Genomic DNA, 144179 nt, shown 5'->3' with positions numbered 1-144179 from the left:
AACCGGCCACGACCAGGTGCTCCTCGCAAGATTTCGGACAGAGGAGTGAAAATAATTATCAGAAGAGTTGTCCAAGAGCCAAGGACCACTTGTGGAGAGCTTCAGAAAGACCTGGAATTAGCAGGTACAATTGTTTCATAGAAAACAATAATTAATGCACTCAACCTCCGTGGCCTGAATGCACGCTCACCACGCAAGACTCCTTTGCTGAAGAAAATGCATGTTGAAGCTCGTTTAAAGTTTGCTGCACAACATTTAGATAAGCCTGTGAAATACTGGGAGAATATAGTCTGGTCAGATGAGACCAAAATAGAACTCTTTGGATGCCATAATACACACCATGTTTGGTGGTCAAATGACACTGCACATCACCCCAAAAACACCATACCAACAGTGAAGTTTGGAGGTGGGAACATCATGGTGTGGGGCTGTTTTTCAGCATACAGCACTGGCAAACTTCATATAATTGAAGGAAGGATGAATGGAAAAATATACCGAGACAACCTTGATAAAAATCTGCAGTATGATGAAGATGAAACGAGGGTGGACATTTCAGCAAGACAATGATCCCAAACACACAGCCAAGGAAACTCTCAATTGGTTTTAGAGAAAGAAAATAAAGCTGCTAGAATGGCCCAGCCAATCACCTGAATCCAATAGAAAATCTATGGAAAGAACTAAAGATCAGAGTTCATAGAAGAGGCCCACGGAACCTTCAAGATTTGAAGACTGTTTGTGTGGAAGAATGGGCCAAAATCACACCTGAGCAATGCATGCAACTAGTTTCTCCATACAGGAGGCGTCTTGAAGCGGTCATTACCAACCAAGGCTTTTGTACAAAGTAAATTTCAGTAAGCGTGTTCAATACTTTTTCCCTGTGTCATTCCATTTTATTACACATAACTTAATTTCTGAACTTATTTGTTTTGTTTTCTTTGTATGTATGGATTACTTGGGTTGTTACCGACACCTGGTGAAGATGTCATGTCAACAGCACCTTTAGAAATATATTTACTGAGAAAAATAGTGACGTGTTCAATACTTATTTTACCCGCTGTATATATAAATACATATTTATATATATCTATCCAACCTCAAACACACATATATACTGTATATATGTAGACTGTTTATAAGTTAATTTTACATTATACATTTAGTTGATAGTGCATACTCAGTTTTCAGCCCTTTAACAGTGGTCTGGTGTGCCAATCCATGTTGGAATTTGAAATAAATATTCTGAATAATCAGGATGACAGTGTGTCTCATCATTCAAAGAAGCTAGAAAGAAACAAGCATAGCTATGTGAAGACAAATTAAAGGGTCTCATCACCCGTAAAACAAATGACAGGACAACCTTTTTCATTTGGGCTATATGGGGATAAGGAATATCTGATTTTACATAGAAATGCATAGTTTCTCCAAATAAATCATGATATACAGCCTATTTTGGTATAAATAGTCTATTAAAAAGACTGATATCTGTTGATAAAAACTTGGAAATAACTCTTTTATTTCAATCAATCTCCTAAGTATGCCTGAACAAAACTGTATCAAACTTGCAGGACCAATCAGAGTAGCATCTTGGCAATAGCCTCAGAAAGGATAAATAACAATAACATTAGGCTACCATCGAAATCAAAAAATAATTGTATTAGTCAGAGCACGCACACAAAAACATATAGCACTATCAGAACACTGAATATATCTTGAATTTATGAACAATTGTCCTTCAAACTCAGCGCGGAGCGACAGTATAAACTCTGTCTTTCAATGGTTGCCGGTTGTTTCCCTTCTTTCTGTGGATTGCTATAACTGGATGGAAATTAATTTAAATGGTATGGATACCATAAGTTCTATTAACAACAAAATAAGCAAGTGGGCTAACCTGGTATTGTCTGTCTTTATATCGCTCTCCACTCAGATTCAGTACTATGGACAGCGCCGCACCTACACACCCTCTACACATAACAAACAGCGTTGTCCTGAAATAACCTCTAAGTTCCCCCTTTAAGTTGGGTGGACAGCAGTACTGGGCTTTCCCTGAGCCACACAACCTCCTCTCAGCCGTGTAACCTGGAGAGCGGACAGCCTACGCAACAACACAAGAAGCATAACTGAAGCAAACACACAAAGGGAGAGCGATCCCAGGATGGCAGATGGTCAAGCACAGAGAAGAGAAGTGTGTGATAACAAATCCACAATCCTGATATTAAGAAACAAAGGCCTTACCTTCTGTCCTATGCTACTGTGATCATTTACTGTATTTCCATGTTTATCTAGACCAATGTTCAGTTTCGAAATCGAACACTGCCATGTTGAAAATCTACGAATGAAAGTTAGGATTTTAGTGATCACCTTTTTTATGGCTTAGTAGGGCTTAGCTACTTGATCATAACTTTGACAGGCCAGTGGGGAGAATCGGAAATTAAAGCGACAAGCTGCGTGACAGTCTGATCGAAAAGAGAATAGACTGTAACTTCATTAGTGCCAGCCATCAATCAACTTGAGCAAAGTTTTACAGACATCTTTATGAGAGAACAGACATCATGATCTGAGTTTGATGATTCACTGAACTTATTGGACTTTGTGCAGCTGGACTTTCTCACACAGGACACTTTTATCTGTGTTATTGCAATAATTTGCCTGTGAAATAATAAAGATAGGTAACTGGACCTTAACACATGACCTACCTGATATCAATTGATTAATAGCTTCTTTTTTAAGCTCAGACTAATTTGATCATCAATTATAAGTAGCATGGCTCATCGGGCTAATAGACTTGCTCTTACCACTTATTGAGTTGTGAACATAATTATTTCACACATATGGTATGGAATAACAACTTTTCACTTCTGTGAAATTTCCTGCAGTAGCTCAAAATGCATTTATTGAAATATATCAAAGTGCCTGGCATATGGGAGAAGTTTAAGTTGGTTGCATTCTGCAAAACCTCGACGATAGATGGTGCTGAATCCTTCACACTGCACCTTTAAGCTATAGGGTTAGGTGTAGACTCACTCCAATTGCTAAGCAACAACTTATTGACCGAAAGATTTTGCAAACTTTAGTTCATCATATTAATAATCAAACAAAACCTTACTACTTGACAGTTAAATTTAAAAAAGTACTAATTTCTGTGGCAATTTATTTAGCACAAATGTGTTTTAGCAGTGTTTTTGCCCTTTAATGGTGAATCTTAGTGGCATGTAAAAAAGCAGAGTGTAACGAGTACAAGTTATGTTTTAAGGTTTTAAAGAAAGAGAAGTTATGGACCAGTCATCTAGTAGTTTGCACTAGGTTCGTCTAGGGAGCCCAATGTGTATGAAAAAACCACTGAGAACAAAAAGTAAGTTTTAACCAAGCATTTGTATTTGATATTTCATCCAAACAACATTAAATCATAACATACATTTGTCTTTCAAACATATAATATAATGGGGTTCTTAGACGTCAGCAGGGGGAATAAATAAAGGATTCAGTTCATTCCAGTGATCAGTTCATTTCCTACTACTACCCACACTCGTGGGAAGGGGAATTGTTTTTTCCAAATTCATTGGGTAGCCGCCATCAAACACTTTGTCTTGGATGATTCGAAAATCCACCGAAGAGGGTAGACACAAAAACCTGACCGCTGCCTGCAGAGGATCAAACACATGTAACATGAAGAGCTTCAGCTGCGCTAGCCTTGCCGTCCGTCAGAATGGTACGCAATGAAAACAGGAAGTTACCGGACATGACCCGGATATTTATTACACAACGCCCATCAGGGATTGGCTGCACTTTACTGATTAATGTTATTTTATTAAGCAAATCTTAAACCAGGAAAAAATATTTTAAAGAGCTAAACTTCCCTGGGTTACACTTTCCCCCCAATCTCATGTACGTCCCGTGACATGGAACTGGTTGGGTTTTAATTGGCCGCTTTGGTGTAACAAAGGAGGGATCTGTTAGAGCGTCTGCTAGGGCAGTAGTTAACCCCTGAAACAGTGACTGAATAGTATTCAATACTGGGTGTCCAGGTTTCGTATACTGAAGTCGCTCTGGTGGTTTCCTGGTTCTCGTCGAACGTCTTAAAGGAAGCTGATCATCTTCCATATTGGGGGATTCAAAAGAAATATTTACATCATGACCTATAGGAGAATAGGCCGTTTCCTCTGCTGCATCATCAGGTAGTAGGTTTAAACCAGGCTCTGCATTTCCTGACGAGACTGAACCCTCAGGGCTTTTGGCTGTATCAGGTAAGTCGGATAGATTCTGAGTAGCATCCGCTGCTGCTTCTTGGTTTGTATTATCAGAGGCTGTGTGATGTGTGATATCTTTGTAGGGACTGTGTTGGAAGGTGCCACGATAGAGTCTGTTGGGATATCAACTATGGTTGTGAATCTGGCAAGTTCTGACCTGGGTGGTCCACTGTACCAGCGGTTTGGAATTACTTCATCGTCATCTGAGAGCGTGTTCATGTCAATATGATTAACAGGAGGGTCAAGATTAGAGCGAAGTTTTAATCTGGGAGTTAGTTTCACAGAGGGAATACTTTTTGGTGAAGGCAAGTATCCACACGGTAGCAAAAGATCCCTGTGTAGGGTTCGTAGGGGACTGTCTTTAGTCTCAGGTCTCACTGTGTAGACCGGAAGAGTTCCAGCTCTCTTTACGACAATATAAGCCTCAGATTCCCATTTGTCCTCAAGTTTGCGTTTGCCTCTGAGACGAACATTTCTGACCAACACACGATCTCCCACAGCTAATTCAGAGGCAGTGACATGCCTGTCGAATCTGGCCTTGTTTCTTTTCATGACTTTTTCAGCATTTCCTGTTGCCAATTCGTAGCTCTCCTTCAGATGAGACTTAAGATCTTGAACATACTGAGAATTGATACACGTGGTTTCTTTGTAACAGGAAGTCCAAAAGCTAGGTCAACTGGAAGTCGTGGTTGGCGTCCGAACATGAGTTCGTAAGGAGAAAATCCAGTGACATCATTCTTGGTGCAATTGTATGCATGTACAAGTGGTTTCACAAAATCCTTCCAGTGAGTTTTGTCCTGGTCCGCCAGAGTTCCAAGCATGTCCAACAGTGTACGATTGAACCGCTCAACTGGGTTTCCTCTCGGATGGTATGGTGTAGTCCTTATTTTATGAATTCCAGCCATTTCACATAGTTCCTTTATTGTCCGTGACTCGAAGTCTGGTCCTTGATCGCTGTGAAGTTTTTCTGGGATTCCATAGTGAATGAGGAAGTTGTCCCATAAACATTTTGCGACTGTCCTGACCTTTTGATTGGGTGTGGGAATGGCCACTGCATATTTTGTGAAATGGTCTGTGATTACAAGAATGTCTTTTATCCTGCTTCTGTCTGGTTCAAGTGACAAGAAATCCATGCACACAAGTTCCAGAGGTCTTGTTGTTTTTATGTTGACAAGGGGTGCAGCTTTCTCAGGTAGTGATTTCCTTTTGACACACCTTTCACAAGTTTTTATTTTTTTGCAAACTTCAGCAGACATTCTTGGCCAATAGAATCTGGCTCGGACCAGATCAAGCGTTCTTTCAATTCCCATGTGACCCATGTGATCATGTAAACTGGTCAGAACTTGAACTTTACACAGATTCCCTGACTCAGATACCCACTGAGCCTTTAGGCCCCCAGGACTGCTATGTGAAGAGCCCCTCAAAGTTCACATTCAGGATGACTCTTATTGCTCTTATTCTTCTAATGTAAAGTAAGTATTATGTATAAGGGCTTGAAGTCTTAAGACTCGTTCTCAACTCACAAATATGTTACAAAAAATATCTAACTAATTAACAAACGTGATTTTTTTATATGTTTTTTTACATTTTCTTATTGTAAGTCGCTTTGGATAAAAGCGTCTGCTAAATGACTGTAATGTAATGTAATGTAATGTATATATATAATACTAATGTCTCGCTGTCTTGCTCACGCCAACGAACGCACGTGCGTCAGAAAACGTCATGGAGACGACGCAACCGAGGTTATAAAAGGTCAGCAGACCACTCGGCCTCCTCACTTTGCATTTGAACTTGGACACGAGTTGACCTCTTGCAAGGCCCCGCTGTGGAAACGAACTCTTGGAGTTTTAATCTACTGGAAAACGGATTTTGTTGAAAAACGAAACTATCTTATCACTCAACTATTTGTGGAAAACCGAGGATCTGAAAACAGGCCTCAGTGGACCACTGATTAACGAGACACACCTTAGACTATAGCTAGCTAACTGTGCAGGTAAGACAACTTTATATTCATCTTATCCTTTTACTTGTGATGAATTTATTGATTCATAGCCTTAAAAGCCTTCACTGTGTAGAAATCTGTGTACTTTGTTGAGTATAAAGCCTAACAGGTCACACAATGTTAGCATGAATGTTGTGAAAAACACAAGATTTGGTGAAAGCTAGCTAGCTAGCTACTTTCACTCGATGATTTTTCCTTCTAAAATGATTATTTGTTGGACAGAATGTCTTGAATTTTCCGGGAAGTGTGTGGAGTGTGTTAACAATTAGTGTAGTGGTTCGAAAACACTGTTGTTTGGGTTTGAAGGCATCAAATCTTCCAAATTTGACATTGAAAAAAGTCAAAAAAGATGGCGCCCGGGCCAAATTTCATAAAATGCCAAAACTTGAAGCTTAAGTTGTCTCCAGGTGTCGCAATTCCTGTGGCAGAACAAGCTCATAAGATTGTTGAGGTCCTAGTTGCTTTCTCCTTACAAGAATGTTGTTCTGGAGCTCCAATCGATTTAATTCTCGAAGGAGGAGGGGCAGATCAGGGAGCTCATTTCTCAAGGTAGGGGGTGGTGTCTTTCCATGTTCCAATTGATATATGACGTGTCTAATGGTTTGGTCTGCCCGTTGTCGTACAGCCAGTTCAGCTTCTGTAAGCGGGGGAATGATGGAAGTTCCAAACTGACTGTCATTTACAAAACTGTCAGGAAGTGAATCAACGGAAGTCGAGAGTGATTGAATAAGGGCAAGATTGTGATGAGGATCTGCGTTGTCTGAACTATAAATGAGATGTCGGTCGCAGATGGCCTGAAGGGTCTGTTGATCAATAGAACCGAATGCTGGGTCAGAGAGATGATGTTGGGCGAAGGAAAAAGTGGACAGTGCAGCAAGCCATCTGTAACTTGTTGCATCCAGTTTTGCGGATGTCAGGAGGTAAGTAAGTGGGTTGTTGTCAGTTACTACTGTGAAATGATTTCCATACAAATAGTCACTGAACTTTTCTGTCACTGCCCATTTCAGAGCAAGGAATTCAAGCTTATGAGCAGGATAACGGGATTCGCTACGAGATAGCCCTCTGCTGGCATAAGCAATGACTCAGTCTTTTCCTTCTTGTTCTTGATACAACACAGCTCCAAGACCAGTGGAGCTGGCATCCGTATGCAGAAGGTAAGGCTTTTGAGGATCAGCAAAAGCAAGAACTGGAGCAGTAGTGAGTTTCTGAATTATTGCTTCAAAAGCCTGCTGACAAGAAGACGTCCAGCGTTCACCAAACAGCTCCTTGGGTTTTAAGTATTTTCCTGGTTTTAATGTTGGGTTCAATTTCTTCTGTGTCGGTGGATAACCGGAGGTAAGGTTATGAAGAGGTTTGACAATACTAGAATAGTCCTTTACAAACCTTCTATAGTACCCAGCAAAGCCAAGGAACGACCTTAGTTCTTTCAAAGTTTTGGGCACTGGCCATGTTGTGAGGGTGGCAATCTTTTCTGGGTCCGTTTCAACACCATTTCGAGAAACCACATGTCCAAGGTAACGGACAGATGGTTGGAAGAATATGCACTTCTCCAAAGACAGTTTTAGGCCAAACTCCTTCAACCAATCAAGCACTTTCATTAGCCTTGCTTCATGTTCTTCTAAAGTGGGTGAAAAAACAATCAAGTCATCAATGAAGACAAGGACTTCCTTCAGGTTAATTTCTCCCATGCATTTCTCCATTATACGTTGAAAAGTGCTCGGTGCATTTGTCACCCCTTGTGGCATGCGATTAAACTCCCAGAATCCTAAAGGACATACAAAAGCAGTTTTAGGTTTATCTGCTTCCTCCATTTCGATTTGATAGTAACCAGATTTTAAGTCGAGCACTGAGAACCACTTAGATCCAGAGAGTGCTGTGAAAGTGTCCTCAAGCTTAGGTAGAGCATACGCATCTTTGATAGTTTGTAGATTCAGTTTCCGGTAATCTATACAAAGTCGCACAATGCCGTTCTTTTTCCTTACCACCACAATAGGTGATGAAAAGGGAGACTCGGATTCACGGATCACTCCGGATTCAAAGAGTTCTTGAAGATGTTTACGGACAGCGTCGATATCTTGGGGATGAATAGGTCTTGGTCTGTGCTTGAAAGATGTTTCATCTGTAAGTTTAATGTGGTGAGTAACTTTATCAGTTCTGCCGAAGTCAAGATCATGTTTTGCAAAAACTTCTGGAAGACCGCTGAGTTTTGTTGTAATCCGATCCTTCCATTCAGGTGAGAGTGGTGAGTTGCCGAAGTTGAAACTCAGCTGTTGTTTTGGGGATGTATGATCTGACTTGACTGGGTCAGAAACAATTTGTTCCTTTGCAATTATGGTCTGCATTGCACTCATCTCTGCAATCGCAGATCTAGCAGGGATGAAGATATCATGATCAGATTCATTGGTTATGACAACAGGCAACTGACATGGCTGAAGTCTAGGAAGGTCCACAAGACATGCTTTGACCATCAACCCACCAGGCAAGGGGAAAGAAGATGGATGCTCAACAATGACATTTCTTTCTGACTTCCAAGAGTGTGTAGCTGTAATCCCGTCCAAAACAACAGTTCTTCCTGCTGGGATAGTTTGCGGGCTCTTCCCATGCATCCTGATAATGCCATGATAGCTGTGACTCGTTTGATTATGTCTAAATTCCAAAATCTTCAACACAGCTCTATATCCATAAGGAAGCGGGTGACTAACTGAAAGGTTGTCTTCCACGCATTTCTCATAAAGTTATGTTTTAAGGTTTTAAAGAAAGAGAAGTTATGGACCAGTCATCTAGTAGTTTGCACTAGGTTCGTCTAGGGAGCCCAATGTGTATGAAAAAACCACTGAGAACAAAAAGTAAATTTTAACCAAGCATTTGTATTTGATATTTCATCCAAACAACATTAAATCATAACATACATTTGTCTTTCAAACATATAATATAATGGGGTTCTTAGACGTCAGCAGGGGGAATAAATAAAGGATTCAGTTCATTCCAGTGATCAGTTCATTTCCTACCACACTACTCGTGGGAAGGGGAATTGTTTTTTCCAAATTCATTGGGTAGCTCGCCATCAAACACTTTGTCTTGGATGATTCGAAAATCCACCGAAGAGGGTAGACACAAAAACCTGACTGCTGCCTGCAGAGGATCAACCACATGTAACACGAAGAGCTTCAGCTGTGCTAGCCTTGCCGTCCGTCAGAATGGTACGCAATGAAAACAGGAAGTTACCCGACATGACCCGGATATTTATTACACAACACCCATCAGGGATTGGCTGGGCACTTTACTGCTTAATGTTATTTTATTAAGCAAATCTTATACCAGGAAAAAATATTTTAAAGAGCTAAACTTCCCTGGGTTACAAGAGTATGTGATGAGTCTGTATGCATATGGGATTTAAATATGTCAGATGCATTCCATGAAACTCTACACCTGTGTCCTATTGTATAATGAGTTTGTGTATCGTCTGAAGACATGACTTATATCACACCAGAACGGTGGTTTTGTCACAATAACATTGTATCAAGCCTACAAATGTGTTCTGCTCTGCATCCAGTGTGTTTTTGTCGTTTGTAGGGTTTTTTTTACACATTAATTTGTTAGCGGGAGCCAAAAGGTTAATGCTCTGGCTAATGCATTGAAAATTAAAGAAAAATAAAAAGAGCCAACCTTATGAAGAATGTTAATTGAAATTGTGAAAAGCTAATTACTCATTTGTATAGTTGGCCATCAAGACCCAAACATGAATACATAATATGTTCTTTTGGCGAGAATGTGATCTCACTTGTTTCAGGACATAAAGAGCCAGCCTGTTACTTATAACTATAGTTTCTGATGTGTTGAAACACGTTTATTGCAGAAAATAAGAGACAAAGAGATGATTAGAAGAACGAAACTGTTGCAAATATTGCAACACACTTGACATGTGGTTTAGGTTGGGATTTTGTTCCATTTATTTTCCCTTGTATGTGCTATTGATTTTTCTTTTCCTGTTTGAGCATCTGTGTTGTTTTTCTTTCTTTTTGTGCAGTGAGGTCAGTCCCAACGAGGCCTGTTACCACCTCCTTTTGTAGATATATATATTTTTTTTTTTAAAAGTTAAAGGCAAAAGCATTATGTTATTCAGTGAAACCGTGTTCAGCAGTACGATAGCACTTGTATCAACAGGATCAAAGCTTCGTTCATTCCCTTGCGATTTTTAAATGTGTGCAAGTAAAATTTACACACAGTCAGTTGTCATACCCAAAGACGTACTATCAAAAATATACATACATCATGGAACATATTATCTGCAAAGAATAATTTGCCTATTGATTTGCTACTTAGCCATTGAAAAATAAAAATTTAATATGTTCTGCTTGAATGATCATCATGAACTTTGTGCTGATCAGAGCAATTTTCCACCTTCTGTATACAACTCTATCTCTATCTATCTAAAGTAATTTGTTTAAGGCACAGCAATAATTTTCTTAACTACTCCCACAGAACCATGAGAGGCTGTTTGTTACAATGCTAGAAGACACAGAGAGATGATATGCAACCTGCTCTGCCTCCTCTCTGTTCTTTCACTGCATCCCCTCTGGCTACTTCCACAACACGCCAACACACAAGAATGGGAAAGGGCCATTTTAACTTTAACCCTCTGACAAAGTCACAGGCCTTGAGGTAGAACATTTCATTACGAAGCAACAAAGATGTCTCTTTGTCGAACTGCATGTAAAAATGTAAAACAAATAAAAAAATGTAGCCGTACACAAAACCAGTGCTGTGCAGTGTATTTAAAACAGCTTCACTATCACTTATATATATCATTAAAATATATTATTGATGGTTGTAAGTAAACACCTAAAAATGCAAACAACAGTATGTACAAGATTGTAATTTGTTTTAACTCTTTGTTGAATTAGTGGATGGCTGCAGGAATAGGTAACCTTTCCCAAGATAAATAGAACCTATTTTTCTTAGTTATTTCCTTCTCTTTGTGATTGCAGTTATTTGGCATAAATACATGTTATTTAACATTTTAGTGAATATTTTTGTACTATTCAGCGCTTCCTTTTCAGAAACCAGCTATTCACTCCCGATATGAATCTCATTTTGGCAGAGACGCAGCACAGCTTTGCATGATTGGCTGTATTGCTGTCCTCTCACACTCCCACAGACATGCATTTGATTTGTCACCAGCATCCAAAGTCTTATCTAAACACTGCGAAGAATCTCTGAGTAAATGTTCCCGGTTGGCACACTTCAGCAGCACAGAAACAAGCTATTCTGCAAAAAGGATCTCCTAAGTACCTTTTTTTATACAAAGGGAGATTAGAATGCACTGCTAAATAAAGAGAATAAATTATGTGAAGATGATTTGGCACATTAAAACATGCAGGTCGTCGTACATTATTACCATATGATAAGAGGACTGTAGGAAGTTTTCATTCAATCCTTTCTCATGAGAGGAGAATGAGAGAAAACAGGCCAAACTTAAGTAATTGGCTTCAGAAGTTGCAGCTCTCTCGTCCTCCATTTCTGGGCTGAGAGGGAGAAACCTGCCATGCTTGTCAAATCTTCTTGACTGTTACTGTGATGGCCAAAGAGAGTAAAAATGGCATCCATCTTGTAAGAGTAAGGGGGAAATACAGGTTTAGTCATGTGTGAAAGAACGTCTTGTTACGACAGTGAAATATGTCATATTGGCAGCTACCAAATTGACATTTTTAAAATTACATTTTTGAATTCACTACGCTGTTAAACAATTGTGAACTTTTAAAATCACTAATTATGGCATCAAAATAGTGTTGGACAACACAAAGTGCATCTGTGCCAAGGTCTTGCAGTAGGTTTTGTTTTAGCACTGGTGTATTAAGACCATTGTAGGTAAAAAAAAATTATAATAATAATTAAGGAGCAGGGAAGATGGTAATATTCTGAGAAAAAACTCAGAATTTCTAGATTGAAGTCTTAAATTTATTAGAAATATAGACCTGGATATTTTCTGAGATCAAAGCGGCAAATTTATGAGAAAAAAAACAAACACATATTTGAGAGATTTTTCAGTCAGGAAATTACAAGAAAAAGTTGGAAAATTATGGAGTGCAAAACCTTAGTAATGAAAAGATAATGGCGGGGTTTTGTTAGGGAATGGAACTGCAGGTTCCTGCATGTTGGTGACCTTGTATGCATGTATTGTGTATTTTTTGTGGGAAAAAAACACAATTTAGGCACTGGTTGAGAATTCGAAATATAAAAATACAATGAAATATACTGCAGTGAGGCTAGGGCATTCTGTATTGCTTCCAAATGTTTTTTCTCCTGCAGATCAACTTTCGGATTTAATGTTTTCTCTGCTGACATCCCTGATTCAATCAATAACTCTTAATTCATTTATAAACCACTTTAATAGCTTATATGCATTTTTAGCAAGATTTATGCTTATGTTCAAAACGTTCTGCACATTCACTACGTATCCCACATAACTGTGTTCACTGAGATTTTGAGAATAAAGTCGTACTATTCAAGAGCTACCTGCCATATATTCCGCACTGAATCACACTGTTGCATTGCTGTTATTGTAGTATCCCCTTCAGACCATCTGACAGATACAGAACCCTGTTTGGGACTTGGATCTCTGGATGAGACAGAATTTAGTGGCTACTCTTCATCTGAGGTGGAAAACCAAAACTAAATGGAAAAAAAAAACTTCTGATGAGGCATGAATCCTCTTAAAAAGCTTATTTTCCACACAAGTGCTAACTTCACCAGCTCCGATAAAATGCTTCCCCAAGCTTTTCAGTAGGAATCAACCTAAAATAGGGAGACACTCCCAGACAGAGCAAGGGTGTTTCATTTAAATTCAAACAACTGTAGGATACAGTAGCCTACCGACTTTCAGGAAAAGCTAAAACATGCACATATGGACTCAAACCAACATATTCTATTATGAATTTACTCTCAAAATATGAGGGTTTTTTTCTCGTCATATTATGATTTTCTTCTCAGAAGACAGATTATTTCGGTATACCTAATACGCAGTCGTAGCAGACAAACTGGAATTCCTCCGTTTAGTTGATTTTGTTATTCTGTCACTAATCTGTGGCTAAATAAGAGCAGCTTTTGCCGTATTTACTCTTTACTGTTAACTAAATGCAAGTGTTCTAAATATTGAAGAGGACTTGTCCTCTGAGTCCCCCTAGTAACCTACGCCTGTGATCTGTGCACTCATTTTTGAACTCTCCATCACAGATAATGTAATATAACAAACCTGTCAGGCAATAACGTTTCTAATATTGCCTGTCTGACACACCTGACATTGCTCCTGATAATAATCTCATGTCACATGTGGCATCCATGTAGCAGGATGTAATTTATGATCCGACAACCGTAGATTCAGTGTTTGCACTGGTTTGAGATATGATCACAAAGACCTCTATAGAAAGGGTAGTGGGCTACATTGTTTATTTATTTTTTACTTCCAAAGCATTTAAATAAGAAAATAACATGGTGCAATAGATATTCCCTAAAGTAGAGAGCAACAGGAGTTAAATGTTTGATTTTTAAGTGATGCTTTGAAGGGGCATGGCAAAACCACAAACTAGCCCACAGCAATATAAAAAACATACGGTAGCATACTGTGCATACATGTGTTTGTATGTAAAAACAGCAGGATTCTCTCTAAATTAAGGCCATATTTCACTTCTCCTGGAATTCCAGAGAACACACTGGCTTCTGTTGGTGTGCATTCTTGTTTCCTGGTATGTTTAATACATAACATATAACAGAGATGCTTGGGGCTTTGAGGCTCAAGAATGTATCTGAGGACCATTTACTAAGAAATGTATTTCTCACCATTATTTATTTTGAGGGGAATAAACTACAACTATTACATTACAGTCACTATTTGAGCAAAAATTGCTTTACACCATAAATATAATAAATAAATAAAATACAATTCCCAATGTCTACCGAACAAGGCCGATGATCAAGGCCGATTAAAAAAATCACTATATCGTCTTTAAAACAAATTTCTAGTTGTGTCTCCCCAATTCTCAGGGTAGGAAAACAATTTATCTCACTTGCTGTGCCCTGAGCATGTGTTGCATTTAAAATACATTTTGCTCATTTCACCAAGTTTCATGCAGGATAAGAAGACAAGTGAATCCAAACAGCAAACTGTAATCCCAGTAAACAATAGCAGGTACTGTGGTGAAATCTCTTTAACTAAATTCACACTTCAGCTCTGTTTTAAGATGGCCTTAAATACTGTGTAATGAGTTATGATCATTGTATTGCGCTGTTGCCAAGCACACACAACTTCAAAATTCTGATCTGCATTCCCAGAGATACTTGTAATCAACAGAGTCCTGATTTTCCAAAACTGATTAGCTGCTGCCATTCAGTATTTGGCAAGCACTGTCCCCAACTGTTCAACTTTCAGTGCTATGGCTTGTATTGCCTGCTTTTGTCAGTTTGTCTTCAGACCTACCACACAGACTCCAAATGTCTTTTTTAAAGATAGTTCTATCACACCAAGTTACCCTTTATGAGATAGGCAGCGCAAATACATAAGCGTGAACTACGTCTGGCTCATTAGGTAGCACGAAATCAAGCCGTCTTCAGAGTTCAATACATCCTGCAGGACCAAATGGGAAGTTCAATTCTGCACTTGGCAGTCAGATAGACTACATCCTTTTTGTTGAGATAGGCTCCTTGCTGCTCAGTAGGAGATAAACAGCCCAGCTAGAGGACGTGAGCAGGTGCTGCAGCCTAACATTACATCCTGACTCTGGCCACAGCCACCCCCTACCACGCCCCCTACACCCGCACAGCACGGAGTACAAACTTCCAGTGATTGATGTCATCTCCCGAATAAACAACCAAAAGTTTAAAAAAAAACTTTATATTGGATTTATATTGGTTCCAAGGATTGGTCAGAGCTGTGCAACTATTCCAGTATCAGTGAAGATATGACTTCTTTGATACCAACAAACACAATATGAAAACTCTTGTGTCCTAGACCTAATTTTTTATTTAATTTATTTTAATGGCAGGCAAGTTCTGCACAAGGTATTACGATAAATATATTCCATATATGTGGAACCTATTAATGTCAATGTTCATTTTAATCAATCTAAAAAAGCATACACTTTAAAAGCTCATATGTGTTTAAGCAGAATTTCTGCTCATGTTCAAAGCTCCTTGTACATTCAAAACATATAACACAGCCTATCTGTGTTCTCATAGAAGAAGTACTATTTGGAGAAAAATAAAGTCATATTTTACCAGAAAAAAGTTGTAATTTAATGAAAATAAGATCATGGTAGTATCCCCTTCAGACAGTTATGTGTGCTGCAGTGCAGTCATTAGGAGAGGAACTGGGTTCAGACAGGATCGGAGGTATATCGCTATGCAGCTGTTAACACCAGAAGCCCCTTTCTCTGCGCCGGTCAACAAGCGGTTCTTCTACTCTGCTCCTCTCTCTCTCACTGTGTGTATGTGTGTGTATTTATCTGTCTGTTAATACCAAAGATAATGCGAACAAGTTTGTTCAAATATTGGTAGGGACAATTCTGTCCTCCCAAAATATTGGTAGGGACATGTCGCTACGGTCCATATGCAAACCTATGTCCTTGTTGGCAGCATTGATATAGCAGCACTCCACTATTTGCTATGTAAAGATATAATGGAGTAATGTCTACCTGAGCAGAGAATGAAGTCTCTCTCCCTCTGTGTGCGCTGTAACCAGAGCTTTTCTGTCCTTTGCTTACATAGCTAGGCAGGCCGTGTGCGCTTTTAGTGCATGTTGGTGCAAGTGAACGTTCCCCACTGGCTAGCTCCTCGGGGCCGCTTTGCACAGTGCTCATATGCCGTCCTGTCCCATGGCATTGTCTAGGAAGCATGGAGCCCACCCACCGGTTACCCCTCAGGTGAACACTGTTAGCTCTGTCAGCACTGTTGTCGTTGTTTCCACTGTTGGCATCGTTAGCACCGTTAGCTTCCAGCCGTCGGCTCAGCCGTAACAATGTTGAGAGCTGTCTGAAGGCACTAGATGTGCCCTGAATGTCATATTGAACTCCTTCAAAATGGCCCTATTATACTTTTCTGCTTTTTCCCTCTTCTTTAGTGTGTTATATATATTTTTGTACATGTAAAAGGTCCGTAGAGTGTAAAACCTGAAGTCCACACCTAAAAGGAGTTACCCTCCCCCTCAAAAACACTGCTCCTGAGCTGCCTGAAACGGCTCGATTGAATTATCTCCTTCACTTCCGTAACTTTATGAGGTCCTAATGTTACGGAAGTCACGTCAAACTCTCAGGCTAGTTTGGTCCGCCCTCAAACAACAAAAGAGAGAGATAGAGCTGAAGCTCACTTCCACCATGGTGTAGTGGTTATGAAAGCAGTCTCTCACCCAGGCGGCCCGGGTTTCGATTCCCGATGTGACCTGTTGTTCATTTGCCATGCTACGGAGGGAGAGTTTTTTTAAAATGTGACACTTTGACCAATCACAACAGAGCGGGCTAGCTGACCAATCCGGGCAGACTTTGCTTTCTGGAGGGAGGAGCAAGCGCTACAACGGAGCATTTCAGAGAGAGGGTGAGAAGAGGTGCTGCAGGACAGCCAGGATGAGAAAAACAAGGCAGATTATGAGCATTAACGCATGTAAACATGTTGTAACTGTAACTTGAGATAAAAATATGCACCCGGAAAATAGTATAATAGGGCCAGTTTAAGTGTTTTTGCAGTAGCATGTTCTTCATAATCTTTTCACATATCCATTCTACATGAAAAATTAAGCATATGAAAAATGTTTATATGGAAAACTACATCCATTGCAGATTGTAAATAACCCTGATGCCATGCCCTCTTAAAGACATGTTTAAGTTAACAGAATTTCACACCATACAATATTTGAAGAAAAATGCATTCTGCATTCACTCTGTTGTGCAGACTATACAACAGGGGAAAAAAAACTATCGAGAAGATAAAATGTCATGCTTCAGCTTCCCTCATTGAACAGATTTGCGTCCCATATGTCTCAGGCAACAAAAGAGCGGCTCCTGAGAGGCAACCACAACCTTCAGGAGTAATACAGGAAACAGATGAGATGTTTAGATCTTAAACATCTAAAAGAGTGGGCTCAAATCCAAAAAAGAGCTTTAGAGTTGCAGGGAGGGAGTAAACAAGCAAGAAAGCCCTATTGGCTGAGAACAGAGGTGAAGGATGTGTTGAAAGAGCAAGGAGAATGCTTGAAGCCTAAGGAGGGAGAAAGCAATATTCAATTACTGATTTTCTAATATACTAAAGACGTGAACGCAGAAGGAAAGAAGAGGAGGAGAGTTTATTTAGGTGGGAGCAGAAAGAAAAGGGAAAGAGTGAGACCTTTGTTTGACGAGTACCAGACACATGAGGTGAGGGGAAGAATGAGAGACTTTTAATTAGACAAGATCGACAGTGAGAGGTTGTGAAGTCTAATTAGGTGTGTTTGAAAAAAACGGTTTCGAAAGTGAGGTCGCTCAACTGAATGAGAGACTTCATTATGGCTGAACGAAAGTGGGAGATGGACGATGTCTTTTTTAAACACTATGGGCGACATTTCAGATAACAAGTGCTTAGTTATTTTGTCTGTTTCATTAGCGAATGAATTTCCTGTCAATTAAATTTTCATGATACAGAAGGGCACTCATTTTGTACCAGAGCAGATCAAGCGCTGCGACCTTGTAAGTGACAGTCTCATTGGGAACAAGTAGGTATTTTCCTGCCTGCACCCATTTGGTAATTTCATGGCTCTCCATGACATCAGCTATAAGAATATGTGAGGGGGAGCAGACTAAAGGGAAATGAATATAAAAGGCAGGCAATTTGGCATTGAATATTTTGCTTCCCACTGCTTTCAAATGTCTAAGCACAATGGCTGCTTCCTTTAGATTTAACTGGAGAAGGAACAACAAAGATGTCTCAAAATCGGCTATATGCACTCAATCATCCAGAATGTTTTTACACTGTGATACTTATGATGTTAAAAATTAAAGATACAGTTTTCTCAACTCTTAAAGTGTTGAATAAACATTAAACTACCTCTCATTTCCTTTAATTATGTTTTTATGCGATTAAAATGGGGATGGTTATGATATAAATGGATTTCATTTAGGAACTTAATTTATAGTGAAAAAAAACACAATGCTGTTCTGTTAAAAGTCTTAATTGGAAAAACAAGGGCTAATGAACTAATTTGTACACTAGTGGAGGAATCACAGGGGTTCATCATATCCTTTTTGTTTATAATAAATCAGCAGTTAATTATCCTGTTAGGAATTGCCATCGGCAGATGTACATATAAAACTTTTTGGGGGATTTTACTCACAGCGTGTCACTCATAAATTGACATAATAATCAATACCATCATTTGGGAGGTTGATTTGATTTACCTGCAATATTGATTTTTTTCTGGCCAGTTCCGGACAAAAACAAGCTGTGGATAGCTTTGACATATTTATACATTTTAAGTTGCAGTTAAGTTTATTACAGCAGCAGATACAGAGCACGTTAGCATTAATTTGAGGTTATGTATATTTCTAACCACCTGATGATTATAACAGCAATATTCACCCAACTTTTTTGGAGACTAAAAACTCTAGAGGGAAATACCCGGCTCTTTAGCTTCTAAATGCTACACTCTGTTCACCAGTAGGGCTGGATGGCATTGAAAATACCTTGATATTGATATCCCCATGATATTGTATGGTTGGCAATTGGTGCTTTGACAAAATAACCTTAGCAGTCAAGCTGGAGACAGAAAAAAAAACAATGAGCTTAAACATGTTTCTCAGCAATGAACGGAAGTGGTCTGGTGATAATTCCCTTTCACATTACACAGTCATACGATATATTATTCTTTTAAATATATATCGATATTAGCTTCTTTAATATCCAGCTGACCAGAAGTGCTGTCTGACTTCTGACATGTCAAATGTACTGAGGGGTCGGGTTACTTAACACAAAGAAACTGGATGAGCATTGATATTTTACAGAAACAGTTCAAACCATCTGGAATTGGTAACTAAAACCCTTATCAGCGAACTATCACAGAGAGAATGAGCCGAAGTGCCTTCCCCTCTTGGGATTCTCTCTCAAATTAAATCTTAATAGTTTGGAGCCCAATAGAACTGGTTAATGATTGTAAACTGAATGAATGTAGTCCGTATCTCCATAAGAAACCTTTTCGGAGTCCTTATAAGCTGAACCAATCATTATCTGTGAATAAAACATTGACAAATTTCCCCATATTGATTTTAAAGCAGTAGGTTTAATAAACTTGCCTACTGAAAGAGAGCAATACAGTATCTAGGTACCCATTGATCAATACTTCTTTGTCTCATGCAGGAGCACCCCTTATGTATTTTCTTGGAGCCTTCCTATTAGGCGACACCTCCATCACTGATTAAACAGCAGTTTGTATTCTTGGCAGAGACTCTCAAAACACCTAAAGGTATAGCTGTCATATAGATCTCAAATCTTCTTCACCACAGACATCAACCCCATCTCCAGTCAATATGTAAGCTACTATTTACTTCTCTTACTGCATTTTCTAAGCTGACTCATCCTGGCACGCTCACACTCTGCTCCCATGGCTCCATTCAACATTGTGCAGGGTGTCTCCCATTCAACCTCATTTCACACACACACACACACAGCTTACACACACACACACACACACACACACACACACACACACACACACACACACACACACACACACACACACACACACACACACACACACACACACACTGCAACAAAACTTCTCTATACGTTCTACTTTTATATATAGATTTCACTGTCTCATCTGGGCAGGAACTTGAAAGGGCTCACACTTTTAGAGGAGGACATAAACATACACATTTGCTGGCACGAGAGCAATGAAAGCACACAAATGTGAATTTGCGCACACTAGAATATCACCTAAATACATAGCACCATCATTGTTGGTCGGATTGCTCAGTCATTCAAATGAGCAGAATGGCGGTGAGCTGTTAAACTCTTAAAATTGTGTCCTAAATTGACCCTTTGCAAAGCCCCTCCCCCCTGCTGGCACTCCATCAGGTTGTCAGAGCTGTCATGGACCCCACACTGTCACTAACTGCACACCCTGAATAAATGTCGTCCAATTTTTGGGAAAAAAGAAAAAGCGATTTCAGAGACAAGCAGACATTGGAGTCTTGCAATGTGTGTTTAAAGGATATATCCAGGTTGTCAAAGTGATTCAGCAGCAAAAACAGATAGAGGCTAAAGCCTACTGATCACAGTGTAAAAGTAAACCACCACATAACCTGGCAATCTAGACAAAAAATTATGAAAATTAATGAACAAATCAAGTTCCTGTAAAGCCGGGTAGGTCTATGGCGCACAGCCAGTTCATTGTGGGGCCCTGATCAGAGCTGGCTGATGCTATACGCTATAATTAGACAATCTGGGCCAGGACCTAGCCAAGGGTCAATTTGTCTTTTTTCATCAAAACATAGAAATAATTGGTTAAAAACAGGGGATAGGAATTGGGATCTTTGCCATAGGACCGAGTTTGAGTGTTGCCTCTCATCTTTAGCTCCATTAAAAGGTGCTAAATTCAAAACTCAGAGTATATTTATGATCGAAGGATTGCCTCCACACAGCTCTCAACATGAAGGCAGCGGAGCCAGCTGTTCGTAGCTGATGGTGCAAACAGCACGAACAGGGCAAACAACGGCAACATGGCTGACAGAGCTAACAGTGTTAACCTGGGGGGGAACAGGAGGGTGGGCATTATGACGCTGTGGGTCGGGACAGCAGTAACTGCCATATTAGCGCAGTGCGGAGTGGTGGCAATTAGCTAGCTAGTGGGACACACACACACACGCACGCGCGCACACACACGCGCGCACACACACACACACACACACACACACACACACACACACAAAATGTCTACAACTCTTGGCTGCTATCTGATTTTTAAATGAAATGTTTGACCCAGGAGTCACTCAGCAGTTGCCATCACTGTGGCAACCTTTGACTGCAGGTGGAGACACACAGCCGAATGAGATTTGCTAATTAGACTGATATCTGCGGTGTTTACCGACCACTTGACAACACAGGTGTTACATTGGAACATTTTTAACTGTTACTAATATTTATCTGATTGCTTAACAAAGCTGGAGTTTGAGTCCTGCATCTCATGGTAATCTCTGTTAATGTGGACATAACTGACATGACACACACACAGATACAGACACAGATGGAAAAAAAACCTCTAAACTAGGATCTAATTTTAGGAATTGAAACACATATCATGATGTTTGGTAACAACTGCTTTAACTTTTAGTGACAAATGGTATCGGGGAATCTTCTTTCTCTGTTTCATGGATAGATGGGTCCAAGCACAGTGGTGTGGTGGCTGGCAGTGTCGCCCCACAGCAAGAGGGCCCCTGGACAGGTCGCTGGGATCGGCTCCAGCCCCTGAACCCTGAACCGGATAAGCGGTTAAAGATAATGGATGGATGGATGTATACATGGGTCCAAACAAGCACACAGATTTTCAAATGAAAACACCCCAGATTTTAACATGGCCTCTGGAGTAGGCCACGTTTTCAAAATAAAACCCCCAGATGCAAATAAGACCTTATTGTGGCCCTGGAATAAGATGGATTTTCAAAATATAAGCCCAAAAGGTAATATGAGTTTATTAAAGGCTTCATGGGTGACTATTCTCTTTACACACACACACACACACACACACACACACACACACACACACACACACACACACACACACACACACACACACACACACACACACACACACACACACACACACACACACACACACACACGTAGCAGCAACTCCTTCAAGTGTATGACAGTCTTTATAGGGTTTAGATCTCAGCTGATGGTTTAACCTTTTTCCATTTAGACACTTATGTCACCTTGACTCCTTCTCCGTATACTGACCCTAATAAAAGTCCTTACACAAGAAAAATAATTTTAACACATTCATTGTTTTTACACCATACATTATATTTTCCCCTTTTTTCCCCCTTTGCTTTTATCCAGAGTCTCCCAACTCCTTCAGCTCCTCCTTCATACAAAGTTAAGCCAACAATGCAGTTCAGCTCTCAGACATTTATCAAGCAACGCTGTCCAGCTTCCAGCTATACATGAAGCAATGTACTCCAGCTTCCAGCTTTCCAAACAATGCAGTCCCAGCGCAATATCCTCGGAAATTGCATTTTCTAGTCACTCTCTCACTCCCTCTCTCACTCTAACACACTAAGATATATGACCAAAACACAATGTTTCCACTGCATTAAATACGTCTGAAACCAATTAATAAAATCAAGCAGAAAATGGCTGCAGCACTGCAATGTCCTTGAAACCAGTCGTAAAACACTGACTGCAGCACCAGAAATACATTTCTGATCATAGGACCAGAAGTAAACAGCTGACTACACAACTGGAAACAAACAAGCAGCAATGAGACCAGAAATAAACGACAGACCCAGGGAGCCGGAACTAAACCGGTGATCACAGGAGAGTAGATAGATGACCAATTATCATGCGGTGAACAGGCAAAGCTCCAAGGGGTTTGACATCCGCGGGCTGTGTGCGTATCCCCCTCAACAAGCCGGTGCCCTTTCGGCTGCCTCTTAAAAAGACTTGGTCGCTGTGAACTCGGTGTCTACACTGACTGTCCCCGAGGAGATGGGCCACCAGTTCCTCCTAAAGGTTACATTCTGTCACTTCAGGGGAGAGGGTCAGCCGTTTGAGGATTACAATCCACTAGTGATTACTGTATAGTAGGTATGTCTGTGTATGTGGAGAGTGGCAGCACTTAGAATTATTGGATGGAGAGAAAAGTGAGAATAAATACACTATATGTGACATTGTAATATGCATTATCCTTTTTGGAAATAACATCAATATGTTTCTGTGCTGACTGCTCTTTCAGGGTTAAAGTGTACTGTAATAAATAAGCAAATAGAGAGGTTTTGAATAAATTCATAATATAGGCTTACACTTTTCCACTATCTAATATTGATCCCAACTGAAAGCACAACAGCAGACATAGGGGTAGTCAATACATTTTGGACTGTGGCTGGTACAATGTTCAAAAACTGTTGAATGCAGAGGCCCTTGGGCATTTTAAGCAGCCTAAAATAACTGGTATTTAAATATAATTTAAAAATTTGGCACTTTCAAACCCATCATTGGATAATGAGCAAAATCTGCAGTCTTTAAACAGTGCAGTGTGTTAATTATGAGATAGGCAAGCACTCGCATATTAACTTGGCAATGGCACTCAATAAAATGTTGCTGCAACCACATAACGTACAGTTTCACGCAGAGATAATATGGCGTTAGGATGATGAGCCAATCAATTATTTGGATCTGCTCAAGTGACAGTTGGCTTTCGTCATTCAGCCAAGTCAACTCGCTGCCTGCAAAACATCTCCGGCTCTTTCTATTTTTCACACAAGATTCCACCGTCACCTAAAACTAAATACCCTCAGAGAGAAGAAGACATTAAAAAAAAAAAGAAAAAAAAAGAAAGGAAGTTCAACATCCCCCTCCTGGAAGACAGTGAACCACAACCAATTATTCTATCACCTGGAGGCCTCTATAAAAGGTTGACGGATTGTATGAGACAGGTGATTAGTTTGGAGTGTCAGATGATTGGGCTGTGAACTCTGCACTTAACTATTACAAGGACTAATGGAAGGAAAGCTAATATGCCTCCGCAAAAACTCCCTAACAAGCTTCCTTACTTTTTTGGTTAAACATGATGAAACCACCTCAAATGTTGAAACAGCTCTCTCTGTCAAATACCTAGAAACCTCTTTTACGTTACAGTCAATGCACCAGGCACGATGAGCAGAGAGGAAGTAAGAACTACTATGGTACTTTTAAATAAATTAGAGATTTTTACATTAGATTGACACTAAAACTAGCATTTCAAGTTACGGAAGATTACCCCGATGCTATGAATTACTAAATATTCTGCTAATTAGACTCGCCCTCAGGCATTCTACACATAGCTCTTGTTTAACATTTCATTTGCTGTGAGTTATTTCTCTGTTCTTAGAGATGACTTGATGCGTCATGCCATTTCACTTGTCGGTAAATCTTGAATCTTAATGAATTCACACGCTCTGATACTATGACCTAATTGTGTTCTTTTTTTTTTCTTCCTCCATTTTTTTAAGCCATAGGCAATAATGCTTCCAAATCTTTAGCATATTTTATTGAAAATATATTTTTATTTACCTGTGTTTAGTCTTTATTGGTGTCTTGTTTATGTCTTTTTTATATCTCTTCTATTTCAGGACGAACATGCATATTTCATGGCCCCTGTCTGCCCTGGTCTTCATTCACCCATTGAGTTTGTGAGGAAGCTTTTCTGGCCCTTTTTTTGTGGTTCTTTTCAGCAGCTCGTATTACTGGGAGTATTAGGTGCCACACATACCTCTTCCAATCCATCCTCCAATCATTTAGGTTTGCTTTCGTTCCAATCTCTACCTGGTTCAAACTAGGTAACATCAGTCTCAAAAATGTTTTTACCCTGTAATTGCACTTGACAAACAGCCTGCTGGCCCAAGTAACTGTTTATTGACTTGTCTCTCTACAGAGTGCTGCTGCTCCTCACGGTGCAGCGCCACACTGTAGTCGTTTGAGAGGCATAAGGTGCTGGCTTGCACCCATCCCCACCCGGTTGCCACAGTGTGTAAATGTAATGATCGATTTCAAATTTGTCGCGAGCTCCAGGGAACGCCGGTGGTTATACAAACTGTCCCATAACCACAGAATCCAAACATCTCTCCCTGCAGCACTTCAATGGGCAAGATGCTATTTGCTCGCATTTACTATGTCCCCCTGCAGCAGCTAAGAAAATACCTAATAAAAAGAATACAAGAAAATGTGTATTTGTTTGTGTAGTATGTGCCTTTGTGTGCCTGCCTACTCCAGATTAGTCCAGATGCATGGGGCATATGATTGATATGCTTATTATTGTTATTGGACATTTATCAGATATTCACAATAAAGTCAAAATTCAAGACTAAATGAAACAGGTGCATTTTATAAAATTGTATGCATGTTTGTAATTGATTTCGCTGGGGTTCTAACAGTGTATCTAAAATTCAAGTGGGCACTCGAGAGAAAAAAGGAAAATCCCATCCTGACCTCCGATGTCGACAGCCTTTATTGGTTATTGCAGAGAGTAGTAGATATTGTAAATGCCCAGCTTAAGCTGTTAATGGAAATGAGCAAGAGAGAAGGGAGAAACGGCTAATGTATTTTAGACATCTGAGGGCATTTATGTATATGCTGAATACATCTTAGGCAAATGCAAACTGTGTTAATTCCATTTGGACCTGTAGTGGTGGCTTATTAGATTAGTGCTTAAATGTCATGTTTGTCAGGTTTAGAGATGTAAATGGAAAGCATTAAATGTATCCTTTAAGGCTACAAAGGGGTACCGAACAAGCTCTCCCTGGCTAGCAGAGAGTTTTATACAGAATTTGAGGATGACTTTATCTAATACGGATCGCTACCGGTCTGCATGGCATTGAGCATGTGGGTGGTTTACATTAAACTAAGTGAATATTTGGTGCTACAGTCAGCCTGGAGAGTATTTGGACAACAAAATACTGTTTGATATTGTGGCTCCATTGTCTCTCTACTTCATGTGTTCAACGAGATGATGCTAATGAGGTTAGTTGGTTTTAATTTTAGAGTATCTTCAGACGCGTATTAATATTCAATGAAGCGCTCGGTCTTTTCTTTTTTTTTTTATTCCACTGTTAAGAGTCATTATGTGCGCGCGGTGCCTGGAGATACAAGTGCCTCTCAATGAACAAGGGGCTTATTGTGAACAGAGGCCAGCAGCACTGAGGCACCGCTCACCTGTTCAGCCCGACAGCCAACTCGGCTCTGCTCCGGCCTGCCAAGCTACACCACAACCAGCTGGTGGCAATCTTCAATTACAACACCTGAGCCGCATTAACTCGTCAGCCTCCACTCCGGAAGCCAGCAGGTGCACCGGGGAGCGGTGCAGAGGGCTCGCCGGTACCCGCGGACAAGGCTTGGCTCATGTCAAAGGAAATAAAAGATGTTTTATTAATTTGCAGTGTAGATTTCTCTTCCCTTTATGTGGAAATTGCAGATTTGCTGGTGAATAATGGAGCTACAGGTATCTGTGCCTGTGGTGCACCAATGGAGACTTGGTTAGCATTAGAGCTTTAAAGATACAAGATATGTTTGGGCTGAGCACACTGTTAAAACTGTTCCCGTTAAACCATTCATGTCATGGAAATTTAAAGCTTATGGTGTAATAATATTTTTTTACATATTGTAGTTTCCATTTAAGGAACAGTGTGTAACATTTAGGGGGATCTATTGGCAGAAATTGAATATAATTTTAATAAGTAAAATCACCTGAAATTAAAAATTGTTGTTTTTCATTAACTTAGAATGTATGCGTCTCCTCTTCACAGAGGACGTCATGTTTCTACAGTAGCCCAGAACGGACAAACCAAACACTGTCTATAAATAGGACCATTCGTGAGAAGAGAGAGCGATGTATTTAAGTATCAGACAAGCATTAGCATCGTATGAAGTTGGGTGTTGATAGGATCAATGTGTATGGAGGAAATCTTCCAGATGAGCAGCCACATATTACATACCATCTTCAAGTACCACAGCGCAAATAGTCGAAGATTAATTCTAATTAGAATTATTTAAAAAAGCAACGCGCTTGGGGTTTCACAGCTGAGTAATCGCACAGATTCAGACTTGTTATCTGACCAATTATTTTTGACATAATTAAATGTAGCCAGCAACTAGTAGTGAAGAGATGTCCCTCTTTTTTATATTGATATTCTTGATTAAATTAAACCTTTGGTCCGCTCAGCTCAAAGTCCCTCTGTCAGTTACTTGTAAAACAAATCATTACAGCAAACCAAAATCCAATCTCACTCAGTGCCTTCGCATCATAACAAGCGCTCGATCCTGGTGGCAGTGTGCCTCATTGTTTAAATTCCTTCTGAAACACTCTCAGCCACTGGCTCTATTTAGTTAAATATTTACTCAGGTGAAAATAATAGCACTGAAATTTATTTTCTGATATTTTCATAGAGGAACTGAGAGTGAAAGCTACATTTGAAGATTGTGCAGAATGTTAACTGTTTAACACTTGTGCGGCTAAATCTGTATTCTAGTTAATACGTAGAGTTGGTCAACCTCTTCAAACAATAAGATAGACTGAATGAATTATCTTTAAGATAGATGTTCAGATACTGCTGATTGTTTAATCAACTCTGCACGCACCTTTTATTGTTGTGAAATCAGCAATCACGCTTGACCTGACTCCGTGCGAGGGCTTGTCGCTCGATTACTAAAGGTCTGTCAATGCAGAAGGATAGCTTGTAGGTAATTCAGTAATGACAGAGAGTGTGCTCAGGTGGTAGGTAATAGAGTGTTAAATGAGTGATGCGAAGCCTCACAGACTCAGCTGAGTAGGGAGAGGTTGCGCTGACTGCTTTTATTGCGGGTTGATACTTACAGTATTTTCTTTTTTTCACACTTTTTAGTATGTGCGAGAGCAACCGACGGGCAAGATTAAAATTAATGATGATGTTGCATATGAAACGTACCAAGTGCACTTCTCAAGAGTACTTATTCACTTAGAGCAAACGTCCTGTTATGATGATTCCCTTAAATTTACTTCATCAATTTTAATGCTCTAATAACATCGTCAGTTAATCAAAGTAAAAATGTCGGGCAGTAATATAAATTGCAGAGTGTGATCAGACTTAAAGACTTGTAGCCGTCATTCGTTCCACTTATATTTTTGATATTAATCATTTATATCGAAATGGCCTTGAATGGATGAGCAAAATAACTGCTCGGCGGTTTCGCTGTCCGGTACTTGAAATTGTAGTGCACACACAAGGATGCAGATTTGGATTGATCACTCAGTCATTTTTTCTCCGTCTGTGAAATAACTGCGACAATGTCTGGAACATTTTGCTTTTTTTCCCAGTGCAGAGCGAGCTTGAAAAAGCATCTGAGTAACAAGGCATTGTGTGATCCGTGTTGCATTTGTATTCACGGTACTAAAAAGACATGGATTTTGAAGTCATTCATCGGTATAGCAACCATAGTGGAGCCTTTTAGAAGCATAGCTCCCAGGTGCATGTTGTATCATATAGAGAGCAGATGCAGTTTGAAGAAACATTGCGGTTTGAAAGTATTTAATTGAAGACTGCATTTCCAGACAGCCATCCCTGCCGCTGGTTTTATTCTAATTGCCAGCAGCAACGCACTTAATGAAGCGAGTGGGTAAAAGAGTGAGAGTGACCAGGTTTCCACGGCAACAGCAGCGGTAGCCGAGGAGTGTTTTCATCTTAAGGAAAAGGCTACAGGAGAGCAGTGTTTCCCTGCAGTGCTTCCAGGAGCTCTAGTATGAACTATATCTATACGGCAATAGATCTATTGGTGGAAATGCTGCAAAATGTAGAAACGTATGCAAACCTGTAGAGCAAGGCCTCTGCAACCCACCAGAGGAACCACTTCCCCACCAAACCTCAGGATTAGACTTTTATAGGCCACTACTGAAGCACAATGGTGCACCACCTTAAAACTAACTCTGCAGGGGGGCAACTTTGAAAGCTTTCTGCCTTAAGATCTGAACAAAAGACGGGCTAGTCATTTTTTTTGTCCTGCTTCTCTTACAGGTGTATATCAATGCAAGTTCTTTAGAATCCAATAGGTGTCCATTTGCACAACTTTAATCACAGGTGCCCACAATGGATGATCATTAGCCCTGCAGTACGGTTCTGCAAACTGACGCGTTTGCTGCAACAAAGGATCAGATAATGGTTATTTTTTGGTACGCTCCAGCCTCAGGTTGCTTTCAGGTTTGGTTATTTTCAAATATCATTTATAAGGAAATTGCTCTCTCTTTCTTCTTTCGCCAATGTTTTGCATCTATGTGTGTCATGTGTTCCAAGTAGGACACGCTATGCCCAGCAGTAAAAAGAGAAAGAGAGGGCAGAGCGTAGCCCATGTGTTGCATTAGCCTAACGGTCAGTAATGGATGAAATAAAGCAAAAACTTAGCTAAAGGGAGCGTCTCAAAATCCCGAAGGATTCCAGGAAGGCTTCTTCACTGTAGGAACATTATGACCTTGCATGATCCACGATTTATGACTACACATAGAACTGTCAAGTCCAGCTGGAGAAGACGATCAAAGTTTTAACAAGCCAGGATCTAGCCAGTATTGGGAAAAGACAATATTGAGCTTCATGTCTTTGAACAAGTTCTCAAACCTACATCATAATTGACAGTCAGTCTCCGCGTTCCAGAATAAACCTATGTGAGAATTCTGCCACAGCTATAGTTTATTTAAAGTACAGTTAAGCAGTGTTCATTTTACCACCTAATTTTAATGTAATTGTAATCTTAGTCAGTTGTTTGCCTTAGTCCACTTTTAGTCCACAGAAACTTAAGACATTTTATTCAATTTTTGCAACTTCCTGTCTAATTCTCAGTTGTCAATGTATGAATTTAGTCCATAAATATTTCAACACAACACTACTGAGTTCAAGATGCTTCTCATGAATGTTAGTGCACCAGGTCAGGTGGCTGTTAACTCCTTAAGAGATTCCACGGATGCATGCAGGTCGCTGAATGAGTCGTCGCATTTAAACAGTCAATATTTGACAATTTTAGTTGTTGATGTGAAACCACATTTCGCCACTTTCTTTCTTTATTTTTTAGTTGAAGTGTAAATTTTGGCCTGAAAAAAGGTCATCAATGAAAATTCTTTGTCATAGTTTCTGCTGATGAAATGAATATCATCAAGATTCATTGAAAAGCATAAGTTTGATATTCACACTTTTTAAAACTTTAAAATAACCTTAAATGTTACCATAGTTGATGCAACCTACTGTACTACACTGTAAAAGGAATATGATACATAAAACTGAATTATTAGTCAGGCTGCTCACGAGATATGTATAGAGTTATTGATTCAATTTAACATCTTCAATTCATCATCTTCCTGGCCTCATCTTTATTGCGTTGTCAATTACCACATGGTCTCGGGTCTCTCTCGCCCAATTCTAGGTGACTCCCCTGAATAGCAAAACACTTCCATGAGTCAAAAAGCAGATAATAACCATAATACTGAGACAGCACATCCCTCAAGTAAGAGGGTCTCCAGCAGAACATAGACACATTAATAATTGATAGATAGAAAGCCAGGCCTACATGGCAATTCTGTGAAGCCCAGCGCCTGCCACAGGAGAAATTTCCAGCAGCAAATAGGTCTTGAAGGTGCCAGTTATGTCATCTTTCACTACAACAGTGAAGTGAAATGCCGAGCAGGTCTAATAGACTAATAAATTAGAAAATGGAGCCCCTTACCTTGAGTTAAAATTCAACGGAGAGCAGAAATGCTGCGATACCTCAGTAGCATTGTAACCAGTGATACTGAGTTAACAAAATATCCCTCAATTCTAATAATTGAAATAAAAAGTTCTGAAAAGACCCTCTAAAACTTCGGTATTTTAACAGTTAAGCCTTTGAGCAAGTAGTCCAACACATACTAGCTTATTATACTACTTTGGACTTAACCACTTGGTAATGTAACCGTGGTTACACTAAAGAGGATATAAAAACAGCATCCCCATTCTACCAGTCCCTCTCCTCTAGTTCAGCATGCAGTAGCTATGACTGGAGTAGATGATGAATGCACAGCAAGCTAGCCGCCCTATGTCCAGGTTATGTCTAGGGTTACATGCTATTGATGATATTGGCTTCCTCTCACTCCCTGGGAAGTGGGGTAGGCTAAAATTAGCAGCAAGTTAAGCACGGTATCAGAGCTGATAAACTCAGTGAAGTTACTCATGCAGGTTCCTTTCACAAGACACGCGTTGGAAGAGAACCTCAGAGCAGACCATATCGCCTCTTCAAGCTCCTGAAATGATGGATCCTCCACTCTGCTGTTGGGGTGAGAGAGATAAACTAATAGTGTGAGCTCATCTTTTTTTAATAAGGAATATTATTAGTGAGTAGTTCACATCATTTGACAAAACAGAAAGTAACAGGGTGGATGATAGAGTTGTCACGACAGCACAGACTACAGCGAGCAAGTTTTGACATGAAGTATGTTTTGCTTAGGCAGAAGTGAAAAAGAACCAAGGATGTAATCAATAACAGTAAAGAGTAAGTCAGTTAAAATGTACACCGAGTTAACGTTATGATCATATAGCCTATGATATAGTCTATGTGTAAACAAGTTATATTTAATAGTTACATTTTTGAATGCATTAATACTTAATTAAAGAATATCGTTTAATTAAAAATAGATTGCCTTAGGTATCATCTTATACACAAGTGGAACAACATCAGGAACAAGACCCCCTTGTTGGAGTCTGTATGGTTTTTACCATACACTGTATGTGTTAGGGTTTTAACACACTGCGTAGCGCACACGCCACAGCGTTGCTAGGCAACACAGTGGTAGCTGACGTTCTCATTCGGAGTTCAGCAGTGTGTTCGTTGTACTCACCTGCCTGAACGGCACCGCGCTGTCAATCTGACAATCCACCAGCGCCTGTTAGCATTTAGCATAGTTACCCAGAACCAGCGTACCGCTGACGTCACTGTCCAGGACACGAACATCGTGGTGTCACGGTGCTCTCCGTGGTCTCATTAAGATAGATGTCAAATTATATTTTTACCATATATAGCCTATGATATAGAGGTACAGTAATGCTAATTGTTACCGTACCCCTCTGTGTGATCCTTGATTTTATTGTGCTTGAAGTGGCCCCGGCCTGCAAAGTCGCCGGTCCGTGAACGCAACACTTTCTAACGCAGTGGTTCTCAACCTTTTTTCAGTGATGTACTCCCTGTGAAATACTTTTTTTCAGCCAAGTACCCCCTAACCAGCGCAAAGCATTTTTGGTTGAAAAAAGATGTAATACACAGCACTGTGCCATCAGTGTCTGATTCATTAAACTGTCAACACTGAAGATTGCATTGTGGCATTGAATTCAGTTCATGAACTTCCACTTATATTTTATTGAATATTTATTAAATAACTATTTTGAATGGATGCTAATTTTAAATATATTCTTTAAAAATCTCAAGTACCCCCTGGAGTGCCTTCACGTACCCCCATTTGAGAACCACTGTTCTAACGTATCATTTCCGGAGTGACATTCCTTCCTATTGCCATAAAGCAGTTAAAAGTTGAGAAACCCATCTGGTCCATTCATTACTGGCCTATGCCGTACTTGAGGAAATATTTTTCAGATATGATTAAAGCTTAATTTTGTATAATGTGTTGAAGCTTTTCTTTTTAACTTCTTGGTTGAACAGTACTGTAATATTGTTTTTGAAGCATTTGTGGCTTTTTATGGAGGTGCTGATTAAACCAGTTTTAAGATATCAAGTTATTTACATTGTTGTTTAGTGTCTAACAACGACAAGCTGTTTTGCGAGATACGTCCCTGATGTTTTATTCAATTCAAAGTGATCGTATCGTAGTTGCGAAAAGTAAGAATTCATTTTTTATTTTATGTATCAGTCAATTCTACTTTATATCTCTACAGTTCATTAAAGATTTCCTCTGGGGGAGTTTTACCATAAGTTTTGTCTGAATAATTGATTTCCAGTTCCAGGTTCAATATTTAAATTCTTCATATTCTTTTTTTCTTCTTTTGAGATGAGATATGAAATTATTTTCTCCCTGTATAACTGTTGTTGCAGATTCCCAGGTACTGTTGGCGAGCTGTTCCAGAAAGTCATTTTTGTCCATGAAGGATGCATGCTTACCTGAAGAACCTGTCAACGTGTGGATCTCTGAGGAGGGAAACATTAAAATGCCATCTGGAAGCCTGTTCTGTGGAGAACTAAGGAGATGGGAGCATGGTCACTTATTACAATTGAAGGGATTGGTGTATCAGTTATGTCCTGTAAAACTGACTTGCTAGCGAGGGGAAAGTCAACGCTGGAGAACGAGTGAAGTGGCAGAGAAAAATATGAATATTCATCCACTGTTGGATTATTTATACACCAACTGTCGCCAAGTCCTAACTCCTCCATGTACTGGTTTATTGTCTCAGTGGATTTCCATTTCCTGCTAGTTTCTATTGTTGGTTTAAGAGCTGTGTTCAAATCTCTTCCAATGATAGTTTTTAAAATCTGTGAAATCACATACGGATGTGAATAAAATGGGGTCGTCTATGTTAGGTCCAAAGATATTTGCAGTGTTGTTGAATAGTGTGTTAGTGACAATGAATCTGCCAACTGGCTCCTATGCAACGGCTGTAATTCCAGTGACTGTCATCTACGGTTGTTAGGGCTTGAAGTGTGAGTTTCTTTTAGTCGGCATCAATCAGGGTTACATTTTTCCTTAAACGGATGAATATTATATACTTTTTAGCATTGGAGCCAATCCCACGTATGTTCTAGCTTAGGAATTTAAGTGGGGCAATGATTGAGGGTGTTTGGAATGACGTGTCCTGGTGAGTATTTGCCATGAGTAATATGTGTCTGTGTCTGATTATGCAGGCTTGTGATGTTGTATGTAAGTGCGTATGTCTGTGTGTATGTCTGTGTTTGTGTGAGAGGTTTAAAATATATTTTTTAACATGCTGTTGCCAATTATCATAATGGCAGTTCAGAGCAACAGACAGAATACCAGCACCAGTAAACAATGCATGAACATAGATATGAATTTGAAGCGTTGCTGTTCACATTGAATGCGACAGTCATTGATTGGTAGGCGTAACGTAATGTTTAAGAAAAGCCAGGCTGTGGTATTGGGGTCACAGTAAAGCTGTCCTTCAAAGTACAATTTGTGCTCAATCAAATATGAGTGTTGGTTGTTTGATCAGCCTATTTCTAGAAGGGAGTACAGAATCTTCGCATTGATTGCTTGTTTCATGTGGGAACATGAAGTCCGTCATTGAGTCCATATTTAGTAGCTTCCTGTTCCTTTCTTTGGTGTTGTTGAGTTCGGCGTTTTATGACAAGCAAATCCAGTTAATTGTTGACAGATTTAAGGACACTGACGTCAGTCCTGTTTGTCAGTAGAGCGCTTGTGTCTGTGGATGACGTCTTCTTCTGCTTGTGTGGGATGGATGAAGTTTGCAGACCTGTTCGAGGATATGTTGGCTATGACCTCTGGTATGCGAAATGCCTAATTTAATAAATAAAAATGTTTAACAATTAGAGGTTGGTCAAACATTTTTAAATCTAAATTCTCATCAGTAAAAACATGCATCATGATTATGCTCCCGTGCTTGCCAAGCATGTTATGTGAAATGAACAGGTGCGCTGGGAAGCACAGGAGCTCTTTGTCCGTTACTGATAAAGGGGGCTCGGCGTTGGCCATTCACAGGCCTGTGTGGAGGAGATCGTGGTCGTCTCCCTGCCTCTAGTGTATCTGCTGTGTGTGTCGAGGTCTCTTTCTATGGTCGGTTTTAAACTCTGGTTCGAGTGACCTATAAGCTGTTCTTCCCGTCAGCCAATCCACACATTTCTACGTGACTGGATCTAATGTTGAGCTCAATGTGATATTGCATTTGGCATAGAATCCCTTCATATTGAAAAATCTTAACAAGATCCAATTAACTGTGATGAGCCGTTTTTTTGTGAAAACCATTTCATGCACAACGTCACTTTATGCCACTGTTCACTGAGATAATGCAAAACAATTATTGACTTCACAGAAATCTTTATGTAACAAAGACATACATTGACCGGAGCCTTATCATAATGCTCACTGGCAGCCATGACTGAGGACAGTGTGCCTAATGAGATGATGAACAGGCTTACACAAGGGAGATTGTTGCTTTTATCAATATCCAGAAGAATAAATGCCGTTTAACTCTGTATACAACAGTTCTGTCGGCAAGTCCAGTTGTTCAGCAGTCTCAGGGTGCCTATAGCATATGTTTGATCTTTGGAGCACATATAGTGTAAGTACAGTAGGCTTGTTTAATGTCACAGGGCAGTGAAAGGCAATTTCAAGGGCCTCAGTGCTGAATATCCAACACTTTTGAATTATCTCTAGCTGCATTGCTGTAGGGATGGCAGTTGGTGTAAATTGGTGGATCCACCACTCTCCTCCAGACTAAAATATCTCACCAGCTATCAGATGGATTGCCATGCAATTTCGTACATTGGCAATAATAACGTTAAGAGGATGGATTATTCTGACCCTAGCGATCGCCTGAATTTTCCTCTGGGGTCACCAGCAGGTTGACGTTGTGTTTCTGAGTGAAATGTTTCGACATTTGGTCAAGATACTCACCGTCTTTGTGAGCCCTGCTGATCCCCTGACTTTTGAACTCGCACTTTCATCACATCAAAATGTACTTTTGGCCTATACTTTGGTTTATGACCACGAGTGAAAATACTGATGTTTTAACTGCTCAGAAAAGAGGTATATGATAACTACTTCAGGAAAAAAAGACAGTATATATTGCATCGTTCTGGCTCATTCTTCACGTTTTTGCTCACCTAACACTAGATACGATATCATGATCTCACAAGTGACTCAACATGATGACCTTTCTGCTTGCAATACCTCTTGTCATCTTCACCCCTGATTTTGGAAGTGACCATGATATGTAGTGATTCAGAGTACTGTCCACCTGTCTGTCTTTAACCTTGACTGTTAGAGCTTGTAGGGTTAAGAAAATGTGTGCCAATTTTATAATCACAGAGGACAAGGTTTTTCCGTGCTATTTTTATACCCAAAGTGTGTAAAAAAAAAAAAGAGAGCCATCTTAAAATTATTGCCCCTGCAGAAACTGCAAGCAGCCAGGAGTAAAATGCATAATGGCATAAAGCGCTATATTCTCTCTGATCATGTGAGAGAGAATATACCGAGGGACTAAATTACCAAAGAGTAACTCAAGATCTGGTCTTGGATACTGTTTGTGAAAGAGGCCTAGAATTGCTTAATCACTCATGTTACATTACTGTAGTTCACACATTATTAAATAATATGCTATCAGTGCAACAATGATTAAGTCAATTAAGTTCACAGCTTATGCGCTAATGATCAAACACAGAGGAAAATGCATAGAGCGTGAACATCAGACAGAAAGAGTTCCGCTTTCACCGAATGCTTCCAACCGTGGATCATTGTCCATTAAATAAATTCTATTCTCCCTTTTAAGAAAAGGGCCACAGACATATCAAAATTAACATCACAAGACAGCAGTCTTGTATGCCTGGCACTAAATGTGTAGCAATGGGCAGCTCATCAATGCTTTAAAGAACTCTTCCGTATTAAGCTGAGTGCATGATGGGGGCTGTGTACTTCTGGCACATTATGTTTCTGGTTGAAGTAGTGAACACAGGTCCTGGGACTCTCCTACTTCAAGCCCTGGACTGCTTCCCTCTCAACATTCTGGGGCTTCCTGACTCAGAAATGAGGCGCTGGTCCCCACATGACAAGAATACTAGTTCTTCTTAATGAGCTTGGGTCCTAGAGTGAGACACATTATACACAATGTAGCTCCAAGGCTGCAAAAACCTCTTCTAAAAATGTAACAGCCAAATCCTTGTTTAACACTCTAAAGCGATGAATAATAATAGAAGGCAAAGAAAAACAACTGACAGCATTCACTTTTTCCCTGAAGTGATTTTATTACAAAGTTCATGAGGACTTACAGTATTACAAGAGAATTTGTCAACATGCGAAAAAACAGAACGAAGCAGAACACAGGAGTTTAACAAACCGGTAAGATAAGACGATCCACTGTTCACGATAAACATAAAAACTGATTAAGTCCTCAGGAGGTGGGAGCCGGTGAATGACTACAGTGCAGGCATAGAACGGCCACATTCACACTGACTCAGCAAAGGTCAATCCAACCAAGGCAAGATGTGCACATCTCAAGAAAACATGTTACAATTTTTATATGCCATCGGCTTTTCTCAGAACTTTTAGAAAGCTTCACTTGTATGTACATAAAACTGTACAAAAACATGGCATCACAAGCATTTTATCCTATATAAATATACCAACAATTAGGATAACAACTAGATTCTCTCTTGTAAAGACATATTTTCAAGGCAATTGTCTTTGTTCTAGATGAACTGTGAGAAAAAATGTGAAATGTTCAGTTAATTTCAGTTCCTTTTGGGAGAGGGCCTTTTTGAATATGAACCAGCACTGACATTTCCGAAAAGAAAATTAAAAGAAAAGAGAGTAAACAGTTTCTACCAATTATCTTTGGAATTCATGCTAAAATCACCGCCTGCTTGACAGCAGACCCAGGGTTGTGGAGATCTATGTACACTACACCACCAAAAAGATTTTTATTTTTTTCGCACAACCAGTCAAAGTCATTGATCAGTAAGAAAAAAAAAATCCCTTGCCAATTTAAGTACAGCAATTTGTCCATCTGTCCACAGAAATGATCACCATACAATACACACTACAGAGAGGCAAAAGATACTCAAGTGAATTCAACATTAAATCAATGTTAAGTACAAATTAAACATTATTCCACATACTTTTGAGTGTATTTAGGTGCTTCATGATGTCCTCGTACTTTAATCAAGGAGAACCATTCTGTGTTTGAGCGAGAAGTAAACACAGTTCATTCAGCATGAGTTCAAAAGAAAGGTCAAACCTGGTGATAAATTGTTCCAGGGGTGAGTAGCAGGAGGTCATTATTGGCTGGAGTGAAAGAGTCCAACTCATTAAGAAAAGGGGAGAAAAAAGGGCGCAGGCTCGCTCTCACTGTTTTGCAGAGGACTTAAATCAAACTCAGGTCATTGCGTTCGGTGCAACAACAGACGATCATGACTTATCTGCTGAGAGTTTCCCCATTTATTTCACGTATTGGTGATCAAGGAGACGAATCCGAAGATACCAGATTCACTAAAGCGATAAGTGTACTTAGGTTGCAATCAGGTTAGATTTAGCCCCAGAGATAAATCTGAATGCAAAGCGGTGATGAATTTGAATCGAGTCAAAGCGTTTCAATAGATAAAGTTGTGATTGAGGCTATGTGACATTGGTTTTATCACTCATCGCGATCTTTCTCACTTGTCATTAATTCCAGGTCAGTGATCTTACCCACTGCTTTGAGTTCGTGAGGCGGCTATCCGGCGCTCTGAGAGGGGTTGCTTGGAGGGACGCGTGGGGGTTTAATCACAGTGTATCATGGCTGTTGTTTGAATTTTATTTCAGTCGCTAAATGGCTTTGAAAACCGGCATAATGTGCTTTCTCCCCCTCAAGGCAGGATAATCGCCCACCTTATTTAATCATGGCCATGTCCAGTAATTTCCATATGTTTTCAGTTTAATTATTTTAAACACAGTTTTCAATGGCAGCATGATGAGGTAAGTGCTGATAAAAATACCCCTTTTAACTGATTGTAGCTCTGCGGGTTGGATTTGCATTATCTGGTGGGTGCCTTGTCCTGGGGGTGTGCTCACACATGCCCTAGCTCAAGACTCATTACTCACCCTAATTAGGAAATGTCCATTCAAGGCTCTTCCACTCTTACTCAGACACACAATCTCACTATGGAAATACTCTGCAGGGGTGAAAGGTATCTACAAATCTAATCAAATCAATGTTCGAATCAAAGACACCGGCCAGCTCTACGATGTTGTAAGGCAGGCTGGTGTTGTCATCATTAACATCCAATTACTGACTAATACACAGTGTCCTTCAGACATATCCTTCAGATTCACTTGGAACTTCTTTGTAAAGATAAATGAAGCCCACGGGCATGCCCTAATTTTTTGATTCTCTGTTCAACAGCCAGAAGAGGAAAAATGCCTTATAATTTATTAAGCATGTTGTCCTCAATAGAGTGGAAATCATAATTAGCAGTTGTAGTCCTACCACTAAACCTAAGTTTAAGCTCAGCAAAAGTCTGCATTTACAGATGTTCATCACTGACAATAAATCAAATATTTTTGCTTTAGCAAGTAACTCCACAATTGTCCTTAAATGTATCTATTCGATAGAACTTCAAGGTCCACACTGTGCATTGAATTCACCTCTAAAGAAGTTTATATCTAGTGAGATCTTCTTCTTTAAAAAGGAAAGAAAGTACTCTCCACATAGAGCACTCGTGTAGAACATGGACGTGATATTAACTTCCATGAGTGCTCAATCTCTCCCGTGGTTCTCCTCGCTCAAGTGCCCTTTAATGTAAATACCTCTTTATGCATCCATTAGATCTACAGAAGTCCTTATGGATCATGAGGGGAGTCGACTGTGAGCTTTAGGGGGAAATGATTGATTGTCACAACAGAGAAGGAGCTTTTTAAACTGGTCCACTGGTATGATTTCATCAACAGTGTCTCATAGGATTTTATATGAAAAAGCCAATCAGAATGTGACTAGCGATCGCTCTGCGTTTGGTCATTGTTACTCCGGGGTACTGTGGCCAAGTCAACCGTTTTCATGATGAACCATAGGTCACAGTGTTGAGACTCAGTGGAGCATAATGTCAGCTTAAATGTTGGCACACAGCTTTCTCCACCATTGGCAGAGCTCTGCAGGGAGCGGAGGTAAAGGCCATTCTACTATGATTAGGGGTCGAAGGTGTGTGTGTGTGTGTGTGATTGTGTGGGGCGGATAAATGCCTTCCACGATATCGAGCTCCACTTCTGGAGATGTTTTCGATCAAGTTTTAACAGCAGCAGCAAAGAAAAGCTCAAATATGCAAAAATTCAGAGGCCATTTTTTTTTTTTTTTTTTTTTTTTTTTTTAGCTTATGCCAGACAAAAATATATGTAGAACACACCATTGAAATGTATTTACAGCACTGTACATTAAGATAGCCGTTTCATTTGATTGTTAGTCAAAAGTGTTATGCCTTCTGATAGGGCCTGACTAGCTGTCTATTAAATTAAGTCTAATAATGGCACAAGAGCACTGATCACAACTTTCAAATTCAAGAGATCACTTCACAGAATGGGACTTGGCTAACTACAACAATAATTAGTCACTACTAAAGTAGCAATTACCATCTGCATTTCCTTTTGATCTGTTCGAACCGCATCCTTCAGGAGTTTGTATAAATAAATGAGTGAGTGCATCAATTAACTTTGTGGAATTCTCAATAAATATGCTTATAAATTAATAATTTAAGGAGGAAATGACAAAAAAGCAAGTGTTCATGCCAGTGGTTGAATGAGTCACAGCCTATAGTTACCTACAAAATGGCCATTGGCTTTAGCATGTGGACAGCCTGTTTCTCCTTCTGAAGTGGGTGTATCTTTCCTTCATTCAGTTGACGATATCCCTCACAGGTAAATTTCTCGTTTTGGGGTGTGGGCAGAAGGGGAGGTGGGTGGGAACTCAGAGGCCACGCTCAGGGGCATCTCCTCTAAGGGGCAGTCCTGACTGGCGTCGTGACCGCTGTTGGAGTAGGCACTGCGGGAGGGCGGAAGGCGCGAGCGGTGCTCCTCGCCGCCCAGCCTGGCGCTCCCGTTGGCCAGGCGTCCAAGGCTCCCTCTCTCCTGGTAAGGCACGAAGGTGGAGAGTTTCGGGGGGTTCCTGGTCTTGCGTACGGGGGAGGGATGCCCGGGCATCCAGCAGGCGTCCGAGTGGCCCAATTCGCTGCACTCGGTTGTACAGTTTCCAGTCATTGCCACATCAGGGAGGGAGCGGATATCTGTGGGCAGCAGACAGAGAGCAGACAGCACCATCAGAGAGAGCTTCACGCTCAACATCAACATTCATAAAAAAAGACTAAAAAAAGTTGTAAAAAGGCTTTTTGTGAACAGAAACGGTGTCATCCAAAACACGCCATGAAACCCACCACCCCTCCCTCCTTGATGTCTTTGCAGCTGTTGCTAAGCAGTCGGCAGCAGTTGCTATGTAGCTGTTGCTATGCACTGTGTAATGAGCATTACTGTGTGTGTAGTTCACAAGCTGATGTGATACATTCAGGGGATGGCGTGCTCTGTCTATGTCGTTTAGAAGTATCCAACAGCAGTTTGTCTGGTGTGTGTGTGTGTAGTAAATCACTGTGTTGTTAACATGGTCAATACAGTCAATGCATTGACCTCTATAATATGCAATGTGTATGCTGTAAATGATGCTTAAAGCATTAAAAAAAGACAGCAAGGAATTAATAAAATTCTACAGACACACATGCTGTAGACAAACAGTGTTTGGTTAAAAGGGTGATGGCTGGATCCCTTTGGGGTAAATCATTGCTGAATGAGTTATTGATTGACAGTGCTGAAATGAGTTCCCTGCCCTTGATTATCATCCATTTTTTATTCAACTGTCCCTAATTAAATAAATGGGTCCACGACCCAGTGACCTCATTTAAATGTACAAGCTGTGAAAGCTCCCAAAATGAGTTTGCTTCAATGATCACGCAAGAGAATGTACACGGTTTTTCTGAAAGCAAAAGTGCATTGAAGAACCCATGTACTTGTTTACCAGAACTGTGCAGCTGGCAGCTAATAGACTTGTTAAGCAGCCCACCTGTTGACAAGCTAAACACACAGCCCAGATTTAATGGAAATACCACTCACAATTTATCTTGGTTATCCCTTCAGACTCAGACTGGAAGAGACAAATCAATGTCTGTGAAGAGAGGAGCAGACAACTAAGATCTGTGAGTCTGAGATGTCACCCTCGTGTAAACTTTTGATTGCCGTGATGAATGCATTACTGTACAGCTCCGATGCTGTCCGCGCCGTGAAAGAACACGTCCATCACGGATGCCTTGTTCTGTGGCTACTGGACGGTGTGCTAAAGAGACTAAATGTATTCGTAAGGGGAGAGAGGTGGGCTCGGCGCTGCACACACACACACACAACGAGCAGAAAGATGTTGCTGCATGCGAATGATGCAACCACTAGAGATGACGTATCAGAGGCAGAAGTGAGAGTTCACAACCAGTGGAGCAAATGCCGACTTGACAGTAAGCCTATGAGACATGCCATCATCAGTATTGTACTCATGACCAGTGGCTGTAGATAATTATCCCACAAAATGTCAGACCTCTAAGGCCAAAAAAAAAAAAAAAAAAAGAAAGTGCACCTCACCAAGACTTCAATCAATCAAAAGCCTGAGTCAGACAGTTTGTGCGATTGCGAGACATTATTTACGATTTTAAACCGCTTAATAAAAAGTAGTTGAAGATGTTTGTTAAAAAAAATTTCATTTTCCTTATTTATGTCGAGGATATTCATTTCTCATGGCTAATCCATATAAAATTGTGCCATTGTTTATTAAAGAATGCATAGCTCAATCTATTGTTGTCGTTAATCTCATTGTTCCAATAATCCGAAATTGCTAGATGTTTAGGGTTAATACATTTACTTTACAGTTGAGCAACGTTCTGCCTTAATCTTGCTTAATTATATCATTATGCTTAAGTGGCAAATTCTTCTCTCTGTTTACAAGGCCAATGTCAATGAATCTTTTCAAATGAATGAACGACACTTTTATGCCCGATTAACAAAGAAGAAGAAACTGAATTTCGGAGCTCCGGGAAAAAGACAAGGCAAGAGTGTGCCCGTGTGCGGCCGCCTCATGCATGATGATTGGAGTTTCATTTTCTCAGCTCCGCTAAGAGCGCTGTCTGTATGCATCACTGCAACGAAGTGGACTCTTGATACAAAAGATGTTCATGGGAAGAGAGTTGGGGAGAGGGTTGAGGAGTACGCTTCTAAGCACAAGCACAGTCGTGGAGGCATCTACTCCAAAAGGATTTCACACTTGATTAAAACCTCTCCACAGCTTCCAGGAGGTTTATGCCACACCAAGCGCCCCAGTGAAAAAGCTCCACGACTGAAAATCTGTGTGCTGGGCGGGAAAAAAAAGGTACATTTACACATGTTTTCTAAAACACTTCCCATGCCACTGTTGGGCATTTTTCTTTCTTTATGAAAAAGACATTGCCAGTGCATGTGTGTATGTTAAAGGGCCTATGCACACAGTACATGTGCAAATATCTCACAGTTAGCCAGCAATGTCCCATATTTAATGTGCAATTTCTCTTTTTAAACTCATTAAGTCTGACAAAAAAACGGGATAAAAGACATAACGGTTAACACTGGTTGCCACATCCTCACGGACTGTCAGGTTGGTAATTGACTTTAGGTCCACTGTGTTTTTAGAAAATATAATTTGGACTTAATGTAATGAAATGCCAGCTGAAAGCAAGCATGTAATGCAAAATGATGCTGTGCGCCACTGACAGGAATTAAAGCATATCCTGAACCATGCTCATCATCATCAGGGGCCAGAAAACCAGCAGTGACAGCTAAATACACCGACTAGCTTGCCAAAGTGTGCCATTTTCTTCCGACAGTGCCAAAGCGCGTATCGCACGTCATCAACAGGGAACATAGATGCTCTAATGTCAGGTATTTTATTAGCCCATTCCCTTGTCTGTTAGTGTTTCATCAAAATGTTATATGGTTTTATTTATAAACTAGCTCTGACATATTGTCTGTTCCGAATAGACAAGTTAACAAATGAGAGGTCTATATTCAACTGCAACCTGTCGGGATGGAGTAATCGTTTCTGCATGCTGTCATTAGCGTTCTACAGTGCATGTAATTTCAAGTCACACAAGTCAATTCACAAAAGCATGTAATAATGATGCATTGGTTTGTCCCGTGGCATGTGATGGACTGTATCATTTGTGAAAGCGCATGTTTTTACAGTTGCCCGCACTAGAAATCAATACTGTTGAATTATACTTTTCTGTCTGCCTTTGCTGTGACTATTAGCCATCTGTAGCTGTAGTGCCCACTTACAGTGTGGCAGAATACCGTCTGCTGTGCACATCAAAACACACTCCCACACTGAGCTGAAACGACCATTGTTTGAATATTTGGTTGGACATGAGGAAGCAAGATGAGTCAACACTGGGGTGAAAGGAGCAGCCAAAGGCACGGTGGGAAAATTGGTATTTTCTCACCCACTCAAGCTTGCTTTCTCCTGTACTGTACCTATACCTGAAATAAATCTGCTCACAGTCTGGAACAAACCCTTTAGAGATTATAGTCTTGTATGTCACGGATGGAGAGCCAAGGTGGACAATGGAGGACAGATGGGGAAACCACAGCACTATTATGCCAGTGGCTGGAACAGGCTGACTGGATTTTGGAGAGCTTGTGATTTGGTTTTTGAAGAGTGGTGACTCAAAGACGTTTATGACACTGTGCACAGCAGAATTCCTTTCCTCTAGACTTGGATATAGATTGCACCTGTAGCTTTTTCTTCTTTAATAAAGGATCAGCTCCATCTGCTTGCTTAAAGCAATATCATGAAAAGAAAGGAAGGTGGGGAAAGAAAGAAAACAGTAATTTTTTAACGTTCTACCACCTTCAGTACCACATCAACGACTCAGTGCACCTTAGCAGAGCTTCTAAAAGCACCTCCACCGCGGTAGCAAAAACATGCACTCCACAGTGCAGTTACAGAGTGGGGGCACACACAGAGCTTAACCCCCCCCCGGCTGACAGATACATGCGAGGGGTGGGTTTGCATGCTGCTTGCATCAGGGTGCCAGTGGGAGGTGTTGAGTGTCTGAGGCAGGCTTCCTCATCGTCTGATCCCCTGCCCACGGGCATGGGGGAAGCTGCCTCTTCCTGAGATTTCACACTGCTCCTCTCTGTTTGATTGCAAATGCTGCCTCTCCCCACCGGCTGCTTTTTTCCAGCATGTGCGCCACTACGCTATGATCGATGGCGAACAAATATATGAGAGACCCGCAGCTCATAGAGGGATAACATGGGAAAAAACAGCTACTATCGTTCGGCAGTGCGCAAGTGTTATTAATGGTATATTTTCCAGAGCCCTGCAAACAGTTTATGTGGTAAATGACTAAAATGTGCCAAGAAACAAAAGGGGAAAGAGGAAATATCCCACATCTGAGCAGACATTAGCGTCTGGAGCTGACTATCAGTGTAATAACTGGGTGTGAATGCATTCTGTCGCTGTCATACTCAAGAAAAACAACAAGAAACCGGGGTTTTGTGTTGCATTCCTTTAGCTATGACATGTCAAGTCTTGTTATTCAAGTGTTCAGAACAGTTTCTCACAGTAAGCAGAAGCTACCAAAGAAAAGTATTTTTTTGTTTCCTCCAGAGGGGAGCATTTTTTAACAGAGAGAAACTTGCTACAAGCACGCAAACATAGTGTTGACGTGCACATTTTCCTTGCTCATTGTAATGGAATGCAAGAGAACAATGGTAGAGCTTGTAACCTCAGACTTGCTCTTTCACATCTCACGAGCAAAATTAGAAACGCGAGGGCTCGTAGGATTTGTCACCTTGCCTATACAGAAAGTTGCATATGAGATGAGGCTGCTCTTAACCATTTCGTTACAATACTGCAGTGTTTTTTTGTAGATGATTGGTACACATGTACTTCTGCAGCATGCTTTATGTACAATTGTTCACACGCTTAGACAGCTTTGTCTGAAAAGTTTATTCTCAACTATTAGAAAAACAGGTGAATGTTTCGCTTTAGACCACCATGGAGATCATTCTGTCTCTGTTTTATCTATTAGCATAAATGTTTAAATGTTTTGGTTTATTGGGTTATTCAGTTCTTGAGTCCACAAAAGGTTATGCCGGGACAATAATTGGTATTGTAAGTTTAAGGCCCCTTTACAGATTTGCTCAGGTCTGAATCCCGGCAATTTCCTCGGCAGGTCGAGCCTCCAGCTGACAAAGGCTGATGAGTGGACATGTCGGCCGGAGGCATGTCAGGAGGAGCTGCTGTAGATGGTTCAGTGGGTGATGGTACACCTCCTGTCAGTTCGCCCACCGTCCACCATTTTTGTCTTACAGTTCCTTTATTTGAAGACTGCCTTTTGTATCACAGCATTTGACAAAGGCTTAGCACCTGCTGACAGATCACGCTATGCACCAGCTCCTCCAATTGAGAAGTTGATATGCGGTGTGATATGTCAACCAACACTAAGGCTTTGTCAAACTGTGACATGCACAAGGCATCTCCAGATAAAATAGATTCAAAACATTGGTTGGAGGACAGGGAGGAAAATGCTCCACATGATGATGTAGTTGCTTTTGTAAGTAATATAATCGTTTCTCTGTCGGGTCACAGAGGTGTTGGTTGTGAAATGTTTGTGTGGAGAAACAGGCTTCATGCCTCTGCCCACAACAATATGTTTGGCTTGCTGGCCAATTACTGGCTGGAAATTGCATTCTGAACCTTGACAACACAATATTGATCTGCGGCAGCTGCCAATGCAAAAGAAACAACTGCAAATTATTCATCACGAACATAAGAGATTCTTTGTTATGATTATCATATAAGTCCAGTTCCCAGTTTCAAGAGTATTCTTCATTTGAATTAGTTGAGTTGAAACGGTACCACTTTCTGTGATGGAAGTGTCTCTAAAGCATTATGAACATACTCATAATGCATTATAATCTGCTAATATATATAGTTATGAGTACTTACATATTCATAATGATTTTTTACAATAATCATCGCACATCACAAAGCATTATAAATACCTATAAGGTCAAATATCACAATTATTCATAACTGTTGGAGACTTTTGCAAGGATCACAGTGTATTATAATACCCATAATTGTACTACACTATAATGCATCATAATATGATTATTAGTAACTCTTAGTGGTCATTGTTTGCTTTAAGTAAAGTGAATACAATGCATTATAACAGAGATTATAATGTCTTTCAGCTAAAGGAATTATACTACAATAATAATAATAATAATAATACACTCTTGGATAAAAAAGTCATTTTAAAATGCTTTAAAGTATGTTATGATTATTGTTAATGTGTATATGTGATAATTTATACAATCATACAGTGATATAAGCTGATTATAATGCATTATAAATCATACCAGTTTTGTTTTAGCAGTCAGTAAATGGAACCGCAAGGTAAATAAAAATAAATAAATAGAAAGTTGGTTTCCAGAAGATCCACCCATCCATTGCATTAAAATATTACACAATCTACAGCACAGTATGTGTTCAACATAGACATACTGTTACTCAAGTTAGCGACGCCTTGAGAAGAAGCGATGCGTACATCGTTTCGCTTGAATCTTTTATTTCGAGCAGTCAGCCTGGATGATAAACAGCAGTACTCTATATGCTGTATTCAATCTCATATTCATGCAGAGAGGGCTTCAGGGAGAGCGGAATGTGCACGTTGAGTTTGAAAGACATTAGTTAGACATCATTGCCTAAATTTAGAAATGTGCATTCTGTTCTTTAGGCCAATGTAAGTATTTTATTGCTGCTCATTTAAATCTTCATTGCGGGCAGCTCCATAGTCGATGTAGGGTGTAATACTAAACACAGGGATGCTGATTAGGATTAAAATACAGACCCGTTACTTTATACACGTGTAAAATAAAAAGGAGGGATATACTGCACAGACACTTTAGCTGTCATAGGTTTATCGGGAAACATATTTTGTAAAGGGTTAACAAATGATATAATGTTATCATATGTGCTCACCTGCTTGCATAATTACATTTAGGCCCACTCTGCTCCCTCTTCTCTTTCTCTCACTCCTGAAATAGGAAGCCACACACTTCCCATTCACTTTTCTGTGCAATTTAATTAGAAAAGCTCAAAGAAATGTAGACTAAATCCCTGTGGCATGGGGTTGTGACTGGACGCTCAATAGGGTGATGTTCTTTCTTTTCTTTTTTCGTGCCACAAAGTGTAACTCCATTACAAATTCTGCACAGGTCAAGGAAGCTTAACCAAACTCGGTCAGGAAAGGTTAAGAATACATTTCCATCCGAATGTCTTGATTGACTCTTCTCCGCTCCGTTCGGCGAGTGGAAGCAGAAGTCTGGTTTCTGGAGCAGATAAGCTAATAAACGTGCAAGACTTTATTTGGCTTGATAATTGGCGACAGCGCCGAGGTGGGAAGTAAAGACGGGGCTGAGAAAAAAAGAAAGAATACCAAAAATACTTTTTTTTGGTGAAGTTTATGACGGATTTAATGAAAACTATTGTCATGATAATTAAACAGACCGTTTTATTGCCCGACCCTTCTCTGATTACTGTGTGACATTTACTTGAAGAGTCACTTGTCTATTCCTGTCTCACACCCAAACGTTCTTTCTTCTCTGTGTCTGAATGTCTCTTTCTTGGTCCCTGCCTTTGAAGCTTTCTTCCTGCTTTAGGCTTTCACATTTGCACTCTCTGGCCCTTCCTACCACGGTGGCAGCGCTCCATGGCCTCATACCAGCAGGTAGGTGATATTTCATTTTGCAACAGGCTAAAAAAGGAAACACTCAGTCTTACTGTTTAAATATCCGTTGCATTTAAGCTTTTTATTTTCTTAAACTGAATTTTCCTAGAAACACTTACTGTAATGGGCTTTTCTACTCAGGTCGCAATATGTTGCTTTTGTGCTTTTATCTTTATTTGCCACCCACATACTAACCTGTCTCTAAGAGCGTCGATTTAACCTGCTACAAATCTGCTTTCTTGATTTTAGTAGAAAATGCTTTTTTTTAAATTTTCTATTAAGACTAGGAGAGAGGTGAGAAATGTCCCAATATGTTGACTGGATTTTACAGCTTCTATGTTCAAATCAAACCAAATAATGTGGCTACAACTCATCTGCAATTTTCTTTTCATCAATACTAAAATCAAAGTCTTCCTTAAATGTGATCTACAGCCCTAATTATCAAAGAGGGAATTGTTTTCCTCGCAGGACACGTGGAGTTAATTCCTATGCACCACTTTGATGCTCCCTATCTTTCACTCATTGATCTTATTGACATGTAAAACGGATGTCTTCCATGATCCATTTGTTGTTGTTTTTCCTTCCCCTTTCGATCAAGATGTTATCACTTTGCTTATTCTGCCTTTGATTTCCAGAGTCAGTCGGCATGTGAGACAAAGGTGGTTAACTAGGGAGCACAAACGTATGCTGATGATATAAAATAGAAATTAAATGAAGAATGCACTGAAAGCGTTGTTTTACTCTGTAGTGTCCATCTCAACATATTTCCATATCTTGTGTGCTATATAGCTTTGCCCATGGCCATGGTTGTTCCAGGACAACTTATCATCCGATCATAAATCATATCCTCAAACCAGAAACCAAGTGGTCAGCCTCAGGTTGCAGTGTAGTCTGGGATGCAATCTGGGCAAAATGCATATATCAGCCCACATGATATACGGAGATAACTTCATTATTTAAATCTATGTTTATTATTATCACAGTCACAGGGGGCACATCATTTTAATGCCAAGTATGGACAAACACCAACATAATCTCACAAAATCGGATCTTTAGAAATCATGTAAGCAGTCCATGCAGCGGCTAAATAACTACCCTGGAGAGGCAGAGCTTTATTTGACCATTTACTGTAGCTAGAGAGTCGCTGCATGACTGACAATTATCTGGGAAAGTCAAAATACTAAAGAAGTCGGATGGAAAGCCCCGCGCCCGCAATTCTCTGAACAATACAGCCATGTGTTTGGAGCAGGACAATTTTGAATTTCATAACATGATGAAATATGAAAATTGCCTTTTGTGTAGCAGAGTGGCAAAAGGAAAAGAACAGCAGCAATTTCCCAATGCTGCTCCACCCGTCTCTACCCTCCGCCAGGCGGTAGCTTTTTCTAACAAGGCTTTGATTAAGGCAAGGGAAAAAATAAAAAAAAATCCCACTGAATCAAGAACATTGATTGAATATAATTATTAAAGGAAACTACAAATTTCTGTCTTTAAATATGGACTTAAAGAGAAACCCAAAACACCGAAGGCAGCGGGGGGTCATCATATCGACTTTTAAGGCCAGCGTGATTCCACCCCCCCCGTTGTTCCTTACTGATCCATTGCGTTCAGATGCATGTGTTTGATTGACTTTCGCAAGCTTCGACATGGCGAAGACGGGTCAATGTTCATGTCCTTTGATGTTGTTGAACCCCTCCGACGAAAATAACAATCTTACGCAATAACCCAGTTGACCTAATATTTGCTCGGTGTGAGAGTAAATGTGAGGGAAGAGGCGGCGAACATTTGTGCCCATCGGGGAGGCCCAAAGTATTTTGGTTAATTGAAGGAAGACCACACCTGCACTTGCCCTGTCTTGTGAAGGGACATTAAAACCAGCAATATAAATGTTTCATCACATTAAAATAACATAAACAGACAGAACATCCACTACATTATGGTCTGAGAGAATGAAATTTTAATGAACCGATGGGTAAATTGGGTCAAGTAAACGGCGCAGCAGCCCAGGTCTGTCTGTGACCCTTGGTGTGCATAGCTGAAATGCAGAGACTTCTCAGCAAGATTTTTTTTTTTTTATGTTTGGCATATCCGCCATGCCTTTGTGTCATGTGAATGTGGCTTGTGGCGAACTAAATTGGGGCTATCAAGTGCAAGTGGAGCCGAAGCAATAACAACAATAAAGTGGGAAAGCAGGAAGAGAAGGACAAAAAAGAGACACGCAGCAAATGCCCAACAAGAGTAAACATTGCCGTCGCTTTTTTTTTATTAAAGTGGCTGCACTCGCCATCTGTTTTTTCAGTGCCTGTGGTGGCTGCATGTTTGATGGGTACCTCATCTCCAGGCTAGATACTGTTTCAAAGTAGACAGCTCATCAAGATGAGTGACAAGTGTTGGGACCTTGCAACATGGCCATCTGAGAGGGAGATAGCCGCAGGGAAAGTGAACAAAATCGTATAATTGCTTAAAAATAAAATGGACCTTTGGTGGTATCCAAGGAATTGTACTAAGATCATCATGTCTCTGTTTTAGCTCTGTAGTCTAGAACCAGCAAAAATCGTTCATATTCCAAAATGAACGCTTTACAATGCTCTTTAATTAGAGCAGAGATCCAGCAGAAATGATGGAAACAATCTACATCCTTGTGCTAAATTCTGTCACAATTACTCTCCTTTTGTCTTGAGAATAGGGATAGGGATAGCATGTGCCAGAAAGGGATTTTTAAAGTGACTTTTTGAAAGCCAAATGTATGTTTGCATCTGTAAATGTTATGTTTAATGTCACATTAAATGCAAAACCCTTTTACTCGCTTGGCCATGAGGTTAAGCAAGACAAATTCAAGTAATTTCTCTTTAGCTTAAGGCATGTAGAATATTGACTGCATGATATACCATGTTAACACAAAACTGCAAATTAGGAATTGATCCTAACACCTGGAGGATATTTCAATTTGAAGAAGAAAAAAAAGCTCAGCTAGTTTCCATTTAGTGTACAGATGACTCCTTCGGTTTCACTGGATGTAGTCCTCATCGGGTTTGTAAGGTCCTTGAACCGCAGTGAATTCTGACGTATCCTCAACTGACTGTGAGAAAGCCTGAAAGCGAAAGCGACTCCATTCCTCTGTAACTCACTGGAAATAAGGAAACGCATGTCAGACCCATACAGTACAATTCCAGTCCCTCAAGTGCCATCCATCATTGAAGGGCAGAACACTAGTTAGAGGGAGGTTCAGCGGCTCTCGGTCGCCATCACACTATGATGGAGAGGTGACCCCTGGGGGCCTTTCTCTGATGCCGGCTTGAGCTGCCCGACCAACTGAGGTTGAAGTGGATCTGGCCCCTAGCCAGCATCCCCTCCCCGATGCACAGCGCTCTACCTGCTCTACGAATCACATCTGGGGTGAGACTGGGTAAGACCCACAGAGAGCACAGAGCTCTACCGCCACTTTCTATTTCTGCCTCCATAATTATCCTTAAAGTTTCAACTCAGGGTCCCATGGACCTGCCAGTGGACACTAAAAGAGAGTGTCTCTTATAGCCACGAGCTACACCGGGCTAATTAAGAATTTTTTCTCCATGTGTCTTTGTAAACTTGTACTTTCAAGCCCGCATTTACGTGCACACACACACATTACCACCCCCAAACCTGCTGCTTCAGCATGCTGCTGCCCAGACTCACTGGCGTAGCAAGAGCAGGCAGCGTGCTATCCAATTTTTTGCCTAAGTACAGAGAGCCATCCACTTTTGTTAGAGTAATACATGAGCACATCTAAAGCTTAGGGATACTGGCTTAGGCATACTGGCTCACACATTCATTTCACAAGCTTAGTGCTAAAACCGGACATTTTCAGTGGCAGCATGGTGTTAAAAGCACTATTTATGGAACCTAATGTGTGCTTATATGCGTGGACTTTTCTTTCTGCGCATAATTCAGAGCACTCATCTGTGTTTTTTCATTTTTTTTCATCCATGTTATATAGGCTACATGTGGATAAGAGCTGAGTAGCTTGTGCATATCTCAATTAAAAGTGAAGAGGACTGGGAATCTGTCTTGAGAAACATGTTCCAGAAACCTTCTACTAAATCACTTATGATCATTGCTTTATTCTTCTTTATTATTCAAACAACATTTAGATACATGTTTTTATTATAAAACATCCATTTTTCCATTTTTTTGTATTCTCTCCTCTATTTCCTTAAAGAGATAAAAAAAACAAAAAACTACTTACGACACATTAGAACTGTGAAAAGAACAGCTTAAATAACTTTCAGGTTATGACAACCTGCTACAAAATATTTCAGTCAGCTGGACAAAATGATGAAACTACAGAGAAATCACTTTTATGTTTTAAAAGAAGGTAGTCTGAAATTGAATGCAAGCGGTAGATTTATTGGAATAATGGGACTTGGATTTCACATGTGGCTGCAATCTCTGCCAGAGAATAATGTGTCAGTTCACTCTGAAAGATATTAAGCCAATTACATACTTTGCTACAGTTAATGGTCAGAGCTGTGATACCATGTCCTTTCTCTCACATGGTGCCTGTTCAAAGGTCTGGCCTGTCTGCAGTCATTTGACAAACACTGTAATGTGTGTGGCCAAAGTTTGGGGGACGAATGTGTTGGTCTCATTGTGAGTGACCACACGAGCGGAAGCACATTTTTTAGATTCAAATTGGGCGAAGGGGAATCTAGACACATTCAAAGCTGTGACGCGTTGACACATCATCAGTTCCATTTTGGATTCAGCTGCATTCTCCCACAAAGTCATTTGTTAAAGGGCTGCATTTAACCATTGTCCACGGTGTTATGGAGTTTAATTCTGCTCCAGTTATGCTCTTCCAGTGACCTATTTGCTCTGAAATGAAATTACAAACAATTGTAGGAGGGGGGTTAACAAATAGCGGCGGCTGATGTGAGCAGAGCATAATGCATGTGCTAGAATGAGCTCGGCTTTATAAGCGTATTACTCATGACAACTTGCCTTAGGGGACCACTTGTAAGGACTTTTTTTTTTTCAAAAGAAGCTTCCACAAAACTGCCAGTCCCATGACCTGTCCCTGCTCGGGTGGTGGCAGGTCCAGCAGTGGCTGGCATAGGCCACTGGGCTGGTACAGGCTGAAATGGTCTGCTTCATTTCATAGCACAACAGGCAGGGACTCTGACAAGATACAACGACATGCGTCGGAGGAAACTCACCGCCCTGCTTCAGCACTACTGGCACCCGGGCAGGGGCCCAGACTGACACTCACAGGACAAACAAGCCCCATCATGCTGACAATCTGCCTCTGTGTCTGCACATCGTCTTCCTCCAAATCTTTCTTTGATCGAAAATGTTTCCCTTTGCTTTGTACACGAGCGAGCCACCAAAACCAGATATGCAGAGGGAACTCATGATGTCAAAGCAGTGATGGCTAAAACCTGTATGATACTGATATGGCAAGCCCTGAAAGCAGAGGAAAATCCCTGACAGGAGTTCAAAAAGAACAAATATACGACGCCACATGCATCATCTGATAGATCTAAGGCAGAAAAAATCAGACAGCATTACTAAAGAACCTCATCATCATGCAAACACCATTTTACTCTATTTTATCTCAGCCCTCTCAATAGCCCATATGGCAGTGAGTCCGCACAGAGGAAGACACAGGGAGACCTCATGCTGGGCAACGGGCCACATCAAAATTCCTCCATCTGTGGTCAATTGAGTTATTGTTGTGTGTGTGTGTGTATTAGCTGGTGCAAGTCTTCAATCCACCAGTGTCCTATCGGTGCTAACCCTCATATCACAGCCAAGATGCCTAACCAGTGACACCCGGGAGAGTGATTATTGTCTCGGTTGGACTGGACATGACGGGATTGCCGGTTAAACTTGTGTACCAAGAAGAGACCAGAGGCCTATCGAGAGTCCTGGATGACTCACGCCCAGGGTTTTTGGGGAGCCAGAGGTTAAATAATGTTAGTTATGTCTTATGTGACTCCAGGTGTGTGCTGGGGCTCAAAATAGGCTCAATGGCTTGGGTTGATGTAGATTAAAAAAAAGCTGGCAATGTTTTTTTTGTTATGATAAACAATTTATGCAAAGAGGTGAGAAACTAAGTGAAACAAAATCAGACAAAGTCAGCTCAAGAATTAAAGATAATAAATGTTGTCTAATCAGTGTCAGCAAAATCAAAGTAAAGTATTCTTGAGTGACAAAAACACGGTAAATCAAGTGTTTGAAAAATAGTGATTGACTCTTGAGACCCCTAAAAGTATTAACATAAAATGTTAGGGTGGTCTCATCTTTAAAAAAATGAATTGTCACTTGCAATTGACACCAAAATGGCTTACGAAATATGTCCAGCAATATTCATTATTTAAACACAAAACATTAACACTGTGGGGGGGGTTCCAGATGGCCACCTGGTATAAGATTTACCTGGACCATTAATCAAAACCTGATCAGCAGTGCCTGAGACATGGTGGATGGACAGAAGGGACAGACAGAGACCGGTCCTCGGTCTTCCTCTAAATGTTTTACTGTGGAGGACACATTGTGCATATTGACAGCGAGCAGACGCACAAGATAAGCAGTTTTCATGCTGTCTAAAGCAATCAATTTAAAAAGAATTAAAGAGCTCAGTGATTATGATGAGAGTCTATTAAAGTAAAATACCACTGTAATCAAAATGATTTAGAGATTCGGGGTGTGATGCAACACCCTCCAATGCAAACAAACACATACATGCATGCAGGTGCACACGCTCACGAAACCGACGGATAAACATTTTTTACGAGATTAACCAACAGTTGAGCGATGTGCACGCTACACACGCCCAAACATAAGAGTGGAAAATACACATGGGGAAACTGAAATGGAATGCACTCTAACACAGCCTGAAGACAAGAATTAGAAGAAAAAAAAATGGGAGCAGCTGCTCAGGCATATGAAAAAAGGAACTCCAGAAATTAATTGCTGCACATCAAGCAGCATACATGTCATATATTAGAAATGTTATTACTGTAGTTTGAATCTTCCCCTAATTCCAAAGGCTAGAACCACAAGGGTATATGTTGATGGGTACCTCAGGGAACCAGAGACTGTTACAGACCACACACTCTCCTTCCTCTCTGTTACCCGATCTAACCCAACGAAGGTCATATGACTTCAGTCTGCAAGGATCCTCAAAAGACATAGAGCAACATTATATATAATGTAATCAACTGCGTTAATCTATTATTTGCTGATAAACAATCACTGGCATAAATATCCTTAATATGAGCATGTCTTAAACATAAACTGTATCTAAGAAGTGGAAGTAGTCGTCGTGATGTGACCCATTGGCCTCAAGTTAAGAAAATGTGGCCCTCGCCATCTTGGATTGTGGCCGTCGCCATCTTCTTTTGTGATGTAAAGATGCCGTATATGGCTCTGGTAGTGACTTGTCACTACCAAGGGAATCCCACCCTAAAGCATATCCTGCTTTCTCATTTATTTTTCTCTAAATGGGAACAGAATTTACTCAATAATCATCATGCTGTATTGAAGAAGATTTGAGACTAGAGATTGAGCCCATAAACTCATCTTCACAATTTTTATTGAGGTAATACATCAAGTGAGAAGTAGGGTCGTTTTCTTATAGACTTCCATTCAGTCGGGCTTCTTTTTGCAACCGGAGGAGTCGCCCCCTGATTGCTAGAAGAGAGAATGCAAGTTTAAGACACCTCTCCATTGTCTTCACTTTTCAGAATCGGAGGTTGCAGCCTGGTCTTTTGAGTAAAGGAACTGCATTGACTGAGATGCAGTCACACTGGAATGACCGCCAAGCCAAGGCTAATGCAAGACCAATTCAGTTAAGGTGTGGCTGACACCATCATTTCCAAAAGTGGATCTAAAATATATCATGAACTACATCATATTCCACTACAGTTTTTCCATTGACATACTCTCGCAATGTAGATTCACCACTGTCAACGCTCAACTTGTACAACAAAACACACATCCATGTTAATATTTCGGGGCCCCGTGATGCAAAGGCTGACAGTCTTTGGGTTCATATATTGCGTTTCATCCAACTTAAATGGAGTGACACATCATGCTCACCTCCCCATTTTTAGCCTGTCAGTCATCTCTACTGCAATGAACAAAGCTCTGCACCAGTACAACCTGTCACGCTGTCACTCAATAGCTTATAAAAAAAAAAAAAAAAAAAAAAGACTTCACGTCACCATTCAGGTGGAGCTGGGGAGGAATTCCTCCGTCTCGTTTGATTTTTCTGTCTAATCCTTCATTTTATGTGGGCTCTTTGTTATCTCCCTGCAGTGGGAATCACATTTTAATTAGGTCTATCCTTGGTTAGCAGTTCATCTTCACATCTCCCGGTCCTATGTGCTCATCCTATGGGCTTTGCCTCCTTGTCAGACACTCTTAGTCCCCGCTCCCTGTCACAATCTAACATCTCCCCCATCTTGTGCCATCTTTTCATTTTTTAAACTGCTCCATCTCCACTCGCAATCTTGCTCTCCTGCTGCTGACAACAAAGAAAACCCTGTCTGACAAAACCTGTTTTCTGCAGATGGGACAAACACAATAATAAGCTTCAGCAATAGCAAAAAAAAGAAAATGCATATATTACGGATCCGAAGTGCAAAGAGCAAAAGGAAATAGTCAACTGTTGGCACATGGGCTGTTAAATTCAATTCAACTCAATTCAATTCAATTCAATTAATTTTGTTTAGCCCAAAATAACAAATCACAAATTTGCTTCAGTGGGCTTTCATGGTAAACAGCCAATCTGTACATGGGTGACTAACTCTATCTATTAACCGGGATGCTAAGCAATCTCTGACCTCTATAGAGCCAGAGGGAACTGCGCTATAGGCAGGACTTATCCTCTTTAGCATTCCCACCACCCCCTCCCATACTCAAATAATGGTGTCACTAATTGACATTAAGAAATAAACAATAAACATTTGCAATACAGATGAATAAGCTAGCTAACGAGATCCAACATGATTGTCTAGTAAAGAGGCAATGCATCACCACGCAACTACACTCCTGCACTAATAATAGAACTTTGTCATCTGCTGTTTTGGTGTGACGGTGACACATCTTAGCCTTTGATCCTGCAACGTTTTTGCAACCGGGAGTGCTTGGGATTGAAATAGTTTCTTTTCCTTGCTTTAAAAAAAAAAGAAACCCAGAATCTCTCTCCGCTCTAAAGGATGTACAGCCCCACTGACAAAAGGTACATCTGTGTCTTTTTCACTGACACTGTGACAAAGTGATTGTCAATGCTGATCAACAGCTCTATCAAGTGTTTGCTGATACATACCCTATTTTGCACAAGACAGTAAAAAAGCCTTATTACTTAGCCCTAAAATCCATGTGCATAAAAAGCAGGAACCACACACCCTCTTAAAAACCACAACAGACTAATGAAATACAAATATAAGGAGAAGGCCGAGACCAGCGCCATGTAAAAGTGTCCTAATCCAGAGAGCGGTGCAATGCAAAATGCTACAATGACAGGAAAGGCACCATGTGAATCACTTATCATAGTGTGTTACAAGACAGGTAATGGATTATGTTTGGCAGCTTAAGGTGGCGAAATTAATTTAACGATACACAGTTCAGAAAACATCAGTTACAGCTTTGGTTCAGATTTTTTTATTTTATATACAGACCTATACTGAGACCATCGCTGTTCAGCCTGTGAATTGATTACTGTGCCTAGAAATAATGGCTCCTGCTCACCTACAGTAATCTGCAGTGTAACATGGCTCCAGCTTGCGGCAAGGAAATGCTTAGAGTAAACACAGTGTTGTCTGCACAGATGTCATGGTTCAGATTTATTTAGAGGGCAAATGCTCCATTAGTTGGGCTTTTTAATTAGCACACTTGTGAGAGAGGGTCATTAAGGAAGTCTGACAGCGGACCTGCTGATGAGGAGGATGGAGGCACTGCTAACTCCAGCCCTGATCCCACACACACACACACACACACACACACACACACACACACACACACACACACACATCCATTCATATATGCCCACACAACCACCTACACAAGCACAGGTCTGCTTAAAAACCAATAACATTTCACGCAGTCATCGACAAACACAGCAAGTCAACGTCACGGGTGCCACAGCATTTCCACTCTAAAATGGCCACAGAGCAACAACAACAAATCTCCCACCAATGTCTCCATCGCAAAAAAAAAACACACCAAAAACACACAAAAAGAGCCTATTAGAGTAATTTACATTTAAATGCATATTCATAGGGAACACGACAGAATAGAGAGGGATTGTCAGCGTACCATTTTCAGGGTGCTCGGTCTCTCCAATGCTGCCATCTGGAGTGGTCCTCTCGTAGTGGTCCTCAGGCAGGGTCAGGGGTCCAATGCGTGGACCAGACGATGACTTGCTGCTGGGAGTCTCCGATTCCTCCAAGCCGCTGTCATAGTAGCTGTGCTGAGAGGCGTCCTGCAGGTCCTGCACGGGGTTGGTGGTGGAGAAGGTCACTCGCCGATGGGGGTGCTGCAAAAAAAAAACAGAGAGACAACAAATTAATATCTCCGACACAGGGAAAGTATTTTCGACTACACCCTTCCTTTCGTTTGATGTTTCCGTGGAGACGCCCAGCAGGTTGGATGGTAACAGTTACAGCTCAGAACTCTACCATTTAAGACTACCGTCTGAATTGTGCTGGCCTCATAAAGTTCACTCCTCAAAAGTCGAAAAATAGTATTAAATATTAAACGCTTCTAAATATTAAACAGTCTTTTGCACTGTTATTATTCTGCAGATTATATAAGGTAGAAATATATGAAAAGCGTGAGGTTATGGACCTTAATAATGAGTTTGCAAATTAGCGGCAGCAGAATAAATTCAGAATACATACACTTTTTAGATATCCCATGCTATACCACCACATTTAATACTTAAATATGGGACATGTGTTTAAATATGCTGTATGATACTGTCCTGTATTTGCAATGTATGATCGATGTGTTTGCTGTAAATAATGAATAAGATGATGTACTTTTCAAGTACTTGTTTTGATTGTGTCTACTACCAAATACAATTGCAAATTTCCCCGCTGCGAGACTAATAAAGGATTATCTTATCTTATCTTATACAATCCTGGACTGTTAATACTGTACTTAATATAAAACTCCTCATCTAAGAAAATGAAAAAGTATAGGTTTAGACTGTGAAGAATTTTGCTGTTATATCCGTTTTCCTTCTTGACAAGAGCTCAAAATGGAGATGGAGTACAGTATGTACAGAAAAAGATGAAAGATGTACAAATGACATGTATTACTGTATGTATAATTATATGTATTATTGTCAACCATTTATACAATCAGAACCAGAACCCCAAAGGTGGACTATGTATAGAGATTTATAAAGAGATTGTGTCTAAACATCCGTGTGGACGTGAAAGCACATATTATAAAGAAAAGTATCATATCGTGTTGCACAGATTCAATGTGAAGATAATTATAATTGCTGTTATTATCATTATTAGTCAGCGAAAAGTTTCATTTTTCTAAATCTTCCACTGCCAAATTAATTCTGATGACAATCATTTGTAAGTGAATCAGTAGCCCCAGTGAGCTACTTCCTATCTCCATATTTTAATATTGATGTTTAACCGTGAGGATAGCTAGACAATATTTCAGTTTAACTAAAAAAGGAATCCCGAGAAGATCTGAACAAGGCTGACAAAAAGACCAAAATAGAGCTTTGGCAATACAGTTTGTGACAGTCACTATTATGCCAGCGTTGAAATATATAATTAGATTGGCATTCGCTGTTATACTGATGAGATTTGAAAAAAGAATGAAAGAGTAAATGAAGGAATAAAAATACTGATGAAATCCAAAAATTCGATAGCTTGAAGAGGAGCGGAGCGGCAAATAATAAATCATTCAACATCACACCCTTTATCAAATTGAATGGCTTGTAAATACAGTTAGGAGACCATTAAGTTTCCTCTTCCAAAGATCAGTTTACTAATGGCTACTTGCCACCGATCCACAACAGAAAGATGACTCCTTACGGTGCACGTGCGGGCGCACTCTTCCCCCAACCCCCCCAGCACACTCGTAAAAGTCAGGAAAGCACTGATACAGCAGATCGGGCTGCCTCCACTGCACGAGTCAGCCCAGATCGATACCACGGGTCTGTGCTTTCTACCATTCGACCACTTTTCTGGCAAACAAATCCATGCTAGAAATCATTCAAACCATCAGCCTTTTTAGTACGTACACACCAGATATTGAGAAATGCTTTTAGGGCTTAGGTAAGTGCTATCAACACCGTGTTCCTAATACTGTTAGTGGGCTTCAAAATGTTTCCAGAAAACCTGTTCGTCTCCCCATCATCTCAAAATGTCACATTTCATTCACTTCACAGATGCATCTCTTGGTCTTTCATCTATATGATTGTTTGAAATCTTGGGTGCATCATATTTTTTTTTCTCCCAGCAGTGCTACTACATCGAAACATCAATAAATCATACATAGTTTGCTGTGAGAAATCTGACTTGGTCTTTTCTGTTTTCACGAACATTTAATGGAAACCAAACAAAAATATAAGAAAATAAGGACTTTTCATGTCTTTGTTTGGGATAGTTATTTTTATGCTTGTAGCATGAATGAAAAAGAGGGCAATGAGAAGTTTTGGGGGATAAAAACATCACACTTGTTTTCTTTCTATTAAAGATGCTCTTTGATTGGTGAAACTATACAGAGCGAGTAAATAGGAACACACTGTTTATCTTTACTGACAAAGAATGTAAATAACATTGATTTATCTTATTCAAAAACTTACAATACAACAGTACAAAAAGTGAAAGTAGACCATTTTTAACAAGTTTCGATAGAGAACTCATCCATTACACCAGACAACAGTAAGTTATTCTACTACTGTTCTGTGTTACTTTTATAAACTTGCTATTGACTCATGTGCCTGGTCATCGACATGATATATTTCAACGGTGCATTCTTAAAAAAATGATTGGAGGTCGCTGAGGCTCCACGGCTATTTCAATGTTAGGGGGTATTTAGTTGTTTAAATATGGATTCTTGCTTAAACTTCTCCTCAAGGCATCACTCCATAGAGTCAGCATGTTTCCTGGGTATGATAACTAGCTAAGGCTGCAGAGATGGGGAAATAGATTCTCCTTTTAGTCAGAGCACAAATCCTTTGCCAGGCCTTGGGGGCTGCAGGGATGCGGCAAGACGGAAGGATGGAAAGGGGAGGCTGAGCACGAGTGGGGAGTTGGTCAGGCAGACACGAACGGCGCTTTGGCTGGAGGGGACAAGCAGAAGGATTAGATTCTGGGAGACTGGAGGCGGGAGATGGAGATTGTTTGTGCATTGTGGTAGGAGTAAGAAGCTATGGGGCTGAGAATGAAAAGGGGGGACATTTACGATGACATCTGAATTCATAGCCTCATTTAGATGGGGCTAAAACGGCCTCATTTATATGCCTTATATTACAATCCCAACGCAGATGGAGAGATACTGCAAGATTCTGTCTTTACAAGGCTACCAGGACACATTTCAAAGTAGCAATAAACAGCAATCATCCACTCCCTACCTAGAGCTCCTTTAGCCCTTTGGAGACACTTTTTTTTTTCTTCTGTCAGCTAGCCAGAAATATTATATACAACCTTCTGCCTCAGAATAATTCCTAGCCACATATGGATACAGTTGAATATTTCCACTGCTGATAGGCCAGAAAGCCAGAGAGAAGCTGCCAGTTAGACAACAATGTCATTATTTCTATTACTCATTACCTAATGAACGATATAACGAGGTTCAGTATTTCACGGTCAATTGTAAAATGAAAAGTGGTCACGTTCACTGTTTTGGTCCATAAATTGCATCAATTCTTCTTTGTACAAAGGCAAATCAGCTGTCTTCAACTATATATAAATAGTAAAAATGAGAATCGCAGCTGCTGTATGTCTACCTCTTTGCTTCAAGCTATTCAGAGCCATAGATCTTACACTTATCTACACACCAACTACCCCATCACCTTAGAGCTGCGATGGTGTTGCTTTACCGTCTTGAACATAATGCACGTGACAAAAGAGAGCACCGTTTTCCTAAACTGAACGATAACCTGCACCTTTATTTCCTGACTGCAACCTCACGGTTACACAACTGTGGTATTTTAAAAACACAGGTCAGTACCCGAGCTAGTCGACTTGGAATGGCGTGCCACGTATGAATCACATTTATGAACAGTTTGCACACAAACACATTGACAATGTTTGGCTCACAGACTAAAGGAAAAAAGATTTTATCTCACAACAACTTTAAATCACTTCTCAAACCTTATCTTGAATTAGTTTTGGGTATTGGATTATTGTATTTTTGTAATTCCTTTTTCAACCATTTATAGCACTTTGTATCTTTGCTTTTCAAAGGTGCTGTATAAATAAATGAAAATGCATTATTTATATAATTGTTATTGATAATAATAATTATCATAATGTTTTGGTACCTTATGGAAAGTACACTCTACACAAAGAGAGCAATGTGTTAATTGCGATTTATATGTCCTTCTTTATGTGGAAAATGCAACATGTAATGGCCTAAGAATTGCCATTTAACTGGGTTTTTCTCTGTATTTTCAGGTGACAACATGTCGTATTAAAAAGCCTTGTCACAGAAAATATACATCCTTTAGGCACTCTTAGGCGCAGCGAGGAGAAAAGTTAAATTAAGTCGTTTGATGTGCTTGTGTTTGCTGTTGTTATGTAAGCTTAGGGTACTCATTGTTAATTAAATGAAGAACTATTGATGTAATAAAAAAAACGATAGAAGAAAAGACATTTGACTTCATAAGCACTACACCCTCTCTCCCTCTCATCCTCCAATGGATTTGTAAAAGCCAACATGAAATATAGGCACACAGACATAGAGAATACATCTTGTAGGGTGAATAATAAAGACCCTACTTCAGTTATTGGCGAATTCTACAACTTCTGAACTGCATCCGCTGTTGGCTATATATCAGATATTAAAACAAGGGAATACAACAGCACAATATGACTATGAATATGAAAAAACAACAAGGAGTGGCAAAGTCTAGTAAATGAAGATCTCTGTGAGTTCTATCATGAGCTTGTGGTTTGATGAATTTTAGGTTTTGTTCAGACTGAGAGCCTGCATAAGATTTTTGGCTGAGACATCAAAGTAAATAATTCTCAAATTCATGGGTGGTTGGATCTCTGATTTTAGAAATTGCCCTTTAAATCACCCACTATTTTACACTTACAGTAACAGTGAAGCCCTGTTAGCTGGCTGCGACTGCTGCAAAAAAAAACATACATCAACCACCTCGCTAATGTTGTCTGGTGTGATGGAGGACTTCTGCACTGAGACTAGATATTGCTATGGTGTGAAGACTGAGAGGATGCATCTCCATTATTCACCCAGCCTGCGGCTTGCCATTTTGTGTCTGTATTGGGAAAATGCAGCACCAGTTTGTGAATGTGCTCACGCCTATGTCGTTTCCACAACAACTGACGCAGATGGGTTATTGTTAATGGTTATATCTAATCACTTGCAACAAAACAGTCTGGGCAGTCTGTCCTAAAGATTGGATTTGAAATAAAAAAGTAATGCATTTGCCTGGAGCTTGAATGAAGGAATAAAAAAAGAGAATCCTGGGGCAAATGGCTGCGTCTGAGCAACAAGGATAGGATTCTGGTGACTGTGGAGCATCGATATTGCCATTGCTGATTTGCACCACTGAGCCCTGATGGGACAGCAGACCCTAGTGCTGTTGTGGTCTCCCATAGCACCGAGTTCCCGGTCCGCCGTGAAAGCCCTAGAGCTACCTGACACCACTCTGCTGTCAGGCGCCTTGTCATCCGGCCAAGTCTCACTGATTGCTAGTGCACAGGGCTGCTGGTACTTATGCAGATGGGAAAAAAGCTTTTCCATCGTCTCTGCCACATTTTGAGCAGGCTTCCAGCAGAGTCGCAGGTGAGTTAGATTTAGTGTTTGAAACTCTGTCTCGCGCTTCCAAGTTTGCATTCATTTTTTCACTGATCTGTACGTGAACATTTGGTGATCAAGCTGGCGACTGCATTCTCTGTACTTTAACTGCCGTGGAGAGATTATTCCCTGGCGTACTTTAATTCACAGCAAGTGGCGCCTTAATGGTGGGTACATATGGTAGGACTAGACAATCCTTATAGTGCAGTGGCAGCGGGGTATAACAGAATATTAACAAAATAACAAGGCACGTTTAATAAATATAACTCTAATAGTATTAGTATTATTATAGTAGACTAGTACTCTGGTGATTCTTCTACGAGAGTACCTCCATTTTATGTGAATTTTAATCAGAGTACATCCTTTAACATCCAACCTGAGATTTAAAGCTTGAGGTAGCATTTAATTTTTGAGGCATTAACCTCTGAATTTTAAGCCAAAGTGGTTGATACTCATTTTCATCGAATCTCCATTTTTTACTACTCGGACTGCTTGCTAAACACGTCTGGATCAAAGTCAAATATTGCATCATTCCTTATGAATCAATCATTAAAAAATATATATTTTAATCAATCCAGTTATCTATTAAATTCCAGAGACAAATAAAAACATGCACTAGATTGGTGTAGAGTAAAAAAAATATATAGATGTGCCTTTCAGTATTCAAAATGTGTCCCTCTATATTTCATTGCTATGAAGAGAAAATGGTGTATTTCCAAAAGCTGAAACCAACAACTACTGTATTTAAATAAGATACCATGTTACTTTCAATGTCCAACGGGTACCTCAGTATTTGTCACAGTTAATTTGTTGCCAAATGTTTTTTATTCCATTTTTTATTACACAGAGGTATTGTTTAAACTGTGTCACTGTGACCAGTGAAAAATGCTGAATATTCAGAATTCTAGTTGGAGGAGCAAAGTACAACAAAAGCCCCAGTTGCATGCCTTTGAAGAAGTGACATGATTGGGGATAATAACCACCTAAACATAATCATTGCTATGTAAAAACTGTTACTGTATGCTGCAGTATCTTTTTCTTGTAATAAAAGTAAACAAGTAAAACCTGTTTCCCAGGTTATGGGATGTCTATATATTTCATACAGAGACAGATGGATAGAGAGGAATCTGTGAGGTTATGAGCATGAGCAGCATTTCATTTAGTTTACAATGGGGGTGCGTTTAAACGGTTGTGAAGCCAAACAGCTATAGTAATGGAATACCCTCAACTTTTAAAGCTGCAGGAAACCTATGTGGCCCTGTTTATCAATCCTGAGGTATATCGTATGTGTTCTGGAGCTGGAAGTCAGACTTTTCCTTTTGAATCACAGCTATGTGTCTCTCAGATATTATGAAATGGGTTTTCTGCCCATGTTAAAGGAAACGGCTGATGTCTCAGTGCCCCTGTGATATGAAAAATTCAATTTAAAAGGATGAGAGAAAGAATGGTGCACGGCCTATTTTCATTCCCCCACATTGAGAGATATGAGAATGATGTTCTGTTGTGTGGAGGAAATGATGCCAATCGTACTGCAGAGAAATTCCTTCATAATTCAATTCAATTTCGTCTAAATCCCAATGGCAAGCTGCTCTGCCAAAGAGAGGCAGAATGACAGAGACAAAAAGGTAGGGCTGGAGACGGAGATGGAGGAAGAGGGACTAAAGATTGAGACTGAAACAATGGAGAAATAGAGACGGAGTTGCGGAGGTAGGGAGGAGGAGACGGCAATACAAAGTGGAGGGGATGTGGAGAGGAATGTTTTAGTAATGATTAATTTTGATTGCTGTGGCATTTTAAGTATAGCCAACTCATTTTCTTAACCTCACTGCAGCATCTTACAGAGGGAAGAAGAAATTATTTATTTTTTTGTTGAGATCCGACAGGACAAACTGCTTTTTGTGAAGAAGTGTTCATGATGGTAAGCTAGTGTGTAGTAAACCTAAAGTATAAATATTTTCTGTTATTCTTAGTTAAAAAAATGTGCATGTAAACTCTTTGATAGCCTGTAAGAGTTGGGAAGTGTGGGAGCTAGAATTTCCATTTAGTTACAATCTGTGAGTACATCCTGGCTCTGGCATTTTGGGCGTGTATGCAGGAATCAATGAGCTGCTGCCTCTGAAGGCAGAGAAAAAATGAGCTGCACCAACAAATATGACAATGAAGAAGTGCACCTCTCAGTGTATGCAGCAAGCATAAAACCATAAAGACTGGAGCAGTTGCAAAGGAAATGCATATGGAACTGTTTTTATTTTCCATTCCACCATTATGTTCTCCATTCTCATCCCATCTACTGCTCTCTCTTCTCTCCCTCTTTCTCTTCAGGCACACACTCACACACACACCCACACACACACACAGTTGTTTTTGTAGGTGCAATAGCTCCAAGGCAAGCAGCGTGGAATTGGAGTCTTCAAAGAGTCTTGGATTATCAAAGAGACACAGCTACCAGAAAACTAGGGGACACGCTGGAGAGGGGGAGGGAGGAACATAAGCGAGAGGCGGGGAGGGGGGAAGAGCGCAGAGGAGTCAGCATGGGTTTGGGTGGAGGATGAAGTGATCAGACAGGGGAGGGGTGGGGGTTGAGGGGTGGATAAAGACCAGAAGTCCCTTTGTTCGCGGACTGTAAATGGAGAGAGAGAAAAAAAGGCCGGAGTGAATGCATTAAAAAACAATCAGATAGACCTTAATGGTCTTGATAGGCAAGACTGAATTCGCATTCTTCACTGTCTGTGCCACCGCCTATTCTGGAGTTATTCTTTTTCTTTTTTCTTTTACTACACAGAGGATTTCATTTCAATGGGAGCACTGGCCTTGAAATACCATAATGTTGTCACAGTAAAACCAAGTATTACTGCAGCAAGACCCACCATGTGTGAATATAGCTGCCACATCTAATGACAAATCTGACTGTTCACGCCATTCCATATGACAGGACGTGGGAGTGCTGGTGTGAATGCATCACCCTTTCGACAAAAAGCTCTCCGTCAGCCCCTCTGTCCCGCAATGAGCTATGGATGTCTCGTTTTTTTCCATTACAAGAACACCTCTCACTATAGGACACATTTCAAGTCGGTGTATGAAACTGATTCTGGTCGCTTGGCTGCTGTCGGCTGCGAGGCATCATCCGCCAATGATCCTCACAGCTACCACACACAAACCTTAACCCACCCTCACTGACCTGGGTTGAACTAAATTACTCATGATGAGAGCGGAAAAATGCTCCTAACACACAATGTCAAAAACAAATCAAAGTCCAAAAAGTAATCTTCCTCTCACTGTGCAGCTCTTCTTGAAAATGTGGTTATTGTGAAAGATGGGTACTTGTAACCAAAGTGTTCCCTGCTGCCTGCATCCATTTGGTAATTTTGGGGAATGCCATGACATCTTTTATTCCGACAGAGGAGTGTGAATGTGTGAGAGTTCTGTCTGTGCAGCACAAATTGTTGAACTCTCATCCCCTCTGTTTGCACAGACTATGTGCAGATGTTCAGTACTTGGATAATGGCATCAGTTAGTGAAGGCACTTGTGTACAAGAATATAACCACAAAACCCTAGACCGAATAAACATAGTTTCTGAAGCTACAGCTCGCTGATACACATGCAAAATCAAGAAAATAAGTAAAATATCTGCCAATCTAACTAAAGCAATATTATTTTAACAAAGCTTTCACTCATTTAATCATCAATAAATCATTTTTGTGTGTGCTGCAGTCAAATAACAATTGATCAATTTTTTTGGTAAGGTAGGTGTAGTGTAAAAGTTAATATACATAGTGAGCCAAAATTGATTATTAATACGCAATATATATTTGGTTAATTGTTTTTTGTTCCCCGCCATAATGCAAGAAGATGATAGAATGGGACAACACAAGTGAAATATTCTTTGGTGTCATGAGAGATTTGGAGGGGAGGGAGGAGCTTTGGGGAAGCCAGAGAAGGGATCAGTGGTAGAACTTAATTGGGAAGGGCACAGGATTAAAAAGTTGATTGGTTTAGGGTTTAGATGGTGATGTCTTTCTACCGACACTCTCATTGTCTTACACTGTGGGGACTCAGTATGTTAATATGAGCTCATATGGTCAAAAGAAATGTTTGAGAATGAACACAGTTTTGTAGAGTTGGGTGGGTTGTGATCGATGACATGACACTGTGCAAAGGAAAAGAACGCTCCTAACAAAGAACCAAGAAGTACGTTGCAGGATTGGAGGACACAATATAGAGAGAAAAGAAGAAAAGGGAGTCAGAGGAACATTCTGTAAGGATGGAAAGGAACTACAGAAGCGATGATCTGCCATAATAGAATAGCAATAAGAAAAGAACTGAAAGAATAAAAGATGGTGAAGTTAGAAAAGATTTGACCAAATGTTAAGAAGTTACAAAGATAGCCGGATAAATAAGTGAATACAGCCGGAGAAGAAAGAATCCACAAAAATAATAAGCTTAATTGGTCTTTGGGCCAGTCTGGTAAGATGATTTTTCAACATTTTGAACATGGAATGTAACAGAGTTTTAATAATGCTCCATCCCACATCAGGCTTTAAAGATTACATTTGCATTTACTGAAATATTAGTGAGTTCTAATATTTTTTTTCACAATTATCTGATTTATAAGTTGTGTTACCTCAAATTTACATTCATACAGCTGTCCTTTGTTGTGTTTTTATTACCTAATATACCGTTTAAAGCACTATATGAGCGTCGTGTATTGCTTTATTTCCCCAATGTAAACGGTTCACGTTCAGGTCGACTCATTCAAATATAAAGTTTCATCAGCTCGCTCTTTTGAGTGATTAAGCTCTATAAAACTCAGTTCATTTTAGTTGCTCCGTAGACCCCGACATTAGCACTCCCTTGGAGGCCAAAGTATATTTGCCGTCTACTTTCCTGCGACCGTAACAACAGTTGCATTTAGAGGAGAACTGTTGTGAATTAGAGTGACTATATTGTACCTTGGAGGCGGGCCAGCACGATGCAGGGTAAGAAAGAAGCAGGAAAGACTGTGAAGTAGACAGATGATTAGAACCCTGAAGTATTTACCGCAGACAGACTTGTCTTTGTCCGTTTTATGGTGAGAGCTGGGCTGTGGTTCTATAAAAAAATGTTACAGGCAAGAGTCTCCATTATGCATGCTATGTTTGCCTGTTTCCATTTTATATAAGTACACACTATAATTATCAGAGATGGCCTTCATCATCACTAAACACTCTGCAAACTGCCTGCACAATGGAAACACTACAGAGATAGCAGAAGCTGTCTTTAGATCATGTAGTTCTGCGAATCAATGTCCCCAACCGTAACTATTGACTCACATCTTGACACATGAACAACACGGTGACAGAGATTTTAATACTTCCAGAAATGTGGTTTCAACTTAAAACATGACACCGTCTGACCTCAGCAGGATATTTTAGGTGGGACATATTTGCACCGTGTGACTCCGTACCTCTGAAACACAAACATCACAAGCTCCTGTGGTGAGAAAACGTCACTGCTGCACTGGTGTTAAGTTCACTACTTTAAACGGGAGTTTAAGGGGCTGATTTAATTGGTTATGATTGCAGCCAGCTCTAACAGCGACTATGATATGTAATTTATCCTAATCTGGCCCCTATTACTGCCCTGCAGGGTAAAAAAAAGATTTTGGTCAACCTTAATGATCCAACGCTGCTAACTTGAGCCAGCATCTGGGCCTGCAGTTTTGAAGTCTCTGTTTTTGTATGCCAAAAGCAAGAGAAATCAAGTTTTACATAAATGTCTGGAATTGGCCCGATAGTTTGTCAGATCACATCTGGTCATGCTCCATAATGCTACTGAGCAGACGCTTTGGCAGCTTTGCAAATTGCGATTTCTGTGTGTTTGTTGGCCTGTATGGGTTCGGAGCCCTCCAATGGTCAATTTCAACAACATTTTCTATCTAAATAATGTGCCTGGGGCAAGTTTCCAATTAAATCTCCAACAGCTGCAACACTAAACAAATCTGAATTAAAGGCAAGGCAAGCCCGTTTAAAGGCAAAACTTTAAAGAAGGATCAAAGTCAATAGACTGACTTCCCACATTCTTTTGGTAAGGAGAGGTCAACCAAACAGTTGGACGGATTGGCTGTTTGCTACTGAATTAAATATCACTTTCTACCTGAAAGTCTGGCTTTTCTCGTATCCATTCACAGCATTGTCTGACATGGATTGTGGCTGATATTTGCAATTTAAAAACCATTTTCTATTGTTTTAGCCTGCAAGCAGTTGCTTCAAGTTCAGTGAAAGCAATCAATATTTACAGTTTTTAAGCCGAAGTTGCACAGTCACCACACCTTAATGGCTGTCTGTGGGCCAGTATACTCTTTGTTAGTGTACTCATGTCAGCAAAGAGTGGGAAGCTCACTTGAACAAGGTTTGCGTCATGTACCCACCTAAATGTTCCAGTGCTTCTTGAATCACATACTCATAGCATCTTGCAGATTGTCAATTAGCTTTTTTTTCTCTCCATAGATCTCCTTTCTCCATTTCCTGCAGTATACTGTAAAATAAGCATCTACCAAACTGTCTCTCTGAAAGACATATCAGCAGTTAATAATGCCAGAAGGGGAAGATAGACAGAAAGGAAGATGGGCTGATGGGGGGAACTAAAGAATCAGACATGAGAAAAATTTATCCTCAATATCCACTCCCTGCTGGGTACCTTATTGCCTCTCAAACTTAATATCTCTATTGCTGTAGCATCTGGCTGAGAAGCATGCATATACTTCCATTTGTTTGAACTGGGACATAATTGGATTGGGGAAAGGGATGAAAAAGCCTTCAACCATACTTAAAACCTTTTTTTTCTCCCTCTAATATGCGCACGAGAGCGTGCTAGGCAGCGTTTCAGCGCGAGTGTGCGTGTGCAAACACAAGTACGCGTTGCTATTAATAGCATCTCTCATGGTCTCGCTTGTCTCGATTTGTTACCCTGCATTCGAGATGTCCCGATTGGCAATACATTACCAGAGCTGGATGATTTGGGGAGTGCGTCTGCATCTCGTTCTTGCACTCAAAGTAATCCTTTCGATGCAACTGGATTGGGAGCCCTCATGCTCCTCCATCTTATCAAGGAACTGAAAAATCATGGTTAATTAGATTCATAGTGACCTTTTTCATCTCTGGCTACAAGCGCCCAGTCACTGCCGAGGCAAGATGTGTTCTCAACATTGATCTTTCTGCAGACCCGGGGATTGAGAAGAGCTCGGTGCAGTGAAACGAAGCAGAAAAACAACATATCAAAAATCATCAGATGAAGAGATTACTCTGTTTGAGTGTGCTGCTCTGTGTTATGAAGCCTTTAGGAGTTAGCGTGTTTTTGTGAGAAGAGCTCTGTAATCCACCTAGTGCATCTCAATCACAGAGCAAACAGACTCACAGAAAGAAGTATCAAGTCCCTGCACTCTGTCTCATCGCCCATTTGACATGCACATGTAATCCTACTCTCTTTTCATTCCTAGACCCTATCTCCACTTGCTTCTCCTTTTGCATGCCACCACCCTGCTTTCCCCTTTCAGCAGCGGCATTCTGCAAAGGAGCAATGATCTTGCTGCAGGCTTTAAACTAAAGATGACTTACAAGTTCCAACGGGAAAAAGTAGTAGCCCTGCTGATGGAAAAATTTGTAGCCCTGCTGATGGAGTCAATATGGTAGTGCCCGCTCTCCAATCTTAAACTTACAGACCTGCATGTATTTGGAGCACATATTGCCAAGCTCAAATAAGTTTCTAGAGATGTGCAAATGTCTCCAGCTTAAGAGCATTGAGATGCGGGCGTTGCCTTTTCTGCATCGATGCAGTGGGAGAATATAAGTGAGAGTTTGGTCTCATTTCAGCTCAGTGTGAGAGAATTTACTGTGTTTTGCTGTCATTTACTGTCGCTCTTGTTTCTCTCTTCTACTCTCCTTTGATCACTGTATGTGCTGGGCTTTGCACACACCGTGTGTGTATGTGTGTGTGAGAGCAGAGAGACGGGCAATCAAACACTCAGCAGTCCGCTAACTTGTTGCTCTCCTTACTGGTATTAGCCGCTATGTTTAAAACATGTGCATGCAGGCTGAAATTTAACCATGGTGTTCTGTCGGAAGATGCAGTGAATTAAAGAGCCATGATTAAGAAAACGTCCAATAGCCGCTACGCTAATTCATGCAGTGAAAATGCCATAGGGATTCGGGAAGTGCTTTAAGTGTCATAAAGTCGCTATGTGAAAAACGTATTTTTATAGATGACAGCACACTTTAATTGTGCGATATGACAAGGTTGTTCCAACAAGATATTGGTTGGCTATGGTCCTCACATGTCCAGGATTACAGAACAATATTAAATTATGCAAAGCCTGTTATGATAATTACGTCTCTCCCTTTCTCTTTTTTCTCTTGCTTTCTCTCTGCTGCACCGCATTGTTAAAAATAAAAAGTAGTTTATGGTAGACGTCTGATTTTGTGTTATTGAGGTTATATGAAAGTAAATTATGGTGCGGTTAGATTGCTGCTAGACTTTATGTTAATAAAGGTGCAGGTCAATAAAGTTCTAGTTTTTAAAAGGCTTACTGGCAAAGGCTAAGCAGAAACATGAATTTTGGAAATGAATACACCTATCTTTTTTCAATCCATTTGAACTTTTGGACAAAGAGAAAGAGGGAAAGAGGGCAATACGCAAGTCTGCCACCGACTCCATCCACAAAGAGCTGCTAGACTGCTGTTGTAGTATGACTTTTGAAAGCACTTTCTAAATGAAAAAATTTGGTTGAGACTGCTTGTAATCATCGATAAAAAGTAGCCATTTGCATTAATATAGAAAATTGACAATGCAATACATCGAGATGCATCGATAATCATTGTGCACTCGAATTGTTGACAGGTGAGTCATAATCTAATCATGAGCCTAGTGAAGATTCACACCCCTAGTAAAAAACACAAAAAAGAGAGCTATTGAGACATCAAACTATTATTATATACCATTGAGACTTCTAATTTTGAAATCTTGAAAAATATGAGCAGATTTGCCTGGCACAGTCCCTTTGAAACTCTGATAATACTGTGGGGGAATACACTAGACACAGTTGATACAGATATGGTATGATATTGATGACAGATTTGATATATCTACTGATGAAATTTGGGTGTGAGTGCTCTACAATGGGCTTTAGACAGAGCCCCAGAGCAGAATATCTAGAATGAATACTCTATTGCCATATCCTTTCAGAGCTCATTTGAGTCATATCTGACATATTTATGGCTCATCATGTCATATCGTAGCCATCAGAGTACAAGCACCATGAACCATTTAAATACTGTGGGCCATGCTGTCATCTCCTGTTAGAAACATATGTCTGATAGATGCATAAGAAGAGGCACTCAACTGGATACTTTCATAGTGCTGCAGAGAATCTTGAGCACAGTGAATACACTGGCAGTAACGATTTTGCAAGGAGGCCTATTTAGCCGGATAAAAAGAATTGACAGCTTGATATTAGAGTGAATGCATGAGGGAAATACAACAAACAAGCCTCATCTGGATACAGAACGGTACAATATTTCTTTAAAGAAGTACAAGTTAACAGTTGGACCCAAGAAATCTATAATGATCCTATGTGTGCACCTTAACAGAGTTGCCTGGCAACAGAACTAGAGCTCTGCTGTGAATTTAAGTGTCAAACAAAATACATTTGTAATCCAAAGGCAACAGATTCAATTTCAGACAGTAGGAGTGCCTCTTGGACAAGATTTCAATAGCTGAGGTGGGCAAAGTGAATTGGAAAAAGGCAAATGATTTTCTGCTCCTTAATAACTTTCAAGACACTGACTCCTACCTGAATGTGGAAGGTTGAATGAGCACAAAATAAGCACAAGTAATTAAGTGTGTCGTTTTTAAAATGGGGCCGTCGTTATTCATCCGCCTTCAACAGGAATCCATGAAATATCACGAGGGTGGACGCGACACTGATAAATCATGATAGCATATAGATCAGTGTCATACCTTTTTTCCTCTGAATTATTGATTGACTCATACGTAGAGCTGCTGCCTGTAAACACATTTCCTCTCCATATTTGACCACTAAAAGCCGCTTGATAAAACACCACATCAAAAATGGGTTCATGGAAAACAACGCTTCTAATATGCTTTATGTATGAACAAGAGGAAAAATCGGAGAAACACTCTAGCTACTTCCCCCAAAGTCCCCTCCTCTCTGTCTCAAATGCCCCCCCCCCCCAACACACACACACACACACACACACACAAATAAATGCAAATGTTTTATAAGCAGGCTGCTTATTTTCTGCTAAACAATGTTAAGCATTTACACAAAGGGACCCAAATGAGCCTCTGATTGAAGATAGAATCAGTGCCCAAGCGACCCATCACAGAGCCTCTCAATCCCACATATGCATGATTAATACATCAAACAACATCAATTCTCCTTCCTCTTTCACTTGTCAATGAGCACACGCACCCACACACACACACACACACAGTGTAGAGACATACATGCGCATACACCCACAGACAGAATGTACCCAAATCCTTACAGGACTGCGCATGAACACACAGGCACTGCCCCCTCCATCATGGTTAATACATCAAACAGCATTAGCTTCCTGGATTCCTGAAGCTTAGACAGACACGGTTCTGACAGCCCATGGTTCCTCGCTGGCTGCCTCCCCCCTCTAGCTTCCCCACTTTCTTCATTCCCTATGAAGTCTGTTTGGGTGGTTACAGAACATGCTGCCAAAATAGATTCACTTACATATTACCTTTTGCTTTTTGTAAGCTTGTATAATGTCATGTTAGAAAGCCATCTCTACAATAAGATGACACTGCCGAGGAGCTTTGGAGGCTTGGGAGATGTTACAATAATAACCGCGAGCCCCCCTGATCAACAAACTCTTTTATTTCAGAAGATTTCCATATTATTCTGACATCAGCAGGTATTTATAAGCATGTGTATCCAAGGGTTGCTTTTATAGCACCGGTTCATTGAGATGAAATGGGGTCCCAGATCAGCATAAAACCACCAGGCCATCAAATGCATTCAAATCTAACCTTTACAATTCAAATGTTTTGTTTTTTTTGTCTTTTTTTGGCACACAGTTATATCAATGAACAGGTGGTCTATTGGATCATGGTCTAATAAAAATGGACACTCATTAGTATATTTATTAGCATAAAGTGCTCTGTGATTACCATGAGAAGCCTGTATCCTTACAATGAAGTCCTGAATAGATCTCCATTTGATTTCACTCTGCTTTCAGCGTGATATTGATTTGACCACAAAGGAAGTATTAGTCCTAATATATATCCGCTAATATTATCGACGAAACGTCAGTTTTTGTGATGTTTTCAACATCAAATGAATAAACCTGCTGTTCCCTCCAATCTCCATCTGTTTTCATCTCCCTGTGTACTCACTGTGTATTATCACAAACACTATAGCAGGCCTAAAATATTTGAAAAGCCTTGCAAACAAAGTATTTACCTTATTCCAATACAAACCACACGGTGCTGTTTACTGTGAGGTAAAGTGAACAATGCATTAGCTTCTTGGGCACCAAAGACTGATGCAGCACTGATAAGTTTCCACAATACTTTGGCTTAAAGTTGTAACGTTAGGGCACTTAGCAGATTGCTTCATGATTTTGAATGGTATCCAATGAGTATAACGCCTCGATAAATGCAAAAAAATCTAAATGAAAAGAGGTTGTGTGTGTTATGGATAGCTTACTGGGCTGCTGATAGTGTAGCTTAAGTGCAGGGAGCCTCACATGTGGTCCGCTATACTGCAAATCCTCAAAAAGAGGATGAAGAGGCTTTAAAATCACATTTACAGCACAGGAGCAGCATCCCGCAGATAAATACAGATCATGGTATTTGACCCTGTCCGTTAGCACACTGAAAGGCTCTACACTATAGAGTCACAAACCAGGCTTTTCTACTAACAGATACAAGGGCAACACTTCGATAACTCTAAATAATAGCTCCAGTTTGTGAGACCAACTGGGGGCAAGTCAACTATGACTCCTGATTTTCCAGAATTCCACTGAGTTTTTTGACCTTTCGTTTGATCCGTTAAATGAAAAACATGGTCTTGATTTTAACTCTCGGGCTTGTGTTTGAAAGAGACACAATGCAGAGCCGGTTGTGAAATACATTGTACGTCACACAAATCGATGGGCTTCCTCAAAGCCGGCATGCAATATTTGTTCCCTCATGACATTCAACAACAACCTTAAATGTCAATACTGATCACCATCTGCTAGAGATTTTCTGTACTACCTGAAAGGAATTAACTTCAAAAGATTACAGGAATCCAATGGCAGCAGGAGCATGTACCATGCAACTCCAGCCATGCAAGTATTGTTATAGCTGAGACCAATAACCCAAGACTTCCCTAAGGTAATATGAAACCTGTGCCCTTGATTGGGCCAATGTGTCACAGAAGGCTTTTAGGTTATTGATACAAACAAGAAACAAACTGTGCAGATTAGCTGTGTTTTTTTTGCACAGAAAAATAACCTATGGTTTAATAGCACAAAATAATATTTTATGATTATTGATATTTATCCCTACAGAGGGCTCAAAGTGTATTGTTGTTAATTCATTCTGAGTTCTGTTTTCTTTGAGAGAATACACTCTCAACGCTGCAATGACTATAATAAGTGGATATGGAAGTGTGTTTTAAGGGTGGGTTTGTGTTTTATCAGCATTGAAGTTTCATTGATGAGAAATATTTTATTGTTCCCACAATCCAATGGGAAGAAAGACTGTGGCTGATCTGATTTTGACCTAAAAGCAGGAAATAATGCATATCATAACTAAAATGTTCAAGAGAAAATGATGTGGCCTTAATACAGGGTATATTTCCAAAATCTATCCACTGTATGTACTTTATGCAAGGAAACAGCTCCTAACAGCTGCATCTTTATAAGTTCATGTCGTAGATGGTCCACATAAGCTTGTCAGGTGGGAATTAAATAATTAAATTAGATGGGAAAATGTCATACGTGAGCTGACATCTCATGTTTATTCATTTTTAATGGGACAGACAGCATTTTAACTAGATGAACTTTTACATTAGGAAAAAATGCATATACAGTGAAACGAAGAAAACAACTGTGGAAAACATAAACTATAAATAGAAAAATAAAAATAACAATGAAAAAGATAGACATAGAAGGAGAAGAAATATAATTCTAAGGAAAGTTGCCTGATCGTGCTTCAGAAACATTTTCAAATTAGCTTTAAAATAGTCTCTGGTCCATGGTGGTAAGGAGTTCCACATATTTATCCGGTGAATAAAGGAAATTCCCAGAGTAACTGATCCTGAAACCCTGAAAGTTTCACCATGTGGCTGAGCACACAGAGCAGTTATAGGAACATTTATGGATTCAGTGAGTTTAGTATGCAAAGTCAACGAAGGTGTCGTGCTTAATGTCTTGAGAATATGGGAAAAATTAGGTCTTATTGGCACGCCATCCAAAATCTTTATTGTGTGAGATCTGCTGACTACTGATAGTCTTAAGAAGCTTGATTAAAGTAGAAGTAGCTTGAAACAATGTACTTGCACACTAAATTAAATGCAAGGACATTGAATGCTACTATTAACATAAAAAAAGATGAAGAGTTCTTGATTAGTGTAAATTGACTTAAATTAGCTTTTGAAACCTTGTCACCATATCTACATGTATCTGAACGAGAATGCCATCAAGATATTTAACTGTACAGAAACATGTTTTTAGACTGTAAAAAGCCTGTTTTGTTTAGTTTTCTTGGCATCAAGTGTTAAATTTGAGTTTTGGAACAACTGCTGCTACTGTATTGATTGCAGAAGCTGTCAGAATGGTACACAATATGAAACCTGAGCTACTTAAAAAAAGCTTCAGCTGCACAGACAATAAAGCAGGATTTTCTTTTGAATCTAAACTTATACGTGCTGCCATTGGGATTCAAAAACTGTGGAAGATCAGATAGGCCCGGGTTGATCGCCGTGTTATTTGATGGAGATAATGAACGACCACTACAGGAATTCAGCTGTGTTTTCTTCCTTCAGACATTAGAGGCACATGAGGAAAAAAAATAGCTCTATTTCCCTGGTGGCATTTTAGTGACATTTTGATGCGAAGCGTCTCTGGTGAGTTGGAAAGAAATGTTATGATATATATAGATATATATATATATATATTTATGTTCAAATAAAAATCTTCTGCGCCTGATAACCACCTCGTATCATCTATCAGATCGATCACTGCAGCCAAAAATCCAGCTGACCACCCTGGATCAATAAGAGGAAATGAATATGGCTTCTTTATCTAATCTTCATAGCGCTCCTCTCATAACTAAAGCGTGTTTTCACATCGCGCTGGTGGCTAGCTCTGCTCATGTGCTGATGACAGCAGGGGCAGGGAGGTTAAGTTTTACAGTAAATACATTGATGGCAGCTTTTCATGAGTGTTAGAGGTGGTTTGTCATGCTTTTTCCCTTTTCCAAAACTGAATGAGAGCAGACCTGGATGACTCATTGGCACTATACAGTAGTAGGTTCCTGCTTTATTTATGAGAGCTGGTGGTTTTTTTCCTGTGTGTCTCCTAGGCCCAGTGATTCATGAATGGACTACGGAGTCTGAGACTGCAATTGTGGAGGTGCATTGGGAGCAGTGGATATGGAGGATTAATTTCTTTCGTGTCAGATTGTTATTCCCAACCCCATCAAATCCATCTCTCTCCTGCTCTCTATCTACGACAACTTTCCCATTTCTAAGTTTAATAGAGTGGAGCAAAAGTATTTGTCCAATGCCTGACAAATGGTCTGAATATTATGATAGAGAAACCCTATGATATACTGCGGTATATATTATGTTGCAGTTGCTGGTAATGATTTAGACACCGCGGGTCAAATTCAAGCTTGTTTTCCAAGCACATATAGGGCTTCATTACTTGCATAGAGGACTAAGACAGAAAGAAAAGTGGGCTTATTATTCTGCGGAGTGTTGCAATTGAAAGTTCAAAGAGCGAATGAAACAGAATATCTGGCGGTGCTCCTGACTATAGCAGGATCTGGGCATTTTCTTGCTAAGTGTCTAAACTGTATTGTTCTGGTGATCAAATGGGGAATGCCCACTCGTTTGATTGGCTTACATGACGAAAATCATGCCACATCTCGTCACAGTTGGAACTGGTAGAGTGTTAACTTGAAATGTAGCCCGTGTCTCCAGTTTCAGTGACACAGTAGGTGTCCAGAGGAATCTTTGAAATAGATGAATATGTCCTGGTTTCAACAGTACGTGTCCCCAGATATTCAGTTTTGGCAGATTGTTAAATATTCCTTTCTATGTAATGTTCCTTCTGCATCCTGACCCACAAAAATCAAACCATAAAACAAACAGCTATAACCCCCATGTGGGGTTATTTCTGCAGCTGTTGATGGTTGCTCTACTGCTGACATGCCAGTCAATCACAACAGAAATAGTTTGAACCGTTCTCACCACATTGATTCTGAAGCAAACTCCTGCTGTCTGACAGGAGAGCTTGCTGACATTTTGCATTTCACCTCACCAAAGACAAATGGTTTAACAAAGACCTCTAGCTAGAATTCCTCTATCTTTGGTTCATATTCAGGGAGCTTATGATATTCAGAAATAACTGGGAGTATATCTCTGTTGCAAGTAAAGAGAATTTTAACCTATTTTCAAGTCAATGTGTTTGTTCGAAAGTAAATCAGTCATACACAGCAGTGCACCTTTACGATTACTTTGGCCTGGAACTTGTAAAGTTATGCATACAGGTATTCATATATTTTATATTGGACTCAACCTGTGAGATCTACCAGCACAAGAGATTTCTAAGGCCAAAAAACGTAATTGCATCAACTACAAAAGAAGCAAGTGCTGCAGCCTTCTAAAGACTGATGACACTATTTCTACTGGCCGACTCACTGTTGTTATTAGACAGAATCCTGGCTGATCAATGTGTTAATTTGATTTATAAAGAACAAGATGTATTGAACTTACTAAGGGCTTGTGCAAAATGACTGCAGAGAAGCTCCAAGCACACCCACAAAAACCCATTCTGTGCCACAGTGTAGCTTTGATCTACAGGAAAACAGATGCAGATCAACGCGCATCCTTTATATTCTAATCCAATTTTGTGGTGTAATCTGTTCTCCCATAGTCCTCTAGTAAGTCAACAGTCATTGTCAAGTCTTGCTAATTTGACTCGAGAGCATGATATATGGTGACTCTATTTCAAGTTTCAGCAGATCAAGGTTGTTCACCCCTGCTTCACATTATCATTTTATTTTTTAAATGTTAAAAAATGATTCCCTTGAAAAAATAGTGGGGATTTAACACTCAGTTGAAATAGAGTTTTCAGGCATTTGAAAAAACATCTCTGGCATTGTTAATATTACAAGATAAGCTACTGGCTTGCAGGAAGCTGGAGCTAACAACCCTCAAAACAATGCATGATGGGCCTCTTTTCTTATGCTGTCATGGTGAAAATGGACTGGTCAGTACTATGATTTATAATAAATAAGTAAAAAGGCAATACTGCTCACAGAGTTAGACACCGTAAGAAAGAACTCTGAAATGCAATATGTCTTGCAAACTCTTTTACCAGATATGATTAGTATGGCGGGTGGCTTTTAGCCTTGTAGCTATGATGCAGCAGATAATAGCAGTGTCAAACTGTCACTAGACCACCAATAGTATATACTATTCTAGACTTGAGCACATAAAGTAGTAAATATGATATTTTGCTGATGATGAAGAGAAGGGAACTCAGTCTAAATGCGGTCAAGTCGAAGATTTTGACTTTGTTTGCCAGTAATAAAACCACATTATCAGTGTGGTAGTTCCATAATCCAAGCTTCAGATATGGATTGACATTTAGCTACAACAGTTCTGTCAGATCAGCCAAGTATCTCTAAAAAAATGTATTTTCATTCGAGAAAGATAACTCCCACTGGAAAGAATAAGAGCGGCTTTCCTCAGTCTGCAGTCAGACCTAACTACACAGCCAGGAGGGTTATGATGAGAACATAACCAACAGGGCTCGGATAGCCCTGGAGCTAACAGTGGGTTTATCATAAGATAAATATTAGAAGAAAGATATGGAATAATTCCATGCAGCTTGATGGCAGCCAAGCAACATGACCCAGCCACTCTTTCTCATCATGACATCTTTCTTTTCTACAGCAAAGCAAATAATAAGACAGTATTTCCTTTCCTCTTCTTTCCATGTCTCACTCCCTTGCCCTGGTGCTCCGTCACTCAATGTCTGCGGTCTGCTGGGTGTAAGAGCATGTCTGACACATTTCCATTAGTGGGAAGACTATTCAATTACCATAGCTCAAGATATTTAAACCTTGCCAATTACGGAACATCTCCCCTTTAAATTATGCATACACAGAGCTGATAAGGTTGTGTGTAGTGATTTCTCCTTTTGACACGTTGCTGTGCATGTTCTGCTGTGTCAGACTTGCTTCTTCTTCAGAGAGAGAGAGAGAGAGAGACATATTTGTTTTCATTCACACACTCGTTCAGTTGGATTTTACAGTCATACTGTAGCTTGTATCCACAAGTGTTGTTGGCCTGAAAGGGGTTGTTTCTTTGTGAAAACTGCTAGGATGGTCAAATTTGCTAGGCTTTACAATAAACAGTACATGTTTTTGGGTGGTAAACTGCTGATAACGCAGCAGGCCGTGCGATCACAAAATTGCTAACGCGTGGTGGTTTTCTCTTACACAAGTAATAATCATTGGCTCTAATTTTCCTGATGCCAACTCCAGTCGACAAATTGTGTGTGCTCTCCAAGAGCCTTCCCTCGTATCCTAGCAACCCCCTCCATTTCAAACATTACAGTGACATTCAAACATCCTCCTACTCTGCGATCCCACATACCTCTCCCTGGCCCCTGTCTCTCCACCTGACCCAATCCCCAGGTGAGCAGCTCCGTCCAACTACATTTTTTCTTCACCTTCACCGAAACCCAAACAGTGTTGCACTTTTTTTTTTCTGCAGAGACACATACATAAAATAATAAACACACACTTCAATGCCCCTCTTTTTTACTCTCTGTGTTCTGCACATACACTGTATAGTTCTGCATCTATATGTTGTGTACACTTTGTCACCTCCAGTGTGGTCCAGAAAGCTGCTGTTCAGCTACAATTCACAGCTTCCACTTGAAGACAAACCTGCTTTAAAAGGACTTCCCTTCAATTCAAAGTTGAGAAGAAATGCCAATGCTGTCTTTAAATCATATGATGAAAGTGGCCAGAAAAATAATGGTTTATAGCAGTATCTTCCCACTGAAATGAGTTCAAGGGAGAATATACTGTTTGTGCTTTGGATATGAAAGACAAACTGAAAACCAAGACATAAAGGGGTGAAGGCATGGGGCAACTTTGTAGAGGATCTGCTGTAGATTGCAGAGAATACATTTGATTAAGAGGTTTCAATGGTAGGAGAGACTGTCTAGCTCTATGGTCGATGGACTGCCTTGTTTGAATGGGTATATGGATTATGCTTATGGTTAATATGAAACAAGTCTCTGAAATATTTGTTTTAAATTATCAATTATAATTGATAATTGATGATGATTGACAGGTTATGCTTTGTTCTTGGTTCTTGATGAAAAAATTGTCCACCTTTTTCTAATAGAGAACATTGTTGCCCTTTGTTAATCATTTACTGTTGGTATAAACTAACTACATAAGGCATCCAAAACCATAAATCAAAAGTAATTATCACTTACATAGCCATTCAAGACAACTCTGCTGCGGATATGTCTGAATATTAAAATATACGGAAAATGACAAATTTATTCCATATTATTTATTTAATATTTGCGTACCTACCTATAGCCTCCATGTAGCATTCGTTCTTCCAAAAAGTATTTATTAATGCACTAACATATCATCACCGATGAAATAATTTCACACACATACAATACAGCCTATGTGCCCTGAAAGAAACTGTTCTCAAATGTTAACATTTTATCAATAGGTCTAATTATACTAACACTAATAACAGAAACAATTTTTAATCCAATAAGCACTTTGATCAATAATGCAAATATACAATAATTGGTACTCAGTGAAAAGCCTAGTTAGATTACATATATTTGTCCGCACAAAGAGCTCTGATACAGCTGGCATTCAGGCACTGAGTCAGAGTCAGGACGGACAAACAAAACAAACTGTGTCCTTTGCTCATTAGTCTTAATGACACTAATAACACAGTGTGTCTGGTGTTTGATAGCTAACCACTTAGTTAGTTTGTTTGTTTGTAACTTAAATGCTCATGCCAATTAACATGTACAAGCTAGGCAATTGCTAACAATATTGTTAAAATATCACTCTGAAGCTAAAAGCCTTTACTTTCAACAAAGTTTAAAAGAGACATTGTTGCAGCAGCAGCAGCATACAGCCACTCAGAAATGAGAGGCACGTACACATGAGCCTTGACTGGATCAGGCGTGTTTCAAAATGTCAAACATGTTCAATGCGTTGCTGCCATATTGCTGTCCTATAGCCAAAAGGGGGGGGATCACCTTTTGGGTAATTCTTTCTTGATCCATTTGTTTCTTTGAGATCTCTACATCTCCTGGAGCCCTGGGTGCAGTATAAGCTTTGACCTAACTGCTGAAAACATTACAGAGACCCTTCATTATCAGAGAAAAAAGACTAGCCCAAGGAAGTACTGGAATCAGTCCTCCAATGCTCAAGGAAGGGGAACAATTAGGAATCCTCTGCAGGATTCTTTACAACAAGGACACGCTTGATAGCAAAAACTGGGGGGCATCATCCGCTCAGCTCGGATCTTATTCTGGAGAAAATGACATACCAAAGGACCATTTTGATAAGAAGAAAAAGACAGATTTTAGGGAGGGGGAAGAGAGAGCAGAAGGAATTTTTGCATTACGTCAAATACTGTCACAAAGCCGTGAATAGCATTGTTTTATAGACTCCTATTATAATATTCAGTTGGTATGGGAATCTTGACATAACAGCAAATGTCATCAAGATGTAGATTAGAGGTGTCAAGTTGTCTGCAGTGGGGTTGTGGCATATTATTAAATACATGTCAAATTTAAACAGGAAGTGTGAGGCGCGTTCTCTTTCCTCAACCTATTCAATCATCACTTCTGTGACTGGCAGGAGAAAAACACTTTAAAAGGTGGGAGACAGAGGAAAAGGAAGAACACACGCGAGGAATCAGAGTGTGCTCATTTTGTCATCGCTGCTCTTCACTGGACATTTGATAAACAAACTAAGGTCTCACTGCAAACCCATAAATCATCTCAAATGAGTGGAGAAGATTAAGGATTTTCACGGAAGTGCGTCTCCAAGAAAGCAGAAAAATAGAAGCCAACGGCTATGGTATTCTCTTGTGATAGCCTTATGTCTTTCATAGGAACTCTGTTATGCGTTATTACTTGTGAAATGAAGGAAATTAATTGAATTATATTCAAGTCATAAGGGTAATTGTTTCTGAGTCAATGACTGTTTCCGACAGTGAGGCAGACAAGCTGAAAGACACAAACAAGCTCCCAGCTGGAGAGAAACATGCACAAATTCACAGAGTCAAGCAAATTGCAAATGGCTATAATCAAATGCACACCCTGGCATTATTAAAAACACGCTGATCTCCAACTATCTCAATGCCTTTTATCTGATTATGTTATTTTATCGAAAACCATAAACCAAATGAAAGATTCCAGACCCTATTATCACAACCAGACATCTTGAACACCTGTGCAGCAAGTTGACATTTTGGCTTAACCAGATATAAATACACGGAGAAAGGAAAAGGAACAGTTATTATCATAACCTTAGCTTTTTCCCTTGAGGGAATGAAATGTTCAGTTTGCAATGCTGAGCCAAGGGCACTGCTCGCATGGGAAAACTTTCTTCAATTAGAGGTGGCTCGTCACCGAGGCATCGCAGGTGTCACAGAGAGCGCAGTGTTGGTCTGCTTGGCAAAAAAAGTTTGGTCGGAGACAATGTTATGCCCCACGGACAGCGTCAGGGTAGGGAAAGCACAATTGTAAACGCACAGTACCTCAGTACATAGCAAAGTCGTGATACTCTGCAACAAATAATAATCCATTAGTTTAAATTATTTTACACAGATTGAGGCTCCAAACATGTTAAATGCATGGAGAACACACCAACAAAAGCATGGGTTTTATAGAGAGCTGGAGTCAAATGCAAGGCTTATCACACACTTGCAGCGCATTGATTTTAGACATATGCTTATCAAGCACACACAGAAACACCATTCAATGCATGAACTCTTTCCGACGTATTTCTTTTGGGTTGGGTCTTTTTTAAAGAGCCCCTGAAATGTTCAGGTTTCTGATATATTGTATTCAACCTTATCCATCTCTGCAGACTGTCTGCTCCCCAGTTAACAAGGTGGAAATAGTCAAAGGAAGCACACAACTGAGAGAGGATATAAGAAGCGTCCTGTCAGATAACAAATATGCCGGGGTGAGTGTGCATTCTTCGCATAGAGTATATCACCTGCACAAATCAAGTAATCATGGATCTGTTTTTCTTTATTTTTATTCACCACTAGCCAAAAAAGCAGATTACTTGCTTCATTTCAAGCGTTTCTGGCTTCAACAAGCCGCATGGGTAAAACCGCAAGGCCTGGCTTTGTGTTCTCCTGGAGGTAGAGGAACCTTTCAATAACTTTTTTGTAATCATTAAAGCTGATTGAAACTGCCCCTGGTGGGATACTGTAACTTATATCTGATGACTGGTGATACCCTCAAGCGCTCAGTATAACTATTGTTCAGTCTGAGTGCAATCAACAATAAGGGTCACACAAAGACCAGGGTTTATGTTTAATATGTAGTTTTTTTTCTTCTTTTTTTCGTGGTATGTCTCAATGTTCTATGTCTGGTATTGTTTTGCTGTACAGGGGCACCTGAAGCATCACTCTATTCATTTATTTTTACTGCAGAAGATGTTGACCCTGAACAACAATCATGTTTGCTTACTTTCATAATGGTGCAATTGGAAACAATTCTAATAAAAAGAAAAGGCTTTTGTTGCTAATTTGCCCATTTAGAAAATATCAAATTGTATTAGTTAAGTTATTGTTCAGGTTGTATTGAAACAAAAATGGAAATTACCTGACATTTCTCAACTCAACATTTAGAATGGAAAAAAACAATATATGGTTTTAAAATAAACTGCTATACACTGCTATTTTGAGGTAATACTTTGTAGTAGTTATCTAAATATTTAGCGCCAGAGAGCAACCAGAGAGTTGCCCACAGTGCTTTGCTCTGCATAACATGCACCCACAGACACAAAGCATGCATGCAACGGTGCTGGAGCTGCCATGCCAGGTGTTTGCCCGCTCTGCCACCTGAGCTACTGTCACCCCATACACAAGTGCATCATTACTCATGAAAAGAACTGGTGACTGCCAGCATTCAGTGTGTCGACAAATGTGAGTTCAACATAAAAAGCCACTTATTTTGACTGCCGTGAATGTGCCCTTGGAACTCTGTATGTTTTATAAGAGAACAATAAGTGAAGGTGCTTCTGACGCTCCACTCCATTACTAGTGTCAGTGCGTCATGGTGGGAGAGCACTGCTTTTAAAGGGGAAGAAGGCGCCAATGAACAGACTATTTTTCCTGCGCCTTGACTTGCAAAATAATCGTCCATGGTCTTTTGAACGACCACCTGCAAAGGTTAAAATAAGATGGATAGATTTGCATTTGGTTTGTAATCTATAAAAATATGTTAAATAAATCTGAAAGACTTCTACATGCCGTTAGAATATCATAGCACAGCCCCTGCTTGATTCCACCTTCATGCCAAGAGGCCGTATTATCCTACTTTAGCCTCTGCATGCTGATGCCACACCTACATCAAAGAGGAAATAGTATGTTAAGGCTAAAGCCTGCTTCTTTTCCTTTTGATTAATGGGTTTGCTAATGAAATTGTAACTTGGTCTTGCCCCAGTGCGATGCCTCTGGAATGTCTCTGAGAATGACGGAGCACTTTTTCAATGAAGCATCATTTATAGGACAAAAGTCAATTAAGAATATATATGTATCTATTTGTTCTGTCGGGATTAAAGTATTATGCACATTTATTTCCATCAATTATGTTTCTATCTTAATGTAACCTGATATCTGTTTTGTCTTAAAGGCCTCTGGGGCTACTTTGACGGTAAGTGACTTCTTATCAAGTGTAAGCCTGTCTGGTATGCAAAACAAACAGGCAATGCAGGGTGAGACAGTCTCATAAATATGCTGCAGTAGAGCGAAAAGAAAGGCAAACTTTTTTTTATAGTAACATAATATGCATCCTTATGCTGGCTGATCCTGTATTAAACATACCACTCGGCATTAAAGTGTGCATAAAGTATTGCCAACTAGGTAATGTGCCAAAAATACTATCTAAATGTTTGACATGATTAACAAATTGATCCTTGAATGTGGTGAATATTTTTTCCCACCCCGAGTTGCACTACTAGCTTTTAAACACTCACTAACATGTGGTTTCAGTTTTGTTCACATCATGAATGGCGTGAAAGTGAGATTTTTGCAGCACATTACGAAAGTAGTAGAAAACTGCTGATGTGGCAAGCTGTTTTGTGGTAGAATTTCTCCCTCGTGGTGAGTCTCCCTTTAACCTGAATATATTCTGCTGGAGTTAAAAAAAGTAACAGTATGCTTACCGTGTTAACCACATGCTGGACACAAACACACATACACAGACACACAATGACAGCATGGGTTGAAATGTCAGTATAATCTCAATTTAACAATGTGAGATGCATATTTCTCTGATTATAACAGGATTATTCACAAACGTATCTTTAAGTACGCAACAGTGACTGCAGCTGCAGTGGATGCATATTGTTTGAACTAAAGTGGAAGCTGGACAATCATCCTACTGTGTTATGCCCTGGAGCTCAAACTGTGCAACCATGGAAATGTCAATGTGCTGGGCAAAAAGAAGCCTTAGATGCAAACCCACTCCAGCTGTGCCACCGAACCCCTCAACAGCTGTAACCCAACACTCGAGCCTTGACTGGCCTGTTTTGTTTTTTGCCTATTTCCTGTTGTATAGTACCAGGTTTTCTTAGAGCCAAGATCGTTTATGAATGCATAAAGAATAAATTATTTAAACATACAAATAAAATAATAAAAAAGAAATGGTTTGAACACTGGAAACTATTGATCTTTGGTCTGTTAACCTACGAAGAGAATGCTACAGATGCATTTAGCAAAGAACTATCAAGTAATGATATGATATGATCAGGACACTGTGATCAGGGCTAAGCTCACGCTGGAATGTAAAGCGCAACAGTGAGCAAGACTTCAAACGGAAAAAAAAGAACGTTTCACCATTGTGGTTGTTGGTAACTCTAATTAGATTGAACCACAGCTAACCTGCAGTAACACAGGGGATGAAAGAGTTAGAAATTAAAATGGACAAGTGAAAGCTACTGATCCTTTCTCTTTTGAAAAGGGAAAAACAAACTCCAAAATACAGAATGTAGCTCAAGTTAGTGTAACTGGGATACTGTAGAGCTTTTTTACTTTGAGTTAAGGTTTTTTTTTTTTGGAGTCACAATCACACTGGGAGCGCCTAAGGGAGTGCTCTAAAGAGACTTGCATGCAAAAACATGAGCCAGATGTGTGCAAACCCACGATAACTGTAAATAAACAAATGCGCAGATGTGTTACAAAAAGTGTCACCCGAAGAAAGTGGAAGAATGTTTCATGCTGATATCTTCATAGGTCAAAAAAACAGGTCAAATTAGTTTACCCGATTGCTTTCTGCAAACATGTTATTATGATCTTGTCAATTATAAGTTGCTAGTGTTCATTAATAAACACACCAAAGGACAATTATATAAATGAAATGTTTGCTTAAATATTTTACAATTGAAATGTAAAGCTCATAAAAAAAAACTAATGAAAAAAAAAAAAAAAAAACATGGCATCTGCTTGGCTGTGTGACACTGTGCTACAACAGAGCAAAGTCTTGGCCAGTGACACGGTTTAATCTGTTTTATAATATACGAAGGCTACCAGCTATTCTGACCTCAAGACAGCAGAGCCCACAATAATTCTTGGGGAAATAATTACTTTTATCACACAATGACACGGGTCACCCGTAAGGGCTTGATTATAACAAGAGAACAATATAAGAAAATGTGCGGTTCAGTGGAGCTCTCAAAAGGGATTGCTTCTTCATATCTTGTCAAATTCCAGATGACATTTCATATGACTGCAAACCAGAAACAACCCTTCCCTGTATGAGCCGCCGCAGCCTCTGAGAGTCATTACGCTGAGAGCTGAAATTCCACACTGCAATGCTTTCGTCCCCGCTCTAAGTGCTTTGTTTGTACAGACACTTAGCAGAGAGGAAGAGGAGACAGAAATCAGATTTTTAAATGAATGTTGTTTGCAGGATTTTCTGGAGTTAAATATGCAAATATTATATAAATATGTAAACAAAATATAGAGAACGTATAAAGGCATTGAGGGCAGCCTTGTTTGCTATTAATCCTCACCTAACTGATTGACAGTATTTATTTGTAGTTGTATAATTCATCACAGATTCCATTACCCGTGGCGAGCTGTTCTCTTAATGGGCACTGCATATTGTGCCTGCCCAAAGGAAATGGTGTGGCAAACATGCACATTTTGCTTTTATTTCACTCTCGACTCCAATCGGTATGGCATTGACCATATGTTGAATAATATAGCCTACTATTTGTTATTCCAATTACATTCAGTACACAGTATTTTTTAGCTCTGCCTGATGGATTTGCACTCATCTAATGTGCGCAGTGTACTGCTGCTTTACAGACTCGGAATTTGCATTATAATGATTTAGAACACCAATGCATTTTTAATGCTCATAAACAAGAGTGTGCACTGTGGCTTTTTTTTTTCACGGAATGTGTTTGCTCCACCATTTAACTGTGTAGCAACTCCTTGGTATGAAATTGCCCTTGCTTTTGTATGAGACTAATCATTATGAAAATATGTATTTGCTGAAACACAAATACATTTAACTAGAATTTTAGGTGAGCCACAGTGTTTTAATAACACACACTTTGGTCAGAGCTATGGCACAACTGTGATCTGGATGTAAGCTTGCCTTCAAGAAAAACTTTTAATTAATGGTGTGTCTCATAAGTAGTTTTATGAGCCCTGATGTTTTGATAGTGATTAACAAAACTTAAGGGATTTTTGTTTTTCACGCTCAATATCTCAGAAACCACTGACTATTTTTTTTTTTTTTTTTTTTTTTTTTTTTTTTTTTTATTTTTTTTTATTTTTTAGTGGTGTAGACACTGCATTTGAGTATTTCTTTTTTTATGTGTACAGATTGACCCAAGGGGGGTGGTATGCTTTCCATTTTGTGATCCATATATTAATAACCTGTCACCAAAGTACATTTTTAAAGACAGCACAAGGAAGGACAGAGCATGCATGATACATTCATCCTGCTTTCAATTTGTGTGCTACTTCCTCCATTAATATTCAGAAAATAATTCATGTTAGGCACTGGGGAGCAAAAACACACAATCCAGATAGTCATATTATATTATAATATTATACCGTGTGGCGCTGTAGCCCCATAAAAACATTTCTAGAAATCGTGATTGTGTAATTTTAATCTCATCATAAAAGTATACATCTATTCTATTGTATATGTCTATTCAATAAATGTTCTTTATATTTTTTCAGCTTGTTATCAATTAAAAGTACACCTGACAGGAGACCTCAAATACAAACAAAAGGCAACTTAACTCACACAATGCATCCACAGCAAATGCATGATAGTCTCTTAAGGTATTAGGGTGGCCCTAAGCCTTTATCTTATCAGGTTTCAGTCCAATACACAGGAGGATGGGGGCGGGGACAAAAGGAAGCCAAGCAATTAATTGTCTTCTCTGCTTGGCATCTCATTTCAACACCCCAGAAGGTCTATTACAGGAGCAAGACAGTCATTAAACCTCGACAATAATCACTGCTGAGCTATGCCTCCATCCTTTCGTGCTACTTCAGTGTCTCCTGCTTAATGGCACCCGGCTATGACAATTTCCCCTCAAAAGCGATAAAATGTTGATACATGCGAGGCAATTTATAGTATTTAAATGCCATGTTAGTCGCATCGGTGACATGAAACAGAAGCACGGAAGTAATATTATTGCGTGCTTGAATTAGTCTATTAAACAGACTAAACAATCCACTAAAATGACTTCATAATAGAAGACCTCTTCAGATGCAAAAACCCTCCAATGCTCTCAAGCCACCAGAGCACGAAAGATAATAAAAGAAGGTGGTAGTGGGAGGCAGAGAACAAAAGTTAAGAAAAAAAAATGTAGGACGGGGAAAGTGAGGCTGAAAAAGAGCTTGGTGGGTGAAAACGAAGAAGATAGAGGTTGAGGCGCTCAAAAAGAAACTGGTGGGGGTTATGGGGATGAGGCTGAGGGTGAGAAAAAGGAGTTTGAGAAGAACAAAACTGGCAGTTGGGGGAGAGGAGATGGTTCATTTGTCACTGTCAGATCAGCTTGTTTCTCCTTCATAACTGCAAGGACGAGATCTGGCCCACAACCCAGTTCCAATAGCTCCCCGTTCTTAAGCCAACCGCCCATCACCATCCATCCTCCAACCTCTGCCAGCACCTGCCCCTCGCTCCAATCGCTTGAGATGAGGATGCAACCCATGCTACAGTGCACTCCGTACACACACGATTTCGTCTGCCTGCGTGGGCATGCTCACTGAGCTTAATCAAATGTTTGTCCCAGTAACAGTAGCAACCTATAGCCTGGAGTAAAATCATCTATCCAAAGGCATGTCGGAATGATATTAGCATTTCTTTCAGAAGCTAAATTAATAAGGCATATCAAAGCAATTGTCTTTTTTAAAAAGCTTGCTTCCTTGATGGAAGATAAATGTTTGATTTCCCCTGAATATCGTTCAGTTTGACCATGGCTCCTCTTTATTCTCTATATGTACCTCCTGCAATGAGGAGGAGGCAGCATGCTGATGTAGCACTCCTGGATGCATCACAGGCAGAATTCGACAAACTTTTATTGGCTGAGTGTCTACCCCAACCTGAGCCCTGTAATGAGTACTGTGGTGGTGCTTCCTCAGTCAAAATCTCTCAGTTGGAGGTTAAAAAAAAAACCCACTTTATTTGGCTCAGGAAGCACGATGTGGTTGGCATTCATATTTTGTTCAGTCCCCGGTGGGTAATGTGTCTAAGCATCCTTCACCAGGTGTAATTAACCTGAATTGTCCATGGTGTGTAGGCAAGTCGGCAATTACCGCAACTAAATGCGAGATGCTTCTGCTGCTCATGCAGTTATCTGACGAGCAATTCAGTTTCAAAACAGTAAGGATAAACTTTCTTACTTTGGAGTCTTTTCTTTTACTAGAAGTATTTCTAGCCATCTTGGGCTTACGACTGCTTGGCTATTCGTTCATTTGTTTCATGCTGCGTATTATGTGCCATCTCATTACTTTTCTTTTTTTCCAAATGTTTCTATAGTGCAATTCACTCTTCTCTCTTCAGCTCTTATTTACCACCCAAACAACATTTCTATGTCTATACCAATCTTGAAAAGACTAAATGACTGTTAGAACTACTGCAGCTATATTTAACAATGCCAAAGTCGTTGTCAGTCAGAACCTATTAAATATTTCAAGAAATATGCATTGTTTTGAGACATTTGCTTGGTTATCGTCAGTTAGATTAGAAGAGCAATAATATTTAGTGATTTTTCTCTGTGTGATCAATACGGCGAACATAGTGTTGTCCATGGCATATACACTACATTCTGCTTACAATCCCACAATGCAATGCATTCCATTTTTTTCTGCTCTTGATCAAGAAAGAGTTTCATGGAGTTTTCCAAGCTGCTCCACGAACTTTCTATTTTCTATATCTACAAGTGTTAGTTCGACACATACAATTTGCAATTACAGTATGGGCAGTTTTCCTGCTTCCAATCACTGTGCTGAGCTACAGTAACACCCCCTAGAGCTTCCTCTGTTAGAAACACATGGAAGTGACACATTTCTTTTTAAAGCTGAGAAGCTGTAGCATGTTAGCATGTTCACAGGAGCTGTTCTGGCAGTTGTTACTCGTCAAAAAGTGATTTAATCGGGGAGATTGGTGGAACTACTTAGAATTGTATGGGAATGTAAAATTAATGTTGCTTAATAGATGTCAGAAGTGTTGCATGTGTCAAAATGTCCCGTTGAATGAAAATACATAATTGTAATTGTCTTACAACATAAGAAATGTTAATGAAAATCTTGACTGAGTAAAATCCTTTTTTGTGAGAGATTTTGAGGCAACCTTTTTGATTCAGATTTAGAATGTTGAGCACATCAAGCTTAACAAGATTATTTCATTTTGACAATGTACTCAGAAATGTAAATGGCATGGCCACATTAGTTGTCTTAGCCCCATTCATTTGGCTTTCACTAGCTTACAATGAAATTCAAAATCTTTTTTATAACACTAAGTGCTCATCTTTTTGAATAAGATGCTGGTATAAAGTCAAACTTGTCAACACCCTTTTCACAGAGCAATCCTCAATTTTCTTACTTCCTACTTTGATAACCAAGGCAAACCACATCATTCATCTATTAAGTCTGTTTTACACATCACAAGATATGTTTACTGTTAAATCACTTTGTGAAGGTAAGTAACACAACCATGCAGATTAATTATAATTAAAATGTACATTAAATTTCTTAAGGGAAATATCTGTCTGCAAATGACCCAGTAGGAGACATTATGGTTGTGAAAAGGAGAAGGTGATAAAATAATGCAAAACTAAGAAACCATAAATACGTTGCTGTCAAAAGAGGAATTAACACCTGGGAACACTTCGGGTAATGTGGTTTGGGAATCTTTTCTCAGAAAATTAATCTCAGCTTTTCTAAAAAAATATGCGGGTTGATAACGTTCATATAAATATCAGAATATATGATTTTATATCATATTAAATATACTGTATTATGAATGGATTTTTTTTTGCCATGTAACCTTTTAGGGGCATACTTTACATAGTACAATACCCTAATCCTATATCAAATGTATATTTGTATTCTGAGCTGCTGTCATGCTATGGAAAACTCAAGCAATAGAAGTGAATGACGTGCACCATGTACAAAAATCAGTTGTACCATCTTGTAAAATGTGTGTTAAGTACATAAATACAATTCAAGGATTTCATTTGCATGTGTTCATCCATCATTGTCTCTTTTTAAACAATTAAGTTAAAGCATACATAATACAAATACCACATGCACTTGTGAATGAGGTTGAATTTTTTTCTTAAATACTTGCTGCTATTAAATAATCAAAAAGGCATGGAACACAGGAAATGATTCATTATCCCACAACATTTTGTCACAAGAAGAAATGTTTCCTTAAAGCTAATTAAAAAACATTAATTAGGCAGTGCTTCCAAAACTGTGTATTGCAAACTTTTGGTTTGACAGGAGTGTGTGGTTGTGACACTTCGGATTGCTTTAAAAGCGTACACATTTTAAGCTGTTTAGGATGTTTATTAAACGCCGTAAAAGTGTCCCGAAATACCAAATGGTATGTGGGATGTAACAGCCCCACAGAAATGCCCCAGAAATAGCAATTTATGGCCAAGTCAGGGATTCACCTTTGACTTGATCTAGGATTTAGAATTTCAAACTCGCTGTGAAAAATGTGTCTGCCACTGGAAGATTTGGGTCAGGCTCATCAAACGTAATAAGCAGTGCTCTGATCACATGAGAGGCAGTATGCTGAAACCTCTCAGCGGTATGCAATTGTTCCAATCGAAGGAGGGCGAAAGAGCTGCCACTTGCTGGAGAGCGTGTTCAGGCAGCTGCAAAAGACTGCGCAAAATCTCAGCTGGGATCTGTGTTAGCTCAATAATGCTCATGCCAATTCATATTTATAATGGTCATTTGTATTATGGGTTAGGTAGCTTCCTTGAATGATGATGCGATAACTGTATAGTTAAAATAGCTGTCACCAAACGTCACTAAATTTGAGGATGATTATCACTGACACATTCCAATTCCAATTAAGTTGTCTGAAGCTATTTAACAACGTGTAGCAACAGGACCTGACACCAATGCTTTTATGTATAACATTACACATGGCTCTGAATGACAGATCAAATAAGTTTTACACCATCTGTAACTGTGCACCTTTGTGGCTGACTGGCCTTAAAGGTGTCTGTGGGCCAGAGCACTACCCTAATGGACCTTAATGGGTTTTATGGTGCACTGCAGGCTTCTAATGGGGTAGTGTGTCTGATGGGGATGCTGCACTCCAGCCCTCCTGGGCCTTGTCTTGGTTCCTAATGTGACCTGAAGTGAAGAATGCATAATGTATCACTGTCTCTCTAAGTCAGAGGTTAATACCCAGAGTTAAAGAAAGTGGAGAATTGTGGGGGGTGAAAACAGGGAAATGTGAGGTTGTGAGAATGTGCAAGAGCAAAAGACACAAAAAGAGAAGCCCAGGAGTCAAAGCAGCGGGAGAAAGAAAATAGCATGGCATATTATTGAGGGACACTTTGCTGCTAAGCTGCTTATTGATAAAAGCACTAATCTGCCTGGCAGAAGGTAAGGAGGCTGGGTTGTGTGGTGATATTATATCTCAGCTAAAGGCAATGCCATCAGGGAGCTGAGCCTCCACACAGCTTTACCTAAAAGAGTTACTCATTTTATTTATTTTTTTTCACATAAAAGACAGAATCTGACCATGTGCCACTCGCCGAAAGCATATGCGCCTGAGGAAAAAAATGAGAGCAGATCGCTGTGAACCACCGGCTTTTCATCAGACATTTCATCAGACTTGATCAATAGGGAGAAAACCATCACTTTTTAATATGTATATAGATCACTAGCGTCACTTTAATTATTTTCCCTCTACATCAAAGAGCAAGTCAGCATTGCCAGGCATTTTGATGACATCAAGAGGGCTGGCAGTCAGGGGCGAGCTGCACAGAAAGTTCAATCACAGTGGCCATTCATCAGGAAGACTTTTTTAACAGGTCCTTTTGCCCTTAAATCAATACATTGTTACATTATTAAAAACCTGTTTGATGCATAATCACTGCATTAAAACCTGACATGATGAAACAGTATTCATAAATAGGGCCATTAACTGTGGCTGCTGGTGTTTGGGCAAATCAAATCTACAATGGTTACCAGGAATATTATTTTAGCCAATAGTGTCATTGGCCATGAAATCAAAGGGGACAATTATCCAGATTTAGGGTTGCAGTTTGGAGCCGTATTCCGGCTTGCAAAAATACAAGGATACCTTAAGCTACGACACTAACGAATCCTTTTATCTATCCTTGTTATTTTGTAGGAGCAGAGACCAATGTTGAAAACACGCAGGTGACGTTGAAAGGCTTCTCATTTATAGCCACCGCTGACTGTTGCTTTGGTCGGTTGGTTAATGAGCTTTTCCAACCGCTGACTGTACTCAGCCAAAGATTAAAAAAAAAAAACCCACATCACTCTGTAAATGCGAGTGAACTGTGTTTTTGTAGTTTAACAGAGAGGTGACTGTTCTCTAGAGAAATAATGTAGCCGTTTTATTCAATATGCGTATGTTAATTAATCAACCAATTGAGTCAGGACTTTCATTATTTGGATCAAGTAATTTGTGAAAAAACAGGAGCAAAAGTCAGAATAATATCAGGTTGTGGACATTAATTATTAATTAGACTTTTTATTTAACGTCAATGTGGTAAATCTACTAGCCCCCTCTAAAAACTGTTACATTTCTAGCTTCTCAACCAAACAACAGCTGATCACAGATCTACACTGAATCTTTGAGTTGCAGTTACTTATAACGTTAGTTACTTGCAAATTATGAAAGCTTAACTAAAAACCAAGCATTATGACAATGATTGGTTGGAGACGCTCTCTATATCCTGCTGTTGAAATGTTAATCACCTTGCAAGTACCGCACAATTTCTGACTTACAATGCAAAGAAAATCTGTTCACAACAACAGGCAAAGAGGAAGTGACAAGTTTTACACTGTTACTAATTTCATGCACAAAAATCATCAACATAAGCCCAGTGGTATCACACTTGCTTTGCACAGGTCTTGTTATGTTTTGTTAAAAATAACAAGGAATATCACTTACCACTACGTAAAACAATGTGTGGAAAGTTACAGATTTCAGTTTTTTGCATTGACTGAGCGAGAAGCCTCAGCAGATAGCTATAGATATATACGTTAATTATGCTTTATAGACTGAAAGTATACTACTCCCTCCTGTGCATGGTCTTGGCCCGTTATCTACACCTGTCAGTCCTGCCACACTGTGGCTGGTGCGGCCAATCTCAGAGGGCCAAATCTAACCATTCAATCTAGAGCGAGGTGCAATGGAATCAATCCTAATGTCCGAGTTCAAAGGATGGTTCTCTCATTAGGGCAAGCCTGTTAATTGAAGTAATTTGCCTCTCTGCTGTCTCTCTTGCCCTCACCATGTTGATCAACCCTCCAGTTAGAGGATTTTTTTATTGGGAGCATTCCGAATCAATATCTCCTCTGTTACCTAGAGTGGTGGGAAACCCGTAATTGTATCTATTTTGTCTGCAAGTGCAACTGTTTGACAAGAATATCTCATCTACAACCTTTTTGACCATAAAATTGTTTTTTCTATTCATGTTATATTAGCTACTTTAGATTTCTTAAAATAAAATAAAAGACAAGATGAGAGTAATAAAAAACACCTGACGATACACTACACTTTGTTAAAATGACTACAACTACTATTCTACTACTCTGCTACTGATGGTACTGGATGTCTGGTAATCCTATCACACATCCCCATACACAAACACTCTGGAAAAGCCTTCCTGCCTTCAAGAGAAATAAACAGATTAAAGGGATTCTTAGTAACATGGAGTGAGGTGCTGTATATTTAAACAACTAAATTTAACAATAAACACAAATAAGTGACTATATTCAGCATATACACAAACCCTCCATTCAAGTGCAAAGGATTGAGTCAATTAGTGACATACAATGTTAATCCTACTCAGTCATTGGCAATTTCAGTTTTGTTTTTTTAATTAGAAACCCAATTTACTTTTTTAAGCCCTATAATAAGCATCCTCCTGCCCGATAAGTACTTGTAGTGGTTAATATGTACACCCAAGTGTGTCCAACTTCACGTCAGGATCCATGGATTCCGACTTCGAGTTAAGTCAATTTTTAATCTTCTCTCCTTAACTACCTGGAACCCACCAATAAGTCTCGCACTCCAACTCGCCTGCTGGTGTAAAACCAGAAATCTGCATACTAATGAGAATCACATGCATCGAATAGGATTTGACTTGTTACGCCACAAGAACTTAAAGAAAACTCTGTTCGGACAGCTGATTTGGCCTCTGAATAATTAGGATGGATCCTGATATCTAGGCGCTCCAGGATTTAAGTGAACATGAAACAAGAGGGTACATGGAGGGTGGCAAGAAAATTGTAAATGTGCTGAGTATAGCGGGAAGCCTGTGCACCCGGAGTTTCCGCATAAGCCTTGATTATTGAGCTGTGCCATCGTTTATATTGTGCAGAGCCAGATCGCACAGCTGACATCCGTCTCCGTCTACTGTAATTCAAGGTAACGCACACCCTCTCTACCCAGGCAAGACACTTCAAAGGATGTCTGTGGATGTTATGTGAATATTTTTGGCCTCAATCTCCACCTGCCGAGCGCAGTTTTTAATAGCAATGAGCAGACACACCAAAGAAGATATGGAGGGGTGGAGTTTAAGGATTTTGGGCTCTAGCCCACTAGATTTATGCAGAGGAATTACTACAGCAGTAGAATTAAAGCAATATTCATGGCAGATCAGCTTGTTGTGACTGTATTCATATTAATTTGAGCATTGGCTTAGACGTCGTCCCTTTCATGTCTGTTGTAGTGTTGACTTGTTTGAATATTATGCAGAACCAAAGAGGGAAATAATTTGAGATTGTACACAAAGTCTTTCCCAGGCTTCCACGGTTCAAAAACACCATTAGTATTTTTCTTCATTCATTTTAGAGGACTGTTATATTCCAGAGGTAGTGGTGTGTGTATGTGTGTGTGTGTCTGTGGGTATGTTTGTGCGTGTGTGTGCAAAACACTATTACATCTAGGTTTTGGATGAGATTTTATTTGTGCTGCTGTTTTTGGCGTTGTTTTGTTGGCCAGCTATTGTCTGTCAATGAGCTAAATGTCTAAAAAGATGCCTGCCTGACTTTAATGCAGTCGCACGAGCTTGGCTGCTGGAGCTATGGCAGCAGTTCCAACAGACGGGCCAGGGACCAACCCTGTGAAAAATGAATAACAGAAATGTATTTGACATGGTAAATACATTTTGTTATAGATTACTGTAAATCAATGAGCAACTAGGAGATTGAAGGACATCTGGGCTACTAACCCACAGCCTAATCTACAGACCACCGGCACTCTTTCTCTCACTAATGATTTTGTGCCTTAAATTACAAAGATTATCTAAACGTGACTCAGATTGATGTCGGCCCAGGTGACAGTTTAGGGCTTACACTGAAGAAATGTAACTTGACATTAGTCTATTACTCGTAAATCATCATTTAAAAAAAAATCACAAAAGGAGTTAAATCAGGTTTAAGAACAAAACGGCGCTTCATGCTTCCATAAGTTTTAATTTTTTTAAAGTTCAGAGAAACTTGAGGTAGCAGACTAAAGGACAGGTCGATCATTTTTAAGTCTTGTTTTCTAGTGAATATTCACTTGTCTGATGTAGGTATGCTAGTATGGAATGGTTCCAGTCTGCCTATAATGCCGACAATATAATAGCAGTTACTTGCCCTAATGATCAATATCAATAGGAGGACAGACAAGCTGTTGTTTATAATTTGTTCATGTTTTTATATACAACTCCTCACATTTAATTAATTAATTAATTAATTTAGTGTACAAGTTTGTGTGAATATTTCTATGTGTAGAGTTGCCCTCATCATTTGTGTGTGTATAAATAATATTTTATTATGCTTTCACTTAATTATTGTCTCAAGGGGAAGTTGCCAGTTCAGTGTTCCTGTTCAGCCATCCTAAACAAAATGAAATTAGAAGCACACAGTATTTAAAGGCGATGCTTCAGCAGAAAATAATGAAAAGTCTCTGGAGTTTTGGGCTTTATTTTCTTATGGGAAAAAAAAATATATGGATGGGAGGGGCTCAGTGTAATTCAACAGTGTTATGCAGTGCTGTTGGTATTTAATGTTTCTCCCTCAGACAACTTGTGGATGACACTCAGCTTATTGTTGCACGGAAATTCTAAGCTTCAAGGTCTTGTTCAGACAAATGTACATAAAGTTCTACTTTGCACTTAACTCTTCAATTGTATGGCCGGAAGTCCTTCACCAGCAACTCAATACACCTCCATTTCTCTCCCAGCCATATTCTCTCATTCACAAACACTTGTATTGCTTATATCTTATTTTGAATGCTGACAGCAATCTCAGTTCAGCACATACAAACATATGCCATTACGTGTATCTTGGTACTCACTGCATCATCCTTTTCTTTCTCCTTTCAGGTTCCCAATTAAAAAGTACTGAAAATTATGAAAGCTTCCTCCGGAGAATGTACTCCTGTCATCTTTATGACTGTTTGATCCGGCAATGCCTTGGCTCCATCAAGTATGGATCAAAGTACCATACATTCATTACTGGCATCTGCTCTTAAAACAGCCTCTCTGTGTTTGTTTCCAAGTCAGAAACTTCCCTTTATCAAAGCCAAAAAATAATAATTTTCTTCCAAAAATCTTTTTGGGTGATGTTTTAAAAAGAAATGATGGTATTCCTAGCATATAAACCTACTTTATTATTTCAGATTGCATATTTTCAAATAGATTAAATCACATATGTGTTTAAAAATTTAAGAAATAGACAATATCCCATAATGAAAGCAAAAACCATGGAGTGGAGAGTTATTCGCTGATTTAATCAATGTTTTGTGTTTGTGTGTGTGTATATATATATATATATATATATATATATATATATATATATATATATATATATATATATATATATATATATATATATGTGTATAAATAAAAAACACAGTTATATTTGGAAATAGTGTTGTTAAGAGGTGAAATGGAAGCAGTATTGGTGAATAAACAATAATCAGTACTTTCAATAGGATGTAGTGTACAATACAATGTATTGAATCACGCTTTTACGCTAACAAACAGTAAGCAAAACATGCAGTACACGCAGGGTAAATTATTCCAGCATCAAAAATGCTATTTACCCCACTTTCCCTCCAGCCTTCCTTTCTGGGTAATCAGCCAGGGCAAATATGTGGTGCACAAAGAGCCGTGTGTGTCGGGCTGTGGGGGTGTCTGTATCTATCTCTGCGACGTGTCTGTTTGAAAAATACTGGAAGGCAGATTGGAAACCGAGATAGGAAAACATCAGGAAAATAAGCCAGCTGTACTACTTGGTTTTCCCAACTGTTCACCAAAATGCAGATGACATACTTTTTTGATGATTTCTAGGTTTCACTGGTTTTGGGTGCAGGTTAGAGACAATAATGTGTCACAGTGTTGGAGAACAATTGCATATTTTGCCTCCAGCCTCGTCGGTACTATACCTTTGCTGAGTTTAAACTGCAGTTTTGGGCTAAATCGGGCTAATCCCAGCTCAAAGGGATGCCTAAAGTTCACAAAGCGTGGGCCCTGCTTAAGAAAGAAGCAGGTTAATTAAGACTCACAGTGACTCACTCTTCCCACTTTCCTGCTCTCAGAATCCACTTGGCTTCAAGTGACTGCAGACAGAATTGGAGATGAACGAGTGGCCCAAGGGGGGACAACACTCATCCATTTTTGATAAACAAAGCATTTTAATAGTGTGAATGTATATAATGGATGAATTTACAGCATTTCAGGCAGACAAGATTGCTGGTTAACACAGAATTCTCAGTGTTTCATACCACTTGCAGTGGGCCTCGTGCTAGAGCCAGTTGTACGAACAGAGTCTTTCTTAAGTGGCTTGCATGAGTGATGGTTTGGGAGAACCTGCTGCCGTCATCAATTTCCAGGTATTTTGAAAGTTCTCTAAGGTACGAACACAATTTACGAGTGTTCCAGACGTGTCGTAAGAGTCATATGCAGTTAGGCTGCTGTTACCCAAGTGTTTATCTAATGGATTGTATATTTAATGACTTTGAGGCAATTTTAGAAAGGTCTTTATGAATAACAGTTCCATTATCATATTGACATTATCCTGTTTGACTCTGCAATTCAAATTACAGGCTAATATAATTCTACATTTATTTATATAACCTCACGTTATCGACATTAATTTAATCTGGCTATTAATGCTATTGTATAGCAGTACATGACATTTTTCATATTAAACCATTTCTTCTATATTTCAATGACTCTACGACCCTCAGGTGACACGGCATTAACAGCACTCGTTATTTTTCTGCATTCCTTTAGCTTGTCATTTAATTCCGCTGCTGAAGCTTTTAAAAATTACAAACTTTCCTTTATGGATCTCCGAAAGCAGGGCTTCAATATTGGACATCTGGGGCAGAACGCGCAGCCTTATATGTTAACTGACCGACTAGCCTGCAGCTCGCAGCTAACGGTGCTAACAGCTCTTACAGTACAAACTATGGCTTAAGGGCTGACAGAGCTAACAGTGTTTGTCTGCTATGTCTGCAAGGAGAAGCTCTGATACCACACACACAGGGAGGGCTGTGCAAGTAGACATTACTAGAAAATAGGTGTTTGCTTATATATTGATGCTCTGAATCACATATATTGCACCTTTAAGATAACAATATGAAAAATGGTCTTGCATGCGATTGCTCAAACGCAGGATTCTCATTAAGCGATGTGTGAAAAAAGGTGCTAGCTCTTGGACCCAAAAGAGCTAATTATCAGCTCTAATGGCTAATGTGAGTCACTGGTTTCTCCAGCAACCATCATGCAATATCACACATCCAAAGGTGATGAAAGGGGGGGGACTAAAACTACAAAGATCTTTCTTGTCCCAGAAATATAAAGCTTACCATGTCACTTCTAGATATGACTGTGCAGCACTGTGACAACAGTGGTGACATTCATCGTCCATAACAGAAACTTTAAATGAGTAAAGGAGAGTGCATGTTTGTGTGCAAATATATATTTTTCACATGAATATATTATAATGTTATTTCAATCCTAATTCAGGAACAAGTATTGTTTGCATTGTCTACTTGTAGTGTCTACACTGCACATGCCATGCTCTGGATCATGCATGTATACAATTCAATGATTCATTTGAAATATCCATACTTTCCCGTATGTAAATGTATACCAGGGCCCAGTACAGAAAGTGTGATATACACTTGAGAGAAGTGTAATTTGCCAAGACCCTTAGGAAAATTTCCAATGTCCCCACTTTAATTATAATATTACCCAAACAGGTGCAAGCAGTATGAAATTAACCAAAAGGACCTCTGTTCAGCCAGGGAAGCTACAGCACTCATGAAGCGAGCTCATCCTGTTTGATTAAGTCGAGTATAGAAACATTTGGGGTTTGTTTGATGTTGCATATGCACTTGTTAGGGTATTTTCTTTTGCCAAAAAACGATGTTTTTCATATCAGACATAGTGTAAAATCAACACTTTTAAAATGTAGTATTTCAAACACTTAACTTGTGTTTGGTATAATTCAGAGGATCACTGACTACAGGAGCCTTTCTATATCAGCCTCACAGGGCTTTACCATCTTTCCTTCTGCGCATGATGCAATGGTAGTCCAACTGCACAGAGGCTTTGCAACACTTAGAAGCAAAGGAGCACTGTCCATGGTTCTGAATTCCTAGGATCTAGACACAAACAGTACATGACAACCATTGGTTACACTTGTGGTTATGGCTTTTGGATGTCTGCTTCTCTTCCTGGCATTTACTGGTTTGTTTTTTTATGAAACAAGAATTTGAAAAGGCAATGGGTATTTTTTTTCCCTCACTGTGTTTAGAGGCAGTATGTCTGTTGCAATATACTACTACTCCAGAAACCCCCAGCATTTCAGGAATTATTTGCCAAAGTGGGTTAATCTAAGGCAATTAGAGGCAAAATCTCGACAGAGTCTTGGGAAAAGATCAAAATGTTTATGAATTGATAACAGCTCTAGCTCCTAGTCTACGAAACAAAACAAATATTGCTTTGCACATATAGCTGGCACATACTTAGATAATGCTGTGATTAAATTAGGACATTTGAAACATCTGATTTGGTTTTGGCACATCAACAACCCATTCTTGAGTAAACAGTATTTAAATATTCTGCTATTCAGCCAGGCTGTTCTCAAGGCAAGAATTTAAATGTGTAGATGTTTCCATAAAAATGAAAAAACTCTCTTTTGAAACCTGATAAACAAATTAATTATGTTATAATGGACAAATTGTTAAATGTGTGCACTATATTCTGTCTAGAGTCAAGACGATGCAGCAAACAGGGCTACATATTGTACATCTAAATTAATATTAGGGCAGTGATACACAGTACAAAATGTCTCATACTCTCTCACACACATCTCTACTATTAGTCTATATACTTGTATATCACTTACCTTCCAATACGAACCACATATACTACTTTTTTTGTCCTCTTTGTGGACTGTTTGCATGTATTCCAATTGTATCTAATAAAATTGCCTGGTATAGCCAATTGAAGAGTGCATTGTTTATTTATATTTTTATTTATTAAAAAAAAGAAGAGCACATTATTTAAATGGTAAGAAGCGTCTACAGCTCCAAGTCCACAGTGAATTTTTTTTGCGTCAAAAATTTACTTTCCTGCATTCTGGTGGATATTTATGCACCAAATGATAGTGGAAATGTTTAAAAAATAAAATCCTCAAAATCAGAGGCATAACATGTATTTTCTAACAAAAATGTGTCATGATGAGTCCACTGGTACTGTTTTCTGCCCCGTGTGTAAAGTGCACAATAGCCTTTGTCAGCGCTCAGTCTCCTCTCCTCGTCCCCCTGTGTGTGTGAGTCTAGAAGTAGCCTACTTCATTGGACTGTGGCCCTTCAGTAGACGGCAGTGTTTTGAGGCTGATGTCTGCACGCATAACGCACCTCTACTCCGGCAGTGCCTGGCTGCCAGCCTTCAGCACCCCCGTCAGTGGATAAATAGCAAACAAATCATTATCATTAAACACAATATGAAACAATATAAGTAAATTATAGTAACGAATAGTTGGAAGCTTTGCAGCTTCATCCATGACGTTGCTGCACAGCTTTTTTGGGGGGTTTCTGCATGTTTATTCATTCTGTTTAAAGTCATCACTTCTGCATATTTGCAGATAAAGATTATGCCACACAAAAGTTATTAGTATTATACTATTGGTAGAATTAGATTCCAGTGGGGGCCGAGGAGGATTTTTTCTGACTCCTGTGATCCAAACATTTCCAATAAATCCAGAACGTTGTTAAGTCCTAAAGTCAAAATTCACAGAAAAGAGAAATGAAATCCTTTCCCAAATTCAAAATTTTTTTTTTTATGTAACGAAATGCATGTTGGAATCCATGCTCATTTGTTGCAGTTTAGCATTTCAAAAGCAACATTTTCACCGCAGATAAGCGCCAGCTTCTCTAATTTGCCAAATCCACCATTTAAAAAGAAAGACATTAGGCGCATCTGGCTTTTATACAACACCTTTGTCCCTTGCGCATTACTCTGCGCCCGGATAATTACTGCAAAAGTGGAGTTGGACACACACTAAATGCGCTTTGGACCATGCGCTAGGGATTGTTTAAATAGAGATCTTAATGTCCAACCTAATTAGCGTTGCCTCAATTTCAATTATCTCGGCTGATTTCTTTTTTTTTTTTAAGTCTGACCTGCAAATTCCAATTTTTGCCAATTCTGATTTTAGTTCTAAATCTATTATTGACAGCAAGACTGTAGACAACTTTTGTTTTGACCACCTCCCAACAAAATTATATCACACAACTGGAACTATTCTCGCCAAAAAACACATTTCACATTTAAACACATCATGATAGCATTATAATAAGCCTTTACCCTATATAGAGTAGAGCTTGAATGCACCGTAATGCAAGTTAATGTAACATCCTTTAAAGTTAGCGGTTTAGCACCATGCTGTTGGAAGACAATCTGATCCCTGCAATTACTCTGAGAAGCATGATGGGAATGAATTACCATTTAACATTAGTCTGATTAAGTTAATTGTTCCGTTTTTTTTAAGATTGTTCCTCCACTGCTTATTTTAGACTTGCAGTTCTCAGAATTTGTGAACTTTATGTCTTCTTCACTCACCGTCATATGCTGTGTGTGTGGCTGGGAAGTTACTGTCTGTGCCACTGTCTGTGTCGACATGAAGCTATCATGCAGCAGCAGCACCCTAAAAGTGTGGCCGGCAAAAAATATGAAATATGAAACCAACCGGCTGTTTACTGATCAGTGCCAGTGTTCCGTAAAAAACGACCGGTTTTGATAAGAAGCCAACTGAGTTGTGCATTCCTAAACTTAATTAAATTTTTACCTAAACCATAAAAAACACATCCTTTAAAGAAGTTGGGACTGAAAAATGTTGATGTTTGAAAGACATGTACAATAGACACACACACACACACACACACACACACACACACACACACACACACACACACACACACACACACACACACACACACACACACACACACACACACACACACACTTTTTACAGTTTCCAGATCAGACTTCTTTAGTTTGTTGAAAACTTCCTCAGCTTTCATCATACAGAAGATTTCTGTTTCTAAACTTGAGGCAAAAGGAACAATAATACGCCAGATAATTACAAAGCTAGATCTAAAAAAAAGTAAACAAAGTTAGACAAAATATACTTATTATATTTTGTCTGCTCATAATCTGTGACAAACACATGCTTTAACAGTCAGACATAACATCAAGAAGTTTAGTACAAACCTAGACACCTGACCACATTCCCAATGAAAAGCCATTGTCAATATAGCACGGTTAATTAAAGCTAGGGCACCACTCTACATCTGTCACATCACTTGGCAGTTAGTTTAATTATATATTTTGGTCAATCTGTTCTTCCTGATGTGAGAGGGGATGCCATACATGGGACAGCATCTGCTGAGGTATGTCACATGAGCTTCAACATCTGTCCATGTTTTTACGCAGCCTGTCAATCACTGGAGTCATGTCTCATACGCATTTATGTTCTCATATTGAGAAACCACAAACACTGTGAAGTGCTTCGAGCTCACATCTGTGCCGCATTTACAATTAATACTCTTTTACTGAGCAGTAAAAAAAACTACACACAAACACAGAGATTGGCACTACACACAAATATCCAGTCACACCCTGTGGCTTGCAGTCATTTTGGTCCCTTATGTTGTCCATCAAGGAGACAGTGGTGACTGTTCTCGAAACTGACTCCACCCACAAAGGCTTGTGATCACCTTACCTGTCAGCAAGCATCTGCTGAAACTACCAACAAGCCAACTGTGAAAAATGTGTCAGCTACACATGTTCAGAACTCAGCGCCATATTTTCCACTTCTATTTTTGCTAAATTTTTACGTGTCAAACTTTATCTGCAGTGCCTTGGAGAATATCAAACTGTTTTGTATGTATGACACTGTGATTCGACATATGGAAGCTTCTTGAAAATCAATGCCAACTCGCCACGGATGAAAATAAGTTGTATACATCACTTTCTAATATTTCCAATATAAAAATGATGGTTGTTTTTAAATACCGCTGTAGCAACATAATTGCATTGTTAAAGCTAGTCATTTTTGTTCTATTTACAAATATTTCTGTTCATCACCTAGAGGTGGTGAGAACCATCAGTCGTGTTAGGTTGCTGATCGTGGACGCACGGCATTTGTTTGAAAAGGAATGCCCCTATAGTGGGGGATCTTTGGATTTGGGTGCTTTTTGGATTTATGTGATACTGTTTCTATACCCTAGATTACTTTTTTTTTTCTCAAATACAATGAAAGTTAAAAAAAAAGGGAGATGCATTTCAATAGTCCGTCTATAGCTATCGTAATAAACTGGTGGGATCAGAATGTTATTATTTAAGGATAATGGTAGTCTGCCTTATCCCCCCCTGAACACACACACACAAATAGACGTCTACACTTGTCTGGTTCAAAAAGCACATTCACACACTTGCAGATGACACAGAAACCTAGAGACACAATAGCTTTCTATCCCTAGACTCTCCAATTTTCCTTTCGTAATCCCCTCTGAGTCTATTAATATTTCTGTTTCCATGGCGATTGGAGCCTTGCCAAATGTTGTACAGATAAGAGGCGATAAGAGCATAAGGAGCAGGGAGATAAGGGCAAGTGACCCGGAGAGATCAGAGCACTAGAGGTCAGGCAGAAGATCAGAAGTAAGTCACTGAGAAATGGACCATCCCAGCTTAACTCTACTGCCGACCCCAGGAAAAACCTGAATACAAAGGGTTCATAAAAGTTCTCTAGTAGTGCAAGGTTTGAACACCAACTTGGAGTTGATTTTTGAACAACGTGTATCAAATTTAACCCTCAGGAGATGTAAAATAAGAACAAAAAAGACAATTGTATGACAGCATGTCACTGCACTTAATTATAAAGAGAAACAGCACTATAACTATTTATATCTGGATAAATGGATCATAAATACTCCCAAAGCATATAAATGCTGTCATTTTGACCAAAGAAATTTTGATCAACAAGAATACCATGAATACCAAGTCATATCATTTTAAACATTTTGTCTCTTCTTGATCTGCCATCACACTTATTATGTACTGTTCTGCAGAGTTGCAGGGAATTTAATTGTAAAAAATAAAAAAAAGAGATGTTTTTTTTTTATTGTTCTTTTTTTTTTAAACGTTCTTCAAATTTGAACTGATGGCACACCGATATCAAAATATATTAGAAATACTTCAAAATTGATAAAATGTTATAGTCTTCTAAGTAGATCATGGCTCAATACTAAAGCTGACAACCTAGTCCCAAGAGAGTTGTTCATTCTTTTTTAGATGTTTTAAAACTGCACACTTTAAGAATAATATAATCATGAGTTCTGAAATTGAATTACCCTAAAACAATGTGACACACCAAACAGCCATTCCTCTAACAAACATCAAGACAGAAGTAACATTTTGTAGGGTCTGACTTTACCTGTTTGTTGCTGTACTTCAATTGGCTCGTCTTGTAGCTGTAATCTGAGTATTGGTCTGAGCTGGTAGAGTTGTCATCTCCTCCCGTTCCTACAAAGGTGTTGGCAGCGGGAAGGTCCTGGACAGCTTGATGCTTCTGTGAGGCTGAAGGGGATTGGGCCTGCAGCTGGATGGATGGTAGGGGGGAGTTGGAGCGGTAGTGCCTGCCTATATCTGGGCTTCCTGGTGAATACGTTAAGGGTAAGTGTATCCTGGGGCTATCATTGACTCCATCAAGGTTGAACTTGAGACTCTTTTGCAGGCTGACTTCCTCATCTTCACCGAGTGGTTTTGGAGACTTTTGGGGTTTTCCTTTCCTTCCTCGTTTGCCTTTGGCATTCTTTGGCACCTGTTTGGGTGCATATAAGTCCTTTGTTTCCTTCTTGCCAGCCTGATACCCGCTCTTAGTTTCTCTCTGGATGCGGTGTCGAACAAATACCACCGCCAAGATCAGCATGACAACGCCTGCCACACCAGCAAGGCTTCCAAACAAAATGTTACTACGCTGTGCAGCAAAACCATTGTCAGGATCACCAGCAATGTCCCTGTCCAGTGGGGTGTAAAGACTGTGTCCTACTAGAGCCTCCACTAAGCTGACATTTGAAATGGTTTCATTGACATAGATGTGGACCAGGGCAGTGGCATGACGTGCAGGCTTCCCCCTGTCACTCACTCGCACCACAAGCCGATGTAGTCCGCCATGTTTACGGGTCATCTCTTTTGCAAGAGTGATCTCCCCACTGGACGGGGAAATGCGAAATAACTGGTATGGGTTTCCACCAGCAATGCTGAAGACCAGCTCTGCATTAGGCCCACTATCCAGGTCTTCAGCTTCTACTATCTCAACATGGCTATCTGGGGAAGCTAAGGGTGACAAGTGCCTGAAAGAGGAATTGGAGGGCTTAGTGACGACGGGATCATTGTCGTTTTCATCCAGCACATTGATGGTAACGCCCACATATGAAGATCGAGGTGGCTCTCCTCCATCCACTGCTTTTAAACGAAAAGTATAGCTGCTTTCTTTCTCCCGGTCGAATGAGATGCTTGACAGAATGGTGCCTGTTCCATTTTGAACAACAAACTTTCCACCATCAGGCTCTACGGAGAGCTGAACATGGGCGTTCTCCCCTTTGTCCACATCCAGGACAGTCACCATGCCAACTGGACTGAGGGGAGGCATGTTTTCCAAAACTGAAAAGCTGTAGCCACTAAGCATGAACTTAGGGTCATTGTCATTGCGGTCAAGGACTTTTATTACAACAGTTGCTGTTCCTTTATGAACAGGTGACCCTTTATCTGCTGCGGTGACCCGGAACTCATAGCGTTCTTTATGCTCACGGTCAAGCGGGCTTCGGGCTCTTACTTCGCCTGTATTTGGGTCAATCTCAAACAGACCTTTGATGGATGAGTCTGCCACAATACTATAGAGGAGCTCGGCATTAGTGCCGCTGTCGGCATCCGAAGCTATAACATCCAAAACCCTCTCCCCTGGTTGGTTTTCTTCGGCAAAATCGACCTCAAACACGACTGGGGAGAAGATTGGAGAGTTGTCGTTCACATCAGTCACCTGCACCTTGAGAGAATTTGTACTAGAGAGTGCCGGATTTCCAGAATCCACAGCCACAATCTCTACTCGGTAATCCCTAATCCTTTCGTAGTCGAGGGGAGTGGTGGTCTGTAGGAAATACTTCCTCTTGTTGTCACTGGATGAGTCACTGGCAGGGCGGAGCTGAAAGGGCACATCTCCTGCAACCACACAAGTGACCACAGCATTCTCTCCCTCATCCTTGTCAGACACTTGCACCAAAGCAACAGGAGATCCGACAGGCATGTCTTCTGAAATGTTTGCCACTCCTTCGCTGTGTGTCACAAGACCAATTCCACGAATCTCCACAGCTGGAGCGTTGTCATTTTGGTCAGTCACCTCTATGGTTACAAATGTCTTGGAGCTTTTGGGTTGAGGACCCTTATCCCTCGCCACCACATAGAAGGACAAGCTGCTGATTTCCTCCCTGTCCAAGGATCCTTTGACATAGATGATGCCAGTGGACCGATCAATTCGTAAGAGTTTCGGTACTGGGTCTACTGCTTGGTGAAGGGTGTACTCAATTTCTCCATTAGGGCCCATGTCCGAGTCATTTGCTTTGACCTAAAATGAAAGGAGTGCTGTGGTTAGAGGCTTGATATATTCACAACAAATTGGGGTTAGAATTAAAAGGTAGCCAGTGTAGGATTTTCACTATTTGTCGATGAATTATTAATAAATGAATCAACGGATGTCTGATGACTTCAAAGCACAGCGAGTGAACAGCTATATTTGGGGATTTTGTGTCACAAGCCTCTTTTTTCTCTTTGCCCCCTTTCTCTTATTACAGAAATGGGCTAGAGAAAAGGTTCACATGAAAACAGAGCTGATATTTCTTTCATGACCCTCAATTTCCCAGTGGTATTCAGGGGAAATTTTACACAGATTATTTTACTCCTACACTATTACATTGTGTATCTGTAATTCTATTTATTGTATGATAACAAAACAAAAGAAATAACCAGCTTAATACCCTGTACAAGCATAATATAATAATGCTCTAACACTTCTAGTATTTTTTTGACAACGCACATTTGAGTAATAGGAGTGAAACATGTTACAAATAACAGATTATAAAAAAAATGCTAATCAAGGTATGTGAGCTGACAAGTGTGGCCTTGGTTTCCGTGAGTTCTGCATTAGAGGCTGAATTCTGAACATTCCGAGTTGTAAGGCTAATTAATTTCAAATCACAATGGCATAATAAAAATATCTATCTTTGATTTAGATTTTCACATTAAGACTGTATCTGAGGAATAAGCACTGCACACACATGACGCAGAGACTCATTTTTCAAAAACATCTTGATAAATTGGCTGAGCTTTTCTTTGTGTCTGTGTTTCCTTGTTGTTGAATATAAAAACTCTAAATGTTACATCAAGCAGGACCAAACAATTTTGGTTGCAATTGAACTATTCACTCCAGACTGCAATTTGTTTTAAATGAGTTCTTAGTCAGTATATTTGAATCATAATCTTACCTGCAACACCGAGTGCCCCACTGGACTGTTTTCCAACACTTCCGCCTCATACGTGGACCTTTCAAATTTCGGGGAGTTGTCATTGGCATCAGTGACCACCACTCTCAGCAGTGCACTGCTGTAGCGCTGTGGGTTTCCTCCATCCACTGCCTTGATGGTGAGGTCATAGGAATCCTTTAACTCACGATCTAGGTTGCCCAGGACAATGAGCTGTGGGAGCTTACCCCCCCTGTCTTCAGCCACCTGTAAACCAAATAGGGTTGCTGCGTCTGGCCCTGCAGTCAGAGCATAATCCGCCACTCCATTCCTGTCTGAGTCCCTGTCTGTAGCTAAAGGTATGGAGAATAGTGCCCCCATGATGGTATTCTCAGGGACAGAGATGGTGAGCACAGAAGAGGGAAATTGTGGAGTGTTGTCATTGATGTCCTGTACCTCAATGCGTCCTTCAATGAGTCGTGGGCTCTGGTTCTGTATCAGATCTGTCACCGATACTTCAAATTCCAGGTAGCAGGGCTTACCCTTAACAAGGGTTCGACAGTCCCTCAGGGTCTCTCTGTCTATGGGAATCTCTGTGGTGAAAATGTCTCCCGTCTTTCCATCGACACGAAGGTAAGGGGCACCCACCTCCAGCTTGTAGAGATGACCCGAGTCTGGCAGGCCCTGGTCTGCTGCCAGGCTACCAATAAGGGTGTTGGGAGGCTGCTCCTCCTGGACCCGGTACAGGATACTGCCTTCAGCTGAGCCACAGTGCAGCACCAGGATCCAGAACAGCACTACTTGTAAATTCAGTTCCATTAGGTCATCAGAAGATCTGCCTGCAAAATAACAAGAGTATTTGTGTCAAAATGTTATGAAAAGGAAAACACAGGACTCATATAAACTTGTCAGACTGGAGAGATACATGGAGGATTAAAAACAAACAGTCTCTGTGTTCTTTTCTAACATAAATCTGTAAAGTGAAATATTTTGGTTAATAAGTAGTATCAAACGCAACAGGTCTAGAAGCACAATATAATAAGTAGACAACAATAACAACACAGGGAACAATCTGAAAGTGCAATCATAACTATACCCCGGCTTCTTTTCTGTCCCAGGGCTTCAATATCTTCAATGAATGTCTCAGCTTTACAAATTTTATGTAGGAATTATTGTAGGAACAAGAAATTGTATCTTGTGAGCTTCGACACAAAACAAATTTGAGGGCCGTTGTGGATTGCATTGTTTCAGCTGCGTAATCAAATAAAAGCGTAATACAAAATCAGATTGCCCAAGAGACTCATTATTTTGGTATTACACTACTAGACATTGAGTGGTAAAGCAAAGCAGCTCAAGAGTAACCTGTATAAAACACATAAATCCTCACCAAACCTGCCAAGATGGTGTCCAAAGTTAGACTAATCTATTTCATTACTGGAGAGGCCTCTAACAACAAGCGCTTGCAAACTAAAGGTTGCGGAGGCAATGAGATCATCATTCAGATTATGCAATTTAGACATTATTATCACATGCAGCTTGAAACAATGCACAATGCAGAAATTTCCATGCATGTTCCATTGCTACTGGCTAGCTCAAACACCGTAATCATTATGTTTGATTTTAAACCTTTCAACTCTGTAATTGCGACCCATTATTTTAGTGTCTGCTTTGATCTGCGTTCCCTCTAGCTAAAGAAGTCTTTTTTCATGCTACAATGATTTTAGACTACAATTATTTCTTCTGTGTGTGTGCGTGTGCGTGTAGAATTCTATTGGTAATTGGAATGAGAGCAGACGTTGAGGTTAAGTTTCGAGGTCCAGTGCTCTGGAAAACTTATTGGTGGCAATATTTTACCAGTTTTGTGTGTACGGCGCATCTCTGAGTATCTACACATCCCCAATTTTTGATAAAAAGTGATGTGTAGTTGAAGCATTGTGTTACCTTACAGATAGAATAACTTTAATAGAAGAAAAGAGTACAGGTACTGGATCTAATCTCGGCTGGAACCCTGAGGGAACCCTCAGGGAAAAGAAGTGAGATCAGTGCAGCCTTAGTTTGTGTGCTTGTGAGAAACATGAATATGGTCAAATAGTGTTACACGGAGCTCAAATCACTACATTGTGTTTCTATCCACATGAAACAACGTTCCAGAGAGGAGCAAGGCAAATGTGTATTAAGCGAGACAGCAGAACACAAATATACAGAAATCCAATGAGAAATCCAATTCCTTTTGAATACATTAAAATTGGAAGTGCAGGTTATTGATGCACTAATTGCTCAGTTATCGATGTGTCCCTTTTTACATTTGCAGGGGGAGCCTCAAGTCAATGTGGCGTGAACGGTGAGTGTGCATTCTGTGTGTCCGTGTGTGATGGGGAAAAATAGGCAAGCAGGAGTAAAAACATAATCAGCAGGCACTTTCCAAAACACATTACTTATACCTACTGCTGACAGCTAAATTCAAAACATCGTCATTTGCATAATAATTATAAAATAAAGGTTGTGCCAGATAGAATTGTAACTCTTCCATCTTGCAAACCCTGCTTAAAGAGAAGAGCTTGTGAAACGGTATGTTAGATAACAACAATTGATTTTTTACATTGTGATTTATTTAACATGATCATCCTCTGACCAAATATTTCTGTATGCGCACAGGTCCCGAATGTCACCGTCACATAATATTAGCTTTAGCTTTCTTGACACTTGCATCATCTTTTATTTGTCTGATCATCACTGATGAATTTAAGTTTACAAAATGGCCAAATTTCAAAATGAAAACTTTAATTAATGTCATAATGTTTTGTATGGCTATAACTGTCCCCCTGCCATTACAGCCACTTCTAGAATGAACAGAAGATGCTTTGATAGTGACATGATTGTTATGGTTGATGACACTCATGACTTAATGTCTTCCAGTTGGCCTCATGCCTGTCTTCCAGATGGCATCGTGCCTGGCAGCCACGGCGAATTGGTGTTCTTTTTTTCTTTGTTTACATTGACATTAAAATTCATGTTGTTTGTGAAACAAGCGTTCTGCCATCACTCAGTGCGAGTCTCTTATCGGTTGAATATTATTGACACCACGACTTTGGGCTTCTATCGCACATTTCTCAACTATCTCACAAATATTTTATCAAAAGCTTGACAGCAATCTTATTCTTTCTTCCTCTTTTTCCCTCAAAACACTCCGAGGTTGTGGCGAAGTAGAACGAGTGTGGAGATTTTGTTCACTACTGGGCGAGTGCAAGTCACACCATAGTTCACTACCTGAGCAGCAAAATGGATGAATTAGAACTGCTGAACACAACTAGGCGTGACATTTCCTGCATCTCAGCGCTTTTCCTCTGAAAAAACTTGGTTATCATCTGCCATCCCAGATGGTGTGGTAGACCCACAAGACTACAAGCTGATTCAGGCAGATCGCGATACATAACTCAGCACAAAATCAAAGGGAAGAACAAGAAGTTAGTTCTTCCAGTGTGTTCAGATGTATGTGTCACATCACGGTTCTGGTCGACCACTCTAACCACTGCTTCTGTAGGGACAGAATTTTGCAATTAGAGTGGCAGTTTTTGGGCAGATACTAGAACTGGATCAGGCATTGCAACAGTGAAATCTTCAGGAAGTCCGAAGATGAGAAAGTTAAATCTTTTTTTTCTACTGAAACTCACCCCGTCAACACCCGAGAACTGTGGCAGCACAGTGGTGTATAACTGAGAGAATCACTGAAGAAACTCTCTTCATCCATGTCTACCCATTATAAGAAGAAAACTGCAGCTACTTTGTGCTGGCGATGCCACAGGACAACTTAGAGCTGGCTAATGTTTGGGTGACCCCTGCTGTACTACAAGTTGTATGAGTGCAGTGCACACTGTACATCCTTAACTCAGAGCTATTAGGGCTACGTACGGCCTTAAGAGCTCATACTGTAATTCCCTTAAGCTTCATGTGCTGCAAAATACATCCTGCACAAATGGACAAATCAACAAACACATCGCGCCAGACACCTACGGAGGAGCAACAAATATTCTGAAGAAATATCTTTCCAAATAAAATCAAGGCATTCACTGTCTTACTGTGGAGAGAACTTTAACTTTACCAGTGAAGCAGCATTCATCACATTGCCTCACGCTGTGATCATGCAATAGTCCAGATGGTTCCAACATAGAGGAGAGCTGAAGGCAGCCTGTACCACAGTATGAAGGTGGACCCTCAAAGACAGTTTTCAAACTGCCTGATGGGTCTCCCATTTGGTACATTTCCTATGAAGATGTTTAGCTTCGCAAAAAAAAAGAATGGAGTCAAGGCAAAACCGCTCAGCAATGGAGTTTAAGACCCCTAGGGACACCACAGAGTAGGCCTGCCACGCATTAAGAACACTTCCTGGCCCAAACAAAGCTTATTAAGACCATCAGAGGTGCAAGGTCTAAGTACAAGTCTGGACTAGAGACCCTGTGTTTCATGACTCTTTCTCAGCATGGCCATCACCCCACAGACTCACAAGCTGCAGGAAAAACTCACTCAAGCAAACCCCTTCACCTGCCAATGACCTCTTTAGATAAGAGTGGCTCGCAGAGAGCGGGGAAAGTGATTCCCACTCCTGCCAACTGTGTCACCTGGGAGTCTGTTGTCACTTGTTGAAGTTTCACTGAAATGTAGAAGTGTCACGATCAACATATGACTGCATGACTGTCCTCCGTAATGGTAAATAAAAGATATTAACAACCAGGTATTGCTGTTAAAAAGAGACACAATATGCAAAGAATATATATAAATATATACTATAATAATATGATAATGTGTAAAATATAAGTTTTGTAAATTGTGTTGCACCCCTCTCTCTACAACAAATACAGCAATCTCTAATCATAAAAGTGCAGGGATACACGTCATTTTTTTATTTACACAACCTTTTAATAATGAAAGAATATGGGATTTGTTTTGTTAAAAAAAACAAAATATGCAGAAGAGGACAGAGCAAGGAGCAAAAAGCATTCACAATGAGAATACTGGAATAGTTGCAACAACTTCAAACGGAACAGAGAGGAGGCTTGGATTTCACCAGCGGATGTCGAAATAAGGGGTTGTCTCCTCACATTGTTGCTCCCTTCCTTCTGATCTCTCCCCTGCCTCATGGATCTACCCATTTCCTCTCATGCCATTTTGAATGACAGTGAACTCCCAAATTCCTCCTAGCAACTGCCACTGCAATCCTCCGTTCCTCCACCTCTCCCTAAAGGCTCGGTGCCAGTGCTGCTGCTTCGCTCCTCACTGAGGAGAAGGGGAGAGACTTCTCTGGCAGCTAAACATCAGTCAAACTGCAAGGTCTGATTGAGTCTCACCTGGAGCCCTCACAGAGTGCACCCCCCCGCCAGCTGACCCTCCTGTTGAAGAGAACATTTCAACTTCTACACATCTACAATCAACCTTCCCTACACGGTTGCACTCATTCCCTAGGGGGATCCAGTTGTATGCCTTAATGAGGCCAGGGGTGCTGAACCCAGCCATAACAGAGGAATCTGTAAAAACTGGTTCCATCCTAGCTTACAAACCCCGAAAACCCACTCCTCCACCACCTGGAGTTTGTTTGCGTGTTGTGGAAAATGCAGAAATATCTGCACCTACGGTAGGATCATTTTCATTTGCTCTGGCATCAAAAACCATCATCTTAAAGCGGCTCTGCATGGTTTTTATGCCAAACCCTTTCACACCACAGGCAGTTGTCAAACTGTCTTCGGGAATGTTGACATTTCATATTTGGGAGGAAAGAAAAATGTCAGGTTAACGTTCCACTCAATGCTAAGTGTTATGAATTTGAGGGAAAAAAAGTGGTTGGGCACAACCCATCCATATTAATTGTTTGTTAATAGCGGTGTGGTTATCAGAAAAATGACACATATATTTGCAGTCTGGACTTAGAGATCCTGTTTTGATATTATATCAATTACTAATGTTAATGATTATAAGGGAAAATATTGGGTGAGAAGCATAGAAATAAAATATCAGAAAATGGATGGACATAAATCCTGTGTAGGAGATACATTTGATAAATACAGGTAAAGTAACAAAGCAGTACTAAAGTTAAAAATATTAAGTGTGTGAAGTCTGTTATGATCATCCTGTATTTAATCAGTTATTTATCACCAAATTAAATGAGATCTTTAATCTATCATCATCTATTTCCTGTACGTGACATGAACATTTCCCAATTTGTTTTAAAAGTCAAATAATTTCCAATTATTGAAGGAGATGAAAGGTGTTGCTTTTCTTTTCTTTTTTTTTTAAATAAAAGATACATATGGTATTTGGCTTAAAATAGGAGAAGTAAAAGAAGATAAAGCTGCACAGCACACGTGAACATTGTCATAATTCATAAAAAAAAAGGTATGGGAAGAATGAAAAATATAATTGTGTTGCAGAGCATGTGCGCCTGTCCTGGTTACCATAGAGACAGACTATCTACTGACTGAGTCAACACAGTGACTGACTGGGTGACACTTGCTCTTTAAGTTGACCGCTCCACAGGTCTGGCTGTGATGACTCACAGGTAGAATCAACTGAGGTATAATTGTAAAATTAATAATATGTCAAAGGTTTGGGGTGGTATCTGGGGTAAAAAATCATTTGTATTCATCATTTGGAGTATAGGAATGAAGATTATAATCCAGCAGCACCACCACTCCTCTTCTTCCTCTGCAGAACCTTCATTTTCACCTGTTACTCTGTACAAATCAAGCTCATGGACGTTTACTCGAAGATGAGATCTCCACTGCTTTGCTAGAGTGTGGAAAGATAGCCGATGATGTAATGATTTTCTCAACTGAGGTGATTTGATATATTGGCTGACTCTGCGCCTTTGGCTAGTATAACAGGTAAAACCCATTACCCTCCCACCAGTATGATTTATGATGGGTAGTATCACAGCATAGGCCTCCTTAGAGCTGGTCCACCAATAGAACGTACTGCAAAATGTTACTTCGCACACATCTAGAGACAGTAAACCCTGGCTGTTGGTAATGAGAGAGCAATGGCCTTTGGTAGGAAACACTTGCTAAGGGGCAGGATGTGTTTGGCTATTCAGGTAAGCCGATCCGGACAAAAACACTTACATACGAACACAAGAAGAGGCTGCATTTGCACATAGTTTAACTGGAGTTATGTTCATACTAACAGGAAGTGAACTTTATAGTCCTTGCTGATCCATGCTTCGGCCTAAAACCAGATTTCCTCACGCGCTCAAGAACAAATAGCTGTTTGAGCAGCCATGTCAGAAAAAGCCTCGCTTGCGCCCCTTTCCATGATTTGATATACCTGTTTACCAGATGGCAAACAGGCAGCCTTCCTCCAGCAACTCCATTACATGACACAATGCATGTTATTGGACAGTATTCAGAGGAGATCAGAGAACATGGGTAGAGTTCAACCATTGATCGTTATGGCAAGAGAACAAATTAATGAAAGTGAAAAAATAGAGGGAATTAAACTTACAACCTTTCCTTTTGCTAGATAGATAGATAGATAGATAGATAGATAGATAGATAGATAGATAGATAGATAGATAGATAGATAGATGAGAAGGCACAGGCTACTTGTTCACAATAAGTATTGGCAGAACTAACGATTAAATCTGTCTTTTTTCCAAACTGCCATCTCAACTGCTTCATAATATACTGGCAGATCATCATTACATTCCTCAGGTTTATGTCTCATAGACAGTTTGTCAGATAAGGGGTAGAACTGGGTTATTAGGCCTGTTTTTGATGGCCTACAGTATGTGTGGGAACTTCGACCGACGTGCCTGCGTGGAGCAGACTATTAAAATGTGCCTGGTGGTCGGTGGAGTGGAGAGAAACAACACCCCAGACTCTGGCTGGAGAGGACGCGCTGATCAAAGGTTTCTCCAATTATTTGCGCGAATCTCTCCATTGGAAAACTGCCGATTAGTTCTTAACATGTCAGGCAATATACGTCCGAATTATTTGCGCAAAAACATTACAAAAAAAAAAAAAAAAAAAAAAAAATCGTTTCGCGTGAGTAAACCGCTCCAAATACAGATCCACTAATGAAGGCAATTAGTGAGATATTTGCAGCTAGTATCAAAATAAATGGCGAGGAAGGGATGATATGAATAGATCACATTTTTTTTTTTTTTTTTTGCTTCACAGAATCACAACGGTATAGAAAGATGCAATTAGCCCATCGCCAGAACGCATCAGATTGATACGAACGCACTTATACTGTAGAAATGCAGACTTAACAGTGACTCAATACCATTCCTCACGGAGGAGAGAACTCCACTCGGGTGGGTTTTAATTGCGATGCATCGTCAATCGGCGCGTCATCGGTGTGGGTGACATATTATGTGGCTTTCTATCACAGTGTGCCATCAACCTGTAACACCGAGCCGCTGCTCTGTCGGGCTCGTCTATCGTTAAGTGCATCGCGGACAACTTGTTGTCGGCTATAAAACAGTCTATTAGGACCCCGGCCTTGCGTCATGAGACCCCACTTCCAAGTGTGAAATCTTTCCCAAAAGAAAAAAACTTCGCGACACAAATCGCGCCGACAGCGTCGAGCAATCAGAATAACTTTCTTTTTTTTTATTTCTATTAATCTTTCGGTCATTTCGGTACCTGAGCCAGAGACTTCTTCTCTATGAGCGCTTGTCGCGTCGCCAACCCGTTCGTGTCCACCGGTGATCCCAGAGGCAGGTGTCGAAACCCTCAAACCTCCGTCACAGTGCAGACGTCAAAAATAACTTCAGCAACAAAAAAAATCCGCTCACAGCATTTATGCAACTTTCCGCATCAAAAAAAAAATGTCCAGATTTTCTGTGTCCACCGTCGTCCGTCAGTCAGAACAGATACAGATGTGTGTCCGTGAAGATATCAGAAGTTATGAGCTGTTTTTTTTTTTTTTGTGCGTGTGTGTGTGTGTGTGTGTTTTTTTATGATCGAGCCGGAAAACGAAGAGTCTCACTCCACAGGGATAGCCAACTGTGAGCCATTTCCAAATCCTCAACAACTGATATCCCTGCCAAGATGTGCACTCGTTGGCGCATCCCTTTCGGTCCAAGTTTCCCCGAGCGCTCCCCCTGATACAAGCGGGGCGAGAAACGCGCTCCTAAGGACGTCTAAGCGACGGCCAACACAAATGTCATTCTTGCAAAAAAAGGTAACAAAAATTCAATATCTAACCGGTCCTGAACGAGGAGCCAGTCTGAAGCATTTCCAGAGAGCAAGTGGTGAGATACTGTGGGTAGGTTTTTAGTTGCTCCCCTCTCTCCCTCCCTCCTCCTCCTCCTCCTCCTCCTCCTCTCTCTCTCTCTCTCTCTCTCTCTCTCTACTCATCAGAGCGTGGGAGGAGGTGGGGCTCTCATCCACCGCAGCACACGGCAACTTCACACTCAACATCACATTATGCCCCGGCTGCCTACCAGGAAATTGTGTGATTCCGACAGTTTAAGATCTCATCAAACTGGGTCACATCAAATGGGGGCTGGGTGGTGGTGGTGGTGGTGGTGGTGGGGGTGTAGTAGGGGTAGTGGTGGATGCACCTTATAGAATGAGCGTCCCCATGCAGTCAGTGCATGTGTTGCGCTCCTTTTGCTCTTGCTGCAACACCACTGCTGCTGCTGCTGCTTGATACATAAAATGCACAAAATGTCGATTTTTTTTTTTTTTTAATGTAACAGGTAGGCTTTGCACTGACAGTTTACTTGTTGATATGTATTCCGTGTAGCCAAATGGATGGCCTAAAATGGAAGCTGCTTGGCCACTATTTATGCATTTGGCGCCACCCTCAGGCGGTTAGAATAAGGGAGGGAGATAACACAGTCCTCTACATCAGCTGAGGAAATGTAGCAGAATTAAATGATAATTTTTGCTTGACGCTTGCTTTTTTTTTTTTTTTTTTTTTTTTTCTCCACGGTGTAGACAATGATAAATGCTGTTGGTGTTTATTGTAATAATGTTGTTGTGTAAAACATTGTCTGCTTAAAACTGCAGCAGTGTAATTAAAAAAAAAAAAAAAAAAAAAAAAAAGCAATGCTTTCTGCTCTGGGCTATAAATCAGCAAGGCTCAGCAGGGAGCAAGATCCATCCCACGCCACAGTTGTTCCCCTTCCTTTCTTCCACAACACTGATGCCAGTGATCATAACTACTTAAGCATAAGCAATGGACCAGGAGCAATGAGTCAAACGCAGGTTTTTCTTTTTTGTCTCACACAGGAAAAGCCTTGAGCAATCGCCTCCGGAGAAAACTTGATTTCCTATCTTCCCCAGCCATTCTGAGGCAAGAGTTTATCAGAGTGTTTCCAGTCTGTGATCCTTTACTCCTCCCCCATCTCTCATTAGCTGCAAACACACAGCTGTTGGGTTACCTCTCCAGGGCTCCCATTAAGGGCTGCCACTCAGGCTTACTGTGTCCCCGAGCCAATCATATTAGAGCTCCCGCCCACGCACTGCCACTGCCACGATGCTCTTCACCAGCCATACTAATAACGTTTAAGTATTTTCACAGGTGGCCTATAGGTCTTCTGAGAAAAAAGCAGCTACAGAGAGAGGGGAAACATTGTTAGAGGAACAGAGGATACCGTTTCTTCACTACCAATAACAGATACGATCATATAATTGGGAGAGTTAGTGAGTGACCAATCATTTGAGCCAGCTCATTATATTTCATTTAAATGTTTCAAAGCCCCATTTATGGGATTGCAAACAATTTAAATGTATTTGTCTTGCTAACAGAAATGAAGTTTGATAATCATTTTCCATTTAATTGATTTCTCTCAGGCTTTTTTTTAATAACGTTTTTAATAACGTAAGGCAGTGTTCTTTTGGATAATACACTTAAACCTGTGTTCTAAACTTAATTAACATTAAAGCTGTGTGGCATTCATGGAATTCATTTATTGAATTCTGTGTGTTTCTTGGGAAAAAAAACAGCAGAGACAGACTGAGGAAATGTTTTAATAGTGTGTTGTTCGTTTCAGGTATAACTGAGTGTGGGCTGAAATACAGCTCCATTTGATGTCTTTAGTCGGTTTAAAGAGTACAGTCCTGTTTGATTCCCACTCACCTTTTCCTTGTGGCCATAATTGAATATGAGAGAGTTAAAATGAGGACAAGGCAAGGCTAATCGTTGCATCAGAACAAAGACAGAGAATGCCCTCAAAATCCCCAAAAGAGTCTGCCCACCGTGCAGAATCTGGCCAGCACATTGTGGCCAGTGCCCTGAATATTACAGCCTGATACTTTGATGAGGAACAGCTTTTATCAAGTCGGACTGAGTCATACAAACACATTTAACAAGCACCAATTAAGCGTTTGGCAAGTTTTCCTAAAAAGAATTATATACAAGACCCATCTGCATTTACGTCATTGATGCTGAAAACTTTGAAGCTCGGCATGCTTGAATACTCTGTAGGCAGACAGAATGTTCTCGTTCTAAGCTCATGGTTTGTTAGCTAGGGCCGCACACAATAACACAGCGAGTGTATGTGATCTGTATACATTTAAATCTATTCTCTTATCACATACCACACCTGGAGCACCTATCCTTCCCCACAAACAAGGGGTGTGCACAGAGAGAAGGAAAACACAGACATCACAACAGACTGACGCAAAGATGCACACACAGACACACATACAGTACGTAACACAAATGGGGATACATCTAAAGACAGGAAAACAAGTTTAGAAAAAGATATAAATAAATAAATGCTGCAGCAAAAGTCCTCAGTGTACACTTTGTGGAGTAAACACTGAATGAAAAATGGGTAAAAAAAAAAAAACCTGCTGCTGCACATCTCTCTGTAGGTAAAACTGTTAATGAAAGCTGTACCTCTGGTCACATCCCAGCCAGTGATGTCACAGTGGGTGTTTTTGCCTTTGACAGCTGATTAAAAACACCCACTGTGACATCACAGGGTGTGGCCAGACGTCAAACAGCATTGGAGCCCATAGGCAATCAAACAGTGCAGCAGCACCTTTCTGTCATATGTGATTTGGCATTGATTCACTCTTTAACGGTTAAAGTCTGGGATACACAGGATTGTCCAAAGCTATGAAGGGAAATTGACTTGAGTTGGAAAATATGTTGCACAGCCACTTGTGGAAAAGGAGCAGTTACAGACGGGTCAACCCAGGAATAGAAGGAGCAGTGAGCCGAAAAGGAAACTTTACTGTTGAACTGCTCAGCCCCGAAGCAAAGCCCAACAACACAGTCAGCAGCTTATGAAGCAAAGTTGGCACTGATGTACTTTAAATTTGATTAGTGAATAGTTTTCATCACTACTAAAATTAGGTTTCCATTTACTTTTGAATCTATACAAATTGAAAATAATTACTAATCATATAATATGTCTGAATGCAGGCATTAATTCAGTATTGGGAGTAGTACGGAGTAAAGGCGGTCGGGTAATACTGCAGGCAGCACTATAAACACTGATAATTTGCAGAAAATGCAAGTTTATGGATGAACTCAAATGAGACATTAGACTGATTTTACCCCATGGGGTACTTTCACTGTTGCCAGAGGTTATGTGGAAAGATTGCAGAGTACTTCCACTAGTTTGAAAAAAAGCATGTAAATTATTATTGTTAAAAAAAACAAAAACGAAATCCATTATTGTGTGACTGAGTGTGTGAAAACTAGTTGGAAGGGAAGCAGCCGGGAGGTCAACAGTTAAAAATTGAAAAGTACCGCATAACGTGGCTGCTGCTAATCCAAGTGCTAGATGGTGTCACAGTCACGCCTGTTCACTCTTCCTGCACTCTGTCTATTTCTCTCAGCTCACAGCCCAGCCCCCGCTCTCTCACCACACTCTCCCTCACTCACCTAATCAGCCTCATGCAGTGCACCTGTCTGCCACACCCACCTCGTCAGCACAATCACTCTCACCTGCTCACTCTGCTGCACTACTCACCTCAGTATAAATACCCCAGTCTCACACACACTCACTGCCAGATCGTTCTCCGCATTATGCCAGACCTTCCAGCGTTATTCCCCGGACTGATTTCCCGTTGCCGACACCGCTTGTTTGGACTTCTCCGCCTTGCCTCTGCCCCGGTAAACTGACTCAGCCTTCCGTCCCAGACCACGGTATTCCTACCTTGCCTCTGCCCCGGTTAACCGACTCAGCCTTCTGTCTCCGACCATGAGATTAGCCTTTGCTCCTTTTGGTTTTTGTCTGCCTGCTCCGCTGATGGAATATTCCCCGTGAGTTATCTCCTGCCTGTCTACCTGCTGTTTGTTCCGCTTTGAATAAAGCTACTGAACATTACCCTGTCTCCTGGTGGTACTGCACTTGGGTCCACACACCACCCGTTACAGTACGATCTGGCCAGAACATGGATCCAGCACACGAGACCTCGCCACTGGCTCAGTTCGTGTCTATGGAGGAGGCGACTCACCCTGAGCTGTTACCAGCGCGTTCACTGCCGGTCTCGGAGGTCCGAGTCGGCGAGCCGGAACGTTACGCTGGGGATGCTGAGGGCTGTAACCCTTTTCTGATGAACTGCTCCATTTTGTTCGCGTTACAGCCATACACATTCGCCACCGAGGAAGCAAGAGTGGCGTATTCCATTAATCACCTGACGGGGAGAGCCCGCCTGTGGGGAACGGCGGAGTGGGACCGCCGAACGCCCATCTCCTGGGGACCGTCACCCACCAAACCGTCCCAGTCCATATGCTTCTGTCCGGCAATCACCACGAAACCATCACCTTCCACATCCTGCAATCACCCCGTATTCCCCTCATCCTGGGGTATCCATGGTTACGATGCCACAACCCCCATATCGACTGGGCTATGGGGGCTTTCCGAGGCTGGAGTCCTTCCTGTCACCTCATTTGCCTGAAACAAGCCGGCGCACCTCAGGTTCCTGCTCCAGTCAACTCCACACCTGAGCTCATGGGGGTTCCGGTCGAGTACCACGACTTCAAGGAGGCATTCAACAAGACCAAGGCCTTGTCTCTGCCTCCTCACCGTCCATATGACTGCGCCATCGACCTCCGTCCAGGTACTTTTCCTCCCAAGGGTCGTCTATTCTCCCTGTCCGCGCCTGAAAGGGAGGCGATGGATAAATATATTAACGACTGCCTCGCTGCTGGACTCATACGCCCCTCGTCATCTCCTGCAGGAGCAGGGTTTTTCTTCGTGGGAAAGAAGGACAAGACCCTCCGACCTTGCATAGACTACCGGGGCTTGAATGAGATCACCGTCAAGAATCGCTACCCACTACCGCTCATCACTACTGCCTTCGAGCTACTCCAGGGAGCCACCATCTTTTCTAAACTTGACCTCCGCAACGCCTATCACCTGGTCCGAATCCGAGAGGGAGATGAGTGGAAGACAGCCTTCAACACACCGAAGGGGCATTACGAATATCTGGTGATGCCCTTCGGCTTGACTAATGCTCCCGCAGTCTTCCAGACCCTGGTTAATGACGTTCTCTGGGACATGTTGGACCGACATGTGTTTGTTTATCTAGACAACATCCTCATCTTCTCTAAAACCAAGGAGGAGCATATTCACCACGTCCAGTCAGTCCTGCAACGCCTACTGGAGAACTCCCTATACGTTAAGGCTGAAAAGTGTGAGTTCCACGTGACCACCATCCCTTTCCTAGGTTACCTTGGCCGTTTCTCAATAAGTGAACTTCTCTGTACTTGTGAACTTGTGAAACGTCATCTAGCGCGGCCCAAGTACTGTTCCAATACACAAGTTCGCATTCAGCCAAGTACGGTCCAGATACCCGGAAGTGTCCTTGCTCCGCCCATTATATCGGGGATGCATCGGAGTAGACTTGTGTGGACTTTGGACAGCCAAGTATCCCAGAATGCATTTCACCAGCAAACAAGAGACGACAGTGGCGGAGACGGCTCACAACTGTCACTTATCATTGTCTAAATACTGCTGTTGTTGTGTAACGGAATTTAGTTTTAACATTTTTTTAAGCGAGAATGTAGTTGTTAAGACTTAAAATATGCGGTCAATTTATCAAGATAGAGCCTGTTTGAAAAAAGCGCCGACGTTTGTCGGAGATATGAGGGACCAGAGAGGAGACCGGGCGGTGATGCTCATGCATCACGCTGACAGCAGCCTTATCTCGGCAAGGCTCCTCCAGATGTGCCGCTGGCTCCGGTGTCTCTGTGGTTGTGGTTGCAGATGTAACACAAAATATATACATATTAATATTTTCTAAATGAAAACGAAAAAAGGCAGGGTTGTGTTTTATATCATATTTCGTTTTATTGTCAATATATATGACTGAAGATAACCGGAGTAGGCGGGACCGACGAGCTGAGTTGGTGACGACCGTGACGTTGGTGACGTCATCAAGTTCGCTGCTGTTCCAATTGCAAAATGACCGTACTGCGTCCTCCCATCCTCGGGAGTTTGTACTCCCGAGTCGAACTATCCAAGTCTGAACTTGCAAGTTTGCAAGTCCACACTTGACCATACTTGGTATTGAGAAACGGCCATTGTGTCCGGCGGTAATATTGAGATGGATCCCGCAAAGGTGGGCGCTGTCACGTCCTGGTCTGCTCCTGAAATCCGCAAACAGCTTCAACGCTTCCTGGGGTTTGCAAATTTCTACAGGAGATTTGTCCGGAACTACAGCACGGTTGCCTCTGCGGCCGAAGAAGCTTTCCAGACCCTCAAGACCAGGTTCACCTCAGCACCCATCCTCCAAGTCCCTGACCCTGACCGACAGTTCGTGGTGGATGCCTCCGACGTAGGAGTCGGGGGCGTTCTGTCCCAGCGTTCGGCCACCGACCAGAAGCTGCATCCCTGCGCTTTTTATTTTATTTTTTATTTTATTTTTTTCCCGTCGGCTTTCCCCCGCTGAGAGAAACTACGACATTGGGAACCGAGAATTACTAGCGGTGAAGTTAGCCCTGGAGGAGTGGCACCACTGGCTAGAGGGGACCAAACTTCCATTCTTGGTGTGGACGGACCATAAGAACCTGGAATACATCTGCACCGCCAAAAGACTGAACTCCCGACAGGCCCGGTGGTCCCTATTTTTCACGAGGTTCCACTTCACCCTGTCATATCGCCCCGGTTCTCGCAACATCAAGCCCGATGCCCTCTCCCGCCAGTTTCAGGAGGTGGAGGAGCCGAATCCGGGTCCTATCTCCATTCTTCCGTCCACACACCACCCGTTACAGATGGCTACAAATGAAAACTGCAGAACTGTTGAAATGTAAACTGCATGTATAATCATTTCTTAAAGGTGCTATTACCAGATTGGGAAGATTGCTATTGTTTTTCTGAGACAATCTCGGTTGAGCCGGCGGCTTCCATCTAACTGTTGACAGAACCGGAGGGTTGGTGCTCATTTACCTGATTGTAACTGCCGTGTTAGTGGAGTGCAGAGCAGTGGCCAAAAGCCAGCCAGTGGGGCACGCTCACATGCAAGAACATGCACTAAATGTACACATGTCCTGCATGGCCATGTTAATATAGCAAATAGTTGTTTGCTGCTATATTAATTCTCCGAATCCTGCATGTTTAAGGTTTTTTCAACAGTAACAGTTTAATCAGAAAAACTATTTATTTTATATTTCTCAATTTCAGAAGGCCTATATGACCAGTTTCTGTTTTAGCTCCATATTCTGCAGCGCAATTTATGTAACTTTCCTTATCGTGGATGGTCTAGTCTAGTCAACTATTTTTCTCAGCTGAGCAAGTGGTTTCATGATACCATAATGAAACTGACTTTATTTTGGTATCAATAATTAATTTAGCAACTTAAGGCTGCACTTGGTGAGGACAGTAGGAAGTGATGATTATATCAGTATAATGGTAGTAGGTTTAGCTTTGTGAACCTATTTAATGAACATGTTGATACATTATCGTAGATCTCTTAATGCCACTGTAAAAAGACAATCCAATACAGTACTTTTTCTCTTAAACAGGGCATATTCTACAATCTAACATAAACGCAAATAAAACGCCTACTTTCATTCTCACATGATGTCAACATGGATCAGAGGTTGTTTAAGTTTGCATGTTATAACATCATACATGTTTTTTCATCAGTGATTCTGATGTGTTTAAGTCAAAAAGAAAATGAAGAAGAAAAAAAAAAAAACACTCTCTGGCAGAACCGTGTTAACGGACAACTGATTTCCTAATGGCCCTGGCATCTGAGGAGATTTAAAAGAGGTGTGTATATAAAGCTGTCAGCACCACATGAACAACTCGCTGTCATATCTGTCACGATGAAGCACCGTGTGTGTATGCCTGTGTTTCTGATTGGCAGTTACAAAGGCTGAACAATTTACCCGCTAATATTTCCACCAGCAGCTGTCCATTCCAGTTATCACTTCACCTCATGAACACTTGTTTATATCGTTTCCAAAACAATATCATACATGAGAAAGGTGGGAGTTTAGCGTAAGAGAGGCGCTTATGTGTAATAAATAAAGAAGAAGAAGACAATTGGTTAGGTGACAAAGGAGTAGGAAGACAACGGTGGTTATTTTCAGGCTATACTTGGAGCGGCACACTTACTCTTTCTCTAAGAGGTCTGACCCTCGACTCCCCTCAGCATCCCACACACACACACAAGTATATGTCAGATTTATTCTATGCGCAGCCTCTGCTTCTTGCTCTTATTCACTGGGAGAGTATACCGTAAACTTAAATCAAAACAAGAGAGCATTTGGACTTATGTATGGCCCCATGTGGTTTGGTTAATTAACAGAATGGGATCTCGAGAAAGCAGAGAGTCTTAAGAGGTGGGAGGATCTGCATCACTCCTCCCTCTTGTGGGAAATGCAATATCTTAACTTGAGAAAAACAAGTGCTTTTGGAAATTGTTCCTCCATTCTCACAAAACTGGACTTCAAACGAGCAACCCATGAATATAATATTTGTTTTACTTAATATTCAAACTGGATAAGTATATTGCTCAGTTGGGGTAGGTAATCCTGTTACTGTCATGTAAACATGTCTCTAACTCGTGCCTCCTAATCATATTCAGTGCATTCCTGATTATATCCAGCAGTGCTGGATGTCAGTATTTCTCTTAAAGGGTTGGGGGGGTCGTAGCGTGTTCGAACATGCCAGGAGCTACAGTGGATTTCCATTTTATTCTTGTTCTTTGTTTATGTTTGCCACTGGGTTGGGATTACATCCACATCATCCTGACAGTTAGGCACGCAAAAGCAGCAACAATAACATTTCTGATAGGGAAACAGTAGGCTTTAAACACTCCTGCAGTCATTTTGCTGCACAGCACAGCTGCAAACCCTACACTGTGTAAAGCAAGCAGGAACGAGAGGTTGTTTGTTAGAGGGGGAAAGAGAGAGCAAATTAAGCTACTTAGCATGTTTGGTCTTGCTTTTTAAAAAGATTAAATTGTGCACAAAGTCATAAATACATTCTGTAGAGTTGAATGAATTAGCAAGTGGTAGTATTCATCTAGGTTTGCAGTGTGAGTAAGGGGCAGAATTGAATTGTTGATCTGTGGAATCTCATTTTTTACAAACTTGATTTTTTTTTTTTATTATTTACTGTGTATTGTGCCAAACCATTCAGATGATTACAGACTCACTCTAATGGCACTGGAAAGGTTTCAGGATTTTTATCTCCAAGTTGATGCAATTGTAAGAAAATGACAGCGTTTTCTGAGCTCTTAGCTGTGAGATTTAATGTAAGTGCAGTATCATCCACTTGGCTAGACTCTCACCGGGTAACTGCAAAGCCTAAAAAGATGATGGAGTAAAGACAAAAGTGTATATCGTGGTTAAAAGACTTGACATCTAGCTGCAGATATTTATTTGCTCATACTGGTCCGACCCAAACGATAAAAATAGAGCAGAGTAGCACTCAAAACATTATAAGAACTTTGTAGAAAACAGGCTGGGATATAAACATATAGCCAGGTCTCAGGACAAAAAGGTGTGAGCATTTCATTTGATATTCAAGTGAGTAATATATGAATAAAATGCTTTTAGATGATTTCATTCATATTTCAACATGTCTTGGCTTTAAATCCAATAAAACAATGACAACTCAATGTGTAAAAGTTCCATGTGGTGCAATATACACATTATTTAATGTAAAACTTTAAAATGTCTGGGAAATATATGAGTTTAAAGGCGAAAGACTCCAGTGGCCATGTGAAATGCCTCTGTATTAGCTGTATTGTTATTTTCATTATTAGATGTTGGTAAAATGGAATCTCTTTTCCATGAGTTTAATAATGTTCTAAATCAGATTCAGGCCTCTAAAGAACTTAGGGCAAGGGCTACAGCAGGAAATCACTCTTTTTTTTATTATTTTCAAATTATTAAAAGTCGACTTAATGAGCAACAGACAACAAAGTGTGTGTGTGTGTGTGTGTGTGTGTGTGTGTGTGTGTGTGTGTGTGTGTGTGTGTGTGTGTGTGTGTGTGTGTGTGTGTGTGTGTGTGTGTGTGTGTGTGTGTGTGTGTGTGTGTGTGTGTGTGTGTGTGTGTGTGTGTGTGTGTGTGTGAGAGAGTTACTATCAGTCAGCCCGTCACACAGACACTGTAAAAGAGAAATAGATGAGGTGTTTCCTTAGGAACAGCAGCCTTACACCTCACCCACCAGTGACAGAAGCTGACCCATTCACTGGTTCAATGGTTTTAGAAATGCTACTTCCACTAATTGCCTTGGCTTAATGTGGATATAGGCTGAGGCGACAATGAATTGTCTGATGATTGCTGAAGCTTAACCACTCAACTTTATTCAACTTCATTGTAGCCAAGGTAAAGGCAACATTTCTTTTTATTGTCAAGTTTTCATACTTGATCTTGACCTATGGAGCCACCATCAGTTTTTCTTTCCTAACTCAGGTGAGGTTTGAATTCTTAAGAACTTTTTAAAGAATATAAAACCCACAGGTCTTGCCTATTGATGATTCTTTTATAAAAAAAATGAACGACCATCTTACTGAAACATGCAGCGAGTTTGCAGCGAAGTCGAAAGGTTTAGTTTGTATATGTATTCTTTTAGCCTTTCAAATATAAAACTAACTTAATTGTATAGATGAGAACAATTGTGAGTCAAACGTTATTCAACCCATAGAAATAGGAAGCTAGTGTTGGTAATGTTAACTTCTAGTCCGCTACATCTCAGAGGGAAATATTGTACGTTTAACTACACACATTTATTTAATATTATTAGTTAATTTAGCAACTTTGCAGATTCAGATTCTTCACACAAAACATAAATCAACTAATACACTTTGATCTATTATTAAATAGTATAAAGCTTAATCATATATAAGTATATAAAGTAGTTAAAATTAGCTCAAACTTTATCAGCTGCAACATTGAAGTGATGAACACATGAATGCATCAATAACTATAATCCAATGAATTAATGGGAAACACTAACCAATCTTTTCAGGCCTCCCTCCAAAGCCACTCCCCCAAAATGATCAATATGAATGTAAACAGCAAACATGGCTATTGTTAGTACCCACAGCTGTAAGCTAGCAGCTTGTGGAAGACTCCAGTGGGCAATGAGTACATGAGCAGAGTTTGCACAGACAGGTCTAGGTCTCTGTCTTCTCTTGGTCTCAGACAAAGAATACTCTGGATTTATATTAAGCCTAGTTAAGACCACAGCTGCAGAGATATCACCAAATTGCAGTGCATTGTCTGATTTATTTGATACAATCATTACTGTGGTTGCTCATAAAAAACAAAGGAAAATTCACGCTCATAAAATTCACCTCTGCAGTGTCTTTTGATTATTATATCTAGACACGTCTGATGCACATTTAGTCATACACACAAACAGCACATATGGCAATAAAAGAGGTGAATTAAGAGGAATCTTTATTTGTTTTCTGTGAATGCTTGTATGGGAATGTGGATCTCTGCATATGGTTGGCATGTTCAACAACTGGTCTGGTCTTGGTATTGACTGTCTCGCCTTGGTCTTGGTCTCAACCACCTAAAGTGTTGGTCCTACAATATTAGTATTACATAACAATCTTAAGGACACTTAACAGTAAATGCAGTATCACCATGGATACGGACCCTTTCATAACCACCTGTTATATCATTGGTTGTACATAGAAAGGTGTTCTTGCTTTTCATTTTCCAACTCAGTGCCGTTGCTTCTTCAGTTGATGTCTAGACAGTAAAGTGGAAAGGGGTTTTTAGCAAGTACTCATTATTTGTACTTAACGTCTACGAGGTTTATGTCTACAATTTTCATCTGTTAGTTTTATAAAGCCATGTGTGTTAAATCTACAACAATTTTCAATGCAATCCAATAGCAACACACACTACCTTTGTAAATCTTACACTAATGTCTTGTTTAAGAGAGATGGTAATTATACTCTATGGGCATGATGATGATGGGCACTATTGCTTTCCCAAAAAAAAGAAGCTCAGTAAGTCTTGAACTTTAATGTGTTGAAGTCTTTATGATTGCGAAAAGGTCAAACATGATAGCTCCAGCTATTCCTACAGCACCATAGCTCCATGAACAAAAGCCTTGGTGTGCTATATTGTGTAACGAATGGTTGTAACATTGAAATAAATTATTGTTTTCTTCTCCTCAATGGGAGCAAATATGGCTGATATCCAAAAGAAGAGAAACAAATCCAATGTTTTCATTCGTCTCGACCATGTTGGTAATAAAGCAAAAAGAACTACTATGAGAACAGACCTTTAACAGTGTATCCCCTCATGGTCATACAGGGCTTTTTGGATGAAATACATTCAGCAAATAACGTCTATATAAGAATATCCACTGGCTGAAAATGAAAGAAATTTTTCTTGCTTTATTGTGCCTCCAAATAGCTTCTTGAAAAATACAGAGGCTGTAGGCTGCCAATAGAATACGTTAGGGAAAAGAGAGAAGGCAAAACATCTGGCCTTCAAATTTTAATTAGACTAACCATTGGGATTTATTTCATTTTATGTACTGGGGTATTTGTTTTCCTTGAGGAATACTTGACAACATGATGTGACATAAAATAAGAAAAATATAAACTATTCATTTAAAGTGGAATCCTATTTACTTAGGAATTCATGTTGATACAGAACTCTTATTTGACTGTCAACAACAATCAGAACAGCAATTATAAAAATCTCCACACATATATATATATATATATATATATATATATATATATATATATATATATATATATATATATATATATATATATATAGTGTTGATTTTGACTTTTCTACTACTAAAGAAAATGTATTTAAAAATTTGATTACAATTAAATAAATGTAAATTGTATCAATTTGGAGGGACAGCAGCCTTTTATATTTCTGATCCCGGAAGCTTGTGAAGTTTTGGCTCCAACTGACAGTGTTGGTACTGGTAATTTGATCTATGTAATATGTGGGCAGGCACTAAAAATAGTTTGTAATATCAGATCCAACAGCCACACACGCAGTTAACCAGTTGGGGGGCCGACGTTGCTAACCGTTGCTTAGTCCCATCTGTGATTCAAGCACTCCCTGCATTACTCCATGTCATGATTCCTATCATGGGGTAACTTATAGTGTGCTGAGGCTACAGGACTACTTGCTGCAGTCAGTTTCGGTATTTTGGCATAATAACATCTGGACCCAAAAAGTAACATGAAGTTAAAATCAGCATTAAGTAAGCAAACTAACCTAGATTTACACTTCCACTGTGAGTGTAATACAAACTTATGAGCACAATGGGTCCTACAATAAAGCTTAAATTCCCAATGGTGTGTAACAAGCACTTGTTGAAAATAGGAAATATCGATGTTCGTAGGCTATAAAGGGACAAGCATGAAGTTGCATGCACGTCTTTTAGCAAAGTAGGCTTTCAGATATTCCCTGCTGTCAAAAAATGCCCTCACAGAAGCCTAAAGCTAAATACACCATTTAAACTTTTAAAAAAAAAAATCTTAAATAAATCAAAAATAAAACCTGAAACACCAAATAATATAATTAATGGGTATTTTAATAAAAAATGATCCAATTTGATGCAGGTTTTTCTCTGTGCAGACATTCAGCAACGAAACCAGGAGATGCACTGACCTCACCGATTTAAGCTCACCAGGTAGGATCTTCAAAAAGCCTCAGGGCCTGGAAAGCAAAGACTGAAGTGTGTTTGGTCTTGAGTCTAGACTACAGAATGGCCAGGGGGTCCTGAGGTTGTCGGGTTACACACTTGCTTCGATTTAAAGATCAGAGAAAACTTCACTCAGACATACTACAGTGTGTAGAGTAATCAGTGCGCCCTAAAATCTGTAACTCTAACGGAGAGACAGCGGACACATAATGTTACAAGACATCCAGACTGGAGAAGCTAAAATAAAGGGAGTATGTTCTGATGTGAGTAGTCTTCTTCAATAACTCTTAATTCTGAGATGCAGGATGTGATGAATGGATGATTGGATAAACTAACTACAAGAAACTGTTGTGAGTAGCACGTTTTAACAACGTCTGGTCCATAGGTCTTTCAAAATGGACATAAATAGCTTTGTCATAAATACGCTATCCTAATTTTTGACATGTAATTTAGTAGTGAATGCTGTATTTTCACAAATCGTTAATTGTCCCCTGTCAGCTTTCTTATAATGAAAAATGATTCATGCCTTTTAATGACTCTGTGAATACAGATGAGGCATTAGGATGTTTGTGTAATTTGTGCGAGGAAGACTTGTGAAAATGTTAACAGACATACGGAGTGAAGTATAGCAGTTTTTAAAAGTGATAATTGTTGGGCCGTTTGAGCATGTCTATACTGTGAAAGTGACAGACCTGACACATCCTTGCTTGTTCATCATTTGCCTCCACAAATTCTATGCAGAGCCGATCACTTCTCTTTGTTCTGCTGTCACTTTAATATCTACCTTCATTTCTTGCTGACCTTTTTTAAGTGCAAATGCTGTGAGAAAGCTTATAAAAGGAAACAATTTATTTTCAAAAGTTCCAGTGCATTAGACCAGAAATTAACATACAAGTTTAGTCCTGTCAGACTAAACTTGCATGTCATTGACAAACTCACTTGATAGGGTTATCCAAAACGTGCCTCGTTTTACACACGGTGAAGAATGAATCAGGAAAAGAACAAAAGTATAGTATCTGCACTGGACTCATATGATGCCATACATGGAAATAAAAGTCACACCTTGGACTCATGGTGATCCCATAGGAACAGTTGGTAATGTGCACACAATTGTGTCAAATCATTGCACAACAGTACTGTATAATCTTGATTATGATTAGGACATTTTTTGCCAAATTAATTTGCGTATCACATCAGATCATACCAGTTTTTTCGATTAGCAAACTCTGCTATAATACAGATATCTTTCCTTTTGTGGATTTATGTGAGGATATTTTTAGAGGTAATTCTGACAAACTGGTTGCCAAATTGAAAATGCTGGTTTGCAAAGATTGAGTCATATATAAAGTATCAAGGAAAAAAGATGTGTTTGCTGAAATCAAGGCCAGCTTTTGCCAGTATGCCAGACGGACTCTACAACTGTAACTCCACACGATTTACTGGCGACAAAATCAAGATGGTTTCAAGATGTCTTTCTTTGTAAAGGTAAGGATGATGGCACTTCAGCTTTTGAGTGATAATGAATAAGTGTGATATACCGAGCTACGTGGTGATCCTCAAGGATAAAGACGGATACAGATGCACTCAGACAGTCATATCATGAGCAGACATTATGTAGTTGTTTTTTTTCTGCTCAAGTATTCAAGAATAGGACGGATCATATTTTGAGGCACAGGATATCATGATGGAGATTGTCATTACCATGAGAAATGTCACTCTGTGCTGTTTTGAAGTAGACGCCAAGATACAGAGGAAATGAGAAGCTTTTCATGTTTAATTAATAATGCTAATGAAACTTAATTAGAGCAGCTTATGAAAAATGCATTCAAATGAGAGATGAGCTTTATCCTTAAATAACAAGCCTCCTGTGCTGGATTTGGTGTCCCATTACATGCTAATTAGACTGCACTAGGGACTGTTAATGAGCATAGATCATTTCAATCTTTAGCAAAGCAGGGCCCCCACCAACCGCTTATATACCATATATATGATAATCTCTTTTCATATGTATGTCATGTATGTTTACAGCATGAAGTATCACACGCCCATTGTGTGAAATAATAGTTGAAAATGTATCTTGGTCATTGTTATTATCCACTGGAACATATTACAAATCACTGTTTATTCATTTATTACTTTTTATATAGCAAATAAGTGAAACTATTACCAATTCTAATGTGCATAAAAACATGGATGAAGCCTAATTTTGCCAGTATCATTTTTATCAAATATGGACAATGAAGTGGGGGCTTATTTTGTAATCAAAATGAAAATGTATTTATAATGTCAAGCCAAGTTTCAATGTGCAAGACATCAGATCCATGAAAAGGAATTATTTAAAAGAGATTTTTTTGTTCAAATAAAATATATTTAAAAAATTTCGGAAAAATGTTAAATAGTAAAAAGCTCAGTATACTATCTCTGATGTCAATTCCTTTGTAATCTAACATATTCCAATTGTATTGATTTACATTTGCTGCACTGAAAACAAGCTGAGATTGACAAGTGCATCACACATAGCCTCAGAGCATTTGGGCATTCTATAATCCTTCGGGAGTGTCTATTAAAAAGACCAAGCAGTCTGCGGGCTATCGGTTCACAGTTTACAGGTCTGGAAAAAATGTCTTCAAACAAGCTTGCACTGTTCATTTGGTGTTCACTGAATCCCATCCAAAAGGACATTTTTCAGACACTATTTTGTATTTTTTTGCATGCAATTTTGTATGTTAGTCACGTCAATTATCCTCATTTGATTTTCTGCTCTTTCATCTGAATGCAAAATGTCAAAGATAATAGATTTGTAATGCTAAAAAGCATATCTACTGATGCATGCGGTGTGCTGAAAGTACATGGATAGTGTTTATGTAGAGAGACGGTGCTGAACTGTCACAGCGTGTGTCATCTCCAGCTTTCTAACATCACAGCTCAATTGTTGAAAATGCCTGTATACCCTGCAGGTAAGGGTCTATTAAATCCTCCTACACTGATCCTGCTCCTACGCCTGATTCTATCTCAACCTGTGAGGCTTTTGGTCAGCAACACCTATTGGAATGCACTTCTCTTGAAAAAGAAAGGAACAAAGCAATCATTGATTGTATAGCGTACATGTCACAGTTTATACCAGTTGATGAATGGTCCGTATGATACGTATACATAAACTAATTAACTATATAACCGGTGTCTCTGTGCTAAAGAAAGAGAGGGGGTTGGATGAATGGGTGGATGTGTGCGCTCTGTTTTACACTGTCAATTTGGCAGACGCCTGCAGGGGCTGGTGTGTTGCCATGGTGATATGAGCAAGGCATGAAAGAGCAGCAAGGTTTGCCTAACAGGACCAGTCTCATAAGGACTGATAAAATGAGAACCTTTCTTTAAGAGTCTCACATACACTATACTCCTGTTCAAAACAACCTACAGCGTCCCTCTTCAGCACAACATCGTTTACAATATAACTGAATCAGACCTGCTCATTTAATACATAGTTTAAAATATTCGCTTTTAGTCTGCTTTCCATTCGTTGACATCATCTATTCTACAAATATCATATTATATTATAATATTGGTTACAACATATAACATTAGCCATGGAAAACAATAATCTTTAAACTGAAAGTACATCATGTTCACTAACAGCTGGCACTGAAGATGTCTTTCCACATTCTTTAAGATTAGTTGACTGATTATAGATTAGACTACGATTTGCCTTCGGCAGAAATTTGAATGGTTTATAATTATTGGAATAATCCAGGGATGGAAACTCATGGGGACACTTGTAAGATTTGTGGCCCATATTAAGGTATTAATTCAATTCAATTCAGTTTATTTTGTATAGCCCAGAATCACAAATTACAAATTTGCCTCAGAGGGCTTTACAATCTGTGCACATGTTACATGTCACATATTAAAATTTCAAATTGTGTTTGTTGTAGTATTATTATTATTATTATTTATTAAAGGGCCACCGTGGGTTTGTACTGGTGAAAGAGAGAAAAGGCAGCACTGGAGAAAGTTGTGTGTTAGATCTCATATAAGTTAATTTCTCTAAATAAGCAAAGAAATATGGGAAGAAATATGAAAATCCATACAAATATGGAAATGTGGCCTCTCCACCTTATTTATTAACACAAATTTACCAATGTGATGTAGAAAATTGTGTTTGACATTGTATGTCAAGGAAAATAAGGTGTAAAATCTGCAGCACTGTTTGTGTGTGTGTTTAAACTGTGCAGGTAAATTTGAAACATAATTTAAAGGCTGGTAATATTTTTTTCCACATAACAATCAAAATGTAAGCCCAATAGTGGCCCATAAGGAAAGGTCAGGGCTTTCCAAAGTCAGCAGGATACATAAAACTGTGAAATATTACATCCAATATATTCGTTTAAATATTTTAGTTCTTGACCAAATCAAAATATGAAACAACCGAGAGACATTGCCATCCCTAAAGTCACTCTAAAACAATCTCAGAAACATACTACTGCAGATATCCTGGTTCAGTGCCCAGCAAAATTACTTCTTGCTTTGCCAGACACCTTATCAAAAACTATTGGCAGCATACGTATGTGGGGAAGTCAGTGAGGGATCACATCCTCTTTTCAGCACTCACTACTTCCACTGGACTCGGAACTTCAGCAGCGGATAGTGCACCATGAAGCTCCGTGTGGATTAGGTCCTCACAGTCAAGCTTCTCACAGTCAGATGAAAAGAAGCAGCTAATGCAACTCCTTGGCTGCTCATACCATCCATAGGCCAACAGTGGGAGAGTGACAAAGAACACATGGCACAGTGAACAAGCTATTTCACACTTAGTGAAAAAAGGAAAAGTCAGGGAACAATTCTGTTCATACCCAAGGACATAACAAATTAGCGCGTAAACACAAATACACTCTAGTGCACATTGGTCTCACATTGAACCCCATTGCTAACGGCATGCACAGCTTCATTTTTAAGTATTCTGATAAAAACATATATTTTAGTAAAAGATGAAACAACCAGGATGACACATTCCCTTTGAAGTTGATAATGGTAAAGTGCATGGCATATAGTGTATGTGAGTGAGGTTTAAGAAATGAATAGGTGTAGTGGTTGCATGCCGTGAGCACAAAAAAGATAAATAAGGTTTTGGGGTTGGAATATTTCAAATAAAATATCTGTGGGCAATTTGTGTCTGTCCTTCTCTTCTTCTCTCCTTGGTTCTGACTTTAATGGACAATGTTTCATTAGCATTGTCTTTTTCTTTTCAGATAACTGTACTAGTTAGTATTTTCTTTCATTTTCATTTTCAAATGTTGAATCTCTCTGAATACATGTAGGTTTCCTGCAGTATTTCTCTTGTAATATCTAATTATATGATTTTTTAAACAACAACTTTCAATATTACATTTATCCTTCAGGTAGTTTCAATATTTTACTTTGTCTGTGTTTGTTGTGTTAGAATCTCTGAACCATTGACTATTGGTCTAACAACGGGTATAATATTATATTTATTAGATAGTAGATATATTTCCGGTGTAGCCAACAGATATCTGGACCAAGACCTTCTTTTCTGTGCGCATTTGTTGCGCATGCTCATTGTTTGCCGTCCAATTAGCAACTTGAGATGAGAGACTGGAGTTGAGTGACGGCATATGTGACCGGATTGTTTAACAATTAGCCAGTCTACAAACTCATTCTAAACCAATAAAAAGCCTAATCATCGGCAGATAATAGCCGGCGCATTCAGAGATTACCTTTCGGCCAATGCATTCCGCCTCTTTTGCTCTCCACCCAAACCGTTTACCTGCATTCATCCAAAGCCTGTCGTAACATGATTTGTGAACACTACTCAGACTACAAACGGAAACCATATTGCATCCGATGCCAAAATATTGTCCAGTTGCCCACAGATACTGCATATGATGCAGAATCTGCTTATATAAATGAGTTGTGTTATGTCTCTGCTTTAATAGTGTCTCAAATACTAGCTTGTTGGAGTGTGAAGTGTTTTGAGCCGACAAGTCATTAACCATGAGCCTAATTGTTCCCATGCAGTGTTTCATTTTTCTTCATGGCACACTGCGTTGCCATCTCCATGCTTTTTTCTCACAATGTAAATTGCTTTCCTGTAACAAACTTAACCTGGTGTTCTTCACCATGTTAAGGCTGTGTTGCAATCTAACCAGACTGCAGCACAACTTTCTTTTATCTCCTGGCCATACTATGGAACAATTGACTGTTTACTGTTCTCATTAGTGATCCGCTACGCTCCAGTCATTATTCCAGCTGACAGGACAGTGTAGCCTTTGGGTAAGCCTGATTCGTTTTCATGCGTTAGGCCAATCATTAATTCAACCAGCAGACATGGCCCTCAGCTTTAGAGAAGACAGAATAGTGGGGTACTTTATGCTGCCTTTCAGCAAACTCAGAGGCCGTAATTAAGAACTTCCGACCAGGACAGATACACATGGGGCAGCATGCTAAATCAGAGCTGCAACCTCTGATAAAATCTCAGATGTCAAATTCTGCTCACATTATGAGCAAGATGAAAAGGTGTATATTGGACAATATCGATGTCCGATCAATCCTCCTCAGCGCAAACAGTTATGATTAACACATTCACAGCTTTGATGCTCAAACCTCACTACTCAACTCCAGACAAAAGCAAGCTCCACCATCCTCCAGGAGCTGCATCGCGCTCAGTCACAGCCTTGTGTCAGCTATTTTCAGCCGCAACCCTCTAACCAAACCAACTGTCACAAAAGTGGAAGAAACGGTCTGGACTCACAAAACGCTCCGAAATGCTCCAAAAGCTTTTGACATATTTTTTCTTTGTGAGAAAAGAACCTAAATCTAGTCAGACAGAGGATATGATTCACACATCCACACACAGAGAGCATGTTTTGGCCTCTTCATAGACATGCGTTGTTGATATATCTTCTTCCTTTATGTGTGGCCAATTGGACAAGCTCACAGTAATCTCACCGGTACAGCAGTGGTACCTTCAAAGTTAAAAATAAAATAGACATAGCAACATGAGTCAGGAAGACAAGGTTGCAACTGAAAGCTTACTATTATGTGAGGTTATACAGTAGGAGAATACAGATAACGACGACAATGGCAAAGCCTCTGTGCATTTAATTTGCCCATTATTACGAGTGTTACGGCATTATCTGGACATAAATTAAATAAATTAAATAGAACAAAGGGAACTCTGGTTTCTACACAATATGTGGCACTCACTCATAAAAAAGAAAGGAAAAATTGCAATTTTCTGCAGTACTTGAATCAAAACAATACTGCTCACTTAAAATAAAAAACAATGTACTGGAGTAGTACAAGTGTTGACTCATAACTTTTTAAACCACTTGCTGGTTTGAAACTTCTGCCATGTCCTTCACTGTTCGATTTTCTCTATCTTTGTTCTCTGTCCCTTTCAAATTCTCTCCAACTGCTTCTATCTCCCGTTGCTTCTCTTCTCTAATTTTTACCATTGTTTATTGACATTTCTTTATACATGCTGGTTGTTTGTCTGCACACCTCTTCCCCTATCCTTTCATTATAATTCTGGATATATTTTGCTCCTGCTTCCTTCATTACTATTTTTTAATTATTCCTCTCTTTTCTCTTTTGTTTCCTCCTGGTTTATTCTTCACCTAGTATCTTTCCTCTGTGCCTTTTACTCTTGCAATTCTCTCCTCCATCCTCTCCTCTCCTTTTGTGTTTCTCTGCTCCTCTCATTTATTCCTGTCCTCCAGCCCTCTTTGTGTTCATTACTATGCTCCTAATCCTGCGCTTCCTTTTCCCCGTCCTCTCAACGCCTTACATTTCTTCTTTCATTTCCAACTTTATAATCTTGTACCATTAAATTACCACAGTGAATGTAAGCAATAACAATGAAACACATGCTGTTAAGCAATCCCTAACACTGTTTTGCTAGTTTACGGGCAGAGCTAAGGCAGGGGAAGTTTGCCTGTGAACTGACGAAGCAAAAACAGAAACTAATATCAGCAGCAGCTCTTTTGTCAGATGAGCACTTGAGGATCTGAGGAGGTGCTTAGTAACAACTTTTGGCCAAGAGGTTTCAACAGAACAGATGCACACTTGGCTGTCAGGATCATGTCTTATTGACAGTGACAGTCGAGGGAGCGCTCAGTCTGACTTTACTTACTGTAGAACTTGCGGTGTACTGTAACAGGGTGACACTTCAAGGTCAACTCAAATGGATATTTTTCTCTTCTCTCGGCCAGAGTTTTCATGTGGGGGACACAAACTGCCAA

The 144179-nt window shown here is 40.0% G+C and overlaps 1 protein-coding gene across 1 annotated transcript; it reads right to left on the bottom strand.

Annotated features, from left to right (window-relative positions):
• Positions 1–40570: 40570 nt before the first annotated feature.
• pcdh1a (protocadherin 1a) lies at positions 40571–113679 on the bottom strand. Its single transcript, XM_054626492.1, has 4 exons — positions 112885–113679; positions 109782–111968; positions 58822–59041; positions 40571–40941 (listed from the first exon to the last, which is right to left on the bottom strand). Exons 1-4 carry the CDS (start codon positions 113677–113679, stop codon positions 40571–40573), a joined length of 3573 nt encoding a protein of 1190 aa, XP_054482467.1.
• Between the last annotated feature and the right edge of the window lie 30500 nt (positions 113680–144179).

The sequence above is a fragment of the Anoplopoma fimbria genome, chromosome 24 (genome assembly GCF_027596085.1).
Source record: "Anoplopoma fimbria isolate UVic2021 breed Golden Eagle Sablefish chromosome 24, Afim_UVic_2022, whole genome shotgun sequence".
Lineage (NCBI taxonomy): Eukaryota > Metazoa > Chordata > Actinopteri > Perciformes > Anoplopomatidae > Anoplopoma > Anoplopoma fimbria.
This window is presented reverse-complemented; position numbering and strand designations above follow the sequence as displayed.

Excerpts from the sequence above, each read along its gene's own strand:
- pcdh1a (XM_054626492.1), bottom strand. The coding sequence starts at position 113,679 with ATGGAACTGAATTTACAAGTAGTGCTGTTCTGGATCCTGGTGCTGCAC. Across the intron at positions 59,042-109,781 it reads TGAAGTACAGCAACAAACAG|CACCCCCATCGGCGAGTGAC; the intron begins GTAAAGTCAGAC and ends TTTTTTTTGCAG. Across the intron at positions 40,942-58,821 it reads GACCGAGCACCCTGAAAATG|ATATCCGCTCCCTCCCTGAT; the intron begins GTACGCTGACAA and ends TGCTGCCCACAG.